Consider the following 121,896-nt stretch of genomic DNA (forward strand, 5'->3'; position numbering starts at 1 on the left):
ACTGTAATTATTGCCTCTAAACCAAATTACAGGTAATTTTATTGCATCGGACTGTTGTAATATGATGTTCCTCTTCTTATCTAATCTTTTTTTCCACACCAGACACCAGACACTCCCTTCAGCTAATTTTTCGCAGGATTCATCTTTGAGAAAGGCGGGAAGGAGATGAGGCCTCTGAGGACCCTGTTGATTTCTATCAAGTGAGCAGCATTTTAATTCCATGTGCCAAGGCCAGCAGACTGCAGATGGACATGCACACACAAGCACACTCGCATTTTTATATGCACATTCCTTCAGTCTCTCTATATGATGTGTCTGTCTTACACTCTTAATACACTAACAAACACTGCACCTGATCCATCACCAGAGCTGTAACCTGTCCAGGTTTTCAAATTCACCTCATTCACCACAACTCCTCTTTGCAAGGGCATACGGAAAGGTAGGTTGGTGGTTCTATGGACAATATATCGTTGACAGGGCATGGGACTGATGGAGCATGTGTGTGTGTGTGTGTGTGTGTGTGCGCGTGTGTGTGTGTGGCTGGAGGGGGAGCGACAGGCAGTGACGGTGGGTACACAGCGTAACCTTTAGAGTGGAGCCACAAGAGCATGACGGCCAGACTCCAAGGTAACAGAGAGAGAGACAGCGAGAGGTGTGCGGGGTTGTTGAGAGGAGAAGGAGAAAGTCGACAGGTAGGGGAAATAGAAACTTCAATGTTTTTGTGTCATGTGCTCTTCTGTCTGTTTGCTTTGCCGTGTCCCACTGCAAAACTGCTAGCAGTCAAGAGGTTGCATTTAAAAATGAAATGTTTTCCTGTATTAATACAAGACTCACATGCCCATATGCATGTTGATAGAGTTATTGGCAAGCAGCAACAGCAGTGCTGAAAAATTAAGCCAACGTGGAAGTGTCGAAAACTGCAGTTTCTCAAAAGGCCACTTGAAGATGGCTCCTGAAGAAAGTCAACCCCCAAAGACCCCCATGTTAAAACGCTCAACTTTACAGCTGAAATAAACATGTTTACACGGAGACTACGTCCACGGTCCACAGTCTATGGTTATAGAAGGATGTAATCATCTCGTACTTCATACTGCACTGTAAATGATGAGTCACACAAATCAAATCTGTATTTATAGATTTGTTCTTCAACAAGACAAGCTGAATACTGTAAGGAAAAAAACAAACAAAACAACAACAACAACAGAAAGACATCATTGTGTGTTTAAGCATAAATAGGACAGACCACTTGAGGGCGAATGTTTTCATAGTTCAAGGCCAGATAGGCTAGTCCCGGATTTTGTAAAATCTCTTAGTGTGGCCGTTGAGGGTGCTTCTGCTTTCTCCAGCTTGATTCTGCATCACATGTCTGATCCATTGGTTGTGCGAGGGAGCGGTCACATCCTTATATTTAAATGGCATTGTGAGTCTAGCTAATAGAGAGGAAAAGGCAATGACCTTATGAAAATGAGCAGGGGGATTGGAGTCATCTGGAACTGAAAAAATACCAAAAATAGAGAGGACATAATATTACAGCCATATGTCTCGGAAATGGTCTCAAAAAAGGATGGCCCGGAAAGGGCAAGTTTCCACAACGTGTGGTAGATGGTTGCTGTTTGAACCTGTCACATATAGAGCTTAGGTTTGAAAATATTCTCCCCAGTTTGGCTTTTGTAAAGTGTAGCCGATGTAGCACTTTGAACTGTAGAAATGTAAAGCATGTCTTTAACATATCGAAGAGGAATGAACCCTAGAAAGGAAAGAGCCATGTTCCATTCCTCATCTGGCAGGGGGCCCCTAGATCATAGGTCTTCAACAGGGGGTGCAGGGAGCTGCAGCGGAGAGATACGTTCAGGTTATCACTTATAAGTTTGTTGCTGTGACATGACACTGCCAGTAAAACTACATGCGACTACCAGGATGAAGATACCCACCTAATTTAACACCTTAAATTAGTACGGTTAAACAATGTGTTAATTATTACCTTAAAGTTCTTTACAAATGGGGGTCGTTTTTTAATGTAATTCATTTGCACGTCAATATATGTTTTCAAACTGTTGTTTTTGTCATGAATACTTTCAAATAAAACGTGAATGTTACGCGGCAGAAACGCAATGCAATTGTTTTTCGTAACGGCGTTGATTTTTCTGAGCTTTTACACAGTGAATAAATGAATCAACCAATCACGTTGTGCGGACTGGGTTGAGTTGCGCCTATATGTATGATGATTCTAAAACAGCAACATGGAGGCTCCGTAATCCGAACCTAGATGGCAAACTGTATTACTCTTAACCTTGACAAAGGCAGCGCATACCAGATCCACTCATACTATTTATAGACGAGTATTTGGCATTTTGGTGTTGCCCCAGGTGTGTAAAGGTCTTTACAGTTGTTAGAAGGCATATTTTAAAACTTTGGAGAGAGCTATGCCAGTCCTTCCCCATTGCTTCCACTATAGCGTTATGTTAAAGCAGGGGTGTCAAACATGCGGCCCGGGGGCCAAAACCCAGCCGGCCAGAGGGTCCAATTCGGCCCGCGGGATGACTTTGCAAAGTGTGAAAATGAGTTGTTTTGATCATAAAGTAAAATACTGTTCCAGATACCTGTGACAAAATGTTCTGTGCCTTTGTAGATACACTGAGATCTGTAAGTTGTAATGCACGTGTGTAAATGATAAACTGATACTATTGTTGAAATTGCACCTTTTTGTCTTAAGAAATTACAGTTTGTTCATAATGTTTTGTAAAAAGATACAATTTGAACATTTTCAGAATGTATTTGTACTTTTTTTGCACTAAAACGAAGGGAAACATTTGGAGTTATTTATAGATTATTATGCTGTGATGTTACTGGTCCGGCCCACCTGAGATCAAATTGTGCTGCATGTGGCCCCTGAACTAAAATGAGTTTGACACCCCTGTGCTAAAGGATAGCTTCATCTCATACTTGGAAACTATTGCATGAAAACAGCAGTTAAAATGTACATGAACTTTAAAAGAGCCAAATAGAGTTTTCCTTCTCTTATGCATCAGAGCTATTGATAAGCCTGTTAAAGACTGTGTGAGATAAAGATATTTGTACATTTCTCCTATTCCACCATGACTTAATTACACACAGAGAATTAATCATTCCTCTTGTCCAGCGGCACTGATGCTAATTAGTGTCTCTGTACACACGCCACGCACAGGTACGTTTGAAGCACACACCCTTTACGTATGTAATGACATGGTGCCTATTTACACTTTGCACACGCTCACGTGCATGCACTTACACGTCTGAATGTCTCCCTGAAAACATTTTCTCATTAGGATCTCCGTCCCGTCAATCTTGGTGAATGATTTATCGATATTAGAGAGAAGACAGTTAAGGGAGGATGTGTGCGTCCAGCCGAGTCCCTGGTGTGAGTTTTGAAGCTTCCACAAGTCACAGGGGTCTTTCTGCCAATACTTTCCCCCAGCTAAGATCTCCTGTTCATTCACGCTGACAGGTCTCACACACACACACACATAGTTCACACATAATGTCACACACTGACTCATACACATGGAATAAACACACATACACAAGCATATACATATTTACATTTTTATACCAACCCTGTTTTCTGTAAATATTACATTTGTATACAATTCATTTGTTTTTCCAAATATCTTTTGGATTTTGTTCAATGTTTTTTTAATGAAGTGTTGGAAGTGTTGTAGCCAAGACCACTGAAACTGAGACCAAGTCATCACTAAGAGCAGACCACAGCGAGTCCCACACTGAATGACATGATAAAATGTGGAACATGCAAACCACATGGTGTTTCTAAATGCTGATAAAAGCTTGTGTCAGCCAGTGTCGCATTACAAAATGAACATAAAACAGTCTGTTTTCTTTTGGATGCCGTTTTGCTGATTGCAGATGAATCCTTTGTGGTTTAGTAAGCTGACATCTTTTCCCAGATAGCCACAGCTTATTCTCCTCCTCCTAAATGGAGGAAATAAATGGAACATTGTCATTTAACAACTGGCCAAAAATGTTATGTTGATACTTTTTTATTTTATATTCAGGTGGGTGGCATCTGTCTCTGAATGTATTTGCTGTTGCAAATTAGTATAGCTGTATACAAACGTAATTGTATATACTGTATACACACAGACATCTATGATTAGTCACACACACACTTGCCTACCCTTTACAGCAGTTTGTATAATGTTTTAGAAAGGCACACATTTCCATGTCATATAATGTAAACATACAGTACATTGTATTTTGGTATAATAATATTAAATTGCTCTGACGTCTATGTGTTAAAGCTGTGGCTTTATGTCTTGTTATGTTTGCTAGGAATTGGTTGGGTTACGGTGACTATTTAAGGTAAGGTAGTGAAGGTGTGTCCATCTGTAAAAATAATTATTGAACACCATCTTGCAGGCATGCATAAAGAAATTAGCACATTAGGCTAGACACTAATTTGTATGCACATACAAATGTTCAAACACATTCACATACAGTACAGATTAATATGCACCTACACACACACACACACACACACACACACACACACACACACACACACACACACACACACACACACACACACACTGCTTGGACCTAGGCCTATGACTATGACAAGCCCTGCTGTCTGCCTCGGTCCTCTCCCAGGCTTTGGAAGAGGATGGGGAGGAATGCTAAAGAAACCAGGAGAAGCCAAGCATACAGTTCTACTGTGGGGGTGGAGGGAGGTGAAGGCTTGAAGTGAGGGAAGAGGGGGGTGGATGCTGCTCACCACACCACACAGCTCTCTTTCTCTCTTTCCCCTTCCTCTCCTAGCATCCTCTCAGTCTGCAGAGACCCCATGTGTGTCAGCCAAGCAGTGGAGCATCCCTTCTGTCTATTTTACCTATTTGTGTTGTTCTTCCTGCTGTCTCTCTCTCTCTCTCGCCCTCATCCATCTTTTCTACTTTATGTTTTTCATACTTTATGTTTTATTCTATCCCTTTTAAGCATTTTTTTATGGTGTTAAGGGTGTTGCAGAAGGTAGACCATCCGAGCATGGTACAGCTTGCAGTGTAAAGTATATGGTGATAGGACGAGAAGCAAATGGCAGGAGACATGTCCTTATGAGAACAAGTGGTAAGGGGTGTGGCAGATTACAGGAGATTAAAAGTATAGAGTGTGTGTCTTTACCACCCCCTCTCCTCTAAAACATATTGGAAAACTATTATTCAAGACCATTATTGATTTGGTTGTTATTGTTTTAAAGTCATTATGGGAGTAATTTAAAAAGAAAGAATAAAATTGAAAAGATAGAAAGAAGGAAAGAGAGGCAGCTCTAATCAGTGTGTGCGTGTGCGTGTGCGCGTGTGTGCGTGCGTGTGCGCGTGTGTGGACTTGTTTCCTGTTAAACTTCTCCACAGCAGGTGTCAGCTGAAGAAGGGGGCCAGGAGTCGGAGACATGGAGGAAGGAGGCAATTACTGTTGTGAAGCGTTTTTTGTTTGTGGAAGCAGCATTGTTTGGCCTGCTGCTAATGAGGCCCAGCGAGGTTGATAATAATGAATTGGGGAAAAGGTGACGCAAGGATTGTGTGTGTGTGTGTGTGTGTGTGTGTGTGTGTGTGTGTGTGTGTGTGTGTGTGTGTGTGTGTGTGTGTGTGTGTGTGTGTTTGTGTGTGTGTTGGTTGGTAGTCACCAGAGAGTGTGTTGACATTCTCTCTGATAGGCCCCCGGGCTGAATGTGGTATCACAGCACTGTTTGATATTGATCTGGTCACACACACAAAACAAAAAAACACACACACACACACACACACACACACACACACACACACACACACACACACACACACACACACTTTGCAGCTTTTTTCTAGAAGTTATGTCCGTGTCAATTGTGCTAGCATTTACCTTTTTATTGACTTACTTTTAAAAAAACAAGATGTTGCAAATATTCTTGAACTTTTACTGGAAGTACTGGGTGGTAGGTCCCTTTGACTCCTGAAATGTGTTGTTAAGACACATCTCTGATACCAAGTATATCAAAATGTCATTTTGGTGGGTGTGATTGTGTCCTCTAGCATTGTTTTAAAACAATGGAAAATAGCTAAAGCTTCAAATGTGAAAGTTAGATGAGATTGTAAAGGAAGCATCCTATGCTCAGCTTGTTTTTCTTATTATTTTTATGCGTTCTGTGTTTTATTTGTTGTTTTAATGGCCAATTTAACATCAGATGAGGTAGAGCTCAAAATAAGCCTTTTGGCTAACATTGGCCCATTTACAGTGAAGTAGATCAACGTGCGTTGTCCCTGAAAATGCATTTAACAAAAAAACAAAGTGCCTGTATAGCTTTCAATCACAGGAAGCTTCTATGTTTGCGACAAGCTTTCTTTTCATTTAATGCATTGATGGGTCGCTCCTTTCTGTACGTTGCTAACAAGCGGCAACCTCCTGGTAAGAGCAGTGAAGCCTTTGAAGTGCCAAAAACTGCAGTTCATTGAATGGCCACTTGAGGTTGGCTACAAAAGTACAAAAGAGTCGGTCTCTATACACCCCCATTCTAAAATGCTCAACTTTACTGCAGAAAATAAACCTGGAACAAAAAGCGGTTTTGGTCTCTATGGCTAATCTTCCCATTTATGACATATGTACGAGGACTGAATTTTTATATAACTTATCAATGTCACCAATTTCACAGACGACTCCAATTTTTTTATTAGCTCCGAGTTAGACGGTAGCATTACTGACAAGATGGTGGTGGTTGGAGCCACCCACTTTGAGTCCCACTACAGGTCTTCACAATCCTGTGGGTTTTTTTGTGCTAATTAGCAAATAATGCATGCTAACAAGCTAAACTAAGATTGTGAACATTGTAAACATTATCCCAGCGTAACCTTAGCATGTTAGCGTTGTCATTTGGTCTGGGCTGCATGGGTATGCATACAAATACAGTGCATTAAGAAAGTGTTCAGATCCCTTCACTTATTTCATATTTTGTTACGTTGCAGCCTTATGTTGAGATTCTTTAAATTAATTTTTTCCCTCATCAAACTACACTCAATATTTTATAATGTAAAAGCTAAAGCAGGATTTGAGAATGTTTTTCATATTTATTAAAAAAGGAAAAACTGAAATATCAAACATAACAAAATGGGAAAAAAGTCAAGGGATCTGAATACTTTCTGAATGTACATCGTCTATAGCACCATGCAGACAGGATTAACATTACAGGAAATACTTTTGCATTTTTACCTTTACAGGACATAGTCTGTAATAGACACGGACATTTCACAGGACAAAGCCAAACGAGAAAGCTGAAAGCCTCTCCGGGGGAGGGGGAGGGTGGGCGCAGAGAGAGAGACAAAAGGCAAAAAACACTGCATGAGGTGAATTTGATTCAAAAATCATACACCTTCTCTGTCTCCTCGAATCTTCATACACAGACATGATACAAACGTTGAAATCATTGAGTGTGACTTACATTAATTAAGGATATCATTACCTCTGAGTATCAAAATCAGTATCAAACAAACATCCATACATATATAAAAACTGCTAATAGCTAAATGCCTATACTTTCAATGGTGCCAATTTTACAAAATGTAAATAAGTAGTTTTGTAATAATGTTTACTCCTGTTAAAATCAATACTGGATACCCCTAATACAGGGGCTGGATCTGACCACAACACTCATTGCTACTCACTCACATGTTTAACAGTCACATCTGCCTGTGAGTGGCTTGGTGTGTGTGTGTGTGTGTGTGTGTGTGTGTGTGTGTGTGTGTGTGTGTGTGTGTGTGTGTGTGTGTGTGTGTGTGTGTGTGTGTGTGTACGTGTGTCTTTTGGCTGGAATGGTGTGTCTATGTCGTGTAGGGGGGAGAGAGACAGAGAATTATTACTTCCTTCACTTTGGTGTCCAAACCAAGCCCCTCAGATTCCTCCAGACTAACACCTCCCTAAGGAGAGAGGATCAGACAGTCTGCAAGAGGAATGAATCTGTGTGTCCGTGTCTGTATATATCCGTGTGTGCATATCCGTGTGTGTGTGTGCGTGTGTGTGTGTGTGTGTGTGTGTGTGTGTGTGTGTGTGTCGTGTGCGTGACCAGCAGCCATGTTGTAGGGTTTGGTTAGCATGGACCAAAGACCACTGACAGCTTGGCTACCTCTCCTCCATTACATTTCCACGCCTCTCTTTGCACTCAAGCTCCTCTTTGTCGCTCTCCATCTTCATTGTGAATACAGCCTGATCCTTCCATTTCTCCTTTGAGTCTTTCAGTGTACCGTCCGACTGTTAATAGCCTCTGTCAATAATGCCTCTGAATGTCTGTACGCTTTTTTTCCCTCCTTACCCTTAAAAGGTGAATACTTTCAGCATCCTGCTTTTGTTTATGTAGCTGTCTGTTTTTGACACTTTCTCCCGCTGCTTTATAAACCCTCTATCCTCTCTTGTCTCTCTTCCTCTCACCTCCGCAGAGACGGTGACCAAAATATACAGTCTTATTTAAAAATGCATACTTGTATGCCTCCTTCCAGCCATTTAGCTTTTCTCTCGTCTCATGTCTCCTTTCATTTCTCTTCCTTTCTTTTCCTTGTTTGTATTAGGCTGGCAAAAGCAGGGACGTGAGGCGCAGTCTCCTCCTAACTTATCACTTGCATTTGTCTCTTCCCATCATCTTCTTCCCCTTCTCCATCTTCTATCCATCAGACAAATGGACAGACAGATATTGTATTCCCTTTATCCACCACAATTAGCGTACAGTTTTTCGAACAAGGGAAAACCTTCTAAAAATAGGCAATAGTGTATCATGTTCAACGTCGGAAAGCAGGGTCAGTTAAAAACGTGGGTTACTTCATTTCTATATCTTTTACTTATTCAGTCTCTCTTTCAAACTCTCAAACCAGAGTTGGTGATTGTTGGATCAGTGGAAAGACTAATACAAATGACTGTTTCTGTCCATGGAGTCTAGTGGCTTTCAAGAGAGCATATTAAAAGTATGTTTTGTACGTTAACAAATTATAATAATTGTCTTGTATAAGTGCATGTGTGCATGTGTCTTGTATAAGTGCATGTGTCATGTGTCTAAATGTGTGCATATCTATAGCAGTGACTGTCTGCTGTCACAGTGAAACAAGGTGGTTTCTTGTCAAACATTATTCTCTCTCTCTCTCTCTCTCTCTCTCTCTGTCTCTGTGTGTTTCTCTATCTCTCTCGCCCCCTGACCAGCCTGTCCCTCTGGGGTGGAGACGAGGAGCGCCCAGTGGACCATGGCAGACTTTGTTTATTTCCATCCCCCTCTCACCCTGTCCCTATCTGACGACACAGACGGCCCCCTGGTACCATGACTGACCCCCTCAGTCAGCTCTCATCAGCTGGATTGACAGCTGTCAATCATTTGTCTGGGCTGCGTTGTGACAGAGTGAAGCATTGATAGACAGTCACTAGGTTTGTGTGTTTATTCTCATCAATAATATGCTTCTTAAATATCAGAGACGTTAAAAGTCAAATTTATGTTGATAAAAATGATGAAACTTGTAATAATGAGGGTTGTAGGGATCAAGCCTCTTTAAAATAGCTGTAAATAATCTAAATTATTTTCATTACTTACACATGTGTAGTATAAAAAACAATGTGACGTTAAGTATCTGCTCAGTTGAATTAGGCTTTTTTGATTAATATCCTGTTGTCATTGAAGTCAGTCAGGTGAGATTCAGCTCAGGAGCATCATTTAAACATGTCTCCTCTGTTGTGTTATCAAGGAAGACAAACATTTCCAGATGTTTGATTGTTTTGTAGCCGGTGGCAAAAGAGCGAGGATTTCTCAGCTCACCTCTCTTTGTTGTGTGGGAACAAACACATACATTGTTTTTCTGCATTATTATTCTCAAATGCCACCAAATCACTAATGACATCGCATTCAGATCAAACCCCTCTATTTATGGCAGCCAGGATGGAAGGCAAACCATAATCTGCAACTGTGTGGAAAAATTAATGGCCGAACTGTGTCGAGCAAGGCAGGAAAAGAAATCCCAACCATATCACAGTATACTACTTCACTACTCGAGCATCACAGCTTAAAAAAAATAGATTGGATGCAAATTTAGCATTGAAACTACACTCTACATGAACATTATGTCTCCCTATAAATTATACTAGTGTAAAACATGCTCTTGACCTTGAAGGTAAATAGCAGAAGAAGTTATCAGTACCACAATGCCCTTTGTCCATGCATCACATAGCAGAGGACTTTAAAAATGTTTTTTAAAAGTGTTGTCATGAATTAAATCTTATAAAAGTGGATGATCTAAGATACAGTACTGTTTGTATGCTGCATGCATCACTGACATACAGCCGTCACCCTCAAGCTATTGTCCAACCATTCCTCATATCAAACCTGTAGCTGTAGGGAAGCTGTTGAGGTTAAAGATGCAAACATGTAATGGGAAAGTTCCTCATTTGAGTCCCTGGATCATCTGGGAAGGTGCACTTGAACCAGAACATCAAAAATCAGCGGCAGAAACATACCCAGGTGTGAATAAATGTGAAGGGAATTGCAGAAGGGAAGTGCTTAACTTTTTGTTTAGTTTAGTTGTTTATTGGCACAAATACTAAAACACACAACAAAAGAATAACCTCTAAAAATCAAAATGTATGAAATTTATACCCAGATTTTAAAAAGCGTTTTCATTATCGTTTCCTCAAAAAACAAAAACACACAATATTTCTCTATGAATCACTCAGCTGGCTTAGCAATTCATCATTATGTGTGATGAAAATATTATTATCCGAAGGCAGTACAATTAAGACTGTGATTTATATGACTGCAAATTAACATATCAATAAGCCTTATAGGAAATGTATCATTAATTAGTCATCCCTTAATTGGTCCTGAATGCCATTAGCGCGCTGTGCGTTAACCATGCGTCCATTAATAACATTACTGTGCGACCTGGATCTGTATGGGCAAGCTACGATTAGTTCAACTGTTGTTGCCACCTCAGCTGTTGCACAGCACTGTGTTTGTGTGTGAGTGTGTGTGTGTGTGTGTGTGTGTGTGTGTGTGTGTGTGTGTGTGTGTGTGTGTGTGTGTGTGTGTGTGTGTGTGTGTGTGTGAGAATTATATGACACCTATGCCCATGCACGATGCACAGGCTGGTTCTGCTTTGATCAATGGTGCCTGGCATTGGGAGGGGGGGGGCAGATCGAGGTGAGTTGGGGGGGTAAGGGGGGGTCTGAACCTCCCACTGGGTCTGATGAAGACGAATGAGCTAACAAGACATGACGGAATTGCTTTTGCAAAGAGGGGGGCTGAATGGTGTATCGTGATATCGTGTTGAGAGAGCTAAAGGGGCAGGTTGATTTATTGTTCCAGCAGCAGATAGCCACCGGTTTACCGCCCCTCCCTACTTATTCACAGAGACCCTTCGTTCTTTAATTACAGCCCCCAGCCTCCTCCATTCTCTCATCCATGTCCTTATTAGAAGAGTCATACCACATTTCATACATCCAGAGGACAACAGTTTATATGAGACAAAGCCTGAAAGGAGGGAGGATCGGTGCCCAAAATGTCACGGCCATGTTGATTTTGCATTCCAGTACCACCTTATGGTCAGGAAAACAGGGATGAAATACAGACATTGGGGGAGAGTAATGAAGCCAGGGAACTGAAGGTCAAAGGAAAAACTAGAAAAAAAAAGATAAAACAGGGAATGGATTAAATCGAGGAGAGGAGGAAAATGGGCCGATTAAGATATGTACATAATGGGAAAGAGGGATGGGGAGATGACAAATGGAGAAATAGAGCAATCCTCAGAGAGAGGAGGAGGCGTAAAGACATGTTAAATGGTGGGGGAGGCCTGTGAGTAAGGTGGAGCACGGTCATCCAACCCGATGAATTCATAAAAGGCCTTTGGAGGGAAGAGGAGGAAAGCAAAACAAAAAGAAAATGCAGAGTTGAAAAAACTGGAGTATTATCAGTGAGAGAAAGTTGGAGCAGCAGCAGTTATTGCCTTGATGGCCAATTACAGATGAGTCTGTTTGTTCTAATAATTAATACAAATAATGTAATTATATAACACAAGACCCCCCTGCACCGATAAGTGGACAAATAGCTGTGAAGGTCTACATTAGTGATTCTCTGCAGCGAAAAGGGGAGAGAGGGAGAGAGGCACGAGGAAGGGAGGGGGGGGGGGGGTCTGACCCCACACAATTTATCACTGCATTGCCATTCGCTCTCTGAAATATCAGCCTATTAAAGCATTCATTGAGATGATTAAACTGCAATAAAATCTAACAAAATTTGCACTGACACTTTCAGTGCATGATTTATTAGGCCGAGGCTTTGCATGTGCTTCTCCAAGCCCGATAAACACAGAGATGGGAAAGATCAGATGCTGCTGCCACCTGTTGGCTGACTGTGAGCAAAGGAAGTTCAACAGAATCCGTACGGAAGTAGAGCACAGTATCGACATTAAAATGACTTTTTGATCAACAGTTTTGATCCCATGCAAGCAATGCCAAGTCAGTAGAGAATTGTTTTCACTCAAAAGTTGCATTTTTTGTCCTTGACATTTTTTTCAGCCAAAGCTTGATTTCATGACCCCAATTGTGTTTAATGTTTCAGCGGGTTTTCCAATATTATTAATTGTTTAAAAAATATTTTTCTGACACTTTTGCTTTTTATTTGTATTATACATTACTCTGACAAATATTTCCCTGATTAATGCATTAATCGTTTGCCCACGCTGACATGTTGTTTTCTGTCTGCTTGAAGATACTGTCATAGAAAACAATAAATATTAAACAATTTTGCAATCATTGAGAACTGTGTTTCCATAATACAAGTCATTATCTAACAATCCCATTCTCTTTCACACTGCATGATCTAATTACTTACTGTATGTTTCACATAATTGGAGACGTTGAGGGGTCAGATTGTAACAATATCCAGTTCACATTTCACTGCATTATCTGAGGTGGAAGTGTTTTGTGTTGAACTGGTGTTGTATTGATCCATATGGTTTATTACAGGCTGTGCGAGTGTTAATACTGTCTGGAAAGACAGGAGAGGGGATTACCTAGAAATGGTGCTATTGATCGGGGTTTGCCTCAAGAGAGGGCTACACGACACTCAACCCACCAGGGGTACACGCTATTGGAAAGATTCTGCACAAACAAACACCACCGGAGACGTGTGTTTATGACAAGCTGCCTTTTGTCCACAGTGATGTATTAGCTTTAGACGTCATTTCGCTGGTGGGAAAGCGGTGTCTTAAAGGAGAGTCATGACCTTCACAGAAGACATGAGCTGATGAATCACATCTATAGCAAATAATTTAATTCAAAGACTTTTTTTAACTATGATGATGCGTGAGTTTCTGCTAATGTACTTCTATCTCTGTGAGGACCAATTCAAATTTTAGACCTGGTGGGGGAGGAGACTTTTGAAACGTGAGGACATGTCTCACATTTTCAAAGGGCGGTTCAAGGGTTAGGATTAGGTTTTAGGGTTAAGATTAGAATTAGGTTTGTGTGCATGGTTCCCACGAGTCCTTGAAACCCTTGAAACTGTGTGAATCTCAGAAGAAATAAATCAAGGCCTTGAAAGCTAACATAAAAAGACATTGAATTGAATCAGTGCTTGAATTTATATATTTTGCGAAAGGATAGAAATTGAAGATTTTTTAATATTGTTTTTTCTTAACATCAGTAAATAGGCAACTGTTTGCGTGTCTCCGCGCAGTTGCGTCATTATTTCACACTTCATCAGCGATTAAAGTCAAATGATGCAGGTTTAACAGCGGCAAGTGAGCAAGAAAGCGAATCTTTTTAATTGATATCTGTAAGCTTATGTAAAGCCTGCAACTTCTAATTATAAAAATGATCCGTGTTATAACAGTAATTAACCTTGATCTGTGTCTCAAATCACGTTGTGTTAGGTCATTACATTTGAAGGAATTGGGCCTGCAAAGTCCTTGAAACGTGTGTGTGTGTGTGTGTGTGTGTGTGTGTGTGTGTGTGTGTGTGTGTGTGTGTGTGTGTGCGCGCTCTGGCATGACAGTCACTCCAGTATTGCAGCCACATTGCTGCATAGCTCGCTGTCTGCTGAGTGGCTGTCAATCAGCAGTAATTTAAATAACACTGACCCCCTATTACCTCATACCACAGCTACATGTACAGTATATCTCAAAAGTGAGTACACCCTTTAGATTTTTGCAAATATTCTGTTATATCCTTTCAGGGGATAACATTATCCTACTGAAACTTTGATATAACTTAAAGTAGTCAGTGTGCTGCTTGAATAACAGTATAGATTTATTGTCCTTTGAAAATTACTCAGTACACAGCTGTTAATGTCTAAACAGCTGGCAACAAAAGTGAGTACACCCCATAGTGAACATGTCTAAATTGTGCCCAAAGTGTCAATATTTTGTGTGACCACCATTGTTATCTAGCACTGCTTTAACCCTCCTGGGCATGGAATTCACCAGAGCTGCACAGGTTGCTTCTGGAATCTTCTTCCACTCCTCCACGACGACATCACGGAGCGCACGGATGTTGGACACCTTGCACTCCTCCACCTTCCTCTTGAGGATGCCCCACATGTGCTCAATTGGGTTTAGGTCTGGAGACATACTTGGCCAGTCCATCACCTTAACCTTCAGCTTCTTCAGCAAGGCCGTTGTCATCTTGGAGGTGTGTTTAGGGTCATTATCATGTTGGAAAACTGCCCTACGGCCCAGTTTCCGAAGAGAGGGGATCATGCTCTGCTGCAGGATGTCACAGTATATATTGGAATTCATGTGTCCCTCAATGAAATGCAGCTCCCCAGTGCCGGCAGCACTCATGCAGCCCCAGACCATGATGCTGCCACCACCATGCTTGACTGTAGGCAAAACACATTTGTCTTGGTACTCCTCACCAGGGTGCCGCCACACACGCCGGACACCATCTGACCCAAACAGGTTTATTTTGGTCTCATCAGACCACAGGACATGGTTCCAGTAACTCATGTTCTTGGATTCATTGTCTTCAGCAAACTGTTTGCGGGCTTTCTTATGCATCGGTTTCAGAAGGGGCTTCTGTCTGGGGCGACGGCCATACAAACCGATTTGATGCAGTGTGCGGCGTATGGTCTGGGCACTGACAGGCTGACATCCCACTTCTGCAACCTCTGCAGCAATGCTGGAAGCACTCGCACGCCTATTTTTGGAAACCAACCTCTGGATATGACGCTGAGCACGTGGACTCAACTTCTTTGGTCGACCCTGGCGAGGCCTGTTCCGAGTGGAACCTGTCCTGGAAAACCGCTGTATGATCTTAGCCACTGTGCTGCAACTCATTTTCATGGTGTTGGGAATCTTCTTATAGCCAAGGCCATCTTTGTGAAGCGCAATAATCCTTTTTTTCAGCCGCTCAGAGAGTTCCTTGCCATGAGGTGCCATGTTGTCCAGCATTCAGAGAGAATTGTGCCCAAAACACCAAATTTAACAGCCCTGCTTATCATTTACACCTGAATCCTTGTAACACTAACGAGTCACATGACACCAGGGCGGGAAAACAACATCATTGGGCACAATTAGGACATGTTCACTATGGGGTGTACTCACTTTTGTTGCCAGCTGTTTAGACATTAACAGCTGTGTACTGAGTAATTTTCAAAGGACAATAAATCTATACTGTTATTCAAGCAGCACACTGACTACTTTAAGTTATATCAAAGTTTCAGTAGGATAATGTTATCCCCTGAAAGGATATAACAGAATATTTGCAAAAATCTAAAGGGTGTACTCACTTTTGAGATATACTGTATACTGTCACGTATAGTATACATTGAGACATACAGTAAAGGAGGTCACCAAATCAAAATGTTTACCCCAACACTGGTAATAATAATACTGTTGTCATATACCTGAGGACGAAGTGAAGGTGTGACCAATGTGACACATAATGCCAAAATATTTATAGCTATTTAATAAATGAAGATGCTCCTGTTATTGCATCAGCACGCCACTACTGTAATTTTACACAATAGTGTGTTGACTTACTTGTGGTACATCCCCTGGCACTACTGCCCTCTGATTATTACAGACACTGGTGGATTGTATCTGATTACCCACCATGCTTTAGTGATGAAGGTCATCGCTCCAAAATGAAGTAGTGATATCAAAGCTATTAATACAGATCAGATGAGGAATGATTTCTCAAGAAGAGAGGTGCTGTGAGGATGTGGTACCCGTGGTACCCAGGCGTCCTCTCAGCTGAGTGGCTCTTATCTGTCACTCTGCTGGCCTGGCTGCTGTTCTGGTTCAGAAAGAAAGGTCAAGGTATGAAAACAGTTTGGATATTTGTGTATTTGTGTGTTTGTGACGGGTCATTTCAGTTAGTGCAATTATTATATTTGAGTGTTACTGTAGGAAAGGCCTATAATCCACAAATTGTACCTGATTATTGCTTGTGGAAACTTTAAGATGTCATATATGTACCAGGTCATAAATACAAATATGACAGTTGTGGTTGAGTTGTAGGGATGACTGTGCAGTTTCACAGTAATGGGCGGTAAAGAAAAAAGGGAGGGGTTCCTGTGTGTTTTATAGATAGCTGCACTGTGTCTGCATCCAGACATCTTGTATCTATTTAAAGACAGCTCCAGTAAGCTGCCTGCGACAGACCCGACTCCCACTCTCACTGTTGTCACATTGATTGTTTTGTTTGTAGGTGTAGTACTGCGCTGTATCTAATAACTCATGATTTAATGATTCCAGACAGGAATAGCGGACTAACACTATATAATGTGTCTGCTAGTGGAAGAAGAGTCCATTTTAAATTAACTGAAAGTTGTGTCATCATGGGGGTTAAATTTCCCTCCATACAGAAAATACTTAAACTAAGAAATTACAAACTACGTACAAACGGTTGAAGGAATTATAGGCTTTGAGTGGGAGCCATCCATTTATAATACCCAGAGGTCTTGTTTCTGTGCAACCAATTTCATCTTCTAGCGAGAAATACATAACATCGATCTTTATTGAACTGGTCATTTGTGACTTGTTGAATTCAGAGACAAAGACTTTATGTTTCTTTGTTTTAATAAAAGAATATCTGCAAAATGAGTTTATGTGCTTTATCCTCAGTACACAATCCTCAGTAACCAGCCTATTAGCTGCAGCTCATAAAATGACATGATAAGGCCAGTGGGAGTAAACTAACCCGCAATGTACAGATAGAGGATGTTACATGGTGATCACAAATGCTTGAAATGAGAGAAAGTGTTGAGGAATAATGCTTGAGCAGGCTGTCTTTATGAGGAAAAAGTCTATCATGTGAGTGAGCTGCATGCGTAGTACTCGGGAGTGCCTTATGAGAGGGTTTCTATAAGGACAGCACAATCATATACACAGTATCTGAATACATTCTGGGTAATGTGTTATGGTTGTCCCTCCTCAGGCGGTAATGACCTTTCAGCATCTGAATGTGAAAGCAAGAGGACCTCGAGTTCTGATCCACCGCTTGCTGGTAAACTATACTGCTATTAAACAGCTATCACTATCAATTTGAATATGTAGAGTGTCCCGAATAGGGCAGTGGTAGAAGACCACACATTTTCAGAGATCACCTTGCCATAATGTAATTATATATGGTGCCTAAAGGTTTTGAACCTGCAGGTGCTGTGACAGCAGATGTTTGCATCGCTTGCCTTGCTTTGCTTTTGTACATAATTAGACATGCCAAATGGTTACACCTCCCAATGTTTCATACTGTGCTCTGTCAATTCCCTACTAGAAATAAGGAGGCTCCGCTATGGAACAGTTGTATTCAAACTCAAGAATTTCAAATATAGGCTTAGGTCCTGTCTGATGAACCACACTATTCATACTGATCATATCTGACTATAATTGACCCTTTTTCTTTCGTAAGGAGTTTACTGAAAACTTGTGCTTTTGTAAGCGTGCACACACACTCACATACACACACACACACACACTCATACACACACCACACACACGCATATGCAAACACACACACACTCCCACTACATTATTTAAAATGTTTGCTTGACTTATGTTGCTTACTTTTTTATTTTTTGTTTGGAGGTGCAATCAAGTGTTTTAACATCTTAATTTTAAAAGATCCAACAGCTACTTCTTTCTGGCAAAGATTGCGTAATGAAGAAAAAGAAACATTTCAAACAAACCTGAGAAAAAGTCATTTGTTTTTAAAACATGGCACAGCTTTAAATCTCTATGAAATTCTATAAAAGTCCAGGAGGAAAACCTGCTGCAGTCTGCAAAAGAAGTTTGAACAGGAAGATTAATTTTCCAGAAAGGCAAAGTCCCCAAATGTAAAGCTTATAATCTAAATAGGGATGGATTTACAAACAGCAATATGTGTGTGTGTGTGTGTGTGTGTGTGCGTGTGTGGTGTGCGTGTGCGTGTGCGTGTGTCTGAGTGCATCTAAATGTGTTTGTGCAACTATGTGTGTCTCGATGTCTGCCAAGTGGATGGTGAAGGGGGGCACTTTTGCGACTGGTATTACTTTCCATAGCCAGCAGGCTGAGTTAGAAGTGAGAGGCTCCTTGTACTCCACACAGCACAGCTTTACACTCAAGGCCTCTTTCCCTCAGCCAGCTTCAGCTGCAGGACTATGGCACAAACGGTTTCCAACAACCCCACCAAGATGGGAGAGGGTCGGGCGATCGCCGTGCTGACCTCGGGAGGCGATGCCCAGGGTAAGTAAAGGAGTTTGGAGGGTCGTAAGTGAGTGTGTAGTGCTAAGGCAGAGCACGTCTGCTGTTTGTTTGGCTCAGCAGGTGGAATGTCATTACCTAATAACTCAATACAGGGACAAATAAATGACAAGTAAAGAAGTATTTCAGACGTAAAGGGAGTCAGAAACCTTGAAATACAGAATTATGGTGCCTCTTGAATAGTCATTGGTTGTCTTTGACAATTACTGTAACCTAAATAGGTCTCTATAGTGTAGGTTTAAGTGTGTTAATCTCCTTCCTTTAGGTATCTGTAGCCCTAGAAATAACACTGCTTTTTGCCTAATGTCTAGATCCTGTTTTACTGTGATATTCAATCATGATTGCAGCTGACTTTTATATCAAATTTTCACAACTCGTAATTTTTTTATGAGTGATAATAATACTTTAATGATTTCCCTATTGCCTCAGAGCTATCTAAGTTATCTATCTCATAGAGCTAACTTACGGAAAAGGGCAGAATGAATTCCTTCATCTAAAGCTGCTAGGACCCCAGAGTGAGACAGCCTCTCCCCTGACCTTTAACTTGATGAGGAATATCTCCACTGTGACCTTTGGGAAGTGTGTCAGTGACCCCGCACAACCCTGGAGTTGTGAGACAGTGAGCTATCCATCTGTCTGTTTTTCTGCCTATCTGAACTTTAGAACACTTTGGGGCAAGTGTGTAAATGCAAAACTGCACAGCTTGCTAACCCTCACCCTTTTTACTCTCTAAAATGACATCCTCATTACAACCTTACCTTTTTAGTCATCTTGATATCCTCTAGTCCAAGTTTCTGTACACTGTATCTGCGATGAGGGCTAATTTTAGAGGCACGACCTTTCTGTCATGTGTTTGTAAAGTTGTGAGTTCGAAGTGAGACGGCCTTCCTTTACTTCCTTTCTCTCCTCTCCTACTTTACACTGTAAGTGGAGATGCTATCGGCATCCTTGAAGCAAATCTATCCACATCTTGTCCTTTAAGCAACCCCCTGACTGTTTTGGGTGCAGGCAGAGGCCCAGTTGCCTTTCCTGGATTACAAGCGTTCCACTATCACTGACAATTTTGTCATCACCAACAATAAAAGTGCAGTCAAAGAAAAATTAATATTACCGTATTGTTTTTTAACAGTAATTGTTTTCCCCACCATTCTCCCATTCTAACATTCAATCATTATTTTCACCCGTGTGTGAATGCTATCACAAGGTCCTCTACCGTCCTATAACTTCAATGTGCACACACTGTGCCTACAGGTATGAACGCAGCGGTGAGGGCCACAGTCCGAGTGGGAATTCATACTGGAGCCAAGGTGTATTTTGTACATGAGGTAAATACTGTTTTGATTATCAATGTCACAATGCCCATCATCAAGTTCGCACAGCTCCATGTTCAACAATCCAAAACCCCAATAATTATTCAATTTACAATAATATAAACAGAAAAACACTCACAACTGAGAAGATGGAACCAGCCAATATTTGCCATTTTTGCATTAGAAATGACAAGATTTGCTTTTGATTGATCAAATGTTTTCAGCTCTACCATAGCCCTGACACACAAGATCAACCTTACCTATAAATAACCTGCAAATCCCAATATAATTAATAACACTTGTTGGACTGAAATAGATGTACATGGCGTAGTAAAAAATATGCCTGTATCAGCCTGAAGCTTCTTCCCACTTATGACCCCTGTTCAAGGAAGTGATATTTTGTTTTTGTTGACAGGGTTACCAGGGTCTGGTGGATGGAGGAGACAATATCCGCCCTGCTACTTGGGAGAGTGTGTCAATGATGCTACAGCTGGTGAGAACAAGCACAAGGATTCAAAAGTATATTTATCTGCAAGTTACTTATCTCAACTCATATTTTTATTTGTGATCACTAAGTGGGATGGATGATCTGTGTAACTTTAGCAACTCTTTAGCCTCTATTGCAGTTCTGTAGGTCAAATGGTCATTTAAATGCCACAGTTCATTAAATAGCTTACAACTCAGTGGACCTCAGACATGACGCTTAGGTTTCAAATAACCGTAGCCCTTTTCCTTCAGGGTGGGACTGTCATTGGAAGTGCCCGGTGTCAAGATTTCCGCACCAAGGAGGGACGCACCAAGGCCGCCTGTAACTTGGTGAAGCTGGGCATCACAAACCTGTGTGTGATTGGAGGTGATGGTAGTCTGACGGGAGCCAACCAGTTCAGAACAGAGTGGAGTGAGCTGCTGGCACACCTGCTCAAAGCTGGTGAGAGCCTTTACCCCCAAATTCACTGTTCTAAGCAACACAACCTCGAATGAAATGTCTCATTCCACATATCTGCCCCTATAACTGCTGATGTTATGGTACAAGTTTCTGTTGGTTTAGGCATGTCAGTAATTCAGACCCCAACCACTATTTGAGAATGAATAGTATCTGAGAGTGTTGTCATCTGTGGTTCCAGGTCAGATCACATCAGCTGAGGCCAAGGCTTCCTCCCATCTCAACATCGTTGGCATGGTGGGCTCTATTGACAACGACTTCTGTGGCACCGACATGACCATCGGTACGGACTCTGCCCTGCATCGCATCATAGAGATAGTGGATGCCATCACCACCACAGCACAGAGGTATGCATGTAACCAGGGTCTGAAATTATGTTTTTCCTCACCTGCCACTGTGGCAAATCACTTCTACCGGTCACTACAAATGATGTCTGCCACTTTTGAAATCTATGTAGAATGCTTTATAATTGTAAACAAGTAGTACCAGACAATATACTATGTGGACTATATCATGTAACCTTAATCCTGACTATTTTTAACTTGGGAAATGGATTTTAAAAATAAAAAATGTAATATCTCTCTGGGAAGGGCGGCAGCTAACCCTTCACTCTCCCAAGGATCCTGGAGGGGGCCTGGGAGTACGCCCAACTGGTCTACATGTGTTTTGTGGATCTGGAGAAGGCGTATGACCGGGTCCCCCGGGTGATACTGTGGGAGGTGCTGCGGGAGTATGGGGTGAGGGGGTCACTTCTGAGGGCCATCCAATCCCTGTACGCCCAAAGCGAGAGTTGTGTCCGGATACTCGGCAGTAAGTCGGACTCGTTCCCAGTGAATGTTGGCCTCCGCCAGGGCTGCGCTTTATCACCAATCCTGTTTGTGATATTCATGGCCAGGATATCGAGGCGTAGTCGTGGAGGAGAGGGGTTGCAGTTCGGTGGCCTGAGGATCTCATCGCTGCTCTTTGCAGATGATGTGGTCCTTATGGCATCATCGGTCTGTGACCTTCAACAGTCACTGGATCGGTTCGCAGCCAAGTGTGAAGCGGTTGGGATGAGGATCAGCACCTCAAAATCTGATGCCATGGCTCTCAGCAGGAAACCGGAGGATTGAGCCCTTACCCCAAGTGAAGGAGTTCAAGTACCACAGGGTCTTGTTCACGAGTGAGGGGACGATGGAACAAGAGATTGGCCGGAGATACATATATATATATATATAAACATATATAATATATATATATATATATAAACATATATATGTATATATATTTGATGGACAGATTTGCCATGCAATTTTAAGAGTCTTGACATGAAATGTGTTGTTCTCCACTGCAGTCACCAGAGGACCTTCATCCTGGAGGTAATGGGCAGGTATTGTGGGTGAGTACAGCCTGTGTGTGTTTTGTGAGCAGGAGAGGAATGTGGGTTCATTTAACTTATATTTTTTATATTATACATACGTATTTACAGTAGCTAAACTGTTGGTTATACACTCACTTTATGACAAAAGTCAAATTTCAGTCAAAGACACTTGAACCCTGGCGTATGACTCTTTACCTACAGTTACCTGGCTTTGGTGACAGCTCTGGCCTGTGGCGCTGACTGGGTGTTCATCCCAGAGATGCCCCCAGATAATGGATGGGAGGAGCATCTCTGCAGAAGACTGACAGATGTAAATGTTGTAATCAATTACTAATTCAAATCTAGCTTTAAGTCTGCTTGTGATTTTGAAGGTTTTCTCTGTCCCTCTCAGCAAAGAGGCCGTGGCTCCCGCTTGAATATTATCATTGTTGCAGAAGGAGCAATGGACCGCAGCGGTAAAGCTATCACATGTGATGACATTAAACTGGTCAGTAATGGCAGAACTGCAACACACCAGCTCACATATAGAGAGGCTCTTCATATGACAAATAAAATCATAATCTCTCTGTCCAGCTGGTATCAAAGAAACTGGGCTTTGACACCCGCACCACCATCTTGGGCCATGTGCAGAGAGGAGGAACGCCTTCCGCTTTCGACAGAATCCTGGTATTATGAGCGCTGTCACACATAAACCTTTGACATATTCACCAATTAATCGTATTTCTTGTTTAACAAGTGTACCTGCTTCTCTAAGTGTCTGCATTTTGATTGGCATGATTCAGGCCAGCAGGATGGGTGTGGAGGCTGTGATGGCTCTGCTGGAGGCCACACCGGACACTCCTGCCTGTGTGGTCAGCTTGTCTGGAAACATGGCAGTCAGGCTGCCTCTCATGGAGTGTGTGCAAGTGGTGAGGCAAATCTGTTCCATTCAGTTTGACTTCAACAAGGAATTCAATGATTCAATTCTCCATTCAAGTTTTCTTTTTGTCTTTTGACCTTCTGTCACATCAGACTAAAGATGTCACCGTAGCCATGGCTGAAGGGAGGTTTGACGATGCGGTGAAGCTCAGGGGAAAGTGAGGCTTGTACTTTTGCATTATCTAATTACAATTCTCAAGTTGAGTCACTCATTTGTTGAGTTTCAAATGCCTGTATATTTCTGTGCCATAGGAGCTTTGAGAACAATTGGAACACTTACAAAATGCTGGCTCATGTGCACATCCCCGAGAAAAAGGTAAGGACCTAAGTTGAATCATCCTATTGTGCATTAACTGAAAATACATTTATCCTGACAAATGTCTCTGTGTTTGTGTCCATGCCAGAGTAATATCAACATCGCCATATTGAACGTGGGAGCTCCGTGTGCTGGAATGAATGCTGCAGTTCGTTCAACAGTCAGGGTCGGGCTCCTTCAGGGCCACCAGATGCTGGCAGTGCACGACAGCTTCGATGGGTTGGCTCATGGATTGGTAAATTACACGTACATAAACAAACAAGAACACTTTTTTTTTCTTTTGGAGCATGACACAGCATGCACTCTGTCCCTGCACAGATTGAGCCTATTGGTTGGTCTGGAGTGGCAGGATGGACTGGAAAGGGGGGCTCAAATCTGGGCACAAAGAGGTGAGATATTTCAACAAACCACTTGTTGATTGGTACAGCAATAACAGTGCATGTTTCTGTGTTATTACTGTACTTTTAATATAACATTGAGCAGTTGCAATTCTGTGTTTTCCCTTTTATAAAGGTCCCTTCCACATGAGTTCATGGAGGAGATCAGTCTGAGCATCTCTAAATTCAACATTCATGCTTTAATCATTATTGGAGGCTTTGAGGTGAGCGGTGGAAATATAGAGGCACAGCTCTAACACTTAACCCTAGCATGTAAATGACATTTTACTGATTTCCTTCTTCCTTCCTGTCTTTACTAGGCTTTTGTTGGGGGTCTGGAGATGGTGCAGGCTAGAGAGAAGTATGAGGAACTTTGTATTCCCATTGTCGTAGTTCCCGCTACTGTCTCCAACAATGTTCCTGGATCTGACTTCAGTATCGGCACTGACACTGCACTTAACACTATAACCATGGTAAAGGTCTTATAGAATACCAAACTAACACCAGCCAATCCAAAAAATCTTACTTACTACATTCTTCTTCTCTTTGTCTCTTTGTCTCTCCTTTTAAGACATGCGACAGGATCAAACAATCTGCTGCTGGCACCAAGAGAAGAGTTTTCATAGTTGAGACTATGGGAGGACACTGCGGCTACCTGGCAACCATGGCTGGATTGGCATCTGGAGCTGATGCTGCTTACATTTACGAGGAGCATTTCAACATTCATGACCTAGAGGTCTGTCTTTATGAATGTACAAAAGAGAGGAAGCTAAGGGAGGACATACATCAGTGGTCTGATTGTTGATTTATGTATAGGTGAATGTGGAACATCTGGTGGAGAAGATGAAGACCACAGTGAAGAGAGGACTGATTCTGAGGTTTGTCACCGATTTCAAATACATGGGACGTTATCAGTGGTTATCACTACCATTGTATTGCGTCAGATGGCCAAACTGTACCTGCTACGTTGTTAAAGAGAAAGTGAAACTTAAAAACAACATGTAACAAGTTAAACTGAATGAAACATAACTTTTTGAACAAAAACAAAACAATTTCTTTAAGTTTTAATGCAACAAAATACTTGGTTAGGGTTAGGAAAGGATTGTGATTTGGGTTAAAATAACTATGTTTGTAAAGGGAACACTTCTCACTCTTTATACTACATTACCTGACTTCTGACTTTGCTCCTGACATATTATTATTATTATTACTTACTTAGTTGCTAGAGGTCGGTGCCGTCCTCTTGTATTCTTGACCAAACCTACTACTTAGTGTAGCAGGCCCCTTCGGACCCACATCTATGAGGCTGATAACCACAGATAACCCCAATTTAATCGCCTGATAAGATTCAAACTTAGCATCATTTCTATTCTGAGAAGAATCAACTTTACACTCATATCTAACCCAGTACTCCTGTTTGTTTCAGAAATGAGAAATGCAATGCCAACTACACCACAGACTTTATCTTCAACCTGTACTCAGAGGAGGGCAAGGGTGTGTTTGACTGCAGGAAGAATGTACTTGGACATATGCAGCAGGTAGGCCACTCGATGCACATCTTCTGTTTGTTGTGTGCAGACTCATTATATTTGCCACCAACTTCAATTTCACAAACATGAGGAAACCTATTGTCTGTTATTAGGGTGGATCGCCCAGTCCCTTCGACAGGAATTTTGCCACCAAGATGGGGATCAAGTCCGTGTTATGGTTGACTGACAAGCTGAAGGAATGCTACAGACATGGTGAGGGCATGTTGTTTACAATTGTAGTGTGATGAATCCCGTTCTCACTGTGCTAATGTATACTTTATTTTTCACCTAAAACCTCCAGGTCGTATCTTTGCCAATTCGCCAGATTCTGCCTGTGTGCTTGGCATGAAGAAGAGATCTTTGGTCTTCCAGCCTCTGTTAGAGCTTAAAGATCTCACTGACTTTGAGTAAGACCTTATTTCTACCATGTCAATTTATTTTCTTGTTACTTGTTCTCTTCTGCATTGTTTTGTATGTACTCACATTGCAAAGTTAGTGTTAGTGGGCCAGAAACTAGGGTTAAAACTTCAATAAATATAGTTTTTGAGTTGACAGTTAGCAAGGAAGAGTCCATGTTACTGTGGTTGTGCTACGTGTGTAAATAGGCAGTGGATGGTGGACATGTTAGCTATAACAATAATAATAATAATAATAATAATAATAATAATAATAATAATAATAATAATAATAATAATAATAATAATAATAATAATCAGAATCAGAATCAGAATCAGAATCAGAATAATCAGAAGTGTTGTTCTTGTTGTTTTCACTTTCCTCTTTGCACTGACAAATGTTGTCCTCCACAGACATCGTATTCCAAAGATACAGTGGTGGTTGAAGCTGAGGCCCATCCTGAAAATCCTGGCCAAGTACAACATCAATCTGGACACCACTGAAAAGACTGTGATAGAACACGTCATCCAGAAGAGAGGCGTATTGCCTTAGTAGCCTTAAGTTCTTCTGTTACAAGCACTTTGTAAACTAGTCTCTGAAAAGTGTACTATAAATAAAGATCAAACTTCTATCACCACACAGCAAGTTTCACGGGTGATTATTTTTTACAGAAAACATTTACGCTGTATTTGTATGGTGTAGTGTATTTTATAGCATTTCCATTTCCTTTCACTTACACATATTTTAAAGAGAAACCAGGGTTATCATCATGCAGTGTGTCGCAAAAGTGTTTTATGTAGTATTGCAGATCATTTTTATCAGAATTGCATTGCTAGGAAGACGGATCCCAATTTTGGGTTGTTGGGTCCCAATTTACATCCTCTCAGGCGTAGACGTTAGCAATCATTTCAAAGAAATATAAATCTAGACCTTTTCTTTATATGTAAATAAGTGAATTAGAATTATTTGATTGCTGGTTTCTTTTTTTTGCTCCTCATCCAACTGCTCTTTATCCACAGGCCTAGTAAATACTACTGATTAAAACTAAAAACAGGATAAAGGATTATAGATAGATTACATTATACATGTTATATATTAGGTACAGTTTGTTCACACTTTGTAGAGTCACTTGGCACAGTAGTGGGCATTCTGCCAAAATGTCAATCTACAAAATCTTTTTATGTGGCTATTGGAAACACACTTTTAATAATAATATTCACAAACCTGCAGTCCCTTCCACTTCAGGATGGGAGGTTTCAACTGTTTCAATAGGTGATTTGCAGTGGGCCGAGCTGGGAAGCAAGGACCTGTGCCCTCTAGTGGATATGTTTTTTAAACAAAAATCTTTATTCATCACTTCACTCACCAATTTGTAAAATAATTGTTTACAAACCCTTGCCGGACTCACAGTCTATTTGCGATTTACAGTGATCATAAAAAGCATTTGCCCCATGGACCTTTTCATGTTTTATTGTTTTACAATAGTAAATCACAGTGGATGTAGGTCTAATTGCTTTTACTGATCAATAAAAAAGGCTCTATTTAAAAATCTAAATGTCCACACCAGGACATTAAGTTGTTTTAGTTTTGTCTTCACCTTCAGGACTGATGTCTTGCTGGAAAAAATGTTATCTTCTCCCAACCTATTTTGTTGACTCTTGACCTGTACTTATGCTATACCTATACTATGCCATCAGAGAATCAAGCTGATTTTAGACCTTTATGTTTGACGTGCCAGTGTGTAAGTGGCAATTGGAAACAGTAGGTGCATTTTGGTGTTATTATGAACACTAAGTATGGCAGGGAGAGTAGTCGAAACAAGATGACTACAAACCTCTAAGCACTTCCCTTTGTTACATATACAAACCCATTACTACTACTACTACTACTACTACTACTACTACTACTACTACTACTACTACTACTAACTACTAACTACTACTACTACTACTACTACTACTACTACTACTACTACTACTACTAGTACTACTACTACTAGTACTACTACTACTACTACTACTACTACTACTAACTACTACTACTTCTACTACTTCTACTACTACTACTACTACTACTACTACTACTACTACTGCTACTACTACTACTTCTACTACTACTACTACTACTACTACTACTACTAACTACTACTACTTCTACTACTACTACTGCTACTACTTCTACTACTACTACTTCTACTACTTCTACTACTACTACTACTACTACTACTACTACTACTACTACTACTTCTACTACTACTACTACAACTACTACTACTACTAGTAGTACTACTACCAAACCAAATACAAATGCAGATTAATGCTTAAAACATTTATTTATTTAGTGGTTCGACAACTCATTGAATGTTACTCTTCTTCTGGTTTATGTGTCAGTGGTTATATAATTTTCTTTTTTTTAATGTAGAAATCAACAATTGGTGTGACATTAAGCCAAAATAGAATTAATTTGGGCATCATGAAGAAATAAGGATAAGATAACAGCCATGACTCTGCTCTCAATAGGGTGATACATTCAACATGGTAGCACTAGCAGGACATAGGGTGACTGTTATATAGTAATAATAAAGATAAATAATATAAAAGATAAAATAACAGAAAATTGATAGTTTTTAATATCCCTGTAGCACATTAACTAGGCCTACATGAGCACATTTCTTATTGTCAATAATTTGAAAAGTCTCAAAATTCTTCCTAAATTCAATATTGAAAGGTTCAAACGATGCGCGAGACTTCAACAACTTGGCTTAATGGATCTGGATTTGAAATTTCCCACAGCAAAATTAATAAAGTGACCTGAATTTACAGGTTTTTGATTTTGTTGTATAATATTACATCCATGGCTTCCAGTGGCTAATTGTAAAACTACGATACCCATAAGTCCTTGTATGTCCGGGTAAAAGCGGATGTGCTGTCGGATTGGTTAGCCAACACCTTTCAAAAACAGTGCGCGGGGGTGTAGTTTCCATGATAGTTGAGGATTTGAATCTTTAAACTTATGTAGGTTTAGCGCAGCTTAGTTGTGTTATTATGGACAACAATTCTGCTTTGTATCTGCGTTGAATGAAAGTGTTGTTACAAAGGTCTCCTGCGTGAAGTAAGTCACATTTAAACGTTACTCGCTAACGAACTAACGTTAGTCGAGTAGCGTCATGTGGTTAACGTTGACGCTAACGTTAGCTAAGCTAACCTTTTTGCTTAAGTTTAAAATGAACTAAATTTAACTCTTAAATGACGTGTTTTCTACAGCTGCCAATATGAAGTGTTTGAAAGTGGAGGAATACATCAAGCGGACTGCTTCTGTGAAAGACACGGAGCTATTACTTCAAGAACTACAGGTTAGCGTAATCATAACTAGATAAACCACTCGTATTCCTAGTAACGGTTTATGTTATTATTTTACTAACCTATTTAAAGCACTGGATTTTTAACAACATTACCCAAAGTTTAAATGCCTCCAAATCAGCCAAGCTCATTTGCTTGTTTACTATAAGGCATGTATTTGTGTATAACATGCAAAACAATACAGTTAGCTATACATATCACTTTAAAAAGACACTAAGACTCTTTTTCTGTTTTACAGAATTATGTCAAGAGTCCATCAGGCCTTCAGGGTCGCACACTGTGTGACAGGATCATCAGAGCCTGTAACCATCAACTTGGAGTTGGTTCTCCTAATATTGACCATGTCAGTCAGTTGGTCCAGCTGGTGGAGCTTTCCCTTCAGGGCTATGATATATCTGCAGCCCTTGTTGCTCAAAGCTGTCCACTGTACATGGAAAAGATAATTTTCCATATTGTCAAGAAGCTAAGCTCCCTTGAAGCTCACAGTCTATGTAGCCATGTAGCTGGGTTGCTTTACATCAGGCTTATCCCAGCCCAACAGGTATGTATCACTATATGTTTACAGAGTTCATTGACATGTGTTGTATATTTCACATTAGAGTATTTTGACAGTATTTTTTCATACAAAAATAGTCAGATTAATTAGTAGTGAAATGTATCGTTAGTTGCAGAACTATTCCACATCTGCACCGCATGATTGCTTTTTCTGTTCTAGAATTACCACAGTTTTATGCTCCATAGGCTGAGGACTACTGCGTTCTTGTGCGGAGCTGCTTCTCAGTGCTCTGGAACGGACTATCTGCTACCAAAGACATCAAAATCCTGAGTCCCAGCGACAAACTCCACTGCCAGTTGCAAGCTCTGAGCTTCCTCCTGTTGTTGGACACAGGACAGTGCAACCCCATCTTTCTCCAAAGCCCCAATATACACAGAGGATGCCATCGCTGAATTTGAAAGTAGCTGTGGAGCAGTAACCGAGGGCGATGCATCTTTTCTTCTTCAGGAAATGCACACACTTTTCAACAGATGTTGGACTGGCAGTCGAGGCTGTGAGGGGGGCAGGTCCGAGTTGTCTACTGAGACATCAACTTTATATTCGCTTTCCGAAATGTTGCTAATTATAGTGAAGGTGCTTTGTAAGGTCGGCCACTATGATCTGGCCTCTACCTTCCTGAATGACATTCGAAAGCAAGGTGAAAGACTGTGCTGACTGTCCGTGTACGGCTGTGGTGCTCGGCAAATGGGCAGTAAAGATTCATTCTACAATGAAGGCTGGCGGGGAGAGTGGCCAGGCTCTGACAGAGTGTGCCAGGGCCCTGAGGTCTCTTTCAGCTGACCTGGGGGACAGAGAAGCTCATGCAGTCCTGGAAGGTTGTGGGCTTGTGTTGTGGGCTGTCGAAAGTGCCAACAGCAAGGGTTTAAGCGGACCTGTGCTCCTGGCTTGGTTTTCTTTTCTTGAGGAGCACCAGAACGGATAGTAAAGATGTTAAAGAAGGTGAGTGTTGTTGCTGACAAGGTGTGTGTGTGTGTGTGTGTGTGTGTGTGTGTGTGTGTGTGTGTGTGTGTGTGTGTGTGTGTGTGTGTGTGTGTGTGTGTGTGTGTGTGTGTGTGTGTGTGTGTGTGTGTGTGTGTGTGTGTGTGTGTGTGTGTGTGTGTGTGTGTGTGTGTGTGTGTGTGTGTGTGTGTGTGTGTGAAAAAAAAAAAGGAAATTATTCTGTAAAATTAAGAGTACTGTTTCTCAATTGCCATCAAGAAGTTATATAGAGGTTAAATGTATTTTCTTGAGAATTTGTAGAGATAACCTGTGGTTTGTTTTATTTACAGAATTCAACTTGCCAGGCTGAACGCAGCAAACTGCAACAGGCACTTTGCTTCAATATTTACCAAGGCTTCGGATTTGCTTATGAGAGCATGGTCGCGTTACAGGTGAGGCTGCTTCTGTAATATCCAATTTCATGATGATGATGAATAGTCACACAGTTACAACATGTTGCTACAGTTTTAATTATACTCATTTAAGTTTACTGATTTGTGATTTGTTGTTCTCAGCTGGAGAACAGTGACACACTGGACAGAGTGCTGCTGTACTGCCAAGCCACATCTGGACAGATGATGACTGAACTGCGTAAACTGACAAGTGAAAACCTTCTCCTTAAATCAGGTGATTATATTATTAATTGTCAGATTACTTGAGTGGTTCTGAAATATAGAGCTGCAATTCACGATTAAAGGATTAAAAGTCTTGATTTGTCACTCAAACTCCAAAATATTCAGTTTTATATAATGTATCTCTTTTTTGCATTATGATTAATTGTTGTTGCAGCTCTGCTTACTCAAATTGCAAAATGCAGACACTTAGTATATTATTGGTACATTGTATGACATTTTGTTAATTGTATGATTACCATGTGTCTTGCAGTGATTGCTGTGAGCAACTTAGCTTGTGGATTTTACAACCGGCGTCTCTATGACCAGGCCTTCACACTGGTTGAGATCATCTGCAGGGATCTTAGCAAGAATTGCCCGGTCTCGCTCTGTGTCGACAGGGTAAGCTCTTTAAGTGTGTTTTCTTTGATCGCACACATGCACGCTGTCCTAATAAATACACACTATAGACAGTACATCACGAGTTAGCGATACAGGGAGAGAAGATGGAGAAAGGGAGAGAAACACTGACGAAGAGACGAGTGAGCGGCAGACAGGGAGAGAAGAATAACTACTCATGGCGCTCTCCAAGAAGAGAAAAGTCAACAGAGCTTTCAACCCAGAATGGACTCATTCATGTTCATCCTTCCCACTGGAGCACAACACCAGCGTCTCATATGCTCAGAGACCGTGGTGCTCATTAACAGTGGTGAAGTGAAACTCCACTATGAGGCAAAGCACGTTTTTGACCAAACAAACCCACTAAAGTCTGAACTGAGGGCACAGAAAATAAGCACTCAGAGCTCAATGTGATTTTGATTTGTGACAAAATAAAGCAAATAGGCCACCTGTCAGTTTAACTCAGGATGTGCTAGTCTGGGTTAAACTGTTCAATTGTTAAAATGTTGAGACTGATTTATTCTAACATTGGTTGAGAGTTAAATCAAGATGTGAAACAGTTAAAGAAAAAGGGAAACTCAAGCTGCTGCTACACTTTATTTATTTTAAGATGCACAATCTTTCAAAAGCTATTTTATTTATTTTCTCAATTTTATTTTGAAATGCAGCCCGAGAAGAACATTATACATATCTACATTATTATATATATCTGTATAGTTCAATGTTAGGTGACAATAAATATTGTCTAAATGTTTTTAAATTAGTACTTTCTTTATTATATTTGACAGTCAGCTGTTGACGTGCAGACGTTGATACAGCTACTAGGCTACTTCAATATATCTCACACTAATTCATAACGCACGTTAGACATTATGATGCTCCGGACCTTTGCTCGTGGAAATTTTCTCTAACTGGACCTCTTTATAAATGTAGTTGAATACCCCTGCTGTAGAGGATCTTCTCTGGAGTACAGTATGATGTTAACTCATTGATCTGATCTAGTTGATCTGCATTTGTAATTTTAGATTTCTGGCATCACAGGTGAGATATTGCTAAATGTATACATCTTGTATTTAGATATTGAATTGAATTAGTCTGTGCTTAGAGGAGATTAAAAACATTTGAGCTTTCTCTAAATGCTTTGTACCTGTCTAACGAGCAATTCAGATCCAACTCCGATTTGTGTTTTGTAAGAGGTTTTCCATATTCAGGACAGTTATTGTTGAGGATATTTAACATCGCTTTTGACTCCTTAGTTGAGCCGACCCTTCATGCTGGCTGTGCAGACGTCTCGGCGGGCTGGACATCTGGAGCGAGCGCTGGACTGGGTGATCCTGTGGCTGAAGGCTCTGGGGGACAACATCACTACTCATATGGCTGAACCGGTCGCTCTGTGGGTGAAGACGAAGACTGACGCTGCCCGTAACTCTGAGGAGGACATCCGTCTCAGGTACACATAAATTCTAATAAAGGGACTTTTTTCTTTTATGACCTAGGGGTGTAAGAAAAGTATAGATAGACTGGAGTATTTCTATATTTTGTTTTGTGTTAACGTATCGATTCTCAGAAACACTGCTGATTCTTAGTTGATAGTTTAGTTGATGCAAAGAGCGTAGCTCAGATTACACAAGAAATGGTGCGATGACGTTGGATGCTATAGGGACCGTGATGAATGCAGATCCCACTGTTCTGATAGGCATTTAAAAAATGTAACCTTTTGTAAAAATTGCAATATGTCGCCTCGCTTACTGTAGCTCATTCTATTCTATCGTAAACACTGTATCACGATACGTGTTTAATTGGCAGATTCTTGCCAATACACAACCCTACTGTGTTTGTTACAACATTTGAGCTCTCAGAGAATGTAATTCATGGCGTATTAATGGAAAGGCATCTTGTCCCATCCTGGAACAGGACATTACATGATGGGTTTGGACCTGACGTCCCAGATGAGCGAGTAATGCTTTGCCTTTTGGAGGAAGAGTTGCGTGCCTATAAGGAGGTGGCAGGAGACATGTCCCAGGAGCGTTACAACACACTCTGTGATCTGTTGGACATCTGCCACGAGGACAGCTCCCACACCCATCTCCGTGCTGTCTACCTCTGTGAAATGGCTCAAGTTGTGTGTTTCCAGGATTTCAGTGAACAGACTGACTGGTAGGAGCTTTAATTTATATAATGTCTAATGATAAATGCTCCTTGATAAATACAAATACACTCATTTGTGTGTGACTAAATTAAGTGCTCAGGCCAGGGCTAACGATTGGAATCGTTAGTCTAGAACCTGCTGGGATAACTTGAGCAGCCACCTCCTGTCTCAATGTTCATTATGTTCATTTATAACTACGCAGCACGGCAGTTGATTTTACACATGAAGCTTTACGGCTACTTGAAGAAGAAGCAGAGACTCCAGAGAATGCTGACAGACTGAAGGATGACAAGGCCCACGCTTTACTTTGGCTCTATATCTGCACTCTTGAGAAGAACCTTCAGGAGGTGAGCTATATTGGATCGGTCCGGATATCATGTGCAACTACTTTTTTTTAATAAAGTGTCAGTGTTTAGAATAATAATAAAAATTGTCATAAAAGGAGTGAAACTGAAATTATAACCGACTAGTATCTGTATTTAAGTCTTAGTTTAATACACTGACCAAACGCCTTGTGATTAATTAATGTGTGTTTTTGGTCAGGGCATTGAAAGGGACAAAAAGCAAAAAGAGTTGCGTGAGCAGACGCCGTGTGCAGCTGATCCCATAGGAACCAATGATTTTGATTACGAAGACAAGCAGAAAACACAAGACAGCACTCTGGTCTATGAAGGCCTGCATTTCAACCTGGCTGCCGAGAACAGTAAGAATACCTTTGATCAAATCCTCAAACATCCCACTCTGACACAAGTGTGATATGACTATCCGCCAAGAACGATCAAAAATTGATACTTGCTGTCTCCGAGAGATTAATAGACTTTATTTTTTAATTAATTTTTTTAAGAGTTGTGCAAACCTTTGGAAAGAGCACTGGATGAGTGGTCCGCTCTTCTGCAGAGTCAAGTCCTGCCTTCTGTCAGAAACCCCAAACAGACCTGTGGCTCCATCGCTGTGACAGCGGCTCTCTTTAGACTCATGGGAAAGGTAACGACACAAAATGTGGCCAAAAACATTCTGCAGGGGGGGGCTTCTGGTTGTTTTTAGTTTCTCAACTACCACTCGCACAAGTCATGAAGCATTGTATGCGTCTAATAAGCGTCTTTGAGTTACAAGAAAAGAGCGATTCAAGTCTAATGTATTATTATTATTATTATTATTATTATTATTATGATTATGAATTAGAGATGTGTGCATTATAAGTTGTTTTGGTTTGTAAAGAGAGTTTTAAAGTTTAAATTGACAATTCTCCTGAGGTTTTCCCTCGATGGGGGTACAACAAAACCGGTTTGAAACGCAAATGGTTTAGAACTTTAGAAAGCAAAAGATATCAAATGAAATTGTACCGTAAGTAACTATTTTCAACTATCTGGTTCAGATTGTTATACCTAGTGTTCTAACAGCATCTGTATTAACCAAATCTCCTCATTCTCTTATGTAGCCTCTAAAGGCTTTGGAAGCTTACCAACTTGCGATTGGACTTTCACGTCAACTTGCTGATGCCCATGGATGTGCCAGCTCCCTCTGTCAATCAGCAAACATCCTTCTGGAAATGGGCACCCCTGAACTGGCATTGGTAATTGAAATTATTTGTAGCAAACATGCAATTTCTCACCTCATGTACTATATCTCATATCCCCCCCGCCCCCCCCCCCCCCCCCCCCCCTCTTCTCTTTATTGCTTTCTTCCTGTGTCTCCACCATATCTCTGGTTCTGTTTGTCTGCTCTCCCTTCCAATGTCCTGCTGTTTTTATCTCTTGTATTTTGTACGGTGTCTTGAAAGGCGCCTCCAAATGTATTATTATTAATATTATTATTATTATTATTATTATTATCTCACTTTGTTTATTGTGCTATTTATTTTTTAGGCCCAGCTAGAACAAGCAGAAAAGTTTCTTACTTCTGTTTCCTCTGCTGATGGACCTTCTTCTCTCTCTATGCTGGTCATTCTGCTGAGAGCTCAGTACTGCTACAGCACAGGACAGGTAGGTAACATGTCTGCTCGCAGTATTTCCAATAATTTTGCTTTGTTGTTGTTGACCCTTTCCCGTTTGACCATGTGTCAGGTGGATCGTGGAGTACCGTATCTGTGTGAGGTGCTTAAAGAAGTGAACAGGCAAAGGCAGTCAAAGAGCTGGTACCTGCTGCGGGCTCGGACGCTCCAGACCTGCAGCTCCTATCTGAGTTTGGACACCGCCGCACTGCCACAAGCCCAGCGAAGCAACATCACACAGCACGGTAAGCTAAAGCATTTGCTACACTTAATACAACCAAATGGTTTTCTGTTTTAAGTTTGCATTGTGAGAATGTACAGTAGAGGTTTGCAGCTCTAATTAAGTGAGGACTTATGATTTTGTCTCAGGTATAAAAAGCCTGGACACTGCCCTGTATGAAAGTCTGAAGCTTCTCTGCAGCCTGCTGGTCACTTTGGTGGGGAAGGGTCTATATGGGACGAACGGCAGCAGCTCAGACACGTGCTTCATTGACCAAGGTACGTTTGTCCCACACATGGAGAAGCTGCTCATATCTTATTTGTGTGTCTTTAATTGCTCTGTCATGTTGATTGTACCTTTTTTTCCAATATCTTTCTGTGCAATAATTCGTAGTCTGTATTTTCATATAATTCATAGTGTGTATCTCTTTTTATGCGTCTATATATAGCTGACTCCGACAGATACACATGAGATTTCCAATGTTCCCGTACTGTCGCGTACCTGTGCAAATGTCAATACATCTATATGTCATATTCTCTCGCCCTGAGCAGGAGATAACCTGGTGCTGAAGTGGCAGCTGCTCTCAGAGCTGTTAAACTGCTCTATGAAGATGGTGGCTGTGAGGAGCAGCTGTGGGGCCATCAATGATGCCAGGCTCCAATGTCTAGAGGCTCTCAAGCTGGCCATCAAGCTGCAAGCACTCAGTCGGTATGTACATGTACATGTGCATGTACATGTGCATGGTAGTAGGTTCAAATGTAAATAGTGAAGCAGTGTCTAAAAGATAGCTTGTGCCCTAATATCAGTTTATAGTGGCCATTCTTAAAAAGAAATGTGTGTGTACTGTAAAGCTTGATATAGTGTTTAAGAATATTAATTGGTTAATCTGGTGCCACTTTGAGCAGGTAAAATACAATGTATACAGTATATTTATCTTGTGTATTATTGTATATCTGATAACCCTCCTGTACATTCCACTGCAATTCAATACAACAGCCCCGTAAAAACTCTTAATTATAAGAAGCTTATTATAGATTTGTTTTTATTAAGACTTTCATAGATGTGCTGACACAACTATAATAGAGTACTTTGTGTTGTGGCTGGACTGCTTTATTTTAAAGGTGTTTTTAATATTTAGCAAGGCTGGATTGTAGTGTACCTAATTATAACCATATGAATTTGTTCTATTAGTACATGCTAAATATTATACTGTACTTGTACTTACTGTATAATAGGCAGAGGACACGGCACAGTAAATATATATGCAGCACAATATGTTAAAGCTTATGTCGTCGCATTACAAACGCTTGCTTCTTTGATGGAGCTCACTCCCTTTACGAATGTTCTCGTCATTGTTTTAGATGTGCTGAGCTGCTGGTGATGAAGGCTGAGTTGGAGCTGATGCAGGGGGAGAAAGAGGAAAGTGGAATTGATTTAGACAAAGTCCGAAACCTTCTGGAGCTGTGTACAGGTCTGTTAAATACTAAGCTCCACCAGTTCAAATAAGGCTGGACATTGGTTTAATATGATTGTTTTTGACTTCTGGTGAAATTGTATTGTGATTTCATCACATTGTGTTGTCCATGTTTATTTCAAGTACTCAGAAACTTTTTAAGCTGTTACATGTTTGTTTTCTGAAGCAGAAGCCACATTAAAAAAAACGTACATTTTCCCGTTGTGGGACTAATAAAGGATTTCTGATTCTGATAAAATAACTTTTTTCAATTTATTTTCCTCAGATTTTTCTGATCAGGTGCAGAAGACGGAAGTGAAAATCAAACCTAGGAAAGGTCGCCCAGCGCAGAAATCTCAGTTGCCCCTTCCTGCCCTCGAGGATGATCTTCAGGGCATCCTGAGCACTAGGTGGATTGGCAAAGAACCTGTAGTGAGAGATCTGACCAGCTCCCCACCTCTCAAAGTCCAGCCTCGCCGCTGGCTCTCCTCCCTGGCGCATGAGTCTGGCTGCCTCTGCCCCTGCTGCTCTGAACCCTGTCTGGGCCGTGCCACTGCTCGCTGGGCAGCCACACAGGCTGATCTGATACTACAGCTGGATCCCAATGACGGCAAAGTCAGTTTTAAACTTCAATCGGCGACATTAGCTCGCTGTAAGAGCGTTGCTGCCAAACTTGGGGCAAAACTGGCTAAACTCTTCCCTCCCTGTCAACCTGCCTAAAAGCTCCTCTAAACCCTCCCTGATGCAGGACGTAGTGGGCCGTGTTTACCTTCGCATGGCCCTGTCTGCGCTGGAACCAAGGCATAACAAGGTCTGTGGTATATGGAAAGTACTAGAAGCTGGCTTGGCGTTTATTGATTCCACACCCTCTCCTGTGCTAAGACCTGTGAGAGCAGGCCTAATGGCAACCAAAGCCATTGCGTCATTGGTTACCTTGGCTGTGAAAAGTGACTGCACCCCAGAGGAGCTCTTCTCAAATGTTTGGACTTGGAATGCACCAAAAGAGGATAAAGAGCTGAAATCGGAACAGAAAGCGGTGTCTCCCTCGTTCTCACTTAAGAAGCCGAAAGAGTCCACTAAAATCCCTCTTGACAAAATAAAGGAGGACAAGAAGGTCAAGGTTGTTAATCCCAGGATTCCAGTGAAAGGCTCCTCGACCAAAGGAAAGCGACTGGTTCCCATGACACCAGTGATGGTAAAGCCTCAGCCATCTGTTAAGGAGCTTGGATCGTTTGACTTTAACACAGTGGTACCTACTCTGGCCTTTACTCCTATTCCAAAGGTGAAAGCCCCTGCCTCCGTGCAGAAAGCACAGAGGACTGCCGCTAAGCTACAGTTTCATGTGTATGAAGAGTTGTCGCCAGTTCAAGACCAAGCCCAACCCGTGCCTGCTGCCCCCAGACGCACAAAGAAATCACGCTTCAAGGTAGGCTTCTAATCGAAGTAGAGGTTTTATTGTTGCAAAGAATATGCTGTTTTTGTGCGGGTAAAAATGTTCTGTCTTAATATTTCAACACAGCTGGAGTTTAGCGATGAGAGCGACACGGAAGCCGAGCCCAAAGAAAAAACGGATGTCCCTAAAAAGCGAACCACCACAAGAAGAGCTCCCCAGAAAAGTGCGACAGCCCCAGATCCCCCTGCAGAGAAGGTCCCACCCAAGATGCAGACCAGGAGTAAGAAGACCACCGCATTGCCTCGGTTGAGTTCATCTGAGGATGACAAGAGTAAGTCTGCTTCAACAAGCAGAGGGAGAACGAGAAGGGAGCTGTCCAAGGCAGAGGCAGATCCAGTAGAGGAGCCAGACCAGATGAGGACCATTGAGGAGGAAACTGCTGAAGTTCTGGATATAAGCATTGAACAGCTCAGGACATCAGACACTGAGGCTGAAGACAATCCTGCTTCGAGTAAAGCTATCGGTGTGTATTTTTTTGCATATGGTGAAACTTCCAATAAATTATGAAATGAACTCTCTTGCACTTATCTGGCGTTTGCACAAAATGAACAGGGGCCATGATACGTTGCATTTATGCCATCCATCCACCAGATCACAGTATCTAACAACGTGTGATGTGATGAAGACCAGAACTCTAATCTCTTTCTTGACTCTCTATACATAGATTTTGAGGTTTTGCGGAGGGACAGGTGTTGTGCTTTGGAGAGAGACACCGTGTCTAAACTGAGGGGCAGAGGTCATCCGGGAGAAGGTCCACCAACCCACCTCTCTCATTCAGACTCCAGGCCAGGTGACCCATAACACTGCTGCAGTTGGTCTGTAATGACATATCTTTATGGTATAATGACTGTGCGTTTAATCAAATAAAGATGTAAACACCCATAAACTCTTATTGGCAGCTCTTTCACCTTGTACGGTCTTTATCCTGATGCATTTGTAATTTTCCTTTTTCTTTTCTCAGACAATCTTTCTCTGGAGGATGTTGAGTCATCGCTCCTCTCAGCCTGGTTGGCCCTCCAGCACTTCCCCTCCCCCACCATCTTCCCGACCCTCTGTTCTCTTCTGGCCTTGACCAGGGGACAGCAGGACCCCGTCACTACAGCAATGCTGCATGCCCACTCTTTGGGCATCACAAGTCGTCATCACACAATCAGGCATTTAGCCAGTTGTCTCAAGTAAGCATATGTAAAGTGTCACGTCATGATTTCTCTCACACTTTTGGTCTTTTTATCTATCTATATTTGATCTCAAGCTCAAATGAAATATGTTTGTGGTTCACGGATCAACATTATTTTCCATTGACTGTATTACAAATAGTTGAATTCACTTTCCTTTGATGTGTCATCCGAACAGAAAGCTGAGAAAGGCGTCCAGTGAGCTTGCAGACAAGATGGATGCTCTGAGTCTAGGTGAGCTCGGTCCCGAACGAATCCAAGATCTCTACCGAACAGAGGTTGTCGCAGTTGGAGAACATCTTCGCCTTCCCAACTGCTGACTCCTCTACTTTCCCCAAGAGCCACTGTCAAGAGTTTATCCAACAAATCCAACACCTTCCTCCAGGTAGAGTATGAAATGCAGTCTCGATCGCAAAATGGGTACATTTTCATGTTCTGATACCATCAACATGTCAGTAATGCATCGTGAAAGGGTTAAAACAATGTTGTGGAAACTGGTCAATTAGAGGAGTTTGATCTCAAACTTCTATTATACCATTTCCTTTTGATGCTCTAACTGTACATAGTGATTTAATTCTCTCTGTGCATCCCTTTCTTTCCCTTCACAGGCGTGACCGTGTGTGTGATGTCTGTGCTTGGAGTAAAACTTGGGGACGTGGGCAACAACATCATACTGTCTCGTCTTGAGAAGGGATCTGCCCCCGTCACTGTTCACATCGCCACCTCGAAACAACAGGTGAGGGCGGTAACTGGTGGTTTGAGTAGAATGGTAGCCACAATCTGAAACCAGACGAACGTATTGTAAATGCTTACGGCTTTAGCAACAGGGTGACACAAGGGTGACACAATTCTAACTTTGACTTTGTCTTTGTGTCATGCAGCACCCCATCAGTTGGCTGGTGCAGGAGATAGACTGTATTCAGGTGGAGCAGAAGGCTCTGAACTGTGTGTCTGAGAAAGCCAAATGGTGGGAGGGCCGCTGGGCGCTTGACTCTCGAGTTGAGGTGAGTAGTGAAGAGCGAGGGTGCTGCTGGGGAGTCTCGGCGGGCTTCACGATGTCTGCATTATATACTGAAAACTGGACACAGAAACAAAATGATTTAGTCTAAACAACCTTCTGTGTTTCCATCAGCAAATGTTGAAGGAGATGGAGGGATTGCTGGGATGCTGGAGGAGCTTTCTTCTACCCCTTTCGTCAGACCCTGAGCTCTCCAAACAGGCCCAGCACCTTTGCAAGTCCTTGTCTGCAAAGGGAGTAACAGTCAGTGAGGACATGTTGAAGGTGTGTGTGGCATTGTCTCTTCTTTTCCTTTTTGTTTTTAGCTTCATGGACCTTTTGAGCAGCAGCATCTTACCGTCCATTCTGTCTTTGTCTCTGCTGGTAAAGGAAGAGCAAAGCAGCAACCGCTAATACTTCTGACTTTGTGTTCCAGGCTGTGCTGTCTGCCTCTCCTGTGCTCTCCAAAGAAGAACTTAAGAGATTCGCTCTGGGAGTTTCTCCACAGTGGGACACGGAGTGTGACCAGCTTCTCCACACAGCTGTGTCCCGGCTCGCTGTCAGAGACGAGCCTCGTGGTCATGTGGTTCTCATCCTGGACAAGGTTAGTTTCCTCATCTCTATTAAATACTGCATTTTCCGCAGGTCATTTAAAAAATGTTTTATTTAATTCTCTGATAATTAGGCCTAAAGTTTTAAAATATTCCTAAAATGAATGCTCTACTGTTGTGTTAATGACAAATAATGGAGTGGGTTGGAGAACAAAACCATAATCCAAATAAAAAATAAATAAAAAGCAACAGCTGGCTGAAACTCAGAGTTTTACAACACTACAAAAGCGCTCTATAAATAATAGTCGTATCGTTTTCTGTCCCGTTTCCTTTTGCAGTACCTTCAGAAGCTGCCGTGGGAGAGCATTTCCATCTTAAGGTCTCGCTCTGTCAGCCGGATGCCTTCCCTGCACTCCTTAATTGGACTGAGCATTCAGAAAGAGGTAAGATTTAAGATCCATTTCTGTGCCAATATGGCCTGTGGTGCTGCAGATGTCATTTACTTCCTGACAGTTAAGTTTACTGGTGGTTATGGATCATATCAACGGTTCCCTTGGTACCCTTTTGTCCACATCACAGAGGGCCTGACCTGGTGAGAAATGCAAGGCAGGGACCGTTTCGCGTTAGACCCGGGAGGACATTCATACACACATTTATTACTATTCTTTTTATATTTAATGCACAAATTGAAGGAACTGGTGGGATTACATTTCAGTGGAATTGTAGCTTTTTATATGATTACTTGTGACAATAAAATGAATTTATTGTTTTTTTTAATAATCCACTTTAGACTGACTCTCAATCCCTCCTGAAGCAAGGTGTGGATACAAGGCAGGTGTTTTATGTGCTGAACCCCGATGCCAATTTAGAAAACTCTCAAGAGCGATTCAAGGAATGGTTTAGCAGGTGAGACCAACACTCAAACATTTGATTTGTCTGAATGTCTTTCTGTCACTGGTCTGATTTTCTTCCCATTTACTACATTGTCATTCTCATTAAAGTAAACCGGACTGGGACGGTGTGTGTGGAGTTGCTCCTGACTCGGGTCAGCTGGAAGAAGTTGTTGCTACCAAGGATCTGTACATGTGAGTGTGTGTGTGTGTGTGTGTGTGATCTCACAATAACACTGCAGCATGTTGAAAATAATCAATTAGAATAAATTCACTCAGAAGTTTGTAGCAGATTAGACCTGAAACTATTAGTCATTTATTCAAATAGTCGATCGACAGGCAACAAGTTTGATGTCTGTTTGTCATTCTTTAATCAGAAATGCTAAAAAATGACACGACTATTTCAATTGGGAATATTTGCTGGTCTTCTGTGATGGTAAACTATCTTTTGATTTTGCACTGTTGAAGATGTAATCTAGGACATCGCAATTAATCGTTTGATTGGCAGATTATTCTAATGAAATGAATCGTTTAATAACGCTTTAACAGATCCCCTCTCTGTCCTCTTCTGTTACACAGAAACACACTACAAATATGTATTATAGAGTATTGGAAAGAGGATAACATTAAACAAACACTATTTTAGTTTGTTAATTACATTTGATTTATACAAGGTTTGTTCTATATTACACCCTTTTGATTTAATAATCTGCTTTACTTCATCTCATCTTTGTCCCTCTTACCTCGCGATCCTTTAGCTACGTGGGTCATGGTGCAGGTGCACGGTTCCTCGACAGCCAGGCAGTCCTGAAACGGCAGATGAGAGCAGCTTCTCTGCTTTTTGGTTGCAGTAGTGCTGCTTTGGCAGTGCGCGGGGATCAGGAAGGACAAGGCATCATCCTCAACTACCTCATAGCAGGCTGGTGAGATATCTGTTTTTATTTGCAGTTGAATAGGGATCAGTTAATAATGTCCTATTAATACATTTCTATGTCTCTTTTTTTCTCCTTAGCCCCTTTGTTTTGGGAAACCTGTGGGATGTTACAGATCGGGATATTGATCGCTTCACCAAGTTCTTGTTGGAGTCCTGGTTATCTGCTGGGTCTGGAGCTCCCCTTCTGGATTATATGGGCCCATCACGTCAGGCCACACAGCTGAAACACCTCATAGGAGCTGCACCTGTGGTCTATGGCTTACCAGTTCACCTGCAGTAGATGAAACACGATGTAAACGCATCTATACAGTTTCTAAATGTTATTGTTTCAGCACGCAAGCTGGAGGATGTGACTTTAACTTGGAAATTAATACTTGCTTTTTGCACATTTTGGCATGATCAAAGTACTGCATTTTCTTTATTTAAACCAATGCTTTTATTTTTAAACCAATATTTCTATAGTGTGAATGATTTTAATTATTTAGTTTTTATTAAGTGTTTGAATGCACTTTCAATGTAATCAAACATTTGTTGAATAAAATGTGTTCTCACATACAGTCAGTGTCTGTGTTATGAAAATGACTTTGTAATTAGTCACGTTTATGTGAAGAGTTGGGGGGAATTATTTTTACATTATTTACTTTTAGGAACAAGAAATATTTGCTTCATTTCAAATCTGTTTACTGTGGGAACAAGTTAGATATTACACAACATATAGATCTTACGATATTAGTTTATCTTTCTGTGTGACATTATATTTTCATTACAGCTAAAAGCTTATTCGTGTAAATCAGATGTATTTTGGGGAACATCAGGGCTATCAATATTATATTGTCTTTAATGTTCAAAGTTGAATGAACATAATGTAAGACAAAACTGAGGAAAAAAAGGTTAAAGTAAAAGTACAAATACAGTAATTATCATTCCTAGATAATGAAATTGACTTTCTGTGACGCCTGAACTTGAAAATGCCAATTGTATTGTGCTTTTGGCTCATATGAAACAATACCAGAGATATCTATCTATCTATCTGATAGATAGGATAGGTGCTTTTGGACAATGCCAATTTGACATTTAAAGGGGATGACTGAATTTTAATTTCTATGTTTTAAGGAGCCGTTTTAAAAATGAAAACACATGACGTATTTAGGGATATAGTGAAAATGTATAATCAAAGAGTTTTTATTTTTAACATGCATCATTTTCACACAAGTGTAAAAAAAAAGTATTTTGTTCAAATTACTTAAATTGTGGACCCTAAACGTCCTTTATAATATGACCTTCATGCATTTGTGTATATTTTATATGACTGATATGCATTTAGTCAGAAAATATTTGTATTGTTTAGAACCATTAAATGAACAACAATTTAAACGCATTTTTACTTAAAACATGGTGGATGAGCAAGCTAGAAACAATAACCCATTTGTGCCTTTTAATATTTCCTTTGAAGTGTTCATTGGGCTTGCCTAAGCAATCTAAAGAAATTTCAAAATTGCTTTAGTCTCAGCTGAAAAGTGAGTTTCTCTTATGTATATTAAGTCTTTGGGCACATGGGACTACTACTGCTTTTTCTATATAAAACGGTAGTAGAATATCAAACATATGCAGTATACAATATCATAGAAAACATTTAATACACACAATGTTGGTGATTTTCCTAATTTTTCAGAAATCCTGACTGACTATTAATGAAAGTGTGATTTTTCATGTGATCTAAAATTAGATACATTCCCAAAATATATCCGTACAAAATTCCAAGACTTTAGAAAACAAATGTTTTGGCATTTTTCCTTATACTAAATAAAGTCTTTGGGCACAAATGGGTTATTCGTGAAAGAAACAGGTGCATTTGGTGTGTTGTCCACAGGGGGGCGGTGTCTCAAATGAATCACCACCCACCTCCATCACCCGGAAACACAATCACAAAGGGTCCTTTGGCATTGCGCTTCCAACATGGCGGTGAATCTTACAGACCTCTCCCTGCCTCAATTAGAGGGACTGAAATCCCAACTAGATCAGGTAATATTAAAATGTTAACTTTATTTCGACTGTGACTGAGTTCTTGGATGTCGACTTTATGAGCGCAATAATCTGGATAAGACGCGCGAGGGTGGGGTAGCTAGCTAGCACATCTGAAGCTAACGGTAATTAAATATCCAGTCACCCGGTGTGCAACGTTAACATGTTAGCATTACCTGACTGTCCTGCATCGTTACACACATTTAAACAGTTAAAAACAAATGTTTTGACATGATGGGTGTGGACACATTTTTATTTTTATGTTTAATAAGTGCGTCTGAGTTGACGCCCATCTTATCGCTGCGGACAAGGTGTAGTCGCTTTGTGTATCGACTCTAACGTCAGGCGTGTGTTGTACTTCTGAATGTTTGCAGGAGATTGAGTTCTTGACGTCTTCAATAGGGCAGCTCAAAGTTGTCCAGACGAAATATGTTGAAGCAAAAGATAGTATGAACGTCCTGAACAAAAACAATAAAGGTGAGTAAAAATGCGTTTTATGACATTATGGTGTGTATCAATCTTATATTCCTAAAGCATGTGTAATATTGTAAGTGATTGGTAAGGGCCATCTTCGCAGTTCATGTTGCAAAAGAACAAAGGCAGATGGATGTTTGAAATGCAGTTTGAATTGTAAAAATCTGTTAAGCCACTATGTAGATAAAAATGCTAAAAGTCAAGAACACTTGTCTGCAAATTTCAAGGTGTATTGAAGAGCACAACATCAGTAGGCTCTAAACTTTGGGTGCTTTCAACATGACTCAGGGAAACCTAAGGAGATGTCCTCTTAATGTGTCATTAAGAGGATATTTAGCTGGTGAACAAATATACACTTAATGCCTCACCAAGTCTTTAACTTAGTTACTGGATTCATTGGGGTATTTATATTTACAGTGGTCATTCATTTGCTATGATAATTAATGCTACCATCGAAATGGTGATAATGCATACAGCTAGCAAACTGCACAGCTTAGTCTCAGTAATATAAAAATGATCCTCTTCAAAGGACTCACTGTACATCAGTGTGTTGCCCTGGCCGAAAAGTATGTGCTTAATATGCATTATGTTTTCTAAGGTGTAATGTCAATTTAATTAAAGCTTCATCTGTGAATCTGCACCTGAAGTCAAGTATGTGTTAATCTTTCTCTCTGCTCTCATTCAGGAAAAGAATTGCTCGTGCCACTTACCAGTTCTGTATCCTTTCTTTCCAGTGGAACAACCAGCAACTCATGTTTTGCCGTTTTGTGTAATGTGCTTTGAATGAAGTTGTGTTTCTTGGTATGTACATACTTGTCCTTGACATTTGTTCTTCTCAGATGTACGTCCCTGGAACATTAAATGACGTGGAAAATGTTTTAGTGGATGTGGGGACAGGCTACTATGTTGAAAAGGCAAATATTTTTGTATTTGAACACTCATAGATCATTTCATCTTTTCCTAAATAATATTCAATAATGTAGATGAGTCTTATGTACATGTTATTCAAACTCTATATTTGTCTGTCCCTGTAGAATGTGGAAGCCTCAAAAGCATTCTTCAAACGCAAAATAGACTTCCTCACAAAGCAGATAGAGAAAGTTCAGCCAGCCCTTCAGGAAAAGCATGGCATGAAACAAGGTAAGCCCATCCATATGTTTTATACATATCTCTATTTCCACATTATTTCACTGAAATGTCATCACATTTTTCTAATTTAAAGGCAGATATTTTAATGTTACAATTCCCCTTTATCTTTTTCTAATAATATAATGGATATGACTCTGGACTTATATTACTGTTACTGTATTTTATTCTATTTAATTGTGTACTCGCCACTTTACTCTCTTGCTCTTTTGCTGTAACAACGTAAATTTCCCCGTCATGGGACTAATGAAGGAATTCTGATGACAAAATGTCCAAAGAATATATAAAAATAATTAAATACCAAGCTTTGTAGTTATGCTGCATAGGGTTTTACAATTCAGACGTTATATTCAGTAAACTTCCATGGTACTTCCACTAAAGTGTAGTAAGAGTATTTACTTTAAAGTTAATATTGCACACATAAAATAATTTCAAATAAGTTCAAATAAAATGTATTCATTCGTATATATGCTACTACACAATATGGTAACTAGAAACTAAAAGTCTAAATGAAGTTGAAGAATGTTGTATATTTATTTAACACTATACATTGTGTTCTTTCTTCACAGCTGTGATTGAAGTAATGAACGTGAAGATCCAGCAGCTACAACAGAGCCAGCCGTCATCACAGATGATTGGGCCCGCCAAGGCTTAATGAGAACAACGATTTGAACTCTTCAAGATTGGGCGGGATTTTTAAGTGTGTGTGCAAATAACTCACATCTGCTGTTGTAGGACAAGAAAATGCCCTCCATTAATCTAAAGAAGTCACGTTAAATGTTGTGTTAAATACTGAAGAATTAAAGTTTTTTGTTTCTATCTGAAATAAGTGCACAAACCTTGTCACCAGTAAATTATAAGTAGGCTATTGTCACAGTTAAGCAATCATGTGTACGTGGTCAATTTTTAAACCAATTGGGTGTCCTTAGTTTGCATAATTAAAAAAGGGTCGCTGTGCATTCAAGGAACATTGTTTTTTTTGTATTGTGTATTCATCAGTAGACTCTACTAGCAAGACCTCTACCATTTATATTATAGCACTGTGTACATTAACATTTAAGGCCCTGCAGACATACACCAGTGTTTTCACTTAAACTGGATAATTAGACTTCCCAGGTTGAAGGTGAGCAAAGCTACACTAACAATTACATGAGTCTACACATCCACACAACCCTGAGGTCTAATCAGCCACAAGTACCACCTGTGTGGGTTTACCATAGAATTAGACGGCCTTTAAGACAGTAGTGTTGTGTTGCTTTGCTTTGTGTGTAAAAGTATTTCACCACAAACAATTATAATCCAAAAGCTGTTTCTATCAAGACATGCTCAACATTACATTTTTACATTACAGTTCATTTAGATGATGCTTTTGTCCAAAGCGACTTACTCCCGTGGCCAAAAGTTTTGAGAATCTCACAAATATTTATTTTCACAAAGTCTGCTGCCTCAGTTTTTATGATGGCAATTTGCATATACTCCTGAATGTTATGAAGTGTGATCAGATTAATTGCAAAGTCCCTCTTTGCCATGAAAATGAACTTAATCCCAAAAAATAACATTTACAATTGTTGTGAAGAAGGCTTCAGGGCACCAAAGAAAGTCCAGCAAACACCAGGACCGTCTCCTAAAGTTGATTCAGCTGCGGGATCGGGGCACCACCAGTGCAGAGCTTGCTCAGGAATGGCAGCAGGCAGGTGTGAGTGCATCTGCACGCACAGTGAGGTTGCTTCTCAGCCAAGGGAGTGGGCTCACTCACAATTTAGCCTAAGAACACAGCCATGATGGTACCAAAACATCCTCCGAGAGCAACTTCTCCCAACCATCCAAGAACAGTTGACTCTTTACATAAACTTAATGTAATTGTCAATAAAAGCCTTTGACACTTGTGAAATGCTTGTAATTACACTTCAGTATACCAGAGTAACATCTGACAAAAAGATCTAAAAAACTGAAGCAGCAAACTTTGTGAAAACCAATACGTGTCATTCTCAAAACGTTTGGCCACGGGTGTACAATAAGTGCAAACAATCATGAGGATACAACTCCGAACAGCAAGAATCTTGGAAGTACATTAGCTTCAAATAGGTACAATCCTTTAAGTGCAGAACAATAGCTTCAAATAAACCCAAGTGCAACATACAAAAAACTGTCGAGGTGCAGTCGAAACAGGTGAGTTTTCAGTCTGTGACGGAAGGTGTGAAGACTGCTGACCTGACATCAACACAGTGTTTCCTTTCCATAAATTCAGACCACGCCTAATATGCATCTTTAGGCATTTCCATCCTCTAACAGTGGGTTTTGACCACACTCGAGTCATGTGAAATGGTTTTAAATGGATACAATTTACTTGATCATAGAAAAATCTCCACAGCATGTATTATAAGATTTAGTGTAGGTACTTTATCAGCCCTGAACAGTTGTGCTTTTTGTAACACTAATAAATCATATACCTAACTAATGCATGACTCGTGATTTAATGCATAAATTAATGCAGTAAATCAATGTGAATTCCTGTTGCTCACTATTAAATGATCATGTAACTATGAATGTGTGATTAGTTCACACTTAATAGATCATCAGTTAAGGTATTAATTAACATATGCAACCAAATTAGCTGAATTCCAGTTACATTAAACTCCATATTTATATATATGTATAAATATATATATATACGTGTGTGTATATATATGTATACATATACATATGTATACACACATATACATGTATATATATACACACACACATATACATGTATATATGTATATGTATTTTTTTTTTTTACAAATGTTCCACACTCATCTTATGAGTTTATTAAAGAAAGACAGAAGCTTCATATTTCTAAGAGAGTAGATTGTTCTGCTTTTAGAGAGGCTGTGCAAATGCATGGGTCTGAGAATAATTTATGGAACTGGGATCCATCTTATCTGGTCACATATCAATTAATGTAAGAAGTAACTGAATTGACATTCCTTAATTGATCTATTAAGTGTGAAATATAAAATCACATAAAGTCAAAAGACTTAAACATTTGTTAATTGTGAGCAACGGGAATTCATGATACGTCCTGAATTTGTTTATGCATCCTAACAGTGAGCAGCCAGTAATACTAGCTGTTTATTTTTTGGCAATGTCCAGTGGTGGAATGTAACTAAGTTTATTTACTCAAGTACAATTTTGTTATGTTACTTGAGTAATTACATTTTTGGCTAATTTGTACTGTAGTTTGTATTTGTAGGGATATATTGTAATTTTTACTCCACCCCCTTTACTTTACACTTATGGTTACTACTAGTTACATTACATTACAGGTCATTTAGCTGACGCTCTTATCCAGAGCGACTTACAGTGAACTAACTACAGGGAGCAACTGGGGGTTAAGTACCTTGCTCAGGGGCACAATGGTAGCAGCCCAAGTATTGAACTGCATACCACCAGACTACTAGGCTATCAGCACCCATTTTACAGTTTTACATTTGAAAAAAAACATGATGCAATACTACTATTCTACACAGTAGTCTACAAAGTATTTAAAATTGGTTCCACATTGACTAATTACAACAATAAAATGTATGTTAGTGATAAAAACAATATAACTAAATGTATTTGACAGATTGAGTTATTAATTAATTTGCAGATTTAGATAACAAATACAAAATATATTGCAACTAATACATTATTATAGATTAAGATACCCAGAAGTCTATGAAGTAATTACAAATTGACCCACATTTACAATCTGCAACATTAACAGGTAATGTTCATATTAATACATTACATTAATATAATCCAATAATATAGGCTACATTATTCAGAAATGGGCCATTCTGCATAATGGGTACTTCTACTTTTGGTGCTTTCAGTATACTCTGATGCTAATACTTTTACGTAAGTACGATTTTGAAAGCAGGACTTTAACTTTTAACAGAGTGTTTTTACAGTGTAGTATCCAGCAGTGACCTCTCATAGGGTCATAGTTGCTACACTGTGGTGCTAGCATTGCTGTTGCCCCGGTGTAAGGTGGAGGCGGAGTGCAGCCTGTTGGTTGGGACGGTGGCAGACAGAGGACGCAGCTGTCACATGCTGGATGAACGGATCCTCGAAGCTGACCCGCGGGCTGAGGAATTGATCTTAAAAAGCACATTTCGTCAAATGCTTTTTTTTTTTAAACGTGAACAAGGCAAACCCGTCGTTAGTGTTATAAATTAGAATATTTCAAAGTTGTGGTCCGCGCGGACGCACTGTTTGGACCAGAGCACGTTCGGTCGGTTGAATAACGTTACCGGGGAGACGGTAGTTGCGACGACGGACGACTCTAAATACGTGCAGCCAATCATTTTTAAGAGTTAAAGCCTTTGCAAAGATTACGACCAACAGGACTATTACATCTGCCGTAGCTGAGGAGGACATCATAAGAAGGCGAGGATCGAAGCAGCATGGTGAGTTTGGGGCCTGGAAGAGGGCACGCTAGCTAACATGCGACAACCTGTTTGCGTCCTTCCTTCCGTTTGACTCGTGCTCTCTGAAGCTCGACCAAACTAGTAACTTTATACTTTAGCTGGTAATTACCGTTCATGTTATAAACCACGACCTTTTGTTACTATCATGGGCAGTTAATCATATGTTATTGTCAACCTGTCAAACAAATTAGCTTAGGAGGGTAAAGTACGACCGGCTCTAACGTTAACCGGTCCGCTAGTAAACTTAAGCTAGTTAGCTAAAGGCAGGTATTTATGGAGTTGCTAGTCACAATATGGTAGACTGCGCGACACCAAACAAGCTGACCTACCAACACGTGTTTTAGATCAAAATGAATCAGGGAACATGTACTTCTCGCCTCATTACAAGTTAGTCTAAATGTTTAGTTTAATTCCCTTACGTTTCATGTGTAGTGACTACTACACGTGATTTGTTAAATGCGGTTACACAACTAGCTAAATAGCTATCAAAGAGTTCCGCGATAAAGGTCATGGCATTAGGCTACGCATACGTTAACTTTGAATGGAGAACAATGCGGATTTTTTAATAAAACATCCACAACAAACTCCTTATACCCATCATCAGCTCAATTTAATCATACTTAAAAGACAAAGATTGTGAATATCGTCGCATATGGTTGTGTGGGCACGGGGGCACCATGTGCTCTTTCTTCCCAACCCTCAGAACAATGCTACTTTGCATCAATGCAAACCCCGAATCGCTGAATTGTAACGACATTTTGGATTGCTGAAAGGTTTTGAGACTTAGATTCGTGTTTTGGTTTATCATGAATGTCTGAAGCACTCAAGGTTTTGCATTGGATGACAGGTCAAAATGCCTTGTTCGAGTCACGCTGCTGAAGCTCTGAGGCAGACCTGCGCCATGTATGGTAACATGTGACCGTTTGAGAGGCGGGGTCACAGTGATGAGCTAGCCAATGAAAACGCAAAGTCAGATGGTTTGTTTGTGTGTGAAGAAGTGAGGCCTTGTAAAGACGGGAAACTGCTTTATGGGATCTCTGATGAACCAGCTTCGTTCATTGGATTGGGTATGATATATTTGAGAAGGGGAGTCAGTTCTGAATGCTGTTATTTTGAGGTATGATGTTTAGTAGTTTGAACATAAAGGCATGCCAAAATGACTTGCAACATGTAAAAAACGCTTTCATACCTTATTCATTACATTAAGTAATTAATTACGTAAGTGAATGCTGATCTTTTCTTGAGTTCCCTTCTGGCTTTTTATTTACTTTACTGTGCATACATGGTTTCTCTATCTCTTTTTTGAGTGATAGATGTTATAGAAATGATCTTTTTTGAAGGGTGGACTTCAACATTACCTGCTGTCATGGAAAGCATTCACATCCGCAGTGATTCACAAGAGGCGTGGGTATTTCTTTGTAATAGAACTGTGCTTTAACAAATCATCTCTGTCTGCCTCAAGAGTGACACCACTTTACAGGTACACTACACAACACTGTTCACATGATTATCCATATTTGATTATCCATATTTAAAAATGTCCAACAGACACTTGTTGAGCCTCCACAATTCCACCAGTCTAGCCTCCGAGTCCTGGCTCCACGTTTGGAAACTACACACAATTTTGAGTTCCATTTCTTTGTAATGACTGATATCACACATGTCATTAGTTGAAGAGCAGGGAACTCCATACATCTGACTGAGTGTCCGACTTAACACATTACATCCCATCATGTAAAAATCTCGCTGTTTCAAAAACATTAACATAATCAAAAAACTGCTTTCTAACTGCACTATTGTGCTTATTTGGAACGTTCTTTGTAGGGTGTCTACCCAAAACTGTTCTGTAACTCACAGTATATTCTTATAATCATGCAGGTTACCACAAAGGGAGCAGGTCTGAACCCAAATGCTAAAGTGTGGCAGGAGATTCCTGCCAATCAGAATGACATCCCAGAGGGGACAGAGGATTCCCCTTGGCTTCTGAATTACCCTCCTCCTGCTGAGATGACCGACGGTAGGAGCTTATTCAGTTCTGTGTGCAGAGAACTTCAGTTTAGCTCCACCTTCCCCTCACTAGATCTTTCCCCATGCACGGGTACAGCACTAAAGTATGGGGATAGACTATGTGTGACATGTGTAGTACTTATGGATCATTACCAAGATAATTTTAGATAAGCATGGTATTTGGGGAAGCTGTTGGGGTTATGCAACAAAGTCAAAGTATGACAAAGTTGGTTTAGAGGATTATATGCTGTTATCTAAACACTGACAGTTATTTCACAAACATTGTTCCTGCTTACCTCCTCTATCTTAGGTTACTCAGACGTTCCCTCTTCAGGGGGAAAAGGATGCGACGGTGAATGTCTTGAAAGCACTGCTGACTTTCCCTCTGTACCCACAGAGGACATTGTGAATGGCACTGACCCCTCTGACTTGGGCTATTTAGTCTTTGACCCACAATGCGAATCAGCCTTAGATGGTAAAGCTTCGAAGGAAGAACCAATGTCTGAGGAGAGCCTAAGAGAGTCTTTGAAGAAAAAACTTGAGTTCTGCTTTTCTAGGTGAGTAGTGAAGCAATATTCAAAGTCATTTTTTAACACAAATTGCAACGGTTTTAGCTCTTTGGATGGATTTTTTTACACTGAGATTTGCCTTTGTATTAATATTGCACTACTTGTAGCGCACACTACAAGAACAATATCAGTAATTATCATTATTATTACAGGTCATTTAGCAGATGCTCTTATCCAGAGCGACTTACATTGAACTAAGTACAGGGACAGTCTCCCTGGAGCAACTCAGGGTTAAGTACCTTGCTCAGGGGTACAATGGTGGCAGCCTGGTATTGAACTCCCCATCTTCTAGTGTTTTGTTTGGGTATTCATTAGTAATGAATAATTGTATTGGCATGTGTTCACAATTGCTTAAAACCAGCTATTTCCTCATAGGAGAATATTAGTATACCTAAAGTGCTCTCATTTAAGGGTTTGAATCACTGGTCTAACAGCCATTAATGACATTTATTTTGTCAATAATCTTTTTAATCCAATGTGTTGTTTTGGCTGTTTGCAGAGAGAACCTATCTAAGGACCTGTACCTGATATCCCAGATGGACAGTGATCAGTTTGTTTCCATCTGGACCATTGCTTGCATGGAGGACATCAAAGCCCTTACCACTGACATGGACCTCATTCTGGATATACTGCGAGGTACCAGTGCTGCTGTTCTGCCCGTATTTTTGAGAAATACTCACAGACACTTAAGTTTATACACAAAACTTAAATCTTAAAAATACATTGAAAGTCACTAGTGTGTTACTGCGAAGATCCTCACAACATGATGTTGACGCCATAGTGTGTTTCTGCTGATGGGTGCGTTGTTTTGGCCATTTTATCTGAGGTTTCTGTTTAATGTGAGGAACCATTTTCCCATTGTGAAAACCCTAAATGGTGTTTGTAGCTTACCAATGCGCAATAACTGTTTTGCCTTTCATGTTTTTTCATAGTTCTGCTGAACAGGGTTTGGTTGTGTTGATAAGGAAGCTGAGAAGGCGTGCCAGTATTTGATCAGTGTTTGTAGTTATTTAAAAAAGAACCAAATAAATTGCTGCCGATGTACGCCAGAGAAAGATGGATATTCTGCAACAGCACACTGTGTAGGTGTTACTTCAAGGTGGTGAACACTCTTATATTCAGGTTGCTTCTTTGTTACAGCCTCTCCCATTGTGCAAGTTGATGAAACTGGAGAGAAGGTTCGGCCAAACCACAGTCGCTGCATCATTATTCTGAGAGAGGTGCCAGAGACTACTCCAGTTGAGGTAAAGAAAGTTCTATACTGCATACTAAGCACAGTCCTCCGCAACACCCGCCCAACTAACTGTACAGTTAATCCAGCAAACAAGGTGCTCCAACATGTTCCTGCTTGTTCACATTGAGATTACACAACGCTGCTGAAAAGAAGTCTGTTATAGACGGTGATTTGCAGTACCTGCCTCACTGCATTTTGATATTAAAACTGTGGATTCATTTGTTGTGGCTACATCATGGGTCATTGATCACTTATCACAGAGCCTGCTGGGTAACCTGAGAGGAGATTATGTGTGAGTTCTGTGTTGGAGGGAGAAATGTAATGTATGTGCCTTGCATCTCTTTCACAGGAAGTGGAGGCTCTCTTTAAGAGTGAAAACTGTCCACAAGTGTTAAGTGCTGAGTTTGCACACAACAGCAACTGGTACATAACGTTTCAGTCAGATATGGACGCACAACAGGTACGTCTCCACATTTTGGAAAGTTAGAATACAGTTACATATTTGGTTGAATGCTTATTTTATTTTTTATTAGTAGGCCATAAATAATTTTCTATTAACATTTACAATATAACTAATCCTAAGGTGTGGCTCTCATTTGCTCTGGTTCCATTATTCTTCCATGACCTTGGTGCAAGATTTGGATTGGCTAATTGTGGGTTACAGTAGCCTGTTCACTCTCTTAAATGCAGTATTTTAAGGGTAAATACTTTCAAGAAATTGTGCGACTTATTACAGCATCTTCATCTTGTCATGTGCAAGTATCACATATACAGTTATAAGCACTGCATATCACACTGGTGCCCTGGTCGTGATGAGGGAGGAAACTATTTCTTAGATTTGAAAGGGAGCAATACAGATGAACACTGTGAACATTTGGTTCTTTTCTTTCTTTTGTCCTCAGGCTTACAGATACCTAAGAGAGGAAGTGAAAACGTTCCAGGAAAAACCAATCATGGTGAGTTCTGTCACTGAAATGAATAACTAGTAATTGACTTAATTTAGGATGCTACTAAATTACTTTTATTTATTTCAGGCTGGATCATTCATTATAAATGGTTCTATTTTAGATAGTAGGATGGAACCCAGCTAGTCTTGTGTGTGTTGTCAGCTGTCACGTCTCTCTGGCTAAGCCGTAGCCTCAGGTGTGACCTTGGGATTTGTGTGCAAAGAGACTTGATAAGCAAGGCGGTGTTTGTCAGAACTGTTGCGCACCTAATATCTCCACACAGTTTGATATCCCTTCTTATCACAATGTGCCATTTACCTTTTGTATTTCAGGTATCTAATATATCCCTTTTCAGCTGGACTTTGATTTGACCTTGTGTGCCCCTGATAAAAACAAATGAGGCTCTGACGTACTAACGGCCCTGTCTAAACCCCAGTGATGATCAGTATCGCGCTTGGAAGGACCCATATGCACTGTGGCTGGGAGGAACCTTTCATCTATCTCCTTATCAATCTACAATGTCTCTGCTTCTTCTCTATTCCTTCACTTCCCTCATCCTCTTTTACTCTCCCCCTCACTCCCTGTCCCTCCCCCTTCTTTCCCCTGGTCAGTGCAGTGTTGTATGGCCTAATGACCGTGAGATTATGAGATCTGAGGGGACTAAAGGACAGAGCTACAACGCTACTCATGGGTACAGTAGAGGTGTCACATCTTCATTCTTGACATTTCTGATTATCTTCTGTCTTTCTCTCCCCCTCCCCCAGGCCCGTATTAAGGCCATTAACACATTCTTTGGTAAGAACGGCTTCCGCAGTGTGGACTCAAGTGCGTACAGTCAGCATGCCCAACCCCAGGGTCAGTATGGCTCTCCAGTCTACATGCAGCAGGCGTACAGCCCTCAGCAGCAGTACCCTGTATACCCTGTGGTGTCTCCCTCCTGGAACCCTTCGGTCATGCCTTACTTTGAAACACCACTGGTGAGAACCTGAATGTCTTTAAAAATATATTTTAATTTATGTGTTTGTTTTTTCACATAAAATGTGTGAAGGTGCTTCTAGCATTTCTTTTATTGCAGTTAATGTCATATTCTCTTCAGTCGATACACAGATTAGGGCTGGGAGATGTGGCTTTTAAATAATATCTCGATATTTTAAGGCTTAATTTCATTAAATATCACAACTGTTTGGTTTAACCCTTTTGATGCATATGGTTATACCAGTGTGATCAATCAAGTAAACTCATTTGAACTCTGAGATGGTTCTGTCATTTTGAAGTCAGATTGGTTATTTACTTTTTATGCACACAATTGAAATTTCAATTTTTCTCAAATACAATTTGCAGGCGTTTTTTAAAAATGTTTTAATTATCCATAAAAAAGGATTAATTGATATTTATTGTGTTAATTAAATTATTGAGACTTGACAGACTATGAATTCAACATGCATTACCAATAACGATTCACAATTTCTAATTTTAAAAGCAGAAAGGGGAAAAGCACTTCAAATCAATGTGAATTTACCAGACGAGGAAGATTAATATTTGTATTGTATAATTTACTACATTCCGTGCAACAAGCACGTATATTCAATATATCGCCCACCCCTTATACTTATGTATTGTATTGTTCAGAGCTTTCGAGATATTTTTATGGAGCACATTGTCTAATTTATTACCCCTCTGTCGTTGTGATATCCAGGCACCTTTCCCACACAGCAGATTCATCAATGGTTACAACAGTCCTGGGAACTACGACGCAAACTCAGTCAGCGGCCATCGACCCATGAGCAGGAACCGGTAGGTGCAAGTCTCCATGACATGATAACTTGCTCTCATCTTGATTAACTGTCTTTCATGCAAATTATATCAACTTTTATAGAAAATGTAAAGAATATTAATTAGCCTAATGTATCAAAAATGTGCTTTTTCATGTTAATATTCAGTATTAAGAAATGTGTGTCCTTTTGTGTATGTGCAGAAATCATGTTAAGGGTCACCCTAAGCCTGGAGACGTGCCCCCTTCTTCTTCTATGGCTCCGGGGACCCTGATGGATGGCCTGTCTGGGCCACAGCCCCTCCAGACATCAGCGACAGCCTCTCTACCCTCCTTCAGCCTTAAAGACATGTCTCCACAGGCGACTATACCCGGTGGATATCTGAGTGGAACTGCACGTGGCCGGTGAGTGCACATTATCCCGCTCATTAACACTGTGGAGATAAAGATTTGCAACTAAAATTTGACCGGCTCATTAACATTCGGGCGCGTGTTAAGTTTTTGTATCTTGTCCTGTCACTATCTGTTCACCTCTCAAACTATTATTGTCTAGACTCATAGTCAGTTCCAGGGAAATTGAACCCTTTGCTTTCTGTGTGGTGTTGCATTTACTTCTAAATTAAACTTTCATATATAAAACGTTCTAATGTAAAATGATCTTTCTTCATTTTTAGGAGAGGTAGTCACAGAGGCACGAGGAGGAGAAGAGAAGACGAACATGCCACGGTCAGCATGTTTCCTCTTTTTTACCCATTTAATTTGTTTAATAAGTGAGATGTTCCTGTGTAGACAGAAAGTCTGAGGATAGTATTTTTGTTGCAAACTTCCCGTTTCACTTAAACTGTGATGAAATTACAGAGGACTGTCGCTGGGATGGAGGCCAAGGTGCCATCTGCACCAAAGTTTGACCTGGCAGCTTCCAATTTTCCTCCTTTGCCGGGATCTGTGGTCAGTATGCGGGGAGAAACTATGCCAGAGGTGCGCCTATCTGATGTCGTGCGTGGCCTGAAGGTGGCTAACAAGGTAAACATCTTGTCCTCTTTAATACCTTTTACTCTGGAGACTCATATTAGCAGCATTTGAATTACAGTTGTATAAATGCACATCATTCTAAATTCTTGATCGTTTCAGCCTGTGAGCCAAGAGGTTAACGAGACCCGACCCACAAGCGTCTCTGAAGAAGCTGTAAGCAAACCAGATTCTGTCACTGCCGTTGCTAAACTTGCTCCTGTGACACCGCTCACAGTGGCACCACCAGTCTTAAGGTAAAGTTTACTTCAAGCTAATTAAATGTTGGTGAATACAAAGGGCATATACATAAGAAGTGACTTATCTTTTACTTTTTATATCGATTTAGTGTTTCTCCTCCGGTAAAAGAAGAGGAAAAAGTGAAACCTCCTATTCCAAAGGAAAGAATCTCCTCCTCACCGCAGGCTGCCTCACCAACAGCCTCTGAACCTGCGCCCTCTTCCTGCAGCCAGGCTGTTTCTACAGAAGCACCTTCCCCATCTCCCCCAACTCCAACATCTCCAACATCAGATCTGGTAAGGTCTGCCTTCTCATCAGGGGTGGACATTAGCTCACAGCAACATCAGCTTATAGGTCATTCCAAGACTGCTTTGTTTATTGTAGCAAATGACATGGAGCCACAGAAGTGTTGATATTAAACAATCCGTTTGAATGTGTTGGAGTAGAGGCAGCAAACAAGTCAAATGTATAGAAATATATCAACTAACTTCTCAAACTTCCACTGCAGCATAATTGACTTCTCTGCCATTAGTATTGATATTCGTTGTGTTAATGATAAAGTCATTTAATACTTCAAGTGGTTTTGTGATTATTACCCATGTGGTGAAAAACAAAACAAAAATATTTTTTTAATTTGACATCCTGAGTACTCATTATTCTTTTAACAGGGAGCAAAAAAGCTCAGCTACGCAGAGGTTTGCCAGAGGCTGGCCAAGGACCCGCCACCAGCACAGACCTCTCCCTCCCCTCCTGCCTCTTCAGCCGGCCAACCCCTGCAGGAGCTAAAGGTCAACAGTGTTGAGGAGCATCGGCCCAACTCCAGGCGCTCTACAGACAATCCAGAGAAAGCCAGAGACGGTCGCCCTCCTCGTCAACCATTACGCTCCTTCCGAGGGGCAAATGGCCAAGTCAGACCTGGAGGGCTGAAGACTCGGGACCACCAGAGAGGCTTGAATAATAGTAGCAAACCATTTTCCCCACACCGGGGGGCCAGACGCAGTGGCAAAGAACAGAACATTCCCCCAAGGTCACCAAAATAAAAGAAAAAGGAACCTCATGAACTTTAAACAGAAATTTAAACTGTGAATATATGTAAATATACAGATGAATATATTTCATTTGACAGACTTTTTCAAAGAATCTAATATTGTTGCAGACCTGAAATTATTTAGAAAGACTAAGTAGATATGCTTTTTTAGGTGAATGCATAAAGTCTGCTGACAGAATTGTTAAAACATACTTAAATGCTTGAGTAATAACACAATGACGTTCTCAAAAGATGCCTCTATAAACGGGCTACATATGTAGTGTTTGTGTGTTTTTAAGAAAGTGAGAAGGAGAAAGAGGGATCTTGTTACTTAAAAAAAAAAATTACGGTAGTCTAACTTTTATTAGCAAGCGCTGTTGACATCCAAAATGATGAATCGGGCACATTTAATTTTTTTCCGAGTGGTTATTGTTGGCATGTGATTCATCTTGAGCTTTTTCTCAAATTAGTTTGCCGTTGAAATCAAGGATCTATGATTTATTTATGAAATGGAAAAGGTTGAATCCATGGCAGAATAATACAATTAGAGGAGCGTGATGAAGATTTGAACTTTGACTTGAGTAGAAAGAGAAGAATTTGAAGAATAAATTTGTTTTTGGAGAAATGTTCTACAGATGATGCCGGTGAAAGTTTCATTGATTCAGAACATTGCGTTGTGTAATGATTATACTCCAATGTTTTTGCAGTAGTTGTCTTTGTGATGCATATATTAGATATATACCACTAACATTCTAAATAAGTCCCGTATTATTACTAGAGTAGATCCGCTTATTTGGTTTTTTTTTGCAGGATTTAATCAGTGATTTAACTCTTGTGCAAATCGGTATAACTTGTAGAAATTGTATTTTGAATACTCATGAGAAAAGTATTTGTCAGCCAAATAACCTACTGTTGCTGATTGTTATTAGACGTGATCAGAAAGACTGTCACAATGTTTTATCATATATCAGAAGTGTTGTGTGTGTGTGTGTGTGTGTGTGTGTGTGTGTCTGTCTGTCTGTCTCACAAAGCAAGATTACTGGGTTTGAAGGCACATTTTGGTTTCAGGCCCGGCTTCTGATATGGATAGTTCTGTATTTTGAGTTTCAGGAAAGTGTCTAGAGTAAGGTGCTCAATCTTGACGAATGAGCTGTCCTTAATCGGCGACTAGCATCTGCATGATCATTGCTAAAACTGATCTGAGGGACCTCAGGAGGAGAAATTTAATTTTCTTCCACAATTTTTAATTGGTGGCTTCCTCTTGCTGAACATCGCTGTTTGATGGTTGATGCCATGGCCAGTGTCTAAACATGACTCTGACATTGATTGCCTGCATCATCTGTTTTGATTGAATAGATAAGGCTTCAGATGAATGTAGTCCTTTATGACAACAAAACAACACTTTAGAGCTTGATTGTCTATGTAGTAGCTTGCCTTGAGCGTGTGTATATACCGATTTATTTTTGATCTGGGTTAATGTAAGTGTTTTTCTTGCTGTAGACAAGTTTCATTTTCTATCAAATTGTTTTTCTTCTCATGTTATTCAATGTTTGTGTAATATTAGTAAATTAGTGTGTAGACTGATCTGAGAAAAGATAACTGACAACTGATCAACCCCTCCATAGTGAGCTGAACATACCTATTTTAATTGAAATGCACTATCCTTTGATCTCTCGGCTTTCAATCATTACAGAAGTAAGAAATAGAAAGATGTTGCACAGAAATGCTCAATTTGAGCATAAATGTGTTTTTGTTTCATCTGAATATGGATATGGAAATACTCAAAAGATGATTTTCAGGATTAAGGGTATACAACATTTCACCTTGGATAATTGTTTTGAGTCCTCTGCTTGTTGGGACTTGACTGCAGTGTACAGTATTTTATGTCTTATAATCAGTAGTTCAATTGTCTCCTATGTGTCATTATGTCTGTAAACGTTTGTGTGTGAGAGGGATTGCTTCTGGTACAGACTACGTGGAACTATTATCTCAAACCAAACCTCCAGTGCCTTTTTTAACAGTGTTTCATTTCAGTATAAAAGTGCATGAATTGTGAGCACATCAATTTGTCACACAGAGCAAGGCTGGTTAGTTGGTTGTCAAAATCCTCCGTTGTCAATTTGACACTCGGAGAAACTAGATCTTGCCCAATGTTAATCTCAGTTTATTGTAGGTGCAGCTGCAGGGCTGGGAGTGGAGATGTGTGTGTCTGTGCATGCTTGTTTGTCCGTTATGGGTCTATGATACTGTTTAATTTGTTAGCTTGTCAATGCAATTTTAGTCTTATATCAGAATCCTGCTTATAACTCACAATCAAACACAGGATTGCAACTTTCACACTGGTTTAATAAGTAATTATGTTATTGCTGAGCCTGAGGTATGAAAATAAAGATTTATTTTTAAACCGCCCTGTCCTATACTTTGTGTATGTTTGCGCTACATCATGTTAATGCATCTGATGCAATTGCAGGATGTGAATATGTTACAATTAGACAATGCATGTGTTTCTTTTGGATTTCTTTCATTCAAACGGAAGAAAAAAAAATGCAAAACTGACAGGATATACAGGGACATTGACAGACATGCGCATTGTGAATGCCACACAAGAAAGGATTTGTTAAAGGATTTTTACATGTCATCTGCCATCCAGAAATAGCCAAACGTTATGTAACTGTTGAGGTTGTAAGCATATTTGGCTTTAGAATCTTTAGTGAGTGTTCAGGAGATTTCACTGATGCGTGACCACATATTATTTGTATATGAAGTAAATGTGTTATATAAACGCAATAAATCGGAGGATAATGTTAATATTCAGTCAATATGCTAGTTGATTTACGTTCACGCCCCCCCCCCCCCCCCCCCTCTCACGTTAGTCCTGTTACGTAATACTCTGCCATGTTCTAACTCTCGCGCTGTTTTGCTAATGGAAGTGTCAGAGTGTCAACAAGCAGCAGCAGACTGTCCGGAGCAGGGAGGAGGGAGTCGAGAGGCTATTTAAACATCGGGTGAGTATGCTCACAATTCTGATCATCCAACGGAAAATACGATATTTTAGGAAGTATATTCAGTCATTTTTTATGAAACGTGTCGTTTTCATGGGATCGTGTGTTGGTTTATGAGCACAGCTTGTCAAGCATTAGCGTGCTAACGGTTAGCTACTAACTTGGCGGACCTTATAGTGTGAACAGCTTCGATTAGCAGTTAGCATCAGCTTAGCTAGCTGTGTTGTGACTGGTATCTACATTGCAATTTTCTCTTTGCGAGGCGTATCCGGTCTTCCTTTATATGTTATTAGTTTCCATGATGTTAGCTTCCATGTTCCCTATAATGACACGGCTGTCAGGTTTCAGAAACAAAATATGTTTATGTGGTTAGCGATATGGTTATGCTAGCTTGAGGCCCATCTCTCATAAAGTCAGAGCTAGCCTAAGAATTGGCACTTTAGGTTAACCTATCCACAGTCCGTAACCTAAGCCACCTAGCTAGCTACATAGCCGCACAACCTCGACATTGATGACCAGCTAGCGCCAATGACTTGAGCACACTGTCTGGTGGCTTGCATGCTAGCTTGCTTTGGCTCTGCTGCCTCGTCGTTCCCGTTTAACGTTAGTCTCTGATTTTCCGAGACCGAGAGCGAAGCAAATGTTCCCAACAGGCCATCAGTCTTCGGCCTGTTTACCTCCTTACCCATTTGTCACTCGGAGGTTTTTCTTGGTGAAAGGTGAACACATGCAATTAATGGCGTTAAACATATTGTAGTTCTCAACAGGTGCATGGCAGTCATGTTGTGTTGACTGATGCTGTAGGTTGATACATTTGCAAGATACAAAACACAAGATAACATAAATAATAGACAGTGACATTTGAGTATATTCTGGTCAGCCAGTTGCTTCTGGGTAATTGTTGTCAATGGTCTAAAGCTAGTATATAACAATATACACTATTAAAACATTCAGTACCCTCTAACCATTACCAGTAATATTCAGTATTATGTCCAAGTAACTTAAACATCAACTGTTTTAAAGGCCTCTATATGAATAAATGGATACAGTTGATAACAAGATGCTCTTTTCTTTGCAGAACATTTGTCTGAGATGGGGGATGATCGACCTTTTGTATGCACTGCCCCTGGATGTGGGCAGGTGTGATTTCTGAACGCATTTATTTATGTGCATGTCTCTATAACACACTCTTTCACTCTCTTTACACTTGACACCTCTGATCATCCAGCCAAGAAATCTGAAACAAATAGTCTCCTCTTTCTTATTATTACAATGGCTCATTGCAATTTATTTTACAGCTAACTTTACAGTTAAGGTACTGTACAAATGCCTAAAATAGTAGACAGTGATTAATCCCTACTTCACTGTGGACCATCTGCACATAAAGCAAGTGTTATTGTTCATCTCACATCATCTATAATTAAGTGCTTTTGATATATTCGTTGTCATTTGTCAACAACACAGTAGATACACTGATGCTAAACTTTATATTCTTTACATGAATACTATACTACTATATCTTTCTTATCTACTGTGTTGTTTTTTTGCAGAGATTCACAAACGAAGACCACCTGTCAGTCCACAAACACAAGCATGAAATGACATTAAAATTTGGTCCTGCCAGAACAGACTCTGTTATCATTGCAGGTAACGACATAACCATTTAAATCAGTATTTGTTAAATGAAGCTGAACTAAAGAGAAATGAAGTAGTAATGCTCTGAAGACCTGTATCAATATACTACTGTGATATCTGTCCACAAGGAGCTATTTCTGTACTTTTAACCCCTCCACTAATGTCATTTTTTCCTTCTTTTTTTGTTGTTGCAGACCAGACACCCACACCCACACGTTTCCTGAAGAACTGTGAGGAGGTTGGGCTATTCAATGAGCTAGCCAGCTCCTTTGAACATGAGTTTTCCAAAGCACACGAAGACGACAGGACAAAACATCCGGTGAGAAAAAGGGTGAATGACTGAAATACCGTTTTCTTTACTTAGGTTATTTAGATAACAATTATATCAGAATTCTATTATTTTAGATGATCTGAAAGGGTATATTCATCTTCTGCTCTCTGCTCAGCCTGCACCTTTACAAACACCGTCTGAAGTCAAAGTTGAAGATGAGGGTCCTTTACAAGTGGATTCTTCCTCTCCCGGAAGTCCAGATTCCTCCTCCAGCATGTCGGACAACAGCGGAGACTCGAGGGGGAGAGGCATGGTACAGTGCATTGCCTCAAACCGTGCTTATGTGTGGATAACAAGCCTGTTCATGGATTTACTCTTGCTTATGACTTTCCACTTCAATAATTGGTTCCCTGTTCATGCAGACACATTACATTTCTGAATGGTATTATTTGATTTGTCAACAGGAGATTGTCACAAAGCCTGTGGCAAGCTCTGCCCCTACTCCAACCATTGTACGTCCAGGTTCTCTTCCCCTTCACCTGAGCAATGACGCACTACACCCGACTTTACCATCTCCAACATCTGTCATCACGCAAACGCCGCCCTCCAACAGACAGCTTGGGTAAACTACAGTGTGTTCCTGTTGTTTGTTCCTGGTTGAGGTCTAGTTTATTTATTTCTCCATCATCCTCTGCTTCCTGATTTAACATCGCAGAGGAAGCAGGTGTGGGTGGAGGCTAACGGTCCTCTACAGTTCCATATTTCTGCGTTTCTACAGAGACTCACCAAGTCATGTCTACTTTTGAGATATCAAAAATAAATCCCTCTCAAGATGATACCTTTCCAACATATTGTGCCAACTGTCGTTCCATTGGGACTTGAGAGGCTGGATACAGTTAGCACTTAGAGAGAATATCCGTGGGCAAAATTAAATACTTTGTCAACCTGGCTCTCAATCTGTATTTTGTCAATTGGCACAGAATAGGGGAGCAGCCATTTACAAGTTTCTGATTTTGTCAACAGATCCCCAACAAGCGCTTTTCCACTGGTGAGGCACCTCCCCAATGGGCAGACAATACCTCTCCTGCCCAGTCCTGTGCAGATGACCTCCGTTATATCTGTAAGTCATTTTCAAAACTTGGAAAAATATATTACAAATGATACATTTTGAATGATTTTTCTTAAAATTTACCATATTCCGTGTCTCTCTCTCTCTCTCTCTCTCTGTCTCCCTGTGTCTCTTTCTCTTTCTCTCTCTCGCGTGTATTTGTTGTAATGTGGAGCTCGCGAGGCCAGTGAACTCAGTGCCTTACATCCCTGGGATTCCAGGACCTCCAGTTGGCGGGGCCAGCAGTGGCTCATCCTCCCCGTCTGGGTATAGTCTGCACTCTGAAGCTAAGATGGTGAGTTGATCAGACATGTTTGCATCATTTTGTGGGGCGGCAGGCTTTGAAAAATGGCGTTCATTTATATAAACTACTTATTTGTAAAGTATATTCTACACTTAAAATGTGTTGTATGTAACAGCTCTTTTAGTGATCTTAAAGTTAAATGTCCTGAATGGAGTGTTGTCTTTGTAGCGGCTGAAAGCAGCTCTAACTCATCAGGGCCCAGGAGCACAAGATGGGGCTGGTGGGGGGGCAGGATCCATCCCTGCTGTCCCTCAGCGACAGGAACAGAGCCAACAACCCACTCAAAACTCTGACGCACCATCACCTGCCCAGCCCCAGGTAATGCACGCAAATATTGTAGATGGACAGCAGAGAAGCAGATTATGGCGCAGAGGTGGTTTTGATCATTTTAATTTGATAATTGTATGAAAAATGACGACTAAATACTGGGCTGCTGTCTTGAGAAGCGTTTCTCACTATGGTAAAGTGACATTTTTGCATTCACTCATGGAACCAAAAGAATATTAATAGGTTTATATTTCAAGTCAAAGTGCATTTATTTGAACGGTTTCTCTGCCACATTGTGTAATTTGTGTTGAAAATTGAAATTCAACATGTGGAAAACTCGGATATGCATGTAACCTCCCCCTCCTTATTTCCCAGGTGTCCCCTGCTCAGCCAACAGGAGGCAGGCGGCGGCGAGCTTCAGAGATGGACCCCGATGAGAGGAGGGAGCGCTTCCTGGAGAGAAACCGGGCGGCCGCCTCCCGCTGCAGGCAAAAACGAAAAGTATGGGTTAACTCTTTGGAGAAGAAGGCAGACGATCTTGTCAACATGAATGTGTCCCTGTCGGTGAGTCTCCATTTCACTCCGGGGTTGTATCGGTAATTTAAACAGGGTTCCTACGCAGTATGGAAAAGTACGGACTTTGATTTTAGTCATTTCTAAGTCCAGAGTGTTTTTCATGGCGTTTGGAGCAGGTAGCCAGCACAGGCAAAACTTGTACCACTGTGTGAATACGCATGGGATGGTAAATAAAAAATTCATGTTATGATTATCCTGGCCAAAATAATTGCAATTCACGATATTATCCCAATGATCTTAAAAATATGCTTTACACTCTTAAAATGGCTCCAAACATACAGGAATCACTTTACATTTCTCAGAAACAAATATTTGTATTGTTGTGAACATCCTTTTATAGTGAAACTCAATCCATCTAAATAAGGTCATCATAAATCATGAGGCCCCCCCCCTGCATAAATATAAAATAAACAAATAGCAACATTGTGAGTCTGTTGTTTCTTACATGAGTCCTGTATTTTTTAAATCGGGCTCTGGAAAAGTGTGGAATTTATAAATGTGTAGGAACTCTGTTTAAACATGCACACAGCTGGGAATGATATGGGTGCTGTATGTTTTGTGTTGCCATCAGAATGAAGTAGGCCTACTGAGGAACGAGGTGTCCCAGCTGAAGCAGCTCCTCCTGGCCCACAAAGACTGCCCGGTCACTGTTATGCAGAAGAAGGCGGCTTTCTTAGGTAACCATTGAGCTGACCAACGAGCTGATGCGCAGTATCACTTCTTTTGTCAGGAACCATCTATCATCTCATCCATCTAATGTATTCTTTTTACTCGCTCACCTCTCTTAAGGGTGAATGTTTCTTTCTCTGTCTCTAGCTGCAGGAGGAGAGGAAACCTCCAGGGATACTTCCAGTGAACCCATCGGCTCCCCAGCGGCTGTTATCCAGCACGGTCAGTCACCACCCGCCTCAGCCTCCAGCCCAGTTGCCACCATCAACGGGCTGAGCGTCCGCGCTGCAGAGGCGGTGGCTATGTCGGTCTTGGCCGGCATGGGATCGGGCCAGCCGGGAGGGGTCGTCATGGCGACGCAGTCACAGTCAGCCCCAAGATGATGTGCTGACGCATTTAGCCGGTATGAACTCGAGTGGCATTTGGAGGCCGGACTGGTGCAAAAGCGTTTGAAAAGTTAGACCCGCCCTCAAACCCCCACCCCAGACTAAGATACTCTCGCCCCTCACAGCCAATGATAATCACACAAAGACATGGCACAGTGCCTCCGTCAACCCTCCAGTCCCAGCAGGCTCCCTGTTAAGAGACGCTTGGTCACTCTCTGTATGTAAATATGAATAACACGTCGGACACTCACTCTGCAAGGTTTGGGGTCATTTCTTGTTCAGTCGTGACAGTTGGAAAATGTTTTAGATTGGGATGAAAAGTATGAATGAAAACTTTTTATGTCAAAATCGTCAGTATATTTTCATTTCACTTAAAAATGCAGCTTCTGTCCAACTTCAGTCCCACACGCTGGCTGTGATGAGGTTGGTTGCTTTCCAGGCTGACAACTGTACTTGTATTTTTTATTTGTATGAAAAGATTTTTATGCCTGATACTGGTCGTCGACATAATGTTTGCTGATGCAGTGAAAGTACGGTGAGAGATTGGCTGGCTGATTTCAGTAAAAGGCAGCCTGGAAAGTTTTTTTAAATGCTCTTTTTATGTTTACTTTTCAAACTGTCCTTTTTAGTTTTCTGTCTGTTTCCCTTCTGAGTTAATTCTCTTTAAATACACATGACGGTTTAGTCAGCCAAGTGCATAAAAAAACCAAATTATAGACGTGTACACAGTTAACCCTGTGAGTGTGTGCCTGACTTTTTTTTCACCATCAGTTTTAACCTAATTGAAATGGATGTCCTTACATCAGTCGTGTATGTATCAAACCTTATTGACTGCATGGATTACTCAAGGCTGAAGAATACCACTGTTTGTGCTTCATCATACCATCACTGTTTATTCATCTGCTTTTCTTCTTTTTTTTTTAAACATCAAATTACTGATGCGAAAATTGTCCTCGTTATGTACAGATTTAATCCTCAGTCCTAATGTAACACTCTTGAAATGGTTAGCTTTTAGAAGGCCTTTAAATGATAATCAAACATAATAGATATTAAATCATTTCAGTTGAGGAAAAGAGTAGTGCAATATATTTTTCTATTGAATACCAATGTTTTATCTGTTGTGTGTCGCCCAGCCGCTGAGAGGGATTTGGTTCATTTCAGTTGAAAGCTAAAGTTATGAGTTAAACAGAATGTGAAGATGAGTAATCTTGAATGAATGAGATTGGTTACTAGTGCACATCTGTTGACACGTACAGATGTCCTAGTCTTGGGTGCTTTCCAACATTTGAAAAGCTGTCTTGTATCATGAAGTAGAATTAAATAGTTGTGAAGGTGCTTCTTTTGAAATTTAAGTTTCGAAATGCATATTATTTTATACCGCAGTGTACTTCCAAGACTATCAATGTGTGTTTCCCCTTGTCACTCAAGTTTTTTTTTGTTTTCTTGTTTTTTTTTAATATATAAATAACGTCATTGTTTTAAGATGTTTATTTTTCTCTATGGGCATGTCAGGCTTTTTGTTTTTCCATCATGTGATTAGCATTTCAGTTTATTTTGTTAAAGAGCATATATGTCTTTTATGTGTTTAACACAGGTAAAACCTTTTATGAAAAAAATGTCTCTGATATCTGTATGGAGAGAGTTTGTCAAATACTCAGGCTTCAAGATGGGAAAGATTACTTGTGTATAGTCTCAACCAATAAATAAGTTGTCTCGGGCAAATATTAAAAAGAAATTAATGAAAAAGAAATACTCGGCTTGTTTCCACCGATCCCCACTTTGTGCCACTCATGTATTACATTATATTCGATTCACAGAGCTAAACATCCATCTTCTGAAAATAAATACCCAGGGATCTTTGAAGCACTTTCCTGTAGGTATTTGCAAAATCCATAAAGCTGCCATGATAAATACTTTTACATCAAAAATTAATCAGATGACTACTTGTATGTGAAAGGAGTTGCTAACAGTGATGAACTGAGGGTTTTACATGTAGCATCTTCCAACTCATTGTTTTGGTTTTACGTACATGATTTAACTGTAACCGCTCGAAATACTCAATATGCACTACCTGCCCAGCACCAAATGGCTAGCTAGCTGGTGAATATCGTGGAGCATTTAGCAACTTAATGAGTCAAATATTTCTCTCCGGAGTTGCTGAAGAGCAAAAAAGGAACTAAAAGAAGTGCACATATTACATGCCCAGAAACGTGACAATTATCACTATTTTCTGACATTTTATTGACCAAATGATTAATCAAGAAAATTATCGACAGGTTAATCAATACTCAAAATGATAGTTAGTTGCAGCCCTACTATTTAACTTGAAATTTGATAAAATGTCAAGAGTTGTTTGTACATCTATCTATTGTACATATATCAGACATTGTAAAAACTATAAAATGTAGGAAATAAATCTATATATAACATAGATCGAGCTTTGGTTCTGCTGTATGTGGATCAACGGAGTCTGTGTACTGTACTGGCTGATGCAGTATCTCCTCTACTGATCTAAGCGGAGCACCTGTAAATTATAGATAACAATACTATTAATAATGTTATAAACTGCATCAGGCCCATTTGAACTGGCTCCCCAGATCCTCTTTTTATATATTTTTTAATATAAAATATTTATTCTATGGCTTGGCTGATTACTTGATGGTTATTGTTTACTGAGAGATTTGCATCCATATTGCCCAGTATGCCAATCAATATTTAATCATTAGATGGTTCATTTCGTTTCACATGGCACCAAATTGAACGCAAACATTGGTCATTCCCGGCAGCCATCTTTGTTTGGTTGGGCAACAGTAGTAACCGCAACTTGTGAAATGGGTTAACCATATTTTATTTAATCATGGTGCAGCAGACTATATTTATCATCCAGATAATTGGATGAGTTTTTTCAGATTCGGTAATACGGTAGTGAGGGGTTGTTTAATAAGGACTTTAACGATGTTTCAAAGTTCACACTGTTGTTGTTTTTCGGGGAATCAGACGTTAACTAACTAAGCTAACCGTTAGCTCTATGACTCCGCTGTTATGGTGATTCATGAGAGGCACAAACTGGGGCTAGTTTCCACCTGAGGGGTGGGTGGCAGGTGAGTTGGCTCTGGAGGAATGCTGTTTCTCCTCCCAGCTGTAAAAACACAACAGCAGAGGGAGCAGAGAGCCTGCTTCATCCCATCGGCCTGTCACAGCAATTACCGTCAGCCCCGGTCATGTGACTGACAGACTCCTCTGGCTCCGAGTTGTTCCCATCTCCCACAGTCATGGCGGTGTCGGGGAGTCGCGAAGATGGAGTAAACACCACCACTACTACATCTTGATTTTTTGTTTTGTTATTAGCTTCATGCTGGACTGTATCTGCCGTCATCCGAGATATCGCAAACATCCCGCAGGCTGCTGTGCTTCCAACGATGGCCGACCGCAGCGTTGATCTATCGGCTCTGCCTAAAGAGGTCAGGGACCAGCTGGCGGAGTTGGATCTGGAGCTCTCCGAAGGTAAGGTTTCCATACAGCCGGTTTAGTAGTTTGACCTGCGGCGATAATCAATGCGAACGGAAGTTAAAAGTGTGAATCTCGAGCTTGTTTACATGAACCAGCCACGAACTGTGTCAGCTGGGTGAGACTTAGTGCTGCTGCAGTAGATCCGGGCTCCGCTACAACAAATGATAAAAACACACTGACCTCCTTTTCAAGCTGTCATTTCTCCATCAGCAATCCTTGTTGCTTTAATTCTACATAAAGGCATTTTTTTTTTGCATAGATTGCGATACATGTTATGAACAAATGTGTGTTTATGTTAATAATCTGTCATGTTTGAGCCTTTTTTCCCTCCATGTTGTTGTTTTGATCCATATTATCTGCCTGCATAAGTCATGCATTGCTCTTCATCACAGCCATATAAGCAAATACACTCCTGTCGAAGAAAATGGGTCAAGTTTTTCATCCCTGTGTGTGTGTGTGTGTGTGTGTGTGTGTGTGTGTGTGTGTGTGTGTGTGTGTGTGTGTGTGTGTGTGTGTGTGTGTGTGTGTGTGTGTGCGCAGCCTGAGACATCAGTGGACATTAAATGATGCTGGGACACTCGGATGCTCTCAAAGCCTGAACCCTGATACGGCAGCAGATATAGGAGGGTTGTTTTTTTTAGAAGAATGACTGTTGGAAATGGGAATATGGCTGTTATGCAAGTCTCCCTCCTCACACTGTGAATCACAGTGCAGCAGCTTGATTGGTGCTGTGCAGCTCTCAGGTGCCCGGGGGTGGATGAGTAATGTTATGTTTAACATGGAGAGCCAAGCAGGGGGGATGTAGGGGCCACTAATGAAGCCTCAGTCCCCTCTTGCACCACAGACACACAGATACCAGGAGCTTGTCCTGCTTATGGAGAAGAACAGGTGAAACAGGTGAAGGAATACTTCACCCACAAAATGACTATTTGTATATCAAGTACTCACCCCGTGTAACCTTGAACTCTTGAAGAGAACTTTGTTTTTCTTGTTTGCATAAATCAAAAAACAAAGAAAGTTCTTGTAAATGTAGGTCACGTTTAAAAACAGCGAAACTATATCAAAACAACTTATTAGTCCAGTCGTATGCTCACTACTTCCCCAACACATTTTCACTAAAACCATACTATTTAAAACACTTCCGCCTGCATGAGACTGTTTTGCTATTGTTAAACGCGGCCCCCCATTTTCATTATTTCATCAAGACAGCGTTTTCTTCATGAATTCAAGATAACGGGGTAAGAAATTAGATTTACAAATGGTGATTATGTGGGTTAAGTATTCAAACCTAGGTGAAAACCCTCATTACTGTGCACCTGTTCAGCCTATTTTATTCATTTCAGTAATTGTAACAGAGTAAGTGTTCAGAATAATTTATCTCATTCATGAAAACAAATCTGATTTGAATAGACAAACTAGCTGTCAGTCTTCCCTGCACAACCGGCTGTGGATCTCATTGATTGTCCCAGTCGCTTGTTCCACTTTAAAGCGCAACCAAGCTCAAGCCTTTTATTCATAAAGTAGAAGATATAAAAGTTTATTTAATAAAGTAATACTCATGTATTTATTGTCTGGAGGTATCAGTTTACCCTGACAGGATATCATTGGGGCCGTGTTATGCTTTGACCTGCGCTACTGTAGAGTTCGGTGTGTGTTCTGGTTAATAATAGACACCAATTAACTGTGTGATAATGAGGCTGGATAATGGTGGAGGGGATGATCACCCTGTGTTCAACGCACTTAACATGGACAAGAGGCAGTGGATGATGGGACATCTCTGTGTAAGTGTACAATATGTGCTGGAATACAGTAATTCTAGATTAATAACAACAATATTTATCAAACAACAATAACGGGTAAATAACCTGGTGTGTATTGAAGTTTGTGTACTGTGTTTTGATTGCAAAATGCTTTGATTTGTTTGGTTTAACTTTGATTGTGAAACCGTTTGGACAATAACTCTCAAGTCTTGAGATGCAGCTTTTGAATCAAGTCTATTGCGAAAGGTAGAATAACATTTCTGGAGCCAATTTAAAATATGGAATAAAACGATAAACCTTTTCAATTGAGTATTGTTTTAAAAGAATGAAAACTAATGTCAATTTTAACTTGATTAAAATCACTTTGTAGAGCACATAGGTTATTGACTTAATTAATTAGAGCTGCAACTAATGATTATTTCCATTATTAATTCATTATTCCTGAAGAAAATGGTAAAACAAATCCCATGACGAGTTAAAAGTCCCAAAAGCCCTCCTCTTCAAATTGATTGTATTGTCCAACATAACAGTCCAAAACACAGAACATAACATCTTCAAACACAATATTATCATATGTGTATTTTTTAACATGATATCACTATTTCCTTTTTGAAACATCAGGGTTATTGTGAACACCAGTGTACCCCTAGTTTCTACACTACTGGTTATTTTTGCAAAGTAAAGCAGATGAGAAATCTGTTGCCAAATCCAAGTCAAGTCTCGAAGAAATGATCTTCGTTTGTCTATCTGGATTCAAGGTAATAAAATTGACTTGAGTCAGGATTGAGTTAAAGTCATGTGACTTGAGTCCCCTTGTGTTTCTGCTGCTGTGTAACGGCGTGGAGACAGCTGCTGCTTTGCTCTGGTCAGATGGTTTGACTGGAACAACCGAAGTGAGTACAGTCAGTCACCTGTAATGGTCTTAGTGTTTTAAGGCTAAAGTGTGAGCGAGTGGTAAGGTGACACCCCCAGAGTGATTGCCCCTCTGCTGGGGTCTCAGCCCCAGAGGATAAAGGCTCCGTTATTTGTAACTTTAGATCAGAGATGGACTCTTTTGCTAATAGAACAGGCCCAGTGCTATCCAGATGCCCCGCTCCTGAATCCACGTCTTCCAGCCCGATGAAGTTCGTTCGCCGTCTGTCCAACGCCAACGGGACATGGCGAGCAGCAGCTGGCTGCCCCAAACAGTCTGAAACCTTCTCATGGATATCTTTTACATGGCAACAATCACCCCATTGTTGTCCCGAAACATGGGACTCTCCTAGCAACAAACTGAAGAAAATATGCATCAGCAGTTTTTTTCACGGCAATAGTTGTGAGGCTGCAGTGTGTGTTTGTGTGTGTATTTCTGTGCAGTGTGTATGTGTGAGAGAGAGAGAGAGAGAGAGAGAGAGAGAGAGAGAGAGAGAGAAGAGAAACTCCACCTACTTTAACCTCTGTCACTGCAAGGACACAAAGAAAGCCATTGAGGGGATCAAAGACTTGGTGATTGAGCTGGACTGGAATTTAAAGTACTGAACAACAACTGTTTAAGCTTCTCCGCTTGAAAGTGTGTGGGCATCGTAGTGTCTGCAGCTCTTGTATTTATATCGAGTGTGTGACGATGACCATAGAGGATTAGTTTTGTGCAGATGCAGTCGAAAGAAGACGACAGGCAGTGCATTGCATCGATCATGTGTCTGTCACACAGAGTATCGAAAACTGTCAATGACTGAAAATGTCTCGTCAGATTCGTAGTCTTGTTTACGAAGAAAAACCCCGATCCAGGAAGTCTCTGCTGAATAATAAGTGATACAGACAGCCATGAAAGATTGCCTGTATGCGTGAAGAATATATTTATGATATAATTTCCCCTGAAGATAGAGTGGTTTGTTTCCATGGTTGTCTACACCACTTAATATTTAGCCAGACGTCCTGGATTGTGTTTTTTGTAACTAATGATCACCTGTCGGATTAGCCATCAGAGCAATCCAGCGCTTTCTTCTTCTGTTGTAAAATGTACTGATTTGAATCGTAATGTTGCCAATTTAGGACTGTGTTTTATTACAGCTGCTTGTGTTTAGACAACATTTAACATTTGGAAGGTTTGGCTTCCTTTTGTTGAATCAAGAAGGGTCTTGTAGATCTTTAAAGTACCATAATGGCAAGATTAGACCGCATTCAGACCGATTTTGAGTACTGCGTGAAATAACGCAGCCCTCTAATTCATGTCAGTTGAGCCTGTACGTCGGCGGGGTTTTCAACGCAGGGTACTCAAACAATGCATTGTCATCCGTAGGTCAGCACAATTAAACTGAATATGTATTCCGATCCCACAATTTAATAACCATGATTTAATGCGATATTGACTTTTAAAACTCGTCCCCCACTCATAGAAAACATGAACATCTTTTCCTCATTTCATGACAATCCAATCCAATCGTATTTGACTGACAGACTGTCATTGGTGTCCCTAGAGCCATGCAGCTAGCATGGCTAAAAACATGTTGGTGTTGAAACTCGGATGTCATATCGGCACTAGTATCGATATATTTCAAATGATACACAGCCCTACTCATAACCTATGATGTATGTCATCTGAACAGTCCCTATACATGACTATAAATGAATCACATGTCCAGTAAAGCAGATAGCTCCGCACAGATTGCACTGCTACATGTCGTAATTTCTATATGGCCTTAATTTGATCGCCGTCTCGTTCTCTGCTGTAGCGCTGCCAGGGCTGATAAGTGGATGTGTGGATTTTCTAGTGACTAGCGTCCATCCCACCGCCTGTCTGCGATGCTGTTACAGAGAGGCAGGTTTTCATCTCTGCAGCCTGTTCCACACTGAGAGAGGGAGAGAAATTAGAGATTACGGGCCTGCCTGCGTCTCTCAATCTAGGTCACAGAGCATCAGGGGGCAACACGCCTGGCTCATTTAGCCTGTGAGTCACACTGGGCCAGGACTGCTGCTGGGGATCTCTCTCTCTCCCAGCCACCACTGCCTGCTCTCTATCTGTCAGGCTGCCGTTATTCAACGCTTCACTTATTGACAACCATTCCATGAAAAGGCCAAAACCAACAATGCATTTGTCCGTCCGTCAAAACATTTCGGCTGCACAACCTCGTCTGTGGCACTCAGCTTCCCCAAAACAGCTGGGCATTGACATTTCTAGAGAACATTACCCAAAGAGGAGTACATTGTGCATTTGTTTAGGATTTTCAGCCATGGATTAATATACAGTGGGTGCTGTATTTATGGAATCTGGATGATGTATGTGGGATCTAGAGCTGAAACAATTAGTCGATTTTAGTCTATCGACAGAAAATCAATCGTAATATATAATTCGATACATTTGTTGTGTTGTCATTTTTTAACATCCTGGTAAATTAAAATGGTTTCCTTTCCCTCTTTTCTAACAAAAGCAGAAACAATGAATTAAGAAAATAATCTGCAGATAAAGCGGTAATGTAAATATCAGCCTATGTTTATCGTAACGAAGGAACATGTCACCCAGTGAAACGATGAGGCCCACTGATGCGTTTTTAAAAGTTTTTTGTCAACAGTGGAGGTCCATGGCACGGAGGAATAAGTTATATCAGCCTTGACGGTGACAGGAAGGAAGCTGATTTAGCCTTTCTATTTAAAAGCTCATTAACTGTTGCAGAGGAGCTGGACTCTGATCTCCGGCCAGTGCTCCAGGACACAGACTTGGTTTTACACCACAAAAAGAGCGACTCTTCTGACACTCATGTCACACAGAAACACAACAACAGGATTTATATTTTCTGTCTTGTGTTTTTGGAAATGAATTACGAGTATTATATAACACCCCGTGTGTCTAATTTCACCATGCACACAGACCCACACACACACATAAACACTGAGGATGCATTGAAGCCTTGTGTACAAAAAAGACTGAATAATTTAGACGAGATTGGAGCGCACACCTCCGCACAGACACGCACTGTCAGCTGGGTAGCTGAACCTCGTCACTTTCAAGTCCACAGTGAGCTGCAGGTGGGCTCTCAACCTCTTCTGGCTTTAAAGCCTCGCTTCACTAAACTTTCTGGTAATTCGAATCAACCTTTCCTCGGATCTATTTGTTCTCTTACTTCTGCCGCTTGTAGCTAAAAGTAACACAACCCAAAGAATTGTCAGTGGTGGAGGGAGAGGAGTAAGTAGTGGTCAGGTCACTGTGCTGTTCACTGAATTATTAAAAAAAATGCGAAGTAGCAGTCAAACCGCCTGCAGCACGTGCTTCAGACTCTGCACACCAGTGTGTCCACTGCCATTTAATTCAAGTTTCTATCTGGCTTACATGTTACTTTCTACTTTCTAACAGACCAAGCTCACGTGTACTGTTATTTGTGAGCTAAACAAGGGTCGCAAGTAATACATATTTTAATTGTCAGAGTGTTAATATTTCAATAAGTCATAAAATTGGGCTGAAATATTAGTTTATTGTCCAAAAATAAATTGGCAACTATTTTCATAATTGTTTAAAATCCTGCTTCCTGATGCATTTCATGTGATCGCCCTCATCGCGTGGTGCTGGCCTGTATCATCGCCATGGTTTTACCTCTCATGTTCCCTCATGCAGCACCACATGGACCTGGTTTCTATGGACACGGGTCGTGTGGTGCACCCCCCTCCCACCCATTACACACACACACACACACCTTTACTTTGTGAATTTTCCATAAAGCCTTCCGAGATTAGAACGGCCATATGTAGGAGCTGCACGTACAGTAACACAATTGAATGCTCTGCTAAGCTGTTGAAACCATTGCAGAGTAAACACAAGGTTTCTGCCCCCCTCGTCATAACTCGTCGACAAGCTGTGCTAGTCCAAAGGGACTACAACCCATAAAGTCAGGAAATATGTGACCGTGTTGTATTTTCCTTGTATCTAATCATTCAATTATGATCATGCCATAATAAAAGCCTGCTGAACGTGTCATTCCTGGTGATAAACTTTCTATTATTTTATGAGTTGATGAGGCGGAACCACTGTAGTTTTGTCCAGTGTCGGCAGCTAGAACAAATATTCAAGTGCGTAGCTTTCAAATATGTATTCTCCTGAACACCAATATTTCTCATTGAATGTTATCCCTGCTGAGTCAGCACACGGTAGACATTATTAACTCTTCCCTTAACTTTTGTTTGGGCATGTAACGTCTTTAAATGTGCATGTGGCACCTAGCCTATTATAGCAATTACATTAATGCATTTTAATTAATTTACAAACCTCTGTCATTTTAGTAACTAATTTGTGTTAAATGCAAGATTTCTGTTGATGTTTCAAAATGTCTGCACATTCAAAAATATATCGTCTGTTCTTGTCTGAGAGTCAAGAATATAGTTGTAATTGAATGAGAATAAAGTCATAATATTTAAAGAGAAATGTTGCTAAATAGTGTGCATAAGGTTACTCGACCCTAACCCTAACCCAGGCCCACCCAGACACCCCACACACTCATCTCTTGATGTTTCTTCCTTTCTTTTCCTTATATTTTCCTGTGGTGTTTTTGAAGTTGTTTTCTCTTGCCTTTCTAGAGTGGTTAGGCAGGTACCGTTGCTATTGTGGGCCTGTAAAGCATACGGTGACATGTGGAAGTGGGCTGTACAAATAAACTTGACTTGACTTGACTGTAGCATCTGCTCACCAGATTACCTTCAGTGACAGCGACAGAGAATAAAAGTCTCTTGAACTTTACAGGCAGCATTTTATCCCCACGTGTGGTAATGTCACCTGGTATTTTTAGTTGATAGTAAAGAACAAAGATATCCACAGATGTTCCTGTGTTTCAGAGACATCCTTATCACTTGGAAAACATAATTACCACAGCCTACTCGCGGTGTTTCATACCAGTGTGTAACTCCCACAGGAGAATATGCTCTTATAGGTGTTATGTTGCATTTGTAACAGCTTTACGCCTAAGTGTTGAAGTGTGTGTACAGTATAGTGTGTCAGGTGTGTCAGCCACGCCCTCTTCTTGTATTTATCTGCTGTGCACAGACGGAAAAGAGAAATTTAAACAAACAGGAGATTGAAGGGAGGCACTGAGTCACTTCTTTTTCTGTGAACTCACTGTACGTCTTTGCACCTCTGCTTTTTAATCCCTGTTATTACTTCTACTGGACCTAAGGTGGTATTGTGTGTGTGTGTGAGTGACGTCGTCACTCCCTGTTGGAGTTTAGTTTAACAAGTGTGTGGAGTGAAATATGAATCACTCTGTTACCTGAGTTGGCCGCACCCTACCTGCTACTCCATAGGGAGAGAATCACTCGAGACCTGCAAAGGAAATGTGTGTTTGTGTGTTAGGGCTCGTGACTTGCCAATCTCAATGCCTGTAATACCAGTTTTATTGTCTGAGTCAATATATGTACATGTATCTCTTCCCCTTATCAACTGTAATGCATGCTGAAAGAATAATTGGATTAGATTCAACTGTGTTGTCACTGCACAGAGTACAGGTTCTTAGACAGCGACAGGCAGTTTATTCAAAAAGCAGTTAAATTCAGTGTAATGTGCATAATGTCTAGTGATAGTGATAATATACATAATACACATGACAGACAATAAGGGGTGGATATGAATAGGATGGATATATATACCGTATTAGCAGTATGAACAGTGTAAAATATAGACATATGTGTCCGACAGTTATACACGTGTCTGCGCCCCTCGCAGACACGTGTATAACTGCCATCTGTGGGCCAGTCTGTGTGTTTGAACTGGTGCTGTACTAAATGGTTCTCACAGGTCCTTGAACTCCTTGAAAGTTTGTGATATTGAGGGGGAAAAATCAAGATATTGTTTTTGCTGGGCTGTGTTCATTCACTTCTGTTAAGCCTGCTAGTTCTCGTTATACAACATCTCAGTGTTTTAATGGTAGTTAACTTTGATCCGCGTCTTAAACTATGCTGTGTTGGGTCCTTGAATTTGAAGGAATTCAAATCCACACTGGAAAGTCCTTGAAAAGTACTTGAATTTGATGTTTAAAAAGGTGTGGGAACCCTGACAATTTTTAAAAAGTTCCTAATTTATATGTTTGGGGGACAGTTGTTTATTCTGTTCCTTTAATTTTTTGTTTCTACATTTCTACAAAAGGGAATATATCAGAAAGGTGAAAACTGACTGTGAGAAAGTAGTGAATAGACCTTTTTAAACTAATGTTTGTATAACATGAGATTATGCAGTTGGATGTCGAGGATTTTGACGATTAGTCGACTAATTGGTCATTTTGGTCTTAGTCAAATACGTGTAATGATGCAATAATGCAACCATAACACTGTATAGAGTCTTGGGTTTGAATGTTTCACCTAGCTTAAACATTAAATCTTTAATGCAGAGCTGAAAGTGTGACATAAGATGGTTTTCCAACCTTGAAGCTACCTTAAGGGAAATGAATGCTTAGGGTCTTAAAAAAGATGTAATAGGTTTTGAATGTGGTCTACAATATCACATTAAAAGTCATTAACACATCTACCTGCGCTTTGACTAAATGCTAGTCACTACATGCACTCTGTTGAATGTCGACTCATCTCCTGAGGTTTTGGCTCATTTATTCAGACGGCAAGTTTACACATGCAGAGACACACACCTGTCATGCCCTATGGTCTTGCCTTATAGGTAGATGATTAGATCCTAAATGTAATTGTCGAACCACTTTTTGCTTTCTCTATATGCTACACACAATGACCTTAATCTGGTTTGTTATATAGCGGCCGACTCGCTCTTATTTTCCTAACAAAACAAAAAGAAATAGCTGGTTTTAGTTTTGCCAGCTCAGCAGGAAACTGTTTGGACTTAAGTTTGAACTGGGGAACATGACATCATCCTCCCTTACAGGAGACATCTATTCAACATTATGTTGTCTAAGCTTAACAATAAATCAAGTCAAACAGTTTCAGGTGTATGGTGTGTATCCTGTAGCTGTGATCAGGTGATCAGCTAGTGTGTGTGGACGCAGTAGTTACAGTCTGGCCTGCTGATAAGCAGAGGCAGCTGGGAGGTTTCAGGAGGGTGTTTTGTTCTACAGATACAAATCTACCGGCTCTTGAGGCTTCAGGAAGGTTGATTTGACAAATAAACAACAACCACCCATCTTGAAAATGTCACTTGAATTCATATGAACAAAGTTACAGATGGCACGGTATCAAACAGAGGGGGTCACGGACCTTTAATGTGTTAGCCTCTCGCCTGTCACATTTGGAAGATCTAACTTGGAGTCAAAAGTGGTGTTGTTGTGTGGCGTCTCATCTTCAAACACCTTGAAGTCCACGTTGTAATATTTGATCTTGTTTGGATCATTTTCGGCAAGCATGGTGTCGACCTGTGTTTAAACAGTTATCCTGAGAAAGCAACTGAGGGAGAGGGAAAAAGCAGGGAAAGAGAATAGAGGTTGGTAGCTAATTACTATTCAGACGGAGTGCCTGTGGGGTAGAAGGAGAGAGCAGTCTCGCTGCAATTCAAATAATCCGAGGCTAGTGAGTGTGAGAGTGTACGGGGTTGGGAGAACACACCGCTTTGATGTTTCCCTTTTATACATGTGGAAAAATAAAACATAGGCTCCGAGGTAAACGAGTCCGAGACGAAAGAGGAGAGATGTGGCAGCTTCGTGCAAAGCCTGACTGTTACACTCGTCACTGAAATAGTTTGATTGCGACGTCCACCATCAGGACAGACATGACTGGGTCACTGTGAGAAAGTGGGGGAACGAGTGAGGCCCTCCTCACCTCAGCGGAGCCATGCTTTGCCTCCTAAGCAGATCTCTTTGACTGTTAATTGGAGTGTGAGAGTTGCAATAAGTTGCTGCAAAGGAACAAGTTTTTATTTGTAAAGTGCTTTTTATATATAAGATACAGCTAGGGCTGCTCAAAGTGTCCTGAATAAAAAGATGTTTCTCATATTCCAGTTGCCAGTTTCGCCACATTTTTATTTCCTCTCTGATATCATGCACCTCTATACACCTGCAGTTCAATGATTGGATGCACCCCCTGCAAAGAGTTTTAACCCACTGCTGGAACAAAAACAGATGAATTTCAAATCATCCAGATGGAAGAGTGATTACTTTGAGATGCATTTAATGCCACACCAGCCCCTCCCCCATCACCGACTCTCCCTCTCTCCCCCCCCCCCCTCTCTCTCTCTCTCCCCCCCTCTCCCTCTCCCACTCTGCAGAGAAACTGCCTGTTCACATGAGCTAAAAATAAATCATGTGACTGAGCGAGGCCAACTGTACCGTTCATGCATTACTTATGGAAGTGTTTGCTTTGCTCCTTTTTTTCCCTCAGAATAAAAGTCCCCGAGTAGATATTGTGTTGGAGTGGGCTCTTAGGCGATATCCTCCAAACATGAGCACTCTCATTTTGTTCAGCTCGTCCGTAGTGTGTCAGCAGTGTGGTGGTTTGACTGAGTAGATGTGATAATAGCTGAAATATTGCTGAAGAGCTGTGATAGATGTTGTAATTAAAGCTTAGATGACCAATCAGTGTTTAAATGTGGAGTTGGATCTGTACATGTCGTTCACAGAGTTGTATCGAGATGATACTATCATTTTTGTTTGACTTGGTAAAAGCAGGTTTAAATCAAGCTCCAAGTTTCGCCAAATGTTTTTTATTCGGAAGAGAAAAAAAGTCGAATAGTTAAATGATTTACCAAAACTGATTCAATGTTTCCATATAATGTACAATGTGATATTATTACAGACGTAGTGTGCATGTTCAGATTTGGTTTTTATCTCCAAATAAAGTGGTTTAGATAATCTGGCTAAACTGTTGAGATTTAAAATCCATTCTTGACCTTGGAAACAGCAGTTGGGTTAAAATAAATAAATAATAATAATAGTTGAAAGTTGATTCTTGTTAACTGTCTGATTGTGTTTTCAGGTCAAAATGACAAAAATAAGTCTGAAGTTAATTAATAAAGAGTAATAAAGCAGAATTATCCTCAAATATCTTGATACATTTTTATTAATATTGTGACTGAATGTATGTATCGCCCGGCCCAAAGGCTTTACTGCATGCTGGTTATTTTCTAATGATAATAATAATGTCCAGTTTCTCAAAGTCCAAGGAGATGTCTTTAAATGTCTTGTGTTGTTATTCGAAAACCCAAATATATTCAGTTTAATATGATATAAAATCTCCATATTTGAGAGGCTGAAAAAGCATTTTCTGCCATCTTTGCATGAAAAATGTATTAAACAATTAATCGGTTATCAAAATAGTTGAGGATTTATTTTTCTGCCGATCGTTTAGTCGCGTAATCGTTGCCGCTTTTAGATTCAGTGTCGCCAATAAATCCTCATCTAATCTCTATTGTCCTCTTTGGTGTTTCTGGGAAGAGTCGACATCAGTGGCAGACAGCGTCAACATTTCATCCCTGTGCGTCTCGGCAGTCTAACGTTCAAATCAGGGATTAACTCTCAGAGCTCCGTGAGATGATCAAACTACAGAAGAGTCACTGCTGGTCACGAAATGGGATCGCCTGTCAGACCGGCCAATATCATACAGAGTGTAAACAACCCAGGGTTATTACGCAGACAGCGGCTGGCTTATTTAGTTTTAGGTTTTGACTATTTATACAGGACGTTCTCGTTCTTATACATACTGTCAATCGCTTTGTTATGGAGTCAGTCTTCATGATGAAGAGGAGGTTTGAGAGAGGGAGTCATTGGCGGACATACTGAATGAATCATCGCCGCTCAACACAGTTACTAGAAAAGTAAGTGCAGGCTCTCCAGATGGATTTTTAGTACGTGTCTGAAAATCTGACAGCTTTGCCCACAGAGGAATTTGGCACTGCATCGCTGCAGGGCCAGAGGAGAAGCTCAGTCGGACTGTGTTGTGCCTGGTGGGGTGAAGGAAGATGCAGATGGGCTGTCGGCAGGGGGGACAGGAGGGACATTTTGCTCTTTTACCATTTGAGACTGGAGATTCCTCTTCTGTCCTCCCGATGCACCGTCACTCACCTCTGTCACTTCCTCTCTTGTGTACGCTCCCGTTTCTTCTCTGTGCGTCTCCCACCTTTCTTATCCTCGGCATTCATGCCTCTCTGTTTTTCTCTCTGCGTCTCTGAATCATCCCATCTCTTTGCCCACGCTTCCGTACGTTTCCAAATTTAGTCCTGTTTTGTTGTTGTAGTTGAGGCTGGAACAGAGCCACAGCTTTGACGCCCTCGGCCATCTCTGGAGATTACTGCAACAACTGTGTGCATCCATCTGTGTTTCCATCTTCTCCTTAACAAAGTTTAGTTTTTAATTATCTCTCTCTTGTCTGTTGCTCTGTCACCACATCTTCACACACAACAATGGTGCTAGAGTGCACTTAAATGACTCTTAAAATGACACGTTTTATTTAAGCATGTACTGTAGAAATATCTGTTATGTAACACAGAATGGGAAAAGACTGCCACTAAAATGTTGAATGTGCCGTTGACAATGCGAGTGAACTAGTGTTTATTCTAATCCTATCAAATATAAGTTGATTTGACGTCGCCTTATCAGGCCCAGTCTGTAAGTGAAGTCACTCTTCTTCTCTGCTCTTTTACAGGTGATATTACACAGAAAGGCTATGAGAAGAAAAAGACCAAACTCCTGGCTCCCTACATCATCCATGCTCCAGGTAAAAACCCATCACCTCTTTTATTTTGGTCAAGCATAATATCTTTCTTTCATTTTCTTGTCACGCTTGAACTTACTAAAAAGAAAATTGTGATTTTTAGCTCGTATGTAGTATTTATGTTCAGTGTATTACTGCCATGAAAGTCAATGCTGTCAGTTAAATTGTGTAACACATTTTATTTTCACATGCATGTCTTTTTATAGCCACAGTATGTTGTATTTATATTTTATTTAAATGTAGATTGCAGTAAATGTTTTGTAAATGGCTGTTTCTCTCCCGTGTAAATGACACTGGTATTGTACATTAAGACCTGATAGTGCTCACTGCTGCCCCCTAGTGGTACCATCTCTCAGCTAATCCTCATCCCATTGACGGTGGAGCACAAATAATGATAAATTGTATGCAAAATGTGTATCTTTTTTGGCTATTAATTACACTCAAAATACAAGCGTAGTGAGGTGGAGAAAGAGTATATAACTTTACTAAAGTAATATAACCATCTTATTGTCTTTTTCAAAAAAATATTATCACTCCTTGGTGCTTGAGAAAAATATGGGACAAAGAAATTAACATATATATAAAACTATAACTAATAAACATAAGAACAGTAAAGGTAGAAGAAAAATACAAAATGTGCAGCATAGCTTAAATTACAATCAAGTTATTCTAGTCCATTATTATTAACGTGAAAGAATTATCCTCCCTATCATATATCATATATCCTATGTAAAGTTCACTACATTATTGTTCTCCATACAATTGTAGAAAGTATGCAAAACAAAGTCCTTCTTTTTAGCGGCTGGGGAATTGGACAGCTTCCTTCTTTATTTTTCTGTGTATCTATCGATTTGCTTCTAAGAGGCAAAAGTACAGTTGACAGAAATAGCGGTTGATCACGATCCCGTGAACACTGCGAGTGAGAGTACACATCGGAGGAGCAAGATTCCAGTCTGTGTTAATCATACAATGAATTTATACATGTTTGCTGTGTTTATTTGACAGTGGAGCCGCCCCGTCAGAATGACGTGCAGCGTCCGGCTCCCAGTTCCTCCTCCGCCCACGCCCCACCTCACTCCAGCTCGTCCCGTTACCGAGAACGACGCTCCCGCAAAACACACCGCAGTGGAGGAACCAGGGATGACCGCTACAGATCAGGTCAGATCTCCAACATCAAAAAAACTACATTCAGATTTCTTTACTTTTCACCTTTTACTTTTTCCCCAAATGTGAAACACCTCTAATGCACTGAGGACGTATAAAGTAGTTTCCTATGATAACGTTGTAGCACTCAAATTAGCCCACATCAACTTCACTTGTTGAGCCAACCTGGTTTTAAGATCAGACATTGGGCTGTTTCAACGGGAACAATAAAAGGTGTGTCTGTGTAGTGTGTGTGTGTGTGTGTGTGTGTGTGTGTGTGTGTGTGTGTGTGTGTGTGTGTGTGTAGGTATGTGTCTGTGTGTCTGTGTGTGTGTGTGTGTGTGTGTGTGTGTGTGTAGCCCCTTCCCACTGGACAACAAACCCAATAACCTCTGCCGTTTGTCTTTAGTGTTAAAGGTTACAATTGCCATTAATTCCCGGGACAAATATTTATCGGCTCCAGTGATTTATTGGCAGTGATGGAAACGTGTCACCCAGATGGACACGCACATTTTCGCTGCTGTGATGCTATGTGATGAATGTTAAAGTGCATATATATTTATTTAAATCAAATGGAATTTGGAAAATTATTTTAAGTTATTAATGTACAAAGCCACCAGACTCCATTGACAGAAACAGTAATTCTATCTCGCTGATCATTGTAAAACTCAACAGCAACATAATAAAACTCATCAACACAGTGCTTGTTAGTCTTTCCACTTGTTCCAACAATCACCAACTCTGGTTTGAGAGTTTGAAAGAGAGACTGAATGAGTAACAGATAGAAAAAAGAACCACTTTAACATAGCTACTAAATAAATGTGTCGCCTATTTTAAACAGGTTTTCCATATACACACACATTTTAGTAGGAAAAGAGTATATGAGAGACAGACTGCAGTGCAGCCCTGCAGCTGGGAAGCCCCTCAGTGAGGACCACCAGTCTGTGAAAGCAGAGTGATGTCACTGCCTGGCTATGTGTGAGGAGGCTGTGAGGAGAACAAGGGGGATACTGATCTGGAGCGGAAAACCTGATGCTAACGAGGATAAATTAAAAGAGAGCTGGAGAGTAGAGGTGAAAGAGCACAGTGCGTGTCAGGGGGGATGAAAGAGTGTCTGTTAGCTAAGATTCAGGCTGTAAAACTGTTTCCTTCCTTAATTTTCACTCCCTGCGTGACTTTTCAAGACGTTTTGCCTCTCGTGTGAAACACCCTCACACTCTAGCCTGCTAAATACCAGGCTCACAAGTCTGAAGTCTGTTAGGCTGGAGTTTGGTGGATGTTTCGTTGTCCTAGAATATTACCAGAATATTTCCGAAGGAGAAGAACATAGACGAAGGACGACAGGGATGATGAGCCTTTTGCCATATAATGAGCCAAATCAAATATGTCAAATACAGTTTAGAGTGCAGTAAAAGTGCTCTGATACAGCAACATGAATACTCATAATTGTGATGCATTATGTACAGTAATACCTGTATGCATACCTGTATATTTCACTTCAATTAAAGGCGATGGATTTCATTTTTTTATCAGAAAGTAGATTTATGCGGCTCAGACCAGAAGAATCCTGTCTACATCAAGAGACAGGGCGTAAGGGAGAAGGACGAGTTAATGGTTTTTTTTGGCAATAAAAAGCCATCAAGTCTGCATCCAATCACCCATTACATTCCCCAGGTACAATAGGAAGGAATAAATACAAATAATTTACTCTATGACAATCACCAAGTTAATATATACACATAGAAAAAAAGAAAAACTCTGTATAATAACAAATGTGCCCAAAAATACTTGCATTAAATAGGTAGATAACTTTAAATTTATATATTATATATTATATATATATATATATATATATATATATATTATATTATATATATATATATATTATATATACTTATTTAAAGTCTCAAAGGCTAAACTGCATTATCAGTAACATACATTACTAGTACAAAATAAGCAATACGAGTAAAATACATTTAATAAAATAACTCAAATATAAAGTAATATTGTGCATGATAATGAAAGTAATATTGCACATTATATTTATTACTAATATAGTTATTCTTCCTCCAGTTTCACCAAAATACAATATTGACTGGTTTGAGGCGGCTGCAGTTACACGTGATTGTAAATGACTCCACTAATTCAGATGTGCAATAGTAAACCTAAGCGCTGCGTATGGAAGTTAATACCAGATTAAGGCCTTCAGCTGCCCATACATCTCAGTGTTAATTGGAGCTGTAAAACACACTGCTAGCCTCCGCACACCCCACCGTGCTTATCGCCACAGAGACAGCCCTCATCCTCTCTGACACACGTGAGGAGTCAGCCTCTCCTGACGGCCCTGTGTGAGAGTGGACCAAGATGATTTAGCCCCGAGCAATCTGTTCAGCAGAATGCCGGTTATGTAATTATGGTCCCCACTGCCGCTGTGTGACGAGCTGTGCTTGATGATTTCAATGTGTTGAAAAGAAATCGTGTCCCCTGAGTTAATAGATGTGATATGTCAGTGAGTGGGCTTTTGGTGCACATGTTTTGTTACGTAGTCTGAATGTGTGGTTGTTCACATGGTCCTTTCTAATGTGCCTGTGGGTGTCATCAAGTGAAAGTATCTCTGCATTTATTACTGTGTGTAGGCAAGCGCGTGGGCTAATACACAGCTTCATTCTCTCCTCCTGTCGTGGTTTCCTGTTTCAGTGGGAAAACACAGTCATCCTCTTAGGATTGTCTGATATGATTAGCGATGACTTCGTCAACAAAGCCTCACTGATTCAAACTTAAATGCTTCTGTCAAAAATGAATTGGAAAGGAATAAAGCACATGTTTTATCCTGTGATCATTTAAAACAAAGTGATGTTTCCCTTCAAGTCAGGTTGAATGTGTCAATGAGCTGAACCACAGAACGTTTGTAGGAATGCAGGAATACTTTCCCTTTGTGTAGACTTGAGGAACCGGGACCGAGATAGTTCCCAGTAGGGACGCGCCAGATACTGACTCAAACAGCTGGATCGGGTATTGGTGACAATGGGGCTGATGTTCTCCATTCAATTCTATGTTTCTGTACATTATATACTAACCTTTTAATTCCTGTTTTAATTGTTTACTACATTGTTTCTTTGCTTTGAATCAGATCTAAAGCTGCCATTCTTAACTCCAAACGGTGTATTGTTTTCTGTCTATGCAGATATTCATTCTGAGGCGGTACAAGCTGCACTGGCTAAACATAAGGAGGAGAAGATGGCACTGCCCATGCCGACCAAGCGACGCTCCACTTATGTCCAGTCTCCCATCGAAACCCGCACACCACCAGGTAGGACAGGAAGAAGGACAGTCCTCCTGCTCTGTTATGATAATAATTTGCCTTTAGCTCGGAGGATACGATGCTGGATATTCATACTTTGTGCTCTCTTTTGCTCTCAGACTCCTCATCGGGCTCTGAAGATGAGACGTCTGCGCGCAGGCAGTCATCAATGGTCGCTCCTCCGCCTCTGGTCAATCCCAACCTGCAGAGCCCGGACTCTTGGATCAACCGCACCGTCCAGGGCTCCTCCACCTCTTCCTCGGCCTCCTCCACTTTGTCCCACGGAGAGGCCAAGCCGCAGCCTCAGAGCCAGCCTAAGCCTCAGCCTCAGTACAAGCCGCAGTACCAGCCTCACTACCAACCGCAGTACCAGTCTCAGCTCTCAGCCCATACTGCAGCTGTGACGGACATGCTGGCTCACAGTCGCATCGGTGAGACACTTGGCTAATTTATGACTAAAATATTGATGGACACAGCTAATGTTATTATTATTAATTGATAACAGAGGTGAGACCATGTCATTGTTTTGCAAGTCACAAGTAAGCAAAAACAAAAAGATCTTTGGTTTAATTTCTTTCATCTGGCGCTCAGTAATATATCGATAGTTCCTCATGGTTCTCCTGCTGCTTCATTGGAAGCTGTCGGATAAAACAAAGTGGATCTGGGGATTTAAGTGTCGCCTTGCTGAGAATTAATATTGTTATTGTTGGTTGATTCAGGAATTGTCCTCGACAAAATAAATTCTTAGTGTACGATTTGTTTATTTAATAAGCAAATCTGTAAACTCACCACTTAAAATCTTGTGTTTACCAGAGATGTGCTCATAAGTGTCTTGGACATAAGTCATTTAGCGTGAAAGAAATATTAAAATATGACAATCGAGTTGCAAGTCTTTTTTGATTTTGTCAAATCAAGTCTAAAGTCATCAAATTTGTGAGTGGAGTCTGACTCGAGTCCACACCTCTGGTTGATAACTCGTGCATCGGCTGTTCCACTGAAAGGATTTAGATCCGAAAGAACGAGATCTTTACATTTGGCCTAGTATGATATCTACTGTATTACACTCAAACACTTGTTAATGTCCATATCTGTAATTAGAAAGCAAGCTTAAACTTTAGGATGGCTTCATTCAGACTGTCACCGTTTGCTTCACCCGCAGCCCCCTCGGAGAACAGCGCCCCCCCTCCAGATGTGACAGCTGTGGCCCCTCCATCCAGAGGCCCGCGGGTCGACCTGCCCACCGCCGCGGTCCGAGGAATGAGCCGCGGGCAGAGCCGCACCAGCATGATGGAGACTGCGGACGGTAACTGCACGACATAACATTTTTATTTGTGTCTTTGCGAGAGCTTGTGTACAACTCTACTCACAAATCTGTTCTCTCTTCGAAATATGTGTTCCAACCATGACATATCATTAATCAGACTTCACTGCTTTTTTCTCTTCTTGATCTTTCTCTGCCCTGTCACATGTTTATTTGACTGGCTGATAGCAAGAGGTAATATCCAGAGTAAGGAAAATCCTTCATGTATAATGTCCGTAGCCTTCTGTGTTTGCTGTTGCACCCTTACTCTCCCTCCTGTGTTTAATGAATGACCTCAAAATAAATGCCACAAAAACAACATCCAGACACAGAATGAATCCTCACGTGTGATCCCAAACCAGAAAACAACCTTTACCCCAGTTCTCACTGTGTTTTCCTCGTGTTGTTGCCACCTACGTATGCTGCTTTTTATTCCCAAAAGATATGAAAAGATGTTAATATCAATTCAATCTTAACTAAAGAATACAGGCTTTTGTGTTATGTGATGAAGAGCAGCAGACTATGAGATGGTAAGAAGTGTAGATGTGTTTGTCACTGGATGTTCAACCCACTGTGTGTGTGTGTGTGTGACTGTGTGCTTGTCCTGCCACTGCCTCTCTCCACCTTCATCCACCTTGTAGGAGTTCCTGTGAACAGCAGAGTGTCCACTAAGATCCAGCAGCTGCTCAACACCCTGAAGAGGCCCAAGAGGCCCCCGCTCAGCGAGTTCTTCACCGACGACGCTGAGGAGATCGTAGAAGGTACGTGGCTTCATGAAACACTTCGACGACCGTGTTCCGATAGACCTTAAACTTCTGCCTAAGTAGCCTTGAAACTTGTGCTTTTTTCCAAAACTGTATTACATCATTGCAATCATTCCAATAAATATTGGGTATCACTATTTCTCATGATCTCATGAATCTGTTACATACCCAAAAGTGTTCTGTTGTCTCTCTCACAGTGCCCCAGCCAGACCCCAACACACCCAAGCCGGAGGGCCGTCAGATCATCCCGGTGAAAGGCGAGCCTTTGGGAGTGGTCAGTAACTGGCCCCCGGCCCTGCAGGCAGCGTTGGCCCGTTGGGGGGCCACTCAGGGGAAGAGCCCCGCCCTCACTGCTCTTGACATCACGGGCAAACCGCTCTACACACTGACTTATGGTGAGACACAAGGCTGGTGATATGCACGTTCACAGTGTCGGATCAGTAGCATTAACATACAACCGGTGTTGGGCAAGTTACTGGAAATGAGTAATTAGTTACAGTAACTAGCTGTGACACAGTATCGGATAAGTCTACACACACATATGAATACATAAACACACACAGAGTTCAAGAGTGAGATAATACAGAGATGTGTGTACTCTGTGACATGGGATATTCTTTGGCAGTGGTAAAACATATAACCTGCCTCCCTAACTAACCTCCTCCCCGCTCCACCTTCTGTCTGCTAGGGAAGCTGTGGAGTCGCAGTGTGAAGCTGGCGTACACCCTCCTGAACAAGCTGGGCAACAAGAACGAGCAAATCCTCAAACCTGGCGACAGGGTGAGCGAGCTGACACACGATACACACAACAAACTTATAACAAATGTAATGTTATTCTGACAACAATCACGTCTGTCCGGGTCAAACTAGTCACTATAAGCGAGCGTGTGATTATTGTAAGCATTTGTATAGAAATGATTCTGCCCAAAGCTTTGTGATCCACTGTATTTGCAGCAACAAGGTGCTGAATGTAAAGTTTAATATGTCTTTGTAGGTGGCGCTGGTGTTTCCCAACAGTGACCCTGGTATGTTCTGGGTGGCCTTCTACGGCTGCCTCCTAGCTGAAGTTATACCTGTACCTATTGAAGTTCCTCTGTCTCGCAAAGTAAGAAAACCATCGGAACATGTCCATTTTGAGAGTACAGAGAGTCCATTTTTATCTAACTAAGAATGAGTTTTGTTATGTGTGTGTGGTGTTTTTAGGATGCAGGTATCAGCCAGGTGGGGTTTCTGCTCGGGAGCTGTGGTGTGGGTCTCGCTCTGACCAGTGAGATCTGTCTGAAGGGTTTACCCAAAACACCCACTGGTGAAATAATGCAGTTTAAAGGTCAGTAAGCTCTTTCTGAGATTATTGAATGTATTAAGCAGTTGTTACAGTTACAAAACGTAAACTGTGGAGGAAGTTATATATGAAAATATATATGTCAGGGAGCACCATGTATTATTACGTGTATAAAATGATGTACTTCCTGTTATGTTCCTTCCTTCTGAAGTATGAGTTCGGCCCCCTTGATTTGGCTTGACTTTACTGAAGTCTTTCTCTGATAGGCTGGCCTCGACTGAAGTGGGTGGTGACAGACTCAAAATACCTGACGAAGCCTTCCAAAGACTGGCAGCCGCACATCCCCACTGCCAACACTGACCCTGCATATATAGAGGTAACAGCTGCTTACTGCCGTGACAACTGATTGCATTAACCGCTTACTGCTGTTAACGAGACTATATTGTGTAACTGGCTGTTGTGTATTGGATCACAACAAAATGTTATTAGGGAACATTAAAAACTGAACTGCATCCTGATAAAGGTAACATTAAAAGAAAAGCGTGTTGCACAAGTGTTCACACTTTCCTCTCGTGTTTCCTGTCTGTGTAGTACAAGGCGAGTAAAGATGGCACAGTGGTGGGTGTGGCCGTGTCTAAAGTAGCCATGTTGACCCACTGCCAAGCACTGACCCAGGCCTGCAACTACTGCGAGGGTGAGTGAAGCCATCATCATCCATCATCTGAAGGTTTCTTCATCAACACAGTTGTTATGAGTCTGAAGTCCCTTCTGTCTTTCTTCTCTTTAAGGGGAAACTTTAGTGAATGTCCTGGACTTTAAAAAGGACATTGGTCTGTGGCACGGAGTTCTCACAGTAAGTGTTTTTTTATTTGTAATTTAAAGGTATAATATGCAACATGTCGTTGTCGTGTTAAATAAGGTAACTCACCTGTAATGGGGACATATTCTCTCTGCACATGAGTCAGTGCTGTGGCTGTCTGCTAGAAGCTGTCAGAAATGGGCTTTTTAATGCAGTTTGAAGTGACAATTTTACGATACACTTTTTAGATCTTGGTTGTTTTTATAATGATATATTTTAACTGATGAATTATTTTAGTCATCGGACGTCTGGATCTTAAGTTATCAGAGAAACAAGCTGAGCAAATGTTAGCGGCAGCCAAAGAGCATCAGTGATTTTACCGGTTTTAATTACTTGGTGCGTTTATTTTGGAGAGGAGGAGACAAACTATTCTACTACTAGCTGCTTAATCAGGTTTTGTTTGTTTCCAGGCTGTGATGAATAGGATACACACTATCAGTGTTCCCTATGCAGTCATGAAGGCTTGTCCTCTCTCCTGGGTACAGAGGGTCCACGTCCTCAAAGGTAACACTGGTATCTCAGCTTGAGTAATTCCATATAAAAGTACAATCTAATAAATGTTTAACATAACATGTCACTCTTATTCTCATGCAGCTCGTATAGCTTTGGTGAAGTGCCGTGATCTACACTGGGCCATGATGGCTCATCGGGACCAGAGAGACACCAGTCTGGCTTCATTACGTATGCTGATTGTTGCTGATGGTGCTAACCCCTGTAAGTACTTCGTGACCCCCGGCTTTGTAAAACTAGATATTTTCAAACGACACAAATTAGATGTAATTTGTTGACTCCCCTATCTCTTGCTGTCAAGGGTCGGTATCTTCCTGTGATGCCTTCCTGAACGTGTTTCAGTCCCACGGGCTGAAACCTGAGGTCATCTGTCCCTGTGCCACCTCCCCTGAGGCTATGACAGTAGCTATACGCAGGTACGTCTCTGACCCATATTTATACCTCCGCCAAGGAGGTCATGTTTTTGGCTCAGTTTGTTTGTCAACACGAAATAAAAAAACTACAGGGTCACCAGGGCCGAGGCAGAAGCCATTACATTCTGTAGCTTATCCAAATCACGGGGCGGATACACAAATGATGGTTCACTTTCGTTAACATAACAAATGAGTTGTTGACTGGGAACATTCACGTGACCGACCCCTGAAGTCGTTTGTTGTCTAAGCAATGAAATACAACACATATTCTTTGTAGCATCTATGTTGTGTCATCAAAGCTTAATGCTCATGAACACACCAAAGACGGAAGAACGACTTCCTAACTCGGGAAACGGGACCATCCAAAGAGCATATGACTGCACCTTGGCGGAAATCTGCGCTGTTAGATTAGATTGCCCTTCCGTCTTCTCTAGTCCCGCCTACCTCCAATTTCTTCCCTCTTCCCACCCACACACCCTCCATTTCAATCCAAGGACCATGAAAGGACATTATGATTAATAAAAGACACTCTGCTTCACTCAAGGGGGATTTTCATTTTTACTGGTGTAGCAGGGTGGATGAAGATGTAGTCCGTTGTATGTGGTACATGGGCGGGTGGGCAGATGGCTAACTGTAAGAACAGATGGGATGGATGGAAATGCTTATGTTTGATCGAACTCTCCCCTGTGTAGACCGGGAGTACCGGGCACACCTCTCCCTGCCCGTGCCATTCTTTCCTTGGGCGGCCTGAGCCACGGTGTCATCAGGGTCAACACAGAGGACAAGAACTCCGCCCTGACTGTACAAGATGTGGGGCATGTAATGCCTGGAGGTGAGGATAGAAGGAAGGATAAATGCGTTAAAAGGAAAGCATGAAAAACAAATGACACATAGATGCTTGTGGAAAGAGCTGCCAAAAAAGCATTCATGAGCTTCAGTATGTCAGACATTTAAACCCAATAATCAAATAGGAACGTTACGGTAAAGATTTATTTGAAATGGGTTTGTTCTTACATGGGAAAGAGTGGCGTGTTGCAGCCATTGCTCAAATCCTGGACGTTGGATCTTTCCACAAAAAGAAAATGCAAGAAATCACAAGATGATGAGATAACTTTGGCCAAAAAAGAAAATGCTAAATGTTCTCAAGCTAAACTCTCATCTCTTGAGTTTGATTTTCATTTCATACGGACGGGGACGTAAATATGTTGCTTGTAGCAGGAAAATGATGGTATGCGTTAGTATTAAGATTTCTTTGATGGTGATGACGTTTTTTATTACTGTATTTGCCTATTACTGTGTCATACAAACCATACCATGAAATATTGAAACTTAATAATTATAATTGTAGTACGTATAGATATTACAAAAGATAATGAGACTCACTTTCCACCTCTCCAAAATTACACAACTATTATTATTTGATATTATTATTATTATTATTTGCTCCCCATGAATACTTAAATGTGCAACTTAAGATCTTTGGCTTCTAGGGAAAGCAAGATGTCCACTTTCTATATATATATATATATATATATAGATATATAGATATATATATACAGTATACACTTCATCATCCAGCAGTAAAAAGTCATGTGGTTGATAAAACTGGGCTGAAATGTGCAATGTTTATTTCCTTTAATTTTAGCCTGAGTCTATAGCTGTCTGAATGTTGCTGTTGTGTGTCTCCAGCTCTGATGTGCATTGTTAAGGCAGACGGGCCTCCTCAGTTGTGTAAAACCGATGAGATCGGTGAGATAATAATCAACTCTCGTGCTGGAGGCAACATGTACTACGGCCTGCCTGGAGTCACCAAAAACACCTTTGAGGTACGTAAACAGAGTCACACACACAACCCGCCTGTGCTGATACAATCAAACAACTAACTAGTTTCTCTCTGTGGATTACTTCTGTGTGGTTGTGTTCAGGTGATACCGGTTAACGCTAATGGAGTTCCCATTGGAGAGATTCCCTTTGTGCGGTCAGGACTCCTGGGGTTTGTTGGCCCAGTAAGTAGGACCGTTTCATAACAGAATAACATCTGTGGTAACTTGATCCTGGAAACCGTCCTTCTCTCACTGTCTTTGAATGGGTCTGTATATTTACAGTATAATGACCCCGCTGTGTATCCTTCCGCTCCTGCAGGGCAGTCTGATCTTTGTGGTGGGGAAGATCGAGGGTCTGCTAATGGTGAGCGGGCGGAGACACAATGCTGACGACCTGGTGGCCACCGCTCTTGCTGTGGAGCCAGTCAAGACCGTTTACCGGGGGAGGTGAGGAGACCATTAAATTCTTCTTTATACAAAGTGTGTGTTGAAAGATGTTGAGCTCCTCTGTTGTTTAATCCTAATTTATCACTACTGACACCTGGCGGTACAAAAGAAGCACAGCAGGGAGATGACTGGATGTTGATGTTGTGTATAGATGGCTGACTTCCATAATCTTTAATACATTTGTGCGTGTTTGTGTGTCAGGATCGCTGTGTTTTCAGTCACAGTGTTTTACGATGAGAGGGTAGTGATTGTGGCGGAGCAGAGACCAGACGCCAGCGAAGAGGACAGCTTCCAGTGGATGAGTCCGAGTGCTTCAGGTGAAACAGCTCTTCATCTTCTCTCAAATGCTTTTATTCAGGGATCCCCGCAGATCCTTAATTTAGATTTTCTGAATTTAAGATATGTCTTTAAATAATTATTTATGATCTTACATTTTGAGGTGATGCCTATTTCATGAGAAATATCTCCCCACAGGATTCACCTATTAAAATATGGTTTAGTCTTTGGTCGTGACTCTTGTAACTAAATATGAAAACAAGCACACCTTTTTTCAGCACAGTAAATCACTTGTTGTTTGTGATAGTATTATTATCTGATTATTACCTATCATCCAGTGTGTCTGTAATATACAGATAAAAGCACCATTCTGTGAAACCAGGTTCTTGAGTCACCTTCAGTCTTCGCTGTTGTTTCCTCCGCAGGCTATCGACAGCATCCACCAGGTGGGCCTCTACTGTCTGGCTCTGGTCCCGGCCAACACCTTACCTAAAACACCCCTGGGTGGCATCCACATCTCTGACACCAAGCAGTTCTTCTTAGATGGCAACTTGCACCCCTGCAACATCCTAATGTGTCCCCATACGTGTGTCACCAACCTGCCCAAGCCCCGCCAGAAGCAGCCCGGTAGGCGATGCTTATCTGCAGACTGTGTTCCCAAAAGGAGAGAAATTGTTCATTGTACCGCATGCGAGAGTCAGTCAGGGTTATAAAGTGTTTTGTAAAATAAGAGCACAGTCAGTAGCGTTACATAACGCACACACAACAGTTTCTCAATTTAGGAAAGCAATGTTTCTGCCACGTTGGCACGCAATCGGCAGCCACCATCTTACATCTTACATCTGTATTTTACCAAAATCGTAATGCAGTCTAGAATGTTTACTTCCCAGTTACGTAAAAATCAAAGCTTTGTTTGATTCTAACGGGATTACAATGGAGGTGACGGGTATTAAAGGGATTGTTCGGATGTTTTGAAGTGGGGTTGTATGAGGTACTCAGTCAGTGTGTTACCACCTACAGTAGACAGCGGTCGGCACGCCACCAGTTTGGTGTTTCTGGCTCTCTCTCTCTCTGTCTCTCTGTCTCTCATCCTCTCTCCCCCCACTCTCTCTCTCTCTCTCTCTATCTCTCTCTCTCTGTCTGTCTCTCTCTCTCTCTGTCTCTCTGTCTCTCTCTCTCTCTGTTCTCTCATCCCTCTCCCCCCCCTCTTCTCTCTCTGTCTGTCATCATCTGTCTCTCTGTCTCTCTGTCTCTCTCTCTCTCTGTCTCTCTCTCTCGCTCTCTCTCTATCTCTCTCGCTCTCTCTCTCTCTCTCTCTCTCTCTCTCTCTCTCTCTCCTCTCTCTCTCTCTCTCTCTCTGTCTGTCTCCTCATCCTCTCCCCCCTCTCTCTCTGTTCTCTTGTCTCTTCTCTGTCTCTCTCTCTCTCTGTCTCTCTTGTCCTCTCTGTCTCTCTCGTCTCTCTGTCTCTCTCTCCCGCTCTCTCTCTCTGTCTCACTCTCTCGTTCTCGCTCTCTCTCTCTGTCTCTGTCTCCTCTCTCTCTCTCTCTGTCTCTCGTCTATCTCTCGCTCTCTCTCTCTGTCTCTCTCTCTCTGTCTCGCTCTCCTCTCTGTCTCTGTCTCTCTCTCTCTCTCTCTCTCTGTCTCTCTGTCTCTCTCTCGCACTCTGTCTCTCTCTCTCTGCTCTCTCTATCTCTGTCTTGTCTCTGTCTCTGTCTCTCTCTCTCTCTCTCTCTCGCAGCTTCTCTCACACTCCTTTGCTCTTGTAGTTGGTGTAGGTCCTGCATCTGTGATGGTGGGCAACCTGGTGGCAGGGAAGAGGATTGCCCAAGCTACAGGCAGGGACCTCGGCATGATTGACGACCAGGATCTTGTCCGCAAGGTAACATTACCATGAACACTATAACTCCCGCTTTCAACCATCCACTAACTCTGTATCTGATAACTTTTTCACCACGTTCCCATTTACAAAAGAGCCACATGCATGTCCTTCAGAATCAGCAGGAAACACATAATCAGTACCAATGATCACACTGTGTTACGATGGTAAATAGTTAGCTTTAAAGACTTGCCAGTGGAACAATTAGTCCAGGCTCAGCGACAGCTCAGTATTATAGAAGTAAGAAAAATCTTGGACTCTTCTTTCTTTCTGCTCTCTTCTCTCTCTGGATGTAGCTCTGTATGTGGCCCACTGTGATGGTAAGAATTATGGCCCCCTTCTGGCATCTTCCCCACACCTTTTGTTTACTCTTGTCATGCTCTGATCGATATTGTATTGTGGTTTTATTTTGTGATGTGCATGTTAATTTTTTACAAGATATGCACCTTCTGTAGCTTTCCCTTGTTTTACTGCAAGCGTTCCTTTCACGTCCTAAGTTATTGTTCATTATTTGAAGAGCTGGGTTGGCTCAGTGTATGTGGTGTAAATTGTTTGCACGTTGGCAAAAGATAATTTATGCCAGACAGCTTTGCACTGAGGTATTTTATTTAGGTGTATTAAATTAAGCACATAACTCCTCCCTGTATAAGCCCTCCATGGCTGTGTTTGTAAAAATGTATAAAGAATATTTAAGCATACCCTCAGATATACAGTAATTACGTCTGATTATTATAATGTTTTATTTCAGCATCAGTATTTGACCGAGGCTCTACAGTGGAGGGCACAAACAGACGCAGACCACGTCCTCTTTGTTCTTCTCAATGCCAAGGTATCAAACTGATCTCTTCTTACACTGAGAAATACTGTATGTATACTTTGAGTGTGACGCACAAGATTATTAAAATCCTCTGTGTGTTACTCCTGTCCTTCAGGGTGTACCAGTGAGCACAGCGACCTGCGTCCAGCTTCACAAGCGAGCGGAGAAGATAGCTGCAGCGCTCACGGAGAAAGGAAGCATCAACACTGGAGAGAACGTAGTGCTGCTTTATCCTCCTGGTGAGTTCTTTCTCTGCCTCTACTTTTTTACTCTCATTGAGATTAATTATTGCGAGCTTTCTCTTCTTCTTCTTTTTTTGATTCCACCTTTGTCCTCCATCTTTCTCTCAGGCATTGATTTGATAGCTGCCTTCTACGGCTGTCTCTACGCCGGATGTGTTCCCGTAAACGTGCGCCCTCCGCACCCTCAGAACCTGGGAGCCACGCTGCCTACTGTCCGCATGATTATTGATGTAAGTGCGTGTGCTCTTTTGCGCATGTACGTGTCTTATTGCATGCTAATGGCTTTGTGTGTACATACATGTGTGTTCACTCATGTAATCCTATTATCAGGGTCTTTTTAGTTGTGGTCTTTATGTAGATAGTGTTATTAATAACCTGGAGACATTGGACATTGAGCCACCTGTTGACCCTGCTACCTAAAATAGCTTGACTGACATTTCTGCTAGGTTAGACCTCCTAAATCCAAACAAATCCAACAACTGTAGTTTACTAAAAATCCAACCAATGACCAAACCTCAAAATAAAGGCATCCAGTTTCCATAAAATGTTTAATGCATCATTTCTAAAGGCAATCTTGCATACACTGTAAGTGTGTTATTAGTTGTATTTTGTATTTTCTAACTGTAGAACGTCCCGCTCAGCAGAAAATATTGGTCATATAAAAAAAAAACATGTTCTTTGTTTTGTAACTTTTGTAATTGGATTTTTGTTTTAAATTATTCTCAAAAATCAATATTGTATCCCTCAAAAATCCAGTATCAGTTAATAAAGATACCTATTATAGAGCATATAATGTAATATGTGTACATCTTGATATGTCAAAAGCTGTGCGTGCGTGCGTGCGCGCGCGTTTGTGTGATGGCTGTTTCTGGCACAGTTTGTCATTTGACTATTTCTACCAGCTTCTCCAGTTCAAATGAATCATGTTTGTGTTTTGTTTCCAGGTCAGTAAAGCTGCATGTATCCTTACCACTCAAAGTCTCATGAGGACTCTGCGCTCCAAAGAGGCGGCTGCTTCTGTAAACATTAAAACGTGGCCGACAATCATTGACACAGGTAAGATATGAAAAGATGAGGGGTTTTTTTTTCCAGCACACATTTTTGACTTGTCATAGCGGGAAAAGCACAGGTGTTACTTAGAACATTACTGATGGCTCTTTCTATAATTGTCCCAGTAAGCTGTGACAGTGTGAAGCACCAAGACTGAAGCAGCTACATGAAATCAAAATCAATTCAAAATGTCTTCTGTGACAAAGGTGTATTCTCATACTTAGGGAAAACGTTACTCTATGTGAATACCTCTTATCATGAGGTCGTTTATCAACAGGACTTTTAATATTCCTTTGGCACCACTTTCAGTCCAAAATGTAACTGCCCTAAAAGTGGGGCGTTTCTCTGCAGTGCTTTCTCCGGTTATTACAAAGACAGCGGGTAGATAGTTGCTTGGTGCGTACTGTATGTCTACTTTGTTTTCCTTTTAGTATGTGGGTATTGTGTTCTGTCTCTTCCTAACAACATTTGCATTTGAACGAGTTGATGTAGTACGAGTATCTGAGAGATGCATGTGTTTATAGTTATTTTTAGTTTTAGTTATCGCTCAATATATTTAAATAATTACTTAGTTCTCGTTTAAGCATGCACTGTTCTTGTTTGCAGATGACCTTCCTCGCCGCCGGCCTCCTCAGATCTATAAGCCTCCCACAGCCGAAATGATTGCTTATCTGGACTTCAGCGTGTCCACTACAGGCATGCTCACCGGGGTCAAGGTGACACAGATGAGCTTCACTTTCAAATGCTGCAGTGTTATACCCATATGCTATTACATGTCTCCACACCTTGAAGTGGCCATAATCAACATTTCTATCATAACAATGTAGCAAACGATAACGTGAAGACAATATGAGAAGCATCGCGAGTACAGTTTTGAACCTAGAGTGATTATATCACCTAAATCAAAACTTTAGTAAATAAAACTTTCATCAGGGGGGCAGGAACTTAACATATTAATGCTAATGTTGCGCTGTAACTGCTGGGTGTGTAAAAGGTTCAACAATCTAAAACAGTCTGGACAGTGACAGGGATCTGTGACTGAGTCAGCAGTAGATAAAGTTATTGTCGAAGAGTGATAGAGAGACTTTCAGTCATCTATTGTTCAGCCTTCCTAAAATGACCTCTGTCCTGGACTAATGCCTATTGACCTTTGCCAGAGCGCAATAAGTGAAGTAATAGACTGTTGTGGAATATTCTTCTATATTATAATAAAGTTCTCGGTGAGATGTTCAATAAAGTTACGGAAAACCAGAGATCTCAGAGGCACAAGTCATACAGAGTACAGCGGAGTCTGTGCTTCAGACAGAGAGAAAACATATATCTTATATCCAACATGAGGTGACCTCGCAAAGCATTAGTTGCCATCGGGACAACTGTCCTGAGCAAGATGTTCTTTTGGTCTCACAACAAGATATCAGTTGGATACACAAAACACGTTTGCAGCAGACTGCAGGCGTGGGAACATCCTTGCACACACAGCAGTTTTCTGCTGAAGGAAGAGTGAATGTTTTGCATAGTTACAGAAGAACATAAAAGTACATGAACATATAATAATTGCTATCACATCTTTATATAGCTGCCAGCGAGAGATACAAAGGCTCCACTTGCGTACATTAACCTGAACCAGCCACAAGCCATGTTGCAATGGAAAATATATGTACCTTTTGAGTTTCTAATTTTGTTCTTGTTTGTTGCAGATCTCTCATTCAGCTGTCAGTGCAATTTGTCGCTCTGTAAAGCTGCAGTGTGAACTGTACTCCTCTCGCCAAATAGCCATCTGCCTGGATCCTTACTGTGGACTGGGTTTCGTCTTGTGGTGCCTCGCAAGGTGCAGAAAACCTACAATACATGCATGCGATGTAGAATGTTTTTCGCTGTTGTGTTTTTCCTTCTCCATTAATCCACTTTTTCTCCCTCATGTCTTTGTTTTAGTGTTTACTCAGGTCACCAGTCCATCCTGATTCCTCCCTTCGAGTTGGAGAGCTGCTTGTCTCTGTGGCTGAGCACGCTCAGTCAGTACCGCATCAGAGACACCTTCTGCTCCTACTCCGTCATGGAGCTCTGCACTAAAGGACTGGGTACTCAGACTGAGTTACTTAAGGTGAGGAGGGCTACATATATATCTATATATATATATATATATATATATATATATATATATATATATATATATATAGAGAGAGAGAGAGAGAGAGAGAGAGAGAGAGAGAGAGAGAGAGAGAGAGAGAGAGAGAGAGAGAGAGAGGAGAGAGAGAGAGAGAGAGAGAGAGAGAGAGAGAGAGAGAGAGAGAGAGAGAGGAGAGAGAGAGAGAAGAGAGAGAGCAATAGCAATCTTGAATTACAGAAATGTGCTGTTTCTGAAGAATGTAATGATTTGATGTGTGTGTGTGTGTGTTTTAGGCCCGTGGTCTCAGTCTGTCGTGTGTGCGGAGCTGCGTCGTGATAGCAGAGGAACGCCCTCGTCTCACCCTCTCACACTCCTTCTCTAAGCTGTTTAAGGACATCGGGGCTGTCGCCCAGAGCTGTCAGCACTACTTTTGGTTCCAGGGTTAATCTAGCCATCTGCCTGCAGGTACACCAACCAACTTCACCTGCTTCACATAAAGTACCCTTCGAATTATAGCTAGATGACAACCTGAGCGACCAGTTGCCTAGAAAGTAGACCATGTCTTTATTTTAAATATACATTTCAGACTTGCTATATATATATATATATATATTATATGATATATATGGGATTAAATATCAGAAAAGGTAAACAGCATAAATCCATGAGAACATTAAAGATTTTCAAAAACAATTCAAGAATATGGTACAATAATCCAAAGATGTCATGGATAAACAGTTGAAATAGTTAGCTAACAGACGTTGTAAAAGATTGTTCCCCAAAGCAACACAACTCTCACCTCAGGCTTAGCCAGAGGGACTAGTTTTATAATAAATGTATGCAAACTGACCTGCTCTTTGTGTGTTTCAGGGTACCACTGGTCCGGATCCCTGTACAGTCTATGTGGACATGAAGTCCCTTCGTCATGACAGGGTAAGAAGTGTTCCCAAACTGAGCTTTCTAAATGTAAAGAGTATTATGTAAGGCCTACTGTATACAGTATATGGAGTTTGGGTTGTAGATTAATTGTATACGTCTGCTTATGCATGTGACTTTTGCAGAGTGAGGCTAGTGGAGAGAGGAGCACCTCAGAGTCTTCCTCTAATGGAGTCTGGCAAGGTGAGATGCTACATATGTAAACACATGGTACAGATTCAGTCTAGGGCTGCGACTAACAACTATTTTCATTGTTGATTAATCTGTCGATTATTTTATCGATTAATTGATGGAAAACATCCTCGAATAGTTTTTCTTGTTTTGTCCACAACAATTAAAAAATGACTCAAAACGATTTATCGATTATCCAAATAGTTGACGATTCATTTAACAGTCTACAACTAATTGATTAATCTTGCAGCTCTGATTCAGTCAATGAATTATAAAGTTTAATGACAGTGAATGACTCAATCTACAGATACGCCTGGTGTTAGGGTCGTTGGGATGATCATCGTAAATTCCAGGACCAGAGGTCCATTGTGATTCTCATCTATGAGAGGGTGAGATGTATTACTGTACAACATTATCATGATACCAATGTGGGTCGAGCTGGTTCCCTCCGAAACCAAGCTGTGACCCAATGTGTGCTTCTCTCTCTTAGATCTGGGTGAACAGCCCACACAATGCCATTGGCTACTACACCATCTACGGAGAGGAGAGTCTTCAGGCCAACCCACTTCAACACCAAGCTCAGTTTTGGAGACCCGCAGACCTTATGGCCAGGACGGGATACCTGGGTTTGTGAAGAGGACTGAGCTGTTGGAGGCCAACGGAGGTAAGTAGACCCTGACTAGTAGACCCTGACAGAGCTCAAGTCTAGTCTAGAAAGTCTAGAATTAACTTAGTTTATTATTCTGTGCTCAGATCGGCACTGGTAAATAGTTTAGCTTTAAAACTTGCCAGTGGAACAATTAGTCCAGGCTCAGCGACAGCTCAGTATTATAGAAGTAAGAAAAATCTTGGACTCTTCTTTCTTTCTGCTCTTCTCTCTCTGGATGTAGCTCTGTATGTGGCCCACTGTGATGGTAAGAATTATGGCCCCTTCTGGCATCTCCACCACCTTTTGTTTACTCTTGTCATGCTGATCGATATTGTATTGTGGTTTTATTTTGTGATGTGCATGTTAATTTTTACAAGATATGCACCTTCTGTAGCTTTCCCTTGTTTTACTGCAAGCGTTCCTTCACGTCCTAAGTTATTGTTCATTATTTGAAGAGCTGGGTTGGCTCAGTGTATGTGGTGTAAATTGTTTGCATTGGCAAAAGATAATTTATGCCAGACAGCTTTGCACTGAGGTATTTTATTTAGGTGTATTAAATTAAGCACATAACTCTCCTCCTGTATAAGCCCTCCATGGCTGTGTTTGTAAAAATGTTAAAGAATATTTAAGCATACCCTCAGATATACAGTAATTACGTGCTGATTATAATGTTTATTTCAGCATCAGTATTGACCGAGGCTCTACAGTGGAGGGCACAAACAGACGCAGACCACGTCCTCTTTGTTCTCTCAATGCCAAGGTATCAAACTGATCTCTTCTTACACTGAGAAATACTGTATGTATACTTTGAGTGTGACGCACAAGATTATTAAATCCTCTGTGTGTTACTCCTGTCCTTCAGGGTGTACCAGTGAGCACAGCGACCTGCGTCCAGCTTCACAAGCGAGCGGAGAAGATAGCTGCAGCGCTCACGGAGAAAGGAAGCATCAACACTGGAGAAACGTAGTGCTGCTTTATCCTCCTGGTGAGTTCTTTCTCTGCCTCTACTTTTTACTCTCATTGAGATTAATTATTGCGAGCTTTCTCTCTTCTTCTTTTTTTGATTCCACCTTTGTCCTCCATCTTTCTCTCAGGCATTGATTTGATAGCTGCCTTCTACGGCTGTCTCTACGCCGGATGTGTTCCCGTAAACGTGCGCCTCCGCACCCTCAGAACCTGGGAGCCACGCTGCCTACTGTCCGCATGATTATGATGTAAGTGCGTGTGCTCTTTTGCGCATGTACGTGTCTTATTGCATGCTAATGGCTTTGTGTGTACATACATGTGTGTTCACTCATGTAATCCTATTATCAGGGTCTTTTTAGTTGTGGCTTATGTAGATAGTGTTATAATAACCTGGAGACATTGGACATTGAGCCACTGTTACCCTGCTACCTAAAATAGCTTGACTGACATTTCTGCTAGGTAGACCTCCTAATCCAAACAAATCCAACAAACTGTAGTTTACTAAAAATCCAACCAATGACCAAACCTCAAAATAAGGCATCCAGTTTCCATAAAATGTTTAATGCATCATTCTAAAGGCAATCTTGCATACACTGTAAGTGGTGTATTAGTGTATTTTGTATTTTCTAACTGTAGAACGTCCGCTCAGCAGAAATATTGGTCATATAAAAAAAAAACATGTTCTTTGTTTTGTAACTTTTGTAATGGATTTTTGTTTTAAATTATTCTCAAAAATCAATATTGTATCCCTCAAAATCCAGTATCAGTTAATAAAGATACCTATTAGAGCATATAATGTAATATGTGTACATCTTGATATGTCAAAAGCTGTGCGTGCGTGCGTGCGCGCGCGTTTGTGTGATGGCTGTTTCTGGCACAGTTTGTCATTTGACTATTTCTACCAGCTTCTCCAGTTCAAATGAATCATGTTTGTGTTTGTTTCCAGGTCAGTAAAGCTGCATGTATCCTTACCACTCAAAGTCTCATGAGGACTCTGCGCTCCAAGAGGCGGCTGCTTCTGTAAACATTAAAACGTGGCGACAATCATTGACACAGGTAAGATATGAAAAGATGAGGGGTTTTTTTTCCAGCACACATTTTTGACTTGTCATAGCGGGAAAAGCACAGGTGTTACTTAGAACATTACTGAGGCTCTTTCTATAATTGTCCCAGTAAGCTGTGACAGTGTGAAGCACCAGACTGAAGCAGCTACATGAAATCAAAATCAATTCAAAATGTCTTCTGTGACAAAGGTGTATTCTCATACTTAGGGAAAACGTTACTCATGTGAATACTCTTATCATGAGGTCGTTTATCAACAGGACTTTTAATATTCCTTTGGCACCACTTTCAGTCCAAAATGTAACTGCCCTAAAGTGGGGCGTTTCTCTGCAGTGCTTTCTCCGGTTATTACAAAGACAGCGGGTAGATAGTTGCTTGGTGCGTACTGTATGTCTACGTTGTTTCCTTTAGTATGTGGGTTATTGTGTTCTGTCTCTTCCTAACAACATTTGCATTTGAACGAGTTGATGTAGTACGAGTATCTGCAGAGATGCATGTGTTTATAGTTATTTTTAGTTTTAGTATCGCTCAATTATTTAAATAATTACTTAGTTCTCGTTAAGCATGCACTGTTCTTGTTTGCAGATGACCTTCCTCGCCGCCGGCCTCCTCAGATCTATAAGCCTCCCACAGCCGAAAGATTGCTTATCTGGACTTCAGCGTGTCCACTACAGGCATGCTCACCGGGTCAGGTGACACAGATGAGCTTCACTTTCAAATGCTGCAGTGTTATACCCATATGCTATTACATGTCTCACACTGAAGTGGCCATAATCAACATTTCTATCATACAATGTAGCAAACGATAACGTGAAGACAATATGAGAAGCATCGCGAGTACAGTTTTGAACTAGAGTGATTATATCACCTAAATCAAAACTTTAGTAAATAAAATTCATCAGGGGGCAGGAACTTAACATATTAATGCTAATGTTGCGCTGTAACTGCTGGGTGTGTAAAAGGTTCAACAATCTAAAACAGTCTGGACAGTGACAGGGATCTGTGACTGAGTCAGCAGTAGATAAAGTTATTGCGAAGAGTGATAGAGAGACTTTCAGTCATCTATTGTTCAGCCTTCCTAAAATGACCTCTGTCCTGGACTAATGCCTATTGACCTTTGCCAGAGCGCAATAAGTGAAGTAATAGACTGTTGTGGAATTCTTCTATATTAATAAAGTTCTCGGTGAGATGTTCAATAAAGTTACGGAAAACCAGAGATCTCAGAGGCACAAGTCATACAGAGTACAGCGGAGTCTGTGCTTCAGACAGAGAGAAAACATATATCTTATATCCAACTGAGGTGACCTCGCAAAGCATTAGTTGCCATCGGGACAACTGTCCTGAGCAAGATGTTCTTTTGGTCTCACAACAAGATATCAGTTGGATACACAAAACACGTTTGCAGCAGACTGCAGGCGTTGGTAACTTGATCCTGGAAACCGTCCTTCTCTCACTGTCTTTGAATGGGTCTGTATATTTACAGTATAATGACCCCGCTGTGTATCCTTCCGCTCCTGCAGGGCAGTCTGATCTTGTGGTGGGGAAGATCGAGGGTGTCTGCTAATGGTGAGCGGGCGGAGACACAATGCTGACGACCTGGTGGCCACCGCTCTTGCTGTGGAGCCAGTCAAGACCGTTTACCGGGGGAGGTGAGGAGACCATTAAATTCTTCTTTATACAAAGTGTGTGTGAAAGATGTTGAGCTCCTCTGTTGTTTAATCCTAATTTATCACTACTGACACCTGGCGGTACAAAGAAGCACAGCAGGGAGATGACTGGATGTTGATGTGTGTATAGATGGCTGACTTCCATAATCTTTAATACATTTGTGCGTGTTTGTGTGTCAGGATCGCTGTGTTTTCAGTCACAGTGTTTTACGATGAGAGGGTAGTGATTGTGGCGGAGCAGAGACCAGACGCCAGCGAAGAGGACAGCTTCCAGTGGATGAGTCGAGTGCTTCAGGTGAAACAGCTCTTCATCTTCTCTCAAATGCTTTTATCAGGGATCCCCGCAGATCTTAATTTAGATTTTCTGAATTTAAGATATGTCTTTAAATAATTATTTATGATCTTACATTTTGAGGTGATGCCTATTTCATGAGAAATATCTCCCCACAGGATTCACCTATTAAAATATGGTTTAGTCTTGGTCGTGACTCTGTAACTAAATATGAAAACAAGCACACCTTTTTTCAGCACAGTAAATCACTTGTTGTTTGTGATAGTATTATTATCTGATTATTACCTATCATCCAGTGTGTCTGTAATATACAGATAAAAGCACCATTCTGTGAAACCAGGTTCTTGAGTCACCTTCAGTCTTCGCTGTTGTTTCCTCCGCAGGCTATCGACAGCATCCACCAGGTGGGCCTCTACTGTCTGGCTCTGGTCCCGGCCAACACCTTACCTAAAACACCCCTGGGTGGCATCCACATCTCTGACACCAAGCAGTTCTTCTTAGATGGCAACTTGCACCCCTGCAACATCCTAATGTGTCCCCATACGTGTGTCACCAACCTGCCCAAGCCCCGCCAGAAGCAGCCCGGTAGGCGATGCTTATCTGCAGACTGTGTTCCCAAAAGGAGAGAAATTGTTCATTGTACCGCATGCGAGAGTCAGTCAGGGTTATAAAGTGTTTTGTAAAATAAGAGCACAGTCAGTAGCGTTACATAACGCACACACAACAGTTTCTCAATTTAGGAAAGCAATGTTTCTGCCACGTTGGCACGCAATCGGCAGCCACCATCTTACATCTTACATCTGTATTTTACCAAAATCGTAATGCAGTCTAGAATGTTTACTTCCCAGTTACGTAAAAATCAAAGCTTTGTTGATTCTAACGGGATTACAATGGAGGTGACGGGTATTAAAGGGATTGTTCGGATGTTTTGAAGTGGGGTTGTATGAGGTACTCAGTCAGTGTGTTACCACCTACAGTAGACAGCGGTCGGCACGCCACCAGTTTGTGTTTCTGGCTCTCTCTCTCTCTGTCTCTGTCTCTCATCCTCTCTCCCCCCTCTCTCTCTCTCTGTCTTCTATCTCTCTCTCTGTCTGTCTTCTCTCTTCTTCTCTGTCTCTCTCTCTCTGTCTCTCCTCCCCTCTCCCCCCCCTCTCTCTCTGTCTGTCTCTCTGTCTCTCTGTCTCTCTGTCTCTCTTCTCTGTCTCTCTCTCTGCTCTCTCTCTATCTTCTCTCGCTCTCTCTCTCTCTCTATGTCTCTCTCTTACTCTGTCTCTCTCTCTTCCTCTGCTTCTTATCTCTCTCTCGCTCTCTCTCTCTCTCTCTCTAGTCTCTCTCTCTCTCTGCTCTCTCTCTCGCTCTCTATTGTCTCTCTCTGTCTCTCTCTCTCTCTCTCTCTCTCTGTCTCTGTCTCTGTCTCTCTCTCTCTCTCTCTGTCTCTCTGTCTCTCTCTCGCACTCTCTCTCTCTCTCTCTCTGTCTCTCTCTCTCTCTCTCTCTCTCTCTCTCTCTCTCTCTCTCTGTCTCTGTCTCTGCTCTCTCTCTCTCTCTCTGTCTCTCTCACACTCCTTTGCTCTTGTAGTTGGTGTAGGTCCTGCATCTGTGATGGTGGGCAACCTGGTGGCAGGGAAGAGGATTGCCCAAGCTACAGGCAGGGACCTCGGCATGATTGACGACCAGGATCTTGTCCGCAAGGTAACATTACCATGAACACTATAACTCCCGCTTTCAACCATCCACTAACTCTGTATCTGATAACTTTTTCACCACGTTCCCATTTACAAAAGAGCCACATGCATGTCCTTCAGAATCAGCAGGAAACACATAATCAGTACCAATGATCACACTGTGTTACGATGGTAAATAGTTGGGTTTAAAGACTTGCCAGTGGAACAATTGGTCCAGGCTCAGCGACAGCTCAGTATTATAGAAGTAAGAAAAATCTTGGACTCTTCTCTCTTTCTGCTCTCTTCTCTCTCTGGATGTAGCTCTGTATGTGGCCCACTGTGATGGTAAGAATTATGGCCCCCTTCTGGCATCTTCCCCACACCTTTTGTTTACTCTTGTCATGCTCTGATCGATATTGTATTGTGGTTTTATTTTGTGATGTGCATGTTAATTTTTTACAAGATATGCACCTTCTGTAGCTTTCCCTTGTTTTACTGCAAGCGTTCCTTTCACGTCCTAAGTTATTGTTCATTATTTGAAGAGCTGGGTTGGCTCAGTGTATGTGGTGTAAATTGTTTGCACGTTGGCAAAAGATAATTTATGCCAGACAGCTTTGCACTGAGGTATTTTATTTAGGTGTATTAAATTAAGCACATAACTCCTCCCTGTATAAGCCCTCCATGGCTGTGTTTGTAAAAATGTATAAAGAATATTTAAGCATACCCTCAGATATACAGTAATTACGTCTGATTATTATAATGTTTTATTTCAGCATCAGTATTTGACCGAGGCTCTACAGTGGAGGGCACAAACAGACGCAGACCACGTCCTCTTTGTTCTTCTCAATGCCAAGGTATCAAACTGATCTCTTCTTACACTGAGAAATACTGTATGTATACTTTGAGTGTGACGCACAAGATTATTAAAATCCTCTGTGTGTTACTCCTGTCCTTCAGGGTGTACCAGTGAGCACAGCGACCTGCGTCCAGCTTCACAAGCGAGCGGAGAAGATAGCTGCAGCGCTCACGGAGAAAGGAAGCATCAACACTGGAGAGAACGTAGTGCTGCTTTATCCTCCTGGTGAGTTCTTTCTCTGCCTCTACTTTTTTACTCTCATTGAGATTAATTATTGCGAGCTTTCTCTTCTTCTTCTTTTTTTGATTCCACCTTTGTCCTCCATCTTTCTCTCAGGCATTGATTTGATAGCTGCCTTCTACGGCTGTCTCTACGCCGGATGTGTTCCCGTAAACGTGCGCCCTCCGCACCCTCAGAACCTGGGAGCCACGCTGCCTACTGTCCGCATGATTATTGATGTAAGTGCGTGTGCTCTTTTGCGCATGTACGTGTCTTATTGCATGCTAATGGCTTTGTGTGTACATACATGTGTGTTCACTCATGTAATCCTATTATCAGGGTCTTTTTAGTTGTGGTCTTTATGTAGATAGTGTTATTAATAACCTGGAGACATTGGACATTGAGCCACCTGTTGACCCTGCTACCTAAAATAGCTTGACTGACATTTCTGCTAGGTTAGACCTCCTAAATCCAAACAAAAACAACAACTGTAGTTTACTAAAAATCCAACCAATGACCAAACCTCAAAATAAAGGCATCCAGTTTCCATAAAATGTTTAATGCATCATTTCTAAAGGCAATCTTGCATACACTGTAAGTGTGTTATTAGTTGTATTTTGTATTTTCTAACTGTAGAACGTCCCGCTCAGCAGAAAATATTGGTCATGTTAAAAAAAAAACATGTTCTTTGTTTTGTAACTTTTGTAATTGGATTTTTGTTTTAAATTATTCTCAAAAATCAATATTGTATCCCTCAAAAATCCAGTATCAGTTAATAAAGATACCTATTATAGAGCATATAATGTAATATGTGTACATCTTGATATGTCAAAAGCTGTGCGTGCGTGCGTGCGTGCGTGCGCGCGCGTTTGTGTGATGGCTGTTTCTGGCACAGTTTGTCATTTGACTATTTCTACCAGCTTCTCCAGTTCAAATGAATCATGTTTGTGTTTTGTTTCCAGGTCAGTAAAGCTGCATGTATCCTTACCACTCAAAGTCTCATGAGGACTCTGCGCTCCAAAGAGGCGGCTGCTTCTGTAAACATTAAAACGTGGCCGACAATCATTGACACAGGTAAGATATGAAAAGATGAGGGGTTTTTTTTCCAGCACACATTTTTGACTTGTCATAGCGGGAAAAGCACAGGTGTTACTTAGAACATTACTGATGGCTCTTTCTATAATTGTCCCAGTAAGCTGTGACAGTGTGAAGCACCAAGACTGAAGCAGCTACATGAAATCAAAATCAATTCAAAATGTCTTCTGTGACAAAGGTGTATTCTCATACTTAGGGAAAACGTTACTCTATGTGAATACCTCTTATCATGAGGTCGTTTATCAACAGGACTTTTAATATTCCTTTGGCACCACTTTCAGTCCAAAATGTAACTGCCCTAAAAGTGGGGCGTTTCTCTGCAGTGCTTTCTCCGGTTATTACAAAGACAGCGGGTAGATAGTTGCTTGGTGCGTACTGTATGTCTACTTTGTTTTCCTTTTAGTATGTGGGTATAGTGTTCTGTCTCTTCCTAACAACATTTGCATTTGAACGAGTTGATGTAGTACGAGTATCTGAGAGATGCATGTGTTTATAGTTATTTTTAGTTTTAGTTATCGCTCAATATATTTAAATAATTACTTAGGTTCTCGTTTAAGCATGCACTGTTCTTGTTTGCAGATGACCTTCCTCGCCGCCGGCCTCCTCAGATCTATAAGCCTCCCACAGCCGAAATGATTGCTTATCTGGACTTCAGCGTGTCCACTACAGGCATGCTCACCGGGGTCAAGGTGACACAGATGAGCTTCACTTTCAAATGCTGCAGTGTTATACCCATATGCTATTACATGTCTCCACACCTTGAAGTGGCCATAATCAACATTTCTATCATAACAATGTAGCAAACGATAACGTGAAGACAATATGAGAAGCATCGCGAGTACAGTTTTGAACCTAGAGTGATTATATCACCTAAATCAAAACTTTAGTAAATAAAACTTTCATCAGGGGGGCAGGAACTTAACATATTAATGCTAATGTTGCGCCGTAACTGCTGGGTGTGTAAAAGGTTCAACAATCTAAAACAGTCTGGACAGTGACAGGGATCTGTGACTGAGTCAGCAGTAGATAAAGTTATTGTCGAAGAGTGATAGAGAGACTTTCAGTCATCTATTGTTCAGCCTTCCTAAAATGACCTCTGTCCTGGACTAATGCCTATTGACCTTTGCCAGAGCGCAATAAGTGAAGTAATAGACTGTTGTGGAATATTCTTCTATATTATAATAAAGTTCTCGGTGAGATGTTCAATAAAGTTACGGAAAACCAGAGATCTCAGAGGCACAAGTCATACAGAGTACAGCGGAGTCTGTGCTTCAGACAGAGAGAAAACATATATCTTATATCCAACATGAGGTGACCTCGCAAAGCATTAGTTGCCATCGGGACAACTGTCCTGAGCAAGATGTTCTTTTGGTCTCACAACAAGATATCAGTTGGATACACAAAACACGTTCGCAGCAGACTGCAGGCGTGGGAACATCCTTGCACACACAGCAGTTTTCTGCTGAAGGAAGAGTGAATGTTTTGCATAGTTACAGAAGAACATAAAAGTACATGAACATATAATAATTGCTATCACATCTTTATATAGCTGCCAGCGAGAGATACAAAGGCTCCACTTGCGTACATTAACCTGAACCAGCCACAAGCCATGTTGCAATGGAAAATATATGTTCCTTTTGAGTTTCTAATTTTTGTTCTTGTTTGTTGCAGATCTCTCATTCAGCTGTCAGTGCAATTTGTCGCTCTGTAAAGCTGCAGTGTGAACTGTACTCCTCTCGCCAAATAGCCATCTGCCTAGATCCTTACTGTGGACTGGGTTTCGTCTTGTGGTGCCTCGCAAGGTGCAGAAAACCTACAATACATGCATGCGATGTAGAATGTTTTTCGCTGTTGTGTTTTTCCTTCTCCATTAATCCACTTTTTCTCCCTCATGTCTTTGTTTTAGTGTTTACTCAGGTCACCAGTCCATCCTGATTCCTCCCTTCGAGTTGGAGAGCTGCTTGTCTCTGTGGCTGAGCACGCTCAGTCAGTACCGCATCAGAGACACCTTCTGCTCCTACTCCGTCATGGAGCTCTGCACTAAAGGACTGGGTACTCAGACTGAGTTACTTAAGGTGAGGAGGGCTACATATATATATATATATATATATATATATATATATATATATATATATATATATATATAGAGAGAGAGAGAGAGAGAGAGAGAGAGAGAGAGAGAGAGAGAGAGAGAGAGAGAGAGAGAGAGAGAGAGAGAGAGAGAGAGAGAGAGAGAGAGAGAGAGAGAGAGAGAGAGAGAGAGAGAGAGAGAGAGAGAGAGAAATCTTGAATTACAGAAATGTGCTGTTTCTGAAGAATGTAATGATTTGATGTGTGTGTGTGTGTGTTTTAGGCCCGTGGTCTCAGTCTGTCGTGTGTGCGGAGCTGCGTCGTGATAGCAGAGGAACGCCCTCGTCTCACCCTCTCACACTCCTTCTCTAAGCTGTTTAAGGACATCGGGCTGTCGCCCAGAGCTGTCAGCACTACTTTTGGTTCCAGGGTTAATCTAGCCATCTGCCTGCAGGTACACCAACCAACTTCACCTGCTTCACATAAAGTACCCTTCGAATTATAGCTAGATGACAACCTGAGCGACCAGTTGCCTAGAAAGTAGACCATGTCTTTATTTTAAATATACATTTCAGACTTGCTATATATATATATATATATATTATATGATATATATGGGATTAAATATCAGAAAAGGTAAACAGCATAAATCCATGAGAACCATTAAAGATTTTCAAAAACAATTCAAGAATATGGTACAATAATCCAAAGATGTCATGGATAAACAGTTGAAATAGTTAGCTAACAGACGTTGTAAAAGATTGTTCCCAAAGCAACACAACTCTCACCTCAGGCTTAGCCAGAGGGACTAGTTTTATAATAAATGTATGCAACTGACCTGCTCTTTGTGTGTTTCAGGGTACCACTGGTCCGGATCCCTGTACAGTCTATGTGGACATGAAGTCCCTTCGTCATGACAGGTAAGAAGTGTCCCAAACTGAGCTTTCTAAATGTAAAGAGTATTATGTAAGGCCTACTGTATACAGTATATGGAGTTTGGGTTGTAGATTAATTGTATACGTCTGCTTATGCATGTGACTTTTGCAGAGTGAGGCTAGTGGAGAGAGGAGCACCTCAGAGTCTTCCTCTAATGGAGTCTGGCAAGGTGAGATGCTACATATGTAAACACATGGTACAGATTCAGTCTAGGGCTGCGACTAACAACTATTTTCATTGTTGATTAATCTGTCGATTATTTTATCGATTTAATTGATTGAAAACATCCTCGAATAAGTTTTTTCTTGTTTTGTCCACAACAATTAAAAAATGACTCAAAACGATTTATCGATTATCCAAATAGTTGACGATTCATTTAACAGTCTACAACTAATTGATTAATCTTTGCAGCTCTGATTCAGTCAATGAATTATAAAGTTTAATGACAGTGAATGACTCATCTACAGATACTGCCTGGTGTTCGGGTGATCATCGTAAATCCAGAGACCAGAGGTCCACTTGGTGATTCTCATCTAGGAGAGGTGAGATGTATATACTGTACAACATTATCATGATACAAATGTGGGTCGAGCTGGTTCCCTCCGAAACCAAGCTGTGACCCAATGTGTGCTTCTCTCTCTTAGATCTGGGTGAACAGCCCACACAATGCCAGTGGCTACTACACCATCTACGGAGAGGAGAGTCTTCAGGCCAACCACTTCAACACCAAGCTCAGTTTTGGAGACCCGCAGACCTTATGGGCCAGGACGGGATACCTGGGTTTTGTGAAGAGGACTGAGCTGTTGGAGGCCAACGGAGGTAAGTAGACCCTGACTAGTAGACCCTGACAGAGCTCAAGTCTAGTCTAGAAAGTCTAGAATTAACTTAGTTTATTATTCTGTGCTCAGATCGGCACGACGCTCTCTTCGTGGTGGGCTCACTGGATGAGACCCTGGAGCTAAGAGGGCTGCGCTACCACCCAACTGACATTGAAACCTCAGTGTCCCGGGCTCACCGCAGTATAGCTGAGAGGTGAGAATGATCCTGATACACACACACACACACACACACACACACACACACACACACACACACACACACACACACATGTTCTTAGGAAACTACATATTGACCAGTTATACCCACCACTAAAATGCAAAGTGTCTTAAAACTGTATTCTTTCTAATGGCCAGCAGGGGGCAACTTTTCTGGTAGCAAAAAGAAGTCCATGAGAAAACTACCCTACTTCTGACTTGATTTATTAGCTCAGTAAACATTTTCCTAATGGGTTTATGCTCTCAATCCCTAGTTGTAAGTCTTCTTCAATACAGCGTGATGTCCATTTAGTAAATTATGGTGGTCCCATGTAAGTGAAAGAGACGGTAAAGCAGCGTATGCTTTAGGGCGTGGCTAGCTTGAGATTTACAGGTTGCCACCGCAGTGTTCTCAGGAATATCACTCAGCGTTCGGTTGTACAAACCCTCTCGTCCTCTCATTGTTACTGCTGGTTCCAAAATACCATATTCGAGGCTTCAAAACCGTAGTCAACAAACCAATGGGTGACGTCACGGGGACTAAGTCCTCTTTGTTTAAACAGTCCTTGATTCAATGGCAGCATTTTATGATACAATAGAGAATAAAGAAAGCGAAGAAGCGTATCAAACTAAAGGTCAAACTAATCCTTTAACATTGCTTCTCGTTCCTCACAGTGCTGTGTTTACATGGACCAACCTGCTGGTGGTGGTGTCAGAGCTGTGTGGTTCAGAGCAGGATGCGCTGGACTTGGTGCCTCTGATAACCAACGTGGTCCTGGAGGAGCACCATCTCATCGTGGGTGTGGTGGTTATTGTGGACCCCGGGGTTATACCCATCAACTCCAGGGGAGAGAAGCAACGCATGCACCTTCGTGACTCTTTCCTCGCTGATCAGCTGGATCCCATCTATGTTGCCTACAACATGTAAGAGGTTGTTGTGGTCTGGGCTTGTTCAGCCATCATGCACAGTCTGGATGCTTCTGCACCATCACCTCAGCGCTCGACTACGGCTTTGGCAGAGGGTGAAAAAGGGAAAGCATGAACCACATGTCCTGCCACCCAGCTCTGTGTGACACCAGCATATCTTGGCCACTGCATGTCTGTGATTGGACCTGCCATGTTTGGAGTTCTTCACTGTGTTTTATAGATAGAGTTTTGCAAATAGCACAGAAGAAACATGTACTGCATATGGCAAAGGAAAAAAAAGCCCCCTGTTGCACTTTTTTTAGGGAAAGGGCGAAACACCACATACAACAGGACCACTCTTGAAATTAATTCTATATTAATGTCTTTGTGAAAGTCCATCATCTTATTCTGTACCTACCACAAACCTCTTAAAACACTTTCCCTTCTGTGTCTACACAGATTGCAAGAGCTATTAAACTTTGATCAACGACTTGAAATATTTTTTACATGCAGCTTTCAAACAAACGCACAAAAGCATGCGCTGAGCCCTTCTCATTTCTCACTAACATGGACGAATAAACGAGGGCGGATGTAAGCAAACCGTTAAGCAAGTAGCCGTTTTTAATTTTGTGTGCATAATTTAGAAAGCTTATTTTGTCCCATGATAATGAAGCCAAATACATTTTCACAACTTTCCTGCCCTAAGATATTTCCTGCCTTATAAAACTTCAGCCATACATTCCTATCTTAATTTCTAATGAATCTGTTATTAACGGCTGTTTAGTCTCCTTTGGTTTTGACTAGTAGTGGAAATTATGACAGATATCCAAAGGGATCAAAAATAAAAGAGGAAAGAGGCCATATTCTGTACTGTACCTATAAAGGCCTGTTGTATTTTATATACTGTACGTTACTGTATAGATATTTTTAATTGTATAAATGTATAAATGCTTGACTTGTCTCTCTCAGTTGATGGTTTATGGATAGTTAACCCAGCTGAGGGATGATAATTGTAGCAGAGAGAGGATTGTAAATAAGATTTAACAGTTTTGACAGTACTTTTGAAATGGAATAATAGTTGTATAAGGGAGGGTAAAGATAACTTTAAAGCATTGTTAGCCAGGATAGATATAACATTGCACTTTCTCAAAAAAATTATCTATTTTATTATAACAATGAGGCATTATAATGAATGGTTCAGGAGCATATATTACTCTGAGGAGTCTTGCTTGAGGATCTTTGAGAGTTTACTGGGAGGGCTATCACTGTTAACGCCGGGGAACTTTCCCGTCGGCAATTGGAGAAAATAAAGAAGAAGAAAACTTGGCTAAAAACCAATATCATGATTATTTTCAGGCTACCAGATTATTTTGTAAACACGTAAAAAAATTAATAAGTAGGCCCACAACTGTTCATCTAATATCCGTTACCATTGTACTTTGTAATGCAAAACAGTCCCCCCCCCTCTCAGTTTTAAATTGCATAATAGAGCAAGTGTTTGAGAGTTTGGCCCTTTCCTTTCCCCCCTTCACAATCAAAGTTCATTCGAACTGGCTTTTGTCTTTGTGCGACTTTGTAAAGAGTTACTTTGAATTCCAACAGGATTGTTGTTGGTACTTTGAGTCTTTAGTCAATAGAGGCAAGTCATCATGTATCTGGGTTATTTTCTGTGTTCAGTCACTGGATTTAAAAGCACTTGTGAATGCAGTCCTTGATTGCAAGGAAAGTAATTGTATGAAAAAGTGTAAAAAAAAAAAAAAAAAATTAAAAGAAGAAAAAAATGCATCGAGATGTATTTTACAAAATGTATTTGGTTTCCTGTAATCTCGTGCTTTCCTTGTGCTCCCTGCCATTATTTATAGGTTCTTTGTACTGGAGTATACTTTCAGTGATGAACACTAATGTCAACATGTACATAGTTTTTTTTGTTTATGTTGTTATTTTTGGACTTTTGCTATTGTCCCATTATAACATTCAATCATGCCAAACACAATATTAGAAAGATGTTTCATCATTTAAAGGTAAACAGGAATATGATCTATTGAATTACTGCACTTTGCACTGGTGGTACTTACAGTAGGTGTCTACTGTGTGGACTAACTATCCCCATTTCATGTTACATTAAATGTTTTACTAATTTTAGAAATATAATGCTTGGCATTTGCTTTTTCCCCAGTTTAAGTCCACCCTAGAGAAAAGACTAACAGCACTTCATCTTAGTTTTAACATTGCATCCTTCATTTGCAGCATAATGTTTGCATGACTCAGCCAAGCACAAGAAGAAATCAGCTTGAGCCACATCTCATCTCGAGGCACTCAAGTGGGAGGAGATATATATGTATGCAAGTGCATATTCAGGGAACAAACCTCATAACACAGGGATGGACCAGGTGGTCCCTTGGTGCAATCTGTGAATAATACCCATAAAATGTAGATGTTTGTCAAAACAAATCTACTTGTAATTAAGGTAGACCTAATGAGCGAAAAGAGGGGTTACTGACGACCAGTGTCCATATACCATCTACCTGCTTCGCTGGGAAGTCTACAAGGGCTCCATTTGGTTTCCGCTCTTTTTCTCCGTCAGAGTTCTTACACACTATGCAATCCCAATGACAGTGCAATTTAATTTCAAAGCTTGCACAGTCTTGTGAAATAAACATGATGCTTAATCATTTTGTAATAACTAAGAACAGAGGACTCGTGAAATTTAACCAGTAGTGTACTTAAGACTGTATTAATCTCTCTCGAGTTGTTCTATCAATATTTTGTGTATGCACTCTTGATATGTTGTACAATAATTATTTGGTGAATTCTAAACTGCTCCATGAGGGTGTGATCCACTGATTAATCTTTAATGTTAGGGAAGTGTTTTAACTCGTATAGTTAAGAAATCAAGGTGGTACACCCCTTCCCATTTTTCTCACTTATTTTCTATTTTGGTTTGTTGTACTTTGTTTTATACTTTATGTAAAAGTAATACAGAATAAACAAAAGCATTTAATCATGTCAGATGTCCTGATATTCATGGGTTAAGTAATGGTGTAACAGTGATTGAAATTAACCTTAAAGCATTGACTCTTTGGATTATTAGACTACTTGCATCCTTACACTGAACATATTTGTGAGAATTTTACATAACGGACAGGAAATATATTTTTGGCGCAAAACCTCTGTGTATGGCGTCCTGAAAAGGCCAACATTATGTGAAATAACTGCCCTTTTGGAGTAAAAGGAGAAGCCCCAATTTCAGGGCATTAAATATTTCGAATCGCTTTGATTTAAAATTTCACACTATACAGAAATGAATGGAAAGCGACAGCTACCGGGAAGATGGGAAACATGAGTCCCCATTTTACATCACATCCTGCTTTGTTTAAAGATTGGCATTGTACAGGTCTGGTTTCAAGAAGAAATGACCAACCACAAGAGGGCACAATCTGTAATCTAAGAATCAGTGTAAATACTACAATTTTAATGTGAACATAGTGCAAATATTCATTAAGTAGATTATGTATTATTATCAGCAGTAAAGTAAAGGTATTTACTTTACAGACTGGCCCGTAACAGTGTTATAATA

At 40.9% G+C, this 121,896-nt stretch overlaps 6 protein-coding genes across 12 annotated transcripts; all 6 read left to right on the forward strand.

Annotated features, from left to right (window-relative positions):
• Positions 1-18,502: 18,502 nt before the first annotated feature.
• On the forward strand, positions 18,503-26,507 carry pfkmb (phosphofructokinase, muscle b). Its single transcript, XM_029432354.1, has 22 exons — positions 18,503-18,701; positions 19,971-20,044; positions 20,445-20,522; positions 20,768-20,957; positions 21,154-21,319; positions 22,306-22,350; positions 22,534-22,642; positions 22,724-22,819; positions 22,906-22,998; positions 23,115-23,240; positions 23,344-23,408; positions 23,503-23,566; positions 23,655-23,801; positions 23,885-23,955; positions 24,080-24,167; positions 24,264-24,416; positions 24,515-24,679; positions 24,760-24,821; positions 25,370-25,481; positions 25,586-25,685; positions 25,774-25,879; positions 26,282-26,507. The coding sequence occupies exons 1-22, from the start codon at positions 18,617-18,619 to the stop codon at positions 26,418-26,420; spliced, it is 2,334 nt and encodes a 777-aa protein (XP_029288214.1). The 5' UTR covers positions 18,503-18,616; the 3' UTR covers positions 26,421-26,507.
• A 2,317-nt stretch (positions 26,508-28,824) lies between these two features.
• On the forward strand, positions 28,825-44,140 carry espl1 (extra spindle pole bodies like 1, separase). Its single transcript, XM_029432636.1, is given in 37 exon segments — positions 28,825-28,979; positions 29,132-29,220; positions 29,466-29,768; positions 29,969-30,115; positions 30,117-30,410; positions 30,412-30,691; positions 30,694-30,722; positions 31,052-31,153; positions 31,277-31,388; positions 31,647-31,774; positions 33,028-33,221; positions 33,686-33,928; positions 34,123-34,267; positions 34,464-34,623; positions 34,765-34,904; positions 35,359-35,493; positions 35,786-35,902; positions 35,984-36,155; positions 36,280-36,408; positions 36,682-36,838; positions 37,492-37,601; positions 37,870-38,300; positions 38,302-39,009; positions 39,103-39,499; positions 39,701-39,826; positions 39,998-40,211; positions 40,390-40,450; positions 40,452-40,596; positions 40,820-40,947; positions 41,093-41,215; positions 41,344-41,493; positions 41,645-41,812; positions 42,098-42,202; positions 42,550-42,665; positions 42,761-42,844; positions 43,408-43,572; positions 43,662-44,140. Coding segments are annotated over 36 exon segments (6,501 nt in total). The 5' UTR covers positions 28,825-28,979; positions 29,132-29,139; the 3' UTR covers positions 43,864-44,140.
• A 1,306-nt stretch (positions 44,141-45,446) lies between these two features.
• Positions 45,447-48,193, forward strand: pfdn5 (prefoldin 5). Its single transcript, XM_029430607.1, has 6 exons — positions 45,447-45,605; positions 45,980-46,082; positions 46,765-46,796; positions 46,919-46,993; positions 47,114-47,219; positions 47,795-48,193. The coding sequence occupies exons 1-6, from the start codon at positions 45,540-45,542 to the stop codon at positions 47,878-47,880; spliced, it is 468 nt and encodes a 155-aa protein (XP_029286467.1). The 5' UTR covers positions 45,447-45,539; the 3' UTR covers positions 47,881-48,193.
• Positions 48,194-51,275: 3,082 nt separating this feature from the next.
• On the forward strand, positions 51,276-62,893 carry larp4ab (La ribonucleoprotein 4Ab). Of its 2 annotated transcripts, XM_029431606.1 has the most exons (16): positions 51,277-51,661; positions 53,023-53,086; positions 53,561-53,699; positions 54,000-54,246; positions 54,758-54,894; positions 55,399-55,502; positions 55,842-55,952; positions 56,395-56,448; positions 57,204-57,416; positions 58,136-58,233; positions 58,415-58,615; positions 58,885-58,936; positions 59,069-59,233; positions 59,342-59,475; positions 59,568-59,754; positions 60,127-62,893. In XM_029431606.1, the coding sequence occupies exons 3-16, from the start codon at positions 53,690-53,692 to the stop codon at positions 60,496-60,498; spliced, it is 2,085 nt and encodes a 694-aa protein (XP_029287466.1). In that variant the 5' UTR covers positions 51,277-51,661; positions 53,023-53,086; positions 53,561-53,689; the 3' UTR covers positions 60,499-62,893. The 2 variants fall into 2 exon arrangements, with proteins under 2 accessions (XP_029287465.1, XP_029287466.1); XM_029431605.1 differs by lacking the exon at positions 53,023-53,086 and having other exon boundaries at positions 51,276-51,661.
• A 476-nt stretch (positions 62,894-63,369) lies between these two features.
• On the forward strand, positions 63,370-70,453 carry atf7b (activating transcription factor 7b). 5 transcript variants are annotated; one of them, XM_029431609.1, is made up of 12 exons: positions 63,370-63,490; positions 64,566-64,627; positions 65,038-65,134; positions 65,317-65,453; positions 65,569-65,706; positions 65,858-66,015; positions 66,417-66,513; positions 66,677-66,796; positions 67,001-67,123; positions 67,448-67,636; positions 68,220-68,325; positions 68,465-70,453. In XM_029431609.1, exons 2-12 carry the CDS (start codon positions 64,580-64,582, stop codon positions 68,698-68,700), a joined length of 1,449 nt encoding a protein of 482 aa, XP_029287469.1. In that variant the 5' UTR covers positions 63,370-63,490; positions 64,566-64,579; the 3' UTR covers positions 68,701-70,453. The 5 variants fall into 5 exon arrangements, with proteins under 5 accessions (XP_029287469.1, XP_029287467.1, XP_029287471.1 ...); XM_029431607.1 differs by having other exon boundaries at positions 63,377-63,490; positions 66,974-67,123; XM_029431611.1 differs by having other exon boundaries at positions 63,377-63,490; positions 66,974-67,123; positions 68,438-68,606.
• A 1,046-nt stretch (positions 70,454-71,499) lies between these two features.
• dip2bb (disco-interacting protein 2 homolog Bb) lies at positions 71,500-121,325 on the forward strand. Of its 2 annotated transcripts, XM_029431614.1 has the most exons (39): positions 71,500-72,207; positions 85,518-85,589; positions 86,592-86,744; positions 89,914-90,039; positions 90,150-90,461; positions 91,190-91,333; positions 91,972-92,091; positions 92,292-92,489; positions 92,783-92,874; positions 93,089-93,199; positions 93,298-93,421; positions 93,643-93,752; positions 93,968-94,070; positions 94,165-94,229; positions 94,646-94,739; positions 94,830-94,949; positions 95,047-95,161; positions 95,851-95,990; positions 96,848-96,984; positions 97,084-97,164; positions 97,301-97,428; positions 109,429-109,543; positions 109,924-110,125; positions 111,119-111,231; positions 111,525-111,548; positions 111,977-112,057; positions 112,161-112,284; positions 112,396-112,517; positions 113,241-113,352; positions 113,953-114,062; positions 115,045-115,175; positions 115,280-115,448; positions 115,727-115,897; positions 116,302-116,363; positions 116,491-116,548; positions 116,847-116,921; positions 117,024-117,198; positions 117,288-117,411; positions 118,089-121,325. In XM_029431614.1, exons 1-39 carry the CDS (start codon positions 72,123-72,125, stop codon positions 118,339-118,341), a joined length of 4,851 nt encoding a protein of 1,616 aa, XP_029287474.1. In that variant the 5' UTR covers positions 71,500-72,122; the 3' UTR covers positions 118,342-121,325. The 2 variants fall into 2 exon arrangements, with proteins under 2 accessions (XP_029287474.1, XP_029287473.1); XM_029431613.1 differs by lacking the exon at positions 111,525-111,548.
• Positions 121,326-121,896: the final 571 nt, after the last annotated feature.

Source organism: Cottoperca gobio, chromosome 5, assembly GCF_900634415.1.
Source record: "Cottoperca gobio chromosome 5, fCotGob3.1, whole genome shotgun sequence".
Lineage (NCBI taxonomy): Eukaryota > Metazoa > Chordata > Actinopteri > Perciformes > Bovichtidae > Cottoperca > Cottoperca gobio.

Coding starts and splice junctions, on each gene's coding strand:
- larp4ab (XM_029431605.1), top strand. Junction 54,895..55,398: donor CATTCTGGATATACTGCGAG/GTACCAGTGCTG, acceptor TCTTTGTTACAG/CCTCTCCCATTGTGCAAGTT. Junction 59,755..60,126: donor CATCTCCAACATCAGATCTG/GTAAGGTCTGCC, acceptor TTCTTTTAACAG/GGAGCAAAAAAGCTCAGCTA.
- atf7b (XM_029431607.1), top strand. CDS start 64,580: ATGGGGGATGATCGACCTTTTGTATGCACTGCCCCTGGATGTGGGCAG. Junction 65,454..65,568: donor AACATCCGGTGAGAAAAAGG/GTGAATGACTGA, acceptor CTCTCTGCTCAG/CCTGCACCTTTACAAACACC. Junction 67,637..68,219: donor ACATGAATGTGTCCCTGTCG/GTGAGTCTCCAT, acceptor TGTTGCCATCAG/AATGAAGTAGGCCTACTGAG.
- dip2bb (XM_029431614.1), top strand. CDS start 72,123: ATGGCCGACCGCAGCGTTGATCTATCGGCTCTGCCTAAAGAGGTCAGG. Junction 91,334..91,971: donor CATGATGGAGACTGCGGACG/GTAACTGCACGA, acceptor TCCACCTTGTAG/GAGTTCCTGTGAACAGCAGA. Junction 97,429..109,428: donor AAGACCGTTTACCGGGGGAG/GTGAGGAGACCA, acceptor TTTGTGTGTCAG/GATCGCTGTGTTTTCAGTCA.
- pfkmb (XM_029432354.1), top strand. CDS start 18,617: ATGGCACAAACGGTTTCCAACAACCCCACCAAGATGGGAGAGGGTCGG. Junction 24,417..24,514: donor CACTTAACACTATAACCATG/GTAAAGGTCTTA, acceptor TCTCCTTTTAAG/ACATGCGACAGGATCAAACA. Junction 25,880..26,281: donor AAAGATCTCACTGACTTTGA/GTAAGACCTTAT, acceptor TGTCCTCCACAG/ACATCGTATTCCAAAGATAC.
- pfdn5 (XM_029430607.1), top strand. CDS start 45,540: ATGGCGGTGAATCTTACAGACCTCTCCCTGCCTCAATTAGAGGGACTG. Junction 45,606..45,979: donor TGAAATCCCAACTAGATCAG/GTAATATTAAAA, acceptor GAATGTTTGCAG/GAGATTGAGTTCTTGACGTC. Junction 46,083..46,764: donor CCTGAACAAAAACAATAAAG/GTGAGTAAAAAT, acceptor GCTCTCATTCAG/GAAAAGAATTGCTCGTGCCA.